A 144,179-nucleotide genomic window follows, 5' to 3' on the forward strand; every position below is an offset into this window, starting at 1 on the left:
AGCGCATATGGGACACCCGCGCGTTAAGCGCGACCAGATGGTCCTTGGGCGTCCATGGCACGGTAAGATCCGCTTGGCCTTTGTCCCTGCGCTGCGCGTCGACCTTCTTGACGGCATACCTCTGCGAGTCCGGAAAGAGGCATGTGCAAAGAAAGAAAAAGCTTAAGGAAAAGAGTCCGGAAGAAAAAGAGACCGGAAGAAAAAGAGACCGGAAGAAAAAGAGACCGGAGAGAAAAGAATCCGGAAGAAGAGAGACCGGACGGAAAGATAGCGGAAACAAAAATGGGGTCGAAGGAAAAAAGGCTCGTATGCAGTAGTCAAAGTGTAAAAGAAAACAACTTACGGAGGGCAAGTGTGTCGGTCTGCAGGATCAGCTGATCGCACTCCTTGTGCCCCTCCTCCAGCCGCGCGGCCTTCTCCTCGGCACCCTTCCGGGCCTTGGCCATCTCCTCCAGCTCTGCCCGCAACACCACAGTGGCATTGCAGGCATTCTCCAGAGCCTCGTCCAACTTGGCCGCTGCGGTCACTTCAGCGGCCTTGAGGGCCTTGGCGTGGTCAAGCCCCACTGAATCAATCGAGACTTGAGCTCCTGGTAGCTGGTCTTGAGGGCGTTTAGCTCCTCCTGGTGCTGCCGGTGAGCTCATCCTTCTCCCACATGCTTAGGAAAAATGAGTGTTAGCAAGGTTACACTAGTAAAACTGAAAAGAAACCAAGTTCAAAGGAGAAAGGAAAAAATAGTACGTTGGGCCGTGGCGAGCTGCTCCTTGAGAGCGTCGATGGAAGCTTCCGGGATCACTGTTGAACAGAAACTGTGAATATCACAAGGAAAAGAGGTTTCCGGTAGCAAAGATGCCGGTGAAACGAAAAACTTACCTTGGCACTTGTCATGTGCCTCAGCGAGCTCCCGGTGCTCCCATAAAAGCTCCTCGAAGAGGGCCTTCCGAGTGTCAGCGGTGACCTGTTCAAGAAAAAGAAGAAATAAGGTAAAATTTTGTGCTAAGAACCAAGTTCTTAACCCGAAACTCGGGGACTGGCAGTGCCGGTTTTGCGTTTCTAAGATAAGTTTTGCGCTAAGAACAAAGTTCTTAACCCGAAACTCGGGATCGGGCAAGTGCCGGTTTTGCGTTTCTAAGTTAAGTTTTGCGCTAAGAACAAAGTTCTTAACCCGAAACTCGGGGATCGGGCAGGCTTGGGTTTTGCGCATTTCTAAGGTAAATTATGTGTTAAGAAGAAGATGTTTAACCCGAAACTCGGGGACTGGCAGTGCCGGTTTTGCGCTAAAAACTTAAGTTAAGTTTTGCGCTAAGAGCTGCGCTCTCACCACAAAACTCGGGGACTGGGAAGATAGACAAGAGAGAAACCGGCATGAAACTAAGGAAAAGATAAAGCAGAACCGGAAACGAAGAAACCGGCAAAGATTGAAAGTTAGTACTACATACCGTCAGATTGTTCGTGGAATCGTACCACGCGCTGTCAAGCTCTTTTACGGCTGCCCGGAGCCGCATGAAGTGCTCCTCAGAACACCGATCCCCGACAGGATCAGGTGCCGGCAGCCGATCCTTGCCCGTGCCGCGGGTCGCCGGAGTGATGTCCGCGGCGTTCCACTTTTGGGCATACGGCAGGAGGTGCCCCAGGTCCCGGCCTTGGCGCTGGAACTCCGTAATACGGCCGAGGAGGCCGGTGGCCTTCATGCTGGCGCTTTTGGCAGCCTTGGAGACGTGCAGCACCAAGGGCTGCTGGCCGCCCGAAGGGGCGCTGGAGGCCGTCGCCTTCCCCTTGATGAGCTTGGAGGGCTTGGGCGGCGGCGCGGTAGAAGAGGCCCCGGAAGTCTTAGCCGGCGGCGCGCCAGGAGCGGCCTTGGAGGGCTGGGCGCGAGGAGCCTCAGGCGGAGGCATGAGGATGGTGCGTGGAGAAGGGGGAGCGCTAGGAGCGTCACCCGTCTTGGAGCCTTCCGGCGCGGAAGATTCCGGCGCGGAAGTTGTCTTTTCGAGGACGGGAGGAGCAAAGGCTCCGCCCGCCCGGCAGCTTCTTCTTCTCCGGCGCCGGTGTTGCCGGCGCCGGTGTCTTGGTGTTCCGGGAGGAAGGAAAGATCCTCCTCCGTGCGGTGATCCGACGGTGAAGGGGCCGCACGCCCGAATTTGTTGTGCCCCCGAAAGGGAGGCAGAGGTGTTCCGGCACCGAGATGGTGCCGGGCTTGAACGAGGAGGAGGGGTTGAGGTCCTTGCGGATCCCTCGAGCCCGATGGCCTTGGGCCAAGCTTGAGAGCGGGGCTGAGAAAAGAAAAAGACAAGTGGTTGAGACGAAGCAACCGGAAAAAGAACGTAGCAAAAAAGGAGGCCAGCCGGAAAATGAAATTACCCGGAAGCGGTTGGCATCGCTTTGCGCCCGTAGCGGCGCACGCCCACTTCTTTCTCCCCCACGGGCTCCGTCCGAAGCGCTTGGAGGGAGGAGCATGGCTGGAGCCGGCGGTAGATGCCGGCTGCTTGTTCTTCTGGCCCTGGGCCATGAGTTTGTCCACAAACTCAGTGCCGACCTCGGCGCGCAGGGCGGCACGCGCTCGTGGATCTGTGAGTTGGATATGGCTAAGAAGCAATTCGCAAGAAAGCGATAATGGCAAAGTATAAGAAGCCGGAAAAGAAAATACCTCGAGCACAACCAGCTCCTCCGGATTTCCGGTGGGCTCCGGCGGAGTCCCGGCCAAGGCGCGCAGCCGGAGTCTTCCCCATCTTCAGATCCTTCCAAAAGATGTAGGGATCCGGGTCGAAGGAGTCAAAGGCACGCTTCCGGAGAGGTCCTCGCGGCTCTGCCTGGATAGAGGGGAAGCGGTCCCCGGCCTGAAACAAGGTAAAAGATGGTTAGCAAAAGCGAGAAACTTACCGGCAAAGACAACCCCAAATTGCGCAATCTCTTACTTCTTGGGTCGGACGGTTAGAGAAACCGAGGGGAAGGAGGCCCCATTCCCACGCAAAAGGCATAGCAGTTTGACAAATCTGCTTGGCCTTGAGAACAACGTCTTTCTTCTTGAGAGCGCGGCTTTGTGATCTTGGTAGGATCGCACAGGCCATACATCTCGCTCATCCTATGTGCGCGGCGCTTCGAGAGGAAGCACCCGGCGCGATATGAAAGTCCGGATGATATCGTCGGAACAGATGTTGGTCTCCTTCTTCGTAGAGGCCAAGAAACGCACTACCCGGTTGGTTTCGGCGTGTTCCGTCCTTGGGTTGTAGCTCCAGTTGGTTCTGCGGGGCCCCGCTTGATATGGAGGAAGATTGATGCGATCAGCGCGGCCGGTGTTCTTCACGTAAAGAAAGTTCCTTGCCGGGTGCGGCAAGACTCGAGGCCGGAAAGCTTAAGAAAAGTGCTCCTTGGCGGGAGCCGGCACGATGCAGGAGCCGCGCTGCACGGGCGGCTTGGGCTTGGGGATCTCCTTGCCCTGGACGGAGTTGATCCGCGAGGTTGAAGAAACGGGCAAACGTCTCACGAGTGGGACGAATGCCGATGTAAGCCTCCATGAAGGTGGCATAACAAGAAAGATAGAAAAGGGCGTTGCCGGGAAGGTGGTGAGGTTGGAGATCGTAGAAATCCAGGAAATCCCGGAAAAAGTAGAGCGGGAAGGCCGAAGCCGCGCTCAAAGTGAGCGAGAAAAACAACATGCTCGTCGTCTTCGGATCCGGTTCGATCTCGTTATCCGGAATCCGGCAGGCAACTCCTTCGGAATCCTCCGAGACCGGTACAGCCAATCGATCTCAAACTCGGTAACGTAGGAGCCCATCCGGGCTCCGCGGGTGGTTGGGGAAGGCTCCTCGCCGGAAGATTGGCTGGAGCTGCTAGAGGCTTGACCGAGCCACGGCCTCTTGGCTACCGGAAGCTTGGCTAAAGCTACCGGATTCTAGGTGGCCGCCGGACTCTTGGGGTCACCGGATTCCTGCTGGTTGCCGGAATCGGTTTCCATTGGATCTGAGGCCGTAGATTCACCGGAGAAGGTCTACGGCGCTTGAGAGAAAGAGAAGAAGAGGATGCGAGAGGAAGATCCCTCGTCGGACATCGCAAGGATGGGCGGAGAAACAGAATCCCAAACTTCAACCCCGTGTGAAGATCTACGAGTAAGAAGAAAACCAAAGAAAAGGAGCAAATAAGAACACCAAAGGCTCAAGATCCGGAAAGCAAGCGAACGGCGAGTAAAGCGAAATTGATACCAACCTTGAGCGGCGCGGACGCCGAGGGGAGTGTTTCTTTGGCGGTGGAGCGGCTCTGCGGTCGCCGGCGAGCTCCGTCGATGGCGAAGCGGAAAAGCTCGCGAAGAAGCACAAATGCGGCGGACGCGAGGAAGGTGCTGCCAAAGAACTCCGCACGGCGAAGTTCGGCGGAGGGCGGCGTAAGTTCGCCGGGCGCGGAGCTTGAACGGGCGACGGCGGACGGAGAGCGGCGGAGGCGCAGAGGCGTGGAGCTCTGTGCGCGAAGGAGGATAATGCGAAGAAGATGAAGGGGAACGGGCAGTTGTGCTTATATAAGAGAGAGAAAGTGGGCAGCGAACCGCTGGGCCGCGGCGGTTCGCCTCGCGGCCCGCGACGGTTCGCACCTTGGGCCGCCACGTGGCGAACGGATACACGCAGCGAAAAACGGAGGCCACACGGAGGCGCACGCGGGATCCCGAAGAGGTAGTGGGATCCGCTGCGGTGCATTAAATGCGTGCGCGGGAGTCGAAACGATGTGACGGCGGACAACGCGCGTCGATTACGGTGCGCATGTCAGCGACAGCGCGGGCCCGATATATTCTCGACTTCGCCGAGGAAGGAGCAAAGACACGTGGTGCCGGAAAAAAGGGATGCCGGAACGAGCCTTGCAAAGAGAAGAAAAGGAACAAGGGTAAAGGTGCCGGAACTAAGCTCAAGAGATGAGTGACTAAACCGGTATCTTAGAAAGATGAAAACCTGGCATGGTCTGTAGGATAGAATCCTCCAGGCTATACCAGCTTCGGGGACTAATGTTGGGGATAACCCCGGTATGCCAAAGGCATGCCAAACCGGATGGTTTGAGCCATCGAGATACCGGTTTAATGTTCTTGCCTAAGCCTAGTAGGAATCCGGGAGAGCAAGGCTAAGCCGGTATCCCCAAAGGGGTATCTTAGGGACCCGGTATAAAAGATACCGGAAAGGAGAGCCTGTCGGCAGACTGGTCAAAGATTCTCTTGAGCAAGAAGACAAGGATGAGCTAAGCCAAGTAACTTTATTCGAGCCACGGCGCCAAAGAGAGAGGTGACGGAGAAAGAAGCCGGGGGACGTCAGCTTCTATGATAAAAGAAGGCCCCGGTGTCATCTATGATTAAAGTAGCTTTGTACAGTAGCCAGTTAAAGTAGCTTTGTACAGTAACTCTGTAAAGTAGTTTGTCCAGTCAAAGATGCCATTAGGGTTTCTTGCGGTGTAAGCCACCCTCTCCCCTATATAAGGAGAGGGGGCAGCCCATCTTCACGAAAAAGTATGTACGCGTGTATGTAGGAAGGCAGAGCCTGTAACTTGTGTGAATCTATGAACATGGTGATCTAGAGGGAGTTCTTCCTTGTGTCTTTCTTCTTCAACCTCTGGCCTTGGCCAAGTTCTTGAGGAAACCATCCGGAATCTCTTCCCACCTGATCGCAAACCCTCCCCCGAATCCTCTTGCGTCCATTCGGCCCCAATCTAAGCCATCCTATGGCATCTGCTCGTTCACCACGACGACAGTCTTCCTTGTTGTTCAAACACTTCACCAGAAAATATCTAGACTTAGAGAGACCAATCATGCAAACCAAATTTCAACAAGCTCTATGTAGTTCTTCATTAATAGGTGCAAAGTACATGATGCAAGAGCTTAAACATGATCTATATGAGCACAACAATTGCCAAGTATCAAATTATTCAAGACATTATACCAATTACCACATGAAGCATTTTCTGTTTCCAACCATATAGCAATTAACGAAGCAGTTTCAACTCCGCCATGAACATTAAAGATAGAACTAAGAACACCAGTGTTCATATGAAAAAGTGGAGCGTGTCTCTCTCTCACACAAGCATGAATTTATTCAAACATAAAAAAAACAGACGCTCCAAGTAAAGTACATAAGATGTGACGGAATAAAAATATAGTATCACTAGAGGTGACCTGATAAGTTGTCGATGAAGAAGGGGATGCCTTGGGCATCCCCAAGCTTAGATGCTTGAGTCTTCTTGAAATATGCAGGGATGAACCACGGGGGCATCCCCAAGCTTAGACTTTTCACTCTTCTTGATCATAGTATATCATCCTCCTCTCTTGACCCTTGAAAACTTCCTCCACACCAAACTTAAAGCAAACTCATTAGAGGGTTAGTGCATAATAAAAAATCACATGTTCAGAGAGGACACAATCATTCTTAGCACTTCTGGACATTACCCAAAGCTACTGAAAGTTAATGGAACAAGGAAATCCATCAAACATAGCAAAATAGGTAATGCGAAATAAAAGGCAGAATCTGTTAAAACAGAACAGTCCGTAAAGACGAATTTTTCTGGGGCACTTAACTTGCTCAGATGAAAAATCTCAAATTGAATGAAAGTTTCGTACATATCTAAGGATCACGCACGTAAATTGGCAGAATTTTCTGAGTTACCTACAGACGGGGCTGCTCAATTTCGTGACAGTAAGAAATCTGTTTCTGCGCAGTAATCCAAATCTAGTATCAACCCTACTATCAAAGACTTTACTTGGCACAACAATGCAATAAAATAAAGATAAGGAGAGGTTGCTACAGTAGTAACAACTTCCAAGACACAACAAAACAGTAGCAAAATAAACACATGGGTTATCTCCCAAGAAGTGCTTTCTTTATAGCCATTAAGATGGGCTCAGTAATTTTAATGATGCTCGCGCAAGAAATAAGAGTTGAAGCAAAAGAGAGCATCAAGAAGCAAATTCAAAACACATTTAAGCCTAACCCACTTCCTATGAAAAGGAATCTTGTAAATAAACAAGTCATGTAAGCATAATGCAACAAGCATAGGAAGGCAACACAAGCGCAACTTCAAAATTCTCAACATAAAGAGGGGAAACTTAATATTATTAAGATGCATATAACCATGTTTCCCTCTCTCATAATAACTTTCAGTAGCATCATTGATGAAATCCACAATATATCCATCACTTAAAACATTCTTATCATGGTTCATGTGCATAGAAGTATCATTATTTTTGGCATAAGAAAAACTCTTCTCATTAATAGTAATTGGAGCAGGATCATTATCAAGAATTTGAACATGGTAAACAAGTTGCATACTAAGGGAATGGTTTTTGGCAATCCCATCATAACTATGACAAGTTTCATAAGGATAATTATAACATGTGTCATATCCATCTCTATAACGATTATCTAAACCAGAATATATAATATCATCATTTTCACTAAAAGTAAAGGTCTCAAATATAGGATCTTCAAGCACAACATCCCCAAGCTTAGAGCTTTCAATATCAACGTTTGAGGGAACATGAATAGTGCTAACATCATTACTTTCATAATCAGTACCAAAGAGATTTCCAATATCAAAGGTAGTGTGCTCTTCCAAATCATGATCACTAATATGGGTAAAGGGCATAGGAAGATCATTGTACTCAGATTCATTATCATAATAATCATTAGGAGCAACATACTTACGGTTACCTATCGTTATCTCATACACGCGGGGATATGCCGTTACCTCTTTCTTTTTATTTCTCCTCATCTTCATCTTCTTCTTCGTTCCCTTCTTCTTCTTCTTCTCCTTCTCCTCGTTCCCTTCTTCAGGAGGGAGAGGCTTGAAGGGAGGCTTCTCCACATAACCTGCTTTATTTCCAGAAACAATAGAAGAAACTTGGGAGGATTCCTCCTTTTCATTAATAAGTTTGAAACACACAGCGTTCCTATCATATTTTGGCAAAGTGTCATCTTCTAAAATATTTTGTATGTAAGTATTTGTGTGGCAATTATCAATGCAATAAGAAAGACACCCATGCAGGACACTATTAATATCAAGAGCACTCATATCCACCAAAGAAGTTTTTCTCAATAACTCTTCACACACCAAAAATAAAGTAAGTTCATCATGTTGATTAGGAGTGATTTCATCATCACAATACAAATTTGCAGCACTCATAAGGTTCGAATTATCATTGGAGGAGCATTGAAATTTAAAATGACCCACTTTATGGCAAAGTTCACAAATAAAAGGATAGAGGGCACAAACTTTTTTACCAAGATCATCTAAAGCCCTAGACCACTTTCTAGTTTTTTCATTCCTGTGATGGATACAATATTCTTCTTCAGTTTTATTCTTTTCACAAGGTCTATGAACTCCACAAAAATTAACATGCTTATAGGAAATAGCATTTTCAGAAGTTTGAACATGTTCATTGCAATCATTAATAACAGTTTCATCCTTCATGCAAGTGTCTTTAAAAGGTTCATGATACTTATCAAAATTCTTCCTAGGCAATTCAAAATGAGAGGCAAAAACTTTATAAAAATTTGCAACAACTTGAGAGTCAAGACCATAAGTAGCACTCATATTTCGAAATTTATCAGTATCCATAAAAGTTTCAATGCATTCATAATCATAATTTATACCTGACTCTCTACCTTTGTCATTCTCCCATCCTTCAGTATTCTCCTGAATCCGATCAAGAAGGTCCCATTTAAACTCTTCTTTGTTATGCGTGAATGATCCAGAACAAGCAGTATCCAGCAAGGTTTTATCTGGAAAAGAAAGTCTTGCATAGAAATTATCAATGATAACATTACCAGGAAGCTCATGAATGGGGCATTTGAGCATTAAAGTATTCAATCTCTCCCATGCTTGGGCAATACTCTCTCCATCATGAGGCCAGAAATTATATATACGGTTTCGGTCTTTGTGAATTTCACTTGGAGGATAGAATTTAGAATAAAATAGAGGCACAATATCCTTCCAATCAAGAGAATGCCCATCCTTCAGCAGTTTATACCAATGCGCCCCTTTACCAGACAACGACATAGAGAATAATTTCTTCCTAACTTCATCCATAGAAATACCTGCACACTTGAATAACCCGCATAATTCATGTAGAAACAGTAAATAATCTCCAGGATGAACAGTGCCATCCCCTTCATAGCGGTTATCCATAACAAGTTCAATAATTTTCATGGGTATCTTGAAAGGAAAACTTTCAGTAGGTGGATTTAAAATATCACAAGCATTATTAGAGCAAATTTTCTCCCCTAAAGATGGGAAGCTAAAAAGATCACAAAAACTAGCTTCCCCAAGCTTAGACTTTTCCATAGAATTAGCAGTAATTGCGTTCATACTAATAACATTGCTACTAGCATGCAAATAAGGTTCCATAGGTTTTTTAATTTTCGCATCAAACAATTCTAACTCAGGAAAAAGATTAAAAAGCTCACCAAAAATTTTGTTGTTTTCCATTATGCCTAACTAGTGAAAATAAAAACAAGAAACAAAAAGATATAATTGCAGAATCTAAAGGAGATATCTTCGAGCACTCACACACCGACAACAGTGCTAGGAAATAGCTTAGTAGTCGGAGGATGTGAATACCTTTTACCTTACCTCCCCGGCAACGGCGCCAGAAAATAGCTTGATGTCTACGCACGCTTCTATTCCTGTAGACAGTGTTGGGCCTCCAAGAGCAGAGGTTTGTAGAACAGCAGCAAGTTTCCCTTAAGTGAATCACCCAAGGTTTATCGAACTCAGGGAGGTAGAGGTCAGAGATATCCCTCTCAAGCAACCCTGCAATTACGATACAAGAAGTCTCTTGTGTCCCCAACACACCTAATACACTTGTCAGATGTATAGGTGCACTAGTTCGGCGAAGAGATAGTAAAACACAGGTGGTATAGATGGTGGTAATATTGCAGGAAGTAAAGATGCAGTAAAACAGTAAACAAGCGATGTTTGCAGTATTTGGAAACAAGGCCTAGGGATCATACTTTCACTAGTGGACACTCTCAACATTGATCACATAACAAATAATAACTTCTCCCCACTTGTGCTACATACACTCTCTTGTTTGATAACAAACACCATTCATTGTGTAGGGCTACAAGAGCTCCCTCAAGCCGGAGTTAACAAGCTCCACAACATTCGGAGTTCATATTTAAGTAACCTCTAGAGCATAATAGACCGTTGCAATTTAGACCGAGTACTAACATAGCATACATACTGTCAACAATAGCTATGAAAGGGGGAATAGATCGCATCAATACTATCATAGTAATAGTTAACTTCATGATCTACAAGAGATTACAATCATAACCTACGCCAAGTACTACATGATGCACACACTGTCCACATTACATCATGAAGGAGGAATAGACTACTTTAATAACATCACTAGAGTAGCACATAGATTAATAGTGATACAAAGCTCATCATATGGATCTCAATCGTGCAAGGCAGTTCATGAGATCATTGTATTGGGGTACATGAGAGAGAGATTAACCACATAGCTACCGCTAGAGCCCTCAGCCTCGGGGGAGAACTACTCCCTCCTCATCATGGGAGACAACAGCGGCGATGAAGATGGCGGTGGTGTTGATGGAGATGGCTTTCGGGGGCAATTCCTCGTCCCGGCGGAGTGCCGGAACAGAGACTTCTGTCCCCCGAAACGGAGTTTCGCGATGGCGGCGGCGTCCCTGGAGTCTTTCTGGAGTTTCGTCAATCCGTATCGAAGTTTTAGGTCATGAGGGGTCTTATAGGCGAAGAGGCGGCGCAAGGAGGTGCCTGGGGGGTCCACACCATAGGGGGGCGCCCCCCCTTTGGCTGCGCCACCTGGTGGTGTGGGGCCCCTGGCCCTTCTCTGTATCTCCTTCGGTGATCTGGGTCCGTCTCGGTGAATTATGATGTTTGGTCTTTGTTTCGTCGAATTCCGAGAATATTGCCCGAACAGCCTTTCTGGAACCAAAAACAACAGAAAACAGGAACTGGCACCGTGGCATCTTGTTAATAGGTTAGTTCCGGAAAACGCATCAAAACGATATAAAGTATGAATAAAACATGTAGGTATTGTCATAAAACTAGCATGGAACATAAGAAATTATAGATACGTTGGAGACGTATCATTCCCCCAAGATTAGTGCATTATCTAGGATTTTGCATATGAATAAAAAATGCACAAAACTAGGATCATCACTCTACGTACAACTATTAAAAATGGTAAGAAAGTTCAAATAGGCAAATTAGATCCATAATATGCAAGGAAGACACATGGGAGTCAAAGCACAACAAATTCATGGAAATAAATAAGGAAATTAAACACAAGAGCCAATGTAAATATGGTCAATAAATATCTACCTCATAATAGATTTCCAGTTGTCCTAGGACAAGAGGTATTAGGAAATATTTCATGGTGGTAGTTCGTAAGTATACGTAAGATCATATTTACAACAAATAAAGCATATGGTAAAAGATAACAGTTAACCATCATGCAAAAAGAGTTTCTTGATAGCTTCAATTAGTCATACCAACATGCAAAGAAATTAATAGCATTCATACCAACATGCAAAGCAATTAATAGCATGACTTGAAGCACATGGTTTCCCAAAAGTGTATTGAGGGACACGTTGTGAAAAACCATGCCAAGAAAAAACTTTAACAAATAAGATCCACAAAGATATTAGCATTGATGCCATTTAAACAAATTGGAACTTGTTTGATAAAACATGCTACATAGGAGAGAGATAATTACAATATCAATTCTATGTGACACAACCTCAAATGTTCACATTTTCTAGGCTTTTAATATGCACAAAGCTTATTACTCCCCCATAATGTGATAAGGAATTTATTTTCACAAGAGCAAATAAGATCCAACTAGATATAATTAATGGAAATTAGAATTTGAATTTCTCATGGGGATGACATACCACATAGAGACTAGATAATCTTGCAATATCAATTCTAAGTGATATTCCTCATGTACACACATTGTTAGGATTGTGAAATTCCCAAAGGCATATCACTCCCCAAAAATGGGATAGTCCATTAATCACTCACCAGAGCCATATAGGATACAACAATATGCAAAGAGGCTCCAACACAAACACAAATACATGGTGTGCAACCCAACATATATAGACTTGATTGCTCAAGAAAAGCAAGTAGGAAGCACAACATATACAAACCCATGCTAGGAACAAAACTAACACATGCAAAGGGGCGAGTAACTTTCAATATAAATGAGTTGAGCACATGTTACCGCAAGGAGGAACATTGGATATATGATAGAAGCAAGATAACCAAAAGACTTGGCTTGAGATAATATAAATGATGAAGATCCCTTAATTATTCATGATGTAGACAAGTCTCCAATGCCCTCCATCAACACCTATTGATCACGTTTTAGTTTGTTGGTTCCCAACCAAGTTGGGTCCTAAGAGGTTAGTCACAATAGGCTTGGCAACCCAAATGGTTCTTTTTCTTGACACCACTTTGAGCACCAACATATTTGGCAAACACATTGCCAACCTCATTCTTGCGAAGAGAAAATATACATCATCAATGATGATAGGGTTGGATGAGGTACCAATAGTGCACAAGGAGGAGATGTGGCCCTTCTCACGGCATATATAGCAAGTTCTTATCTTCTCCTTCTTCTCACTAGAATTCTCCACAATGGGAGCATTAGCTTGGTTCTTCTTGGGAAGTAGCCTTTCTTCAACTTGAGGTTGAATATGAGTTTGAACTTGAGGCCGCTTCCCTTTTTGATTCGTCTTCAAAGAGCAAGATCTAACATGGTGCCCTTCAATCTTGCACTTGAAGCAAACAATCTTGGCTGGGTCTTTGACTTGTAATTGGCCCTTCTTATTCTTGTTATTCATGGACTTGTTATTGTTGTTGGAGTTGAATCCAAGTCCACTCTTGTCATTGGGGGATTGTTGCACACTCAGCATCTTGTCAAGTTTGCATTTCCCTTCATGACTCTTTACCAAGTCTTTCTTCAAAGAAGTTACTTGGGCCTTGAGATCTTTGATTTCCTCTACATGGTTAGTAACAACACAAGTACTAGAGGAAGTAGAACCGTTCATTGTTAGAGCAACAAGGCAAGGAAGATAATCCATCACAAGATTTAGCAATACTATGAGTGGATGAATTACTAGGACTAGCACATGGCAATATAGCATTTTGAGTAGTAGTGCTAGTGTCCACATGAGGCTCACAAGATGTTACCTTTGACATAATAGCCTCGTGATCTAACTTTAGCCTATCATGGGAAGCTAGAAGATCCTCATGGGAGTGAGAAAGCTTTCCATGATTTTCTTCCAATTTCCCATAATTGCTAGTTAGCAATTCAAGTTGAGCCCTTAGCTCAACATTCTCCTTCAATATAGATGCTTCACAAGAGGTAGAGTTAGTAGCACACGAATCATTATTAATAGCAATAGGAGAAGGCAAGTTGGCATGCTCTTTTAAATAAGAAGCTTTAAGTTGCTCATGTGACTCGGTGAGTTTGGTGAGCGCACTCTCAATGACTCTTGAGCCCTTTTTGAGTTGCTCAAAATCCTGAAGGAGTTTAGCATTAACAAACACAATCTTACCATTTTTTAGCTTTAGTTCATTTGCCACCTCAAGAGCTCTATCATGGTTTTCCTTTTCTCTAGACAATTATAGAGCAAAGGTATCCTCAAGAGCTTTCTTGGTGGTTTGTTCTTCTTCAAGTTCATCCTTTAGGGATGCTTGATACGTCTCCGACGTATCGATAATTTCTTATGTTCCATGCCACATTATTGATGATATCTACATGTTTTATACACATTATATGTCGTATTTATGCATTTTCTGACACTAACCTATTAACAAGATGCCGAAGAGCCAGTTGCTGTTTTCTGCTGTTTTTGGTTTCAGAAATCCTAGTAAGGAAATATTCTCGGAATTGGACGAAATCAACGCCCAGAGTCTTATAATTGGACGAAGCTTCCAGAACACCCGAGAGTCGCCAGAGGGGGGCCACTCGGCCCCCAGATGACAGGGCGGCGCGGCCCAGGGGGGGGGGCGCGCCCCCCTAGTGTGTCGTCGCCTCATCGCCCTTCCGACTCCGCCTCTTCGCCTATATAAAGGTCCCTGACCTAAAAACCACGACACGTTCGACGAAACCAGAGAAAACCTTCCAGAGCCGCCGCCATCGCGAAGCCAAGATCTGGGGGACAGGAGTCTCTGTTCCGGCACGCCGCCGGGACGGGGAAGTGCCCCCGGAAGGCTTCTCCATTGACACCACGACCATCTTCATCAACGCTGTTGTCTCCCATGAGGAGGGAGTAGTTCTCCATCGAGGCTCGGGGCTGTACCGGTAGCTATGTGGTTCATCTCTCTCCTATGTACTTCAATACAATAATCTCATGAGCTGCCTTACATGATTGAGATTCATATGATGATGCTTGTAATCTAGATGTCATTATGCTAGTCAAGTGGATTTTACTTATGTGATCTCCGGAGACTCCTTGTCCCACGTGTGTAAAGGTGACAGTGTGTGCACCGTGTGGGTCTCTTAGGCTATATTTCACAGAATACTTATTCACTGAGTTATGATTTGAGTTGGATGTCTCTATGAAATTGTGGTGTGTTAGTACCTCCTGTGAATGCTCAAAGTGACAGCGTGGGGTGTTCATTAGTACTTGGGAATGCATCTTTAAGGTTTGCCTACATGATGAATTAGTGTTCGTTATCTTGCCAGAGAGTAATTCAGAGTAGCATAGTGAAGTGCTTATTTATATCTCTTTATGATTGCAATGTGTTTTGTATCACAATTTATCTGTGTGCTACTCTAGTGATGTTATTAAAGTAGTTTATTCCTCCTGCACGGTGTAATGGTGACAGTGTGTGCATCGTGTAGTACTTGGCGTAGGCTATGATTGTGATCTCTTGTAGATTATGAAGTTAACTATTGCTATGATAGTATTGATGTGATCTATTCCTCCTTTCGTAGTGTGAAGGTGACAGTGTGCATGCTATGTTAGTACTTGGTTTGGTTATGTTGATCTGTTATGCACTCTAAGGTTATTTAAATATGAACATTGAATATTGTGGAGCTTGTTAACTCCGGCATTGAGGGTTCATGTAATCCTACACAGTTAGTGGTGTTCATCATCCAACAAGAGGGTGTAGAGTCTAGCATCTATCTATTTATTCTGTTATGTGATCAATGTTGAGAGTGTCCACTAGTGAAAGTATGATCCCTAGGCCTTGTTCCTAAATATCGCTATCGCTGCTTGTTTACCTTTGTTTCGCATCTTTACTTCCTGCAATATTACTACCATCAACTGCACGCCAGCAAGCACTTTTCTGGTGCCGTACTACTGCTCATATTCATTCATACCACTTGTATTTCACTATCTCTTCACCGAACTAGTGCACCTATTAGGTGTGTTGGGGACACAAGAGACTTCTTGCTTTGTGGTTGCAGGGTTGCATGAGAGGGATAACTTTGACCTCTTCCTCCCTGAGTTCGATAAACCTTGGGTGATCCACTTAAGGGAAACTTGCTGCTGTTCTACAAACCTCTGCTCTTGGAGGCCCAACACTGTCTACAAGAATAGAAGCACCCGTAGACATCAAGCACTTTTACGGCGCCGTTCTTGCAGGGAGGAAAGGTAAACGGCACACACACACCGGATCCCGGCAACGAGGCACTTTTCTGGCGCCGTTGCCGGGGAGGAAAGGTAAAAGGCGCTCATACTCCGGTCCCAGGTAAAGTACTTTTCTGTTGCCGTTGTGTGTGTGCTCGAAGCTATTTCCTTTAGATCCTGCAATTGCATCTTTTTGTTTCTTGTTTTACACTAGTAAGGCTTAATGGAAGACAACAACAAAATGAGAGATCTTTATGAACTTTATCTTGAATTAGGACATGATGTGTTTGAAGAGAAAATTAAAAAACCCATGGAACTTATGCATGCTAATGGGAATGTTATTAGTATGAATGCTTTGAACACCATTGTTGCTAATGCTATGGAAGAATTTAAGCTTGGATAGGTCGGTTTTGATGAAAATGATCTCTTTAGCCCTCCGGGTATTGAGGAGAAAGTTTATGTTGATTATGATATGCCTCCCATATATGATGATTATAATGATAGTGGTCTTTTGGTGCCGCCTACTATGGAGGATAAGTTTTATTATGATGATACTATGCCTCCTACACTTGATGAGAATAATAATGATAGCTACTTTGTTGAATTTGCTCCCACTACAACTAATAAAATTGATTATGCTTATGTGGAGAGTAATGATACTTTTATGCATGTGAATAAGAATGCTTTATGTGATACTTATATTGTTGAGTTTGTTCATGATGCCTCTGAAAATTATTATGAGAGAGGGAAATATGGTTGTAAAAATTTTCATGTTACTAAAACACCTCTCTATATGCTGAAATTTTTGAAGCTACACTGGTTTTATCTTCCTATGCTTGTTACTTTGCTCTTCATGAACTTGTTTATTTACAAGATTCCTATGCATAGGAAGCATGTTAGGCTTAAATTTGTTTTGAATTTGCTTCTTGATGCTCTCTTTCGCTTCAACTCTTATTTCTTGGGAGAGCATCATTAAAATTGCTGAGCCTATCTTAATGACTATAAAGAAAGAACTTCGTGGGAGATAACCCATGTGTTTATTTTGTTACAGTACTTTTATTTTGTATTTGAGTCTTGTAAGTTGTTACTACTGTAGCAACCTCTCCTTATCTTATTTTATTGCATTGTTGTGCCAAGTAAAGTCTTTGATAGTAGGGTTGATACTAGATTTGGATTACTGCACAGAAACAGATTTCTGTCTGTCACGAATCTGGGCCTAATTCTCTGTAGGTAACTCAGAAAATTATGCCAATTTACGTGAGTGATCCTCAGATATGTACGCAACTTTCATTCAATTTGAGCATTTTCATCTGAGAAAGTCTGGTGCCATTTTAAAATTCGTCTTTACGGACTGTTCTGTTTTGACAGATTCTGCCTTTTATTTCGCATTGCCTCTTTTTCTGTGTTGGATGGATTTCTTTGTTCCATTAACTTTCAGAAGCTTTGTGCAATGTCCAGAAGTGTTAAGAATGATTGTGTTATCTCTGAACATGTGAATTTTTGATTATGCACTAACCCTCTAATGAGTTTGTTTTAAGTTTGGTGTGGAGGAAGTTTTCAAGGGTCAAGAGAGGAGGATGATATACTATGATCAAGAAGAGTGAAAAGTCTAAGCTTGGGGATGCCCCCGTGGTTCATCCCTGCATATTTCAAGAAGACCCAAGCGTCTAAGCTTGGGGATGCCCAAGGCATCCCCTTCTTCATCGACAACTTATCAGGTTCCTTCTCTTGAAACTATATTTTTATTCGGTCACATCTTATGTACTTTACTTGGAGCGTCTGTTTGTTTTTGTTTTTGTTTTTGTTTGAATAAATGCTTGTGTGGGAGAGAGACACGCTCCGCTGGTTCGTATGAACACATGTGTTCTTAGCTTTATTCTTAATGTTCATGCCGAAGGTTGAAACTGCTTCGTTAATTGTTATACGGTTGGAAACGGGAAATGCTACATGTAGTAATTGGTATGATGTCTTGAATAACTTGATACTTGGCAATTGTTGTGCTCATATAGATCATGTTTAAGCTCTTGCATCATGTACTTTGTACCCATTAATGAAGAACTACATAGAGCTTGTTAAAATTTGGTTTGCATGATTGTTCTCTAGAGTCTAGATATTTTCTGGTTAAGGTGTTTGAACAACAAGGAAGACGATGTAAAGTATTATAATGTTTACAATATGTTCATATGTGAGTCTTGCTGCACCGTTTTATACTTGAGTTTGCTTCAAACAACCTTGCTAGCCTAGCCTTGCATTGAGAGGAATTCTTCTCGTGCATCCAAATCCTTGAGCCAAAAACTATGCCATTTGTGTCCACCATACCTACCTACTACATGGTATTTTCTGCCATTCCAAGCAAATACTTCATGTGCTACCTTTAAACAATTCAAAAGCTATTATCTCTTATTTGTGTCAATGTTTTATAGCTTATGAGGAAGTATGTGGTGTTTATCTTTCGATCTTGTCATTTACTTCGGACAGACTTTCACCAATGGACTAGTGGCATATCCGCTTATCCAATAATTTTGCAAAAAGAGCTGGCAATGGGGTTCCCAGCCCCAACTAATTAACTTGCATTAATAATTCTCTTCACATGTTTTGCTCTGATTCATCAGTAAGCAACTTAATTTTGCAAATAGACACTCCTCCATGGTATGTGATTGTTGGAAGGCACCCGAGGATTCGGTTAGCCATGGCTTGAGAAAGCAAAGGTTGGGAGGAGTGTCACCCATAAATAAATAAAAAAAACTAAACTAAAGTACATGTGTAAACAAAAGAGAAGAGGGATGATCTACCTTGCTGGTAGAGATAACGTCCTTCATGGGAGCCGCTCTTGAAAGTCTGGTTGATGAGGTAGTTAGAGTACCCGCTACCATTCGTTGACAACAACAAACACCTCTCAAAACTTTACTTTTATGCTCTCTATATGATTTCAAAACTTAAAAAGCTCTAGCACATGATTTAATCCCTGCTTCCCTCTGCGAAGGGCCTTTCTTCTACTTTATTGTTGAGTCAGTTTACCTACTTCTTTCTATCTTAGAAGCAAACACTTGTGTCAACTGTGTGCATTGATTCTTACATGTTTACCTATTGCACTTGTTATATTGCTTTATGTAGACAACTATCCATGAGATATACATGTTACAAGTTGAAAGCAACCGCTGAAACTTATATCTTCCTTTGTGTTGTTTCAAAGCTTTCTACTAAGAATTTATTGCTTTATGAGTTAACTCTTATGCAAGACTTATTGATGCTTGTCTTGAAGTACTATTCATGAAAAGTCTTTGCTTTATGATTCATTTGTTTACTCATATCATTACCATTGTTTTGTTGCTGCATTCATTACATATGCTTACAATAGTATGATCAAGGTTATGATGGCATGTCACTCCAGAAATTATCTTTGTTATCGTTTACCTGCTCGGGACGAGCAGGAACTAAGCTTGGGGATGCTGATACGTCTCCGACGTATCGATAATTTCTTATGTTCCATGCCACATTATTGATGATATCTACATGTTTTATACACATTATATGTCGTATTTATGCATTTTCCGGCACTAACCTATTAACAAGATGCCGAAGAGCCAGTTGCTATTTTCTGCTGTTTTTGGTTTCAGAAATCCTAGTAAGGAAATATTCTCGGAATTGGACGAAATCAACGCCCAGAGTCTTATAATTGGACGAAGCTTCCAGAACACCCGAGAGTCGCCAGAGGGGGGCCACTGGTCCCCTAGATGACAGGGCGGCGCAGCCCAGGGGGGGGCGCCCCCCTAGTGTGTCGCCGCCTCGTCGCCCTTCCGACTCCGCCTCTTCGCCTATATAAAGGTCCCTGACCTAAAAACCATGACACGTTCGACGAAACCAGAGAAAACCTTCCAGAGCCGCCGCCATCGCGAAGCCAAGATCTGGGGGGGCAGGAGTCTCTGTTCCGGCACGCCGCCGCGACGGGGAAGTGCCCCCGGAAGGCTTCTCCATCGACACCACCACCATCTTCATCAACGCTGCTGTCTCCCATGAGGAGGGAGTAGTTCTCCATCGAGGCTCGGGGCTGTACCGGTAGCTATGTGGTTCATCTCTCTCCTATGTACTTCAATACAATAATCTCATGAACTGCCTTACATGATTGAGATTCATATGATGATGCTTGTAATCTAGATGTCATTATGCTAGTCAAGTGGATTTTACTTATGTGATCTCCGGAGACTCCTTGTCCCACGTGTGTAAAGGTGACAGTGTGTGCACCGTGTGGGTCTCTTAGGCTATATTTCACAGAATACTTATTCACTGAGTTATGATTTGAGTTGGATGTCTCTATGAAATTGTGGTGTGTTAGTACCTCCTGTGAATGCTCAAAGTGACAGCGTGGGGTGTTCATTAGTACTTGGGAATGCATCTTTAAGGTTTGCCTACATGATGAATTAGTGTTCGTTATCTTGCCAGAGAGTAATTCAGAGTAGCATAGTGAAGTGCTTATTTATATCTCTTTATGATTGCAATGTGTTTTGTATCACAATTTATCTGTGTGCTACTCTAGTGATGTTATTAAAGTAGTTTATTCCTCCTGCATGGTGTAATGGTGACAGTGTGTGCATCGTGTAGTACTTGGCGTAGGCTATGATTGTGATCTCTTGTAGATTATGAAGTTAACTATTGCTATGATAGTATTGATGTGATCTATTCCTCCTTTCGTAGTGTGAAGGTGATAGTGTGCATGCTATGTTAGTACTTGGTTTGGTTATGTTGATCTGTTATGCACTCTAAGGTTATTTAAATATGAACATTGAATATTGTGGAGCTTGTTAACTCCGGCATTGAGGGTTCGTGTAATCCTACACAGTTAGTGGTGTTCATCATCCAACAAGAGGGTGTAGAGTCTAGCATCTATCTATTTATTCTGTTATGTGATCAATGTTGAGAGTGTCCACTAGTGAAAGTATGATCCCTAGGCCTTGTTCCTAAATACTGCTATCGCTGCTTGTTTCTTGTTTTCGCATCTTTACTTCCTGCAATATTACTACCATCAACCGCACGCCCGACAAGCACTTTTACGAGCGCCGTACTACTGCTCATATTCATTCATACCACTTGTATTTCACTATCTCTTCGCCGAACTAGTGCACCTATTAGGTGTGTTGGGGACACAAGAGACTTCTTGCTTTGTGGTTGCAGGGTTGCATGAGAGGGATATCTTTGACCTCTTCCTCCCTGAGTTCGATAAACCTTGGATGATCCACCTAAGGGAAACTTGATGCTGTTCTACAAACCTCTGCTCTTGGAGGCCCAACACTGTCTACAAGAATAGAAGCACCCGTAGACATCAATGCTACATCATTGGCATACTCACATTCAAAAGGACCCATTTTATCAATGGTTTTCTCACGCATCCAAATAAGTTTTTGGCTCTCAATAGCAATAGTCAAGATTTCAAAGAAGTGAGATCAAGCAATTTTATCTTTGCGAAGAACATTATAGACAAGCTTACCCTTATCCCGTAGAGAGGCAACCCAATCTTCTTCTTCATAATCATCCCCATCCTTATCAACACGAGAGATATTAGGTTCCATGGTAGGAGATACCATGGAACCCTTGGCCATAAGGCATATATGAGAACCGTGAGATAATGATGAAGAGTTGCTTGAGACTCAATTCAAGATCTTATCTTGACCAATAGAATCTATGGTTTCCTCTACATTGTTAGTCAAACAACAACTAGAGGAAATAGAAGTATTTTTATCATAGCAACAAGGTATAGCAAGCATATCGTTATGAGATTTATTCAAGCAATTTACACATGATATGCAAGGACTATCAACACAAGCATGTAAATCATTTCTAGTGCTAGATGTGTTTAAGTCCAAAGATGAACCATTGCAATGAGATATAGATGAAGGATCATCAATAGTAAGCTCAATACCAACATTGCAATTTCCATCACCACTCACCATATCATTACCTTGTGTATTGTCACACATTGGTGAAGTGGATGAAGATGAGAACTCATCACGGCCGGAAGTGGAAGCAATACAATGATCCTCAATACTATTGGACACATCATATTTATCTTGAAACTTTGTCCATAATTCATGAGCGCTGATACGTCTCCAACGTATCTATAATTTCTGATGTTCCATGCTAGTTTTATGACAATACCTACATGTTTTGCTCACACTTTATAATGTTTTTATGCATTTTCTGGGACTAACCTATTAACAAGATGTCGAAGTGCCAGTTCCTGTTTTCTGCTGTTTTTGGTTCCAGAAAAGCTGTTCGGGCAATATTCTCGGAATTGGACGAAACAAAAGCCGAACCTCCTATTTTACCGAGACGGACCCAGAACACCGAACGAGAGACGGAGAGGGGCCAAGGGGGCCCCACACCACCTGGCGGCGCGGCCAAGAGGGGGGCGTGCCCAGCTATGGGGTGGGCCCCTCTGGCACCCCCTCGCGCCGCCTCTTCGCCTATATATTCCCTCGCGACGCGAAAACCCTACATCAACAGATCATATTCCAGAAAGACTCCAGGAGCGCCGCCGCCATCGCGAAACATAGTTTCGGGGGTCAGAAGTTCCTGTTTCGGCACCCTGCCGGGACGGGGATCAACCCCCGGAGCCTTCTCCATCGACGCCACCGCCTCCATCATGCTCCGTGAGTAGTTCCCCCATGGACTACGGGTTCTAGCAGTAGCTAGTTGGTACTCTCTCTCCCATGTACTTCAATACAATGATCTCATGAGCTGCCTTACATGATTGAGATCCATCTGATGTAATCGGTGTTGTGTTTGTTGGGATCCGATGAATTGTTACATTATGATCAGTCTATCTATACAAGTTTGTGAAGTTATTGTTGATGCAATCTTGTTGTGCTTAATGCTTGTCACTAGTGCACGAGTGGCATGATCTTAGATTTGAGCTCTATAAATATTGCTTAGATTGTATCTACAAGTTGTTTGCACATGTCTATGTCCGGAACCCGAGGCCCCAGAGTGACAGCAACTAGGATAACTGGAGGGGAAGGCTTAGCTAAGAGGATCACATGTTTTCACCAAGTGTTAATGCTTTGCTCCGGTGCTCTATTAAAAGGAGTACCTTAATTACCAGTAGATTCCCTTGAGGCCCGGCTGCCACCGGCTGGTAGGACAAAAGATGTTATGCAAGTTTCTCATTGCGAGCACGTATGACTATATATGGAAAACATGCCTACATGATTAATAAACTGGATGTTCTGTCTTAATGCTATTTCAATCCTATCAATTGCCCAACTGTAATTTGTTCACCCAACACTTGTTATTGGAGAGTTACCACTAGTGTAGATAGCTGGGAACCCCGGTCCATCTTTCATCATCAAATACTCACTCGGTCCTATATGCCATTAGAAGTAGTATCAACTATTTTCTGGTGCCATTGTCTACGTATTCTTGCCCTTTCTTTGTTGTGTTATTCTTATTACTATTGCTCTCATATTACTGCTTTGCTTTCACATCACCCCTGTTACTAGTGCTTTTCAGTGCGGCTGAATTGACAACTCGGTTGTTAAGGCTTATAAGTATTCTTTGTCTCCCCTTGTGTCGAATCAATAGATTTTGGTTTTACTTCCCTCGAAGACATTGCGATCCCCTATACTTGTGGGTTATCAAGACTATTTTACGGCGCTTCTTGCAGTGAGCATAGCTCTACTCATAAGTTCTCCTGGGGAGTACACTCTACCTCCCTCTCTGTTTTTATTTTATTTTGTTTTGCTTAGTTTACTTTTGTCTAGTTTATTTGTGCTTAGTTTATTTCTGTCTAGTATTATTTTGCTTAGTTTACTTTTGTCTAGTTTGTTTTTGTCTTGTTTTATTTTTTTCTTATATACCCGAAAATCCATAAAAATTTGAAAAACCGAAAAACTAAAAACTGTTGTTATGGAAGAACCCACAACCTTTATGGAACTTATAGAATTATATATGAATTATAGAGAATCAAGAAAGGGTAAAGTCATGAGTGCCGTTATAGAAAATTGAATACAATTGCTAAAATATTGCTTAAACGCAATGATATAAATTGTTGCTCTAAAAAGGATACTAAACATCTTAAATTCCAATGTGGCTTTAGTGAAGAAGTTTTAATTGTGAACTATCATTGGAATAACTATATTCATCTTGGGTTCGAAGAAGTAGAACAATTTGTTTTATTTATGGGAGCTTCTGAAATAGAATCCTTCATGTCTAAAAATTATGAAACCTGTGTTGCTTGTAAGGACCTTAAAGATTATGTCTCTTCTATCCTTGATTATTGCATAGAACATTACAGCAATAATCCTTATATCATTGATTATAAAGAGAGACTCATTCATGCACAAGAATGCACTCACAATTTGCAGGAACCTATGGAAGAAGAAATTGCTGAACCAGAAAGCTCATTAGATGAAAAAGGGGAGGAGAGTCATGAACAAAAGGAGGAAGAATGGATTAGCTACCCATGCCAACCTTCTAATGAGAGTAACTCTTTATCTCTTACACTATTTGATTGTCCTCCATGCTTACCAAAGGAGGATGAATTTTATGTTCCTGTGGGTTCTCTTGAAATATTCCCTATGAGTAAAACTTGTGAGAATAATTATGCTACTGTTATCTATGATAATCCATGCTATTTCGAAAAATGTTATGATAATGCTTTGTTTGTGCCTGATATTGAAATGCATGGTACTAAAGAGTTTTGCTTAGCAAATGTTTATGATAAAGCTCTAGATGATGGTCCTATGTTACTTGATAATATTAATTGTACCACTAATGAAAATGGGATTAGCAAGGTCTTGACTTTATCTAGTAGTCCCATATCTTTTGAGATTGATCAATCATCTTGTTACATTATTGATAAAAGTGGGTTTGAAAGTTTTAATCCCATTATTTTTCAGCTTGATAAAAATTATGTGTTTGTAGATCATGGAAAGCATGTTGTATGTGATAGTTATATTGTTGAGTTTGTTCATGATGCTACTGGAAATTATTATGAGAGAGTAAAATATGGTTGTAGAAATTTTCATGGTACTAAAACACCTCTCTATATGCTGAAAAATTTGAAGTTACTCGTGTTTTATCTTCCTATGCTTGTCACTTTGTTCTTCATGAATTTATTTGTGTACAAGATTCCTATGCGTAGGAAGTGGGTTAGACTTAAATGTGTTTTGAACTTGCTTTTTGATGCTCTCTTTGCTTCAACTCTCATCCTTATGTGAGCATCATTAAAATTGCTGAGCCCATCTTAATGGCTATAAAGAAAGCACTTCTTGGGAGATAACCCATGTTTCTATTTTGCTACTGTTTTGTTGTGTCTTGGAAGTTGTTACTACTGTAGCAACCTCTCCTTACCTTTATTTTATCGCATTGTTGTGCCAAGTAAAGTCTCTAATAGAAAGTTGATACTCCCTCCGGTTCATATTAATTGACTCTAATATGGATGTATCTAGACACATTTCAGTTCTAGATACATCCATATTGGAGTCAATTAATATGAATCGGAGGGAGTACTAGATTTGGATTTCTGCGCAGAAACAGATTTTTAGCTGTCACGAATTTGAGTAGATCTCTCTGTAGGAGAACCTAAAAATTCTGTAAACATTCATGCGTGTTCCCCAGATATGTACGCAACTTTCATTAGTTTTGAGTTTTCTAATTTGAGCAACGGAAGTACCTCGAAAAAATTCGTGTTTACTGGCTGTTCTGTTTTGACAGATTATGTCTCTGTTTTTTGCATTGTCTCTTGTGGACTTTAAGTAAGGCTTTCTAGACGTTGGAGAGCTGTAGATAATGTTTTATTGAGTTCTTGCAATGTGTCACTACAGGACTAAAGTGGATTAAAGTTTTTTGAGTACTAACCCCTCTAATGAAGTTTATGAGAAGTTTGGTGTGGCAGAAGTTTTCAAGGGTCAAGAGAGAAGGGTGATATAATGTGATCAAGAAGAGTGAAGAGCCTAAGCTTGGGGATGCCCCCGTGGTTCCTCCCAAGCATATTTCAAGAAGACTCAAGCGTCTAAGCTTGGGGATGCCCAAGGCATCCCCTTCTTCATCAACAACTTATCAGGTCACCTCTAGTGAAACTATATTTTTATTCGGTCACATCTTATGTGCTTTTACTTGGAGCGTCTGTGTGTTTTTATTTTTATTTGTGTTTGAATAAATTCGGATCCTAGCAATCCTTGTGTGGGAGAGAGACAAGCTTTGCTTTTCATTTGAACACTTGTGTTCTTCGCTTTACTTTAATATTCATAGCGAAAGCTGAAAGTCGCAGAACTTATTGTTATTTGGGTGGAAACAGAAAATGCTTCATATTGTCTTGAATAATTTGATACTTGGCAATTGTTTTGGGCTCTCAAGTAGATCATGTTTAAGCTCTTGCATCATGTAGTTTAAACCTATTAGTGGAGAACTACCGTAGAGCTTGTTGAAATTTGGTTTGCATGATTGGTCTCTCTAAGGTCTAGATATTTTCTGGTAAAAGTGTTTGAGCAACAAGGAAGACAGTGTAGAGTCTTATAATGCTTGCAATATGTTCTTATGTAAGTTTTGTTGTACCGGTTCATACTTGTGTTTGCTTCAAACAACCTTGCTAGCCAAAGCCTTGTACTGAGAGGGAATGCTTCTCGTGCATCCAAAACCTTGAGCCAAAACCTATGCCATTTGTGTCCACCATAACTACCTACTATGTAGTATTTTTCTGCCATTCCAAGTAAATACTTCATGTGCTACCTTTAAACAATTCAAAAGTTATTATCTCTCATTTGTGTCAATGTTTTATAGCTCATGAGGAAGTATGTGGTTTTTTTATCTTTCAATCTTGTTGGGCAGACTTTCACCAATGGACTAGTGGCTCATCCGCTTATCCAATAATTTTGCAAAAAGAGCTGGCAACGGGGTTCCCAGCCCCAATTAATTAACCTTCACTAATAATTCTCTTCACATGTTTTTCCCTGATTCATCAGTAAGCAACTTAATTTTGCAAATAGACACCCCTCCATGGTATGTGAAATGTTGGAAGGTACCCGAGGATTCGGTTAGCCATGGCTTGTGAAAGAAAAAGGTTGGGAGGAGTGTCATCCATAAATAAAACTAAAGTACATGTGTAAACAAAAGAGAAGAAGGATGATCTACCTTGCTGGTAGAGATAACGTCCTTCATGGGAGCCGCTCTTTGAGGGTCTGTTTGACGAGGTGGTTAGAGTGCCCACTACCATTCGTTGACAACAACAAACACCTCTCAAAACTTTACTTTTATGCTCTCTATATGATTTCAAAACTTGAAAAGCTCTAGCACATGATTTAATCCCTGCTTCCCTCTGCGAAGGGCCTTCCTTTTACTTTATGTTGAGTCAGTTTACCTACTTCTTTCTATCTTAGAAGCAAACACTTGTGTCAACTGTGTGCATTGATTCTTACATACTTGCTTATTTGCATTCATCATATTACTTTGTGTTGACAAATATCCATGAGATATGCATGTTGAAAGTTGAAAGCAATTGCTGAAACTTAAATCTTCCTTTGTGTTGCTTCAAAACCTCTTATTAAGAATTTATTGCTTTATGAGTTAACTCTTATGCAAGACTTTTTTATGCTTGTCTTGAAAGTACTATTCATGAAAAGTTTTTGCTATATGTTATCTATTTGTTAGCAAACTATAGATCATTGCCTTGAGTCACTTCATTCATCTCATATGCTTTACAATAGTATGATCAAGATTATGTTAGTAGCATGTCACTTCAGAAATTATTCTTTTTATCGTTTACCTACTCGAGGGCGAGTAGGAACTAAGCTTGGGGATGCTTGATATGTCTCCAACGTATCTATAATTTCTGATTTTCCATGCTAGTTTTATGACAATACCTACATGTTTTGCTCACACTTTATAATGTTTTTATGCATTTTCTAGGACTAACCTATTAACAAGATGCCGAAGTGCCAGTTCCTGTTTTCTGCTGTTTTTGGTTCCAGAAAAGCTGTTCGGGCAATATTCTCGGAATTGGACGAAACAAAAGCCGAACCTCCTATTTTACCGAGACGGACCCAGAACACCGAAGGAGAGATGGAGAGGGGCCAAGGGGGCCCCACACCACCTGGCGGCGCGGCCAAGAGGGGGGGCGCGCCCAGCTATGGGGCGGGCCCCTCTGGCACCCCCTAGCGCCGCCTCTTCGCCTATATATTCCCTCGCGACGCGAAAACCCTACATCAACAGATCATATTCCAGAAAGACTCCAGGAGCGCCGCTGCCATCGCGAAACATAGTTTCGGGCGTCAGTTCTGTTTCGGCACTACTGCCTGTAGGGACGGGGATCGACCCCCGGAGCCTTCTCCATCGACGCCACCGCCTCCATCATGCTCCGTGAGTAGTTCCCACATGGACTACGGGTTCTAGCAGTAGCTAGTTGGTACTCTCTCTCCCATGTACTTCAATACAATGATCTCATGAGCTACCTTACATGATTGAGATCCATCTGATGTAATCGGTGTTGTGTTTGTTGGGATCCGATGAATTGTTACATTATGATCAGTCTATCTATATAAGTTGTGAAGTTATTGTTGCTGCAATCTTGTTGTGTTTAATGCTTGTCGCTAGTGCACGAGTGGCATGATCTTAGATTTGAGCTCTATAATTATTGCTTAGATTGTATCTACAAGTTGTTTGCACATGTCTATGTCCGGAACCCGAGGCCCCAGAGTGACAAGAATCGGGATAAGCTGGAGGGAAGGCTTAGATATGAGGATCACATGTTTTCACCAAGTGTAAATGTTTTGCTCAGGTGCTCTATTAAAAGGAGTACCTTAATTACCGGTAGATTCCCTTGAGGCCGGCTGCCCACCTGGTAGGACAAAAGATGTTATGCAAGTTTCTCATTGCGAGCACGTATGACTATATATGGAAAACATGCCTACATGATTAATAAACTGGATGTTATGTCTTAATGCTATTTCAATCATATCAATTGCCCAACTGTAATTTGTTCACCCAACACTTGTTATTGGAGAGTTACCACTAGTGTAGATAGCTGGGAACCCCGGTCCATCTTTCATCATCAAATACTCACTCGGTCCTATATGCCATTAGAAGTAGTATCAACTATTTTCTGGTGCCATTGTCTACGTATTCTTGCTCTTTTCTCACGTATTCTTGTTACTATTGGTCTCATATTACTGCTGCTTTCAGATCACCCCTGTTACTAGTGCTTTTCCAGGTGCAGCTGAATTGACAACTCAGTTGTTAAGGCTTATAAGTATTCTTTGTCTCCCCTTGTGTCGAATCAATAAATTTGGGTTTTACTTCCCTCGAAGACTGTTGCGATCCCCTATACTTGTGGGTTATCAAGCGCTCCCAAAAGGCATGATTGATGAAGTAACTACATTGCTCACAACAATGCAAAACACATGAGAAGCAAGAGCATCAAGGCAAGAGTTTTTCTTCTCCTCATAAGATAAATTTTGGGGATCCTTAGGAGAAGAAAAACCCATGTCAAGAATTTGCTCCATATCCGTGGAAATTCCCCGCAAAATATTAAGCACATAAATTTTCCATAGATCATAATTTTTGCCATCAAATATAAACAAGTCATTGTGCGCTAATCCCCTAACCGACATCTTTACTCTCAAGGCGGTGAAGCCTAAGAAAGAGAGACCTTGATCTGATACCAATTGAAAGGACACATATGTCCCCTAGAGGGGGGTGAATATGCGGTTTAAAACTTTTACGAGATGGGCTTAACAAATGCGGAATAAAACTAGTGTTTACTTTGTCAAGCCCAAAGCCTCTATACTATGGTTCACCTATGTGCACCAACAACTTATGCTAAGCAATACAAGCAATTATGTCATAGCAAGATATATTACTTCAAGCACGATTGCTATCACAAAGTAATGTGCATAAGTAAAGATCTCGGGTATAGAGATAACCGAGGCACACGGGAGACGATGATTTATTCCGAAGTTCACACTCTTGCGAGTGCTAATCTCCGTTGGAGAGGTGTGTTGTCTTAGTGCTCCCGAACGCCACAAATGTCCTCACCTTGAGGTGTGGTTACTTGATGCACACCAACGCCACAAAGGCCTCACCCCAAGATGCGGTAGTCACACCACACACCGAGCAACACGAACGCGCCTCACCTTATTCTCCGGTGACCCTTGCCACAAAGGTCTAGGTCATGGTTCCACTAAGGGTTTTCCTTCGAGGCGAAAACCGGGCCTTACACAAAGCTTGGGGCACGCATCCACAACTTAATTGGAGGCTCCAAGAAATCACCACAAATGCCTCAATCCGTCTAGGGTTCCAAGAACCCAAGAGTAACAACTTTCTTGCTTTCACTTCCACGAATCACCGTGGAGAACTCAAACCGATGCACCAAATGCAATGGGAAATCCTTTACTCCCAACTTCCACCAAAGCTACAAAAGCTTCTGGGGAAGAAGAGAGGAAGAACAAAGGAAATTCACAAAGAACTCCAAGATCAAGATCTAGAGGATTCCACTCACAAAGATAGGGATTTGATTGGTAGAAAGTAGATCAAGATCTACTCTCTCTTTTCCCTCAAATGGGGGCAAGAATAATGGAGGGATTGAGAGATAGAGCAAACTTCTCAAGGTCAACAATGGAGGAGAGAGAGTGAGAGAAGCTGCAGCCCAAGGAGGAAGAAGGGAAAGGCTTAAATAGTGGGGGAGAGAATTCTGCCCGTTGGGAGCTGAAATCGCGACTTGGGCGGCAATGCTGCCATTTTTGGGCGGCACTTCCGCCCCTGGCGGCAGTTCCACCCCTGGAAAAACCTAAAATATGTGGTACGGAAACCTTAATAACTTTTGCATCCGAACACCGATTTCGATGATCTTGGGCTCATTGAAATCACAACAACGAGCTATACAACAATATGCATAGAAACATCATAGTCCAGTAAGGGAGTATAGAAACAAATGAGTAAAGGTTTTACCTATCTATAAAAGCCAAATCGGTAAACACTCCAACCTCGAAAATGCAACAGGTTGCCCGTGCAAAAACAATTCTTGATGAACTAGAGCTTGTCATGAGAATAAGCACAAGCTCTAAAACATCACATGGAAAATATCCAAATAACAACTAAGAAAGATGATGCAAGGATGCAAAGGTTTGAGCTCTCCGAAGGATACGATCGAGTTACTCACTCGACAGCCCTCTTGATAGTACGACAACTAAACTATAAACCGGTCTCCAACTACACCATGAGACCGGTGATAAAGAAACCCTATCAAGAGCAAACCTTAATCTTGCGCATTCCACTTGAGCTCGATGATGACGGTCTTGATCGCAACAAGATGGAACACCTTTCTTGATTGTGCTTGCTTGATGAAGACTTGCGAATTGCTCCCCCATACTCCACTATGGGAGAGCTTCCTCTTCGGCACATCTTCACATATCCATGATCACCATATGGATGGCAAACTTCAAGCATATGATTTCTTCGAGTTGGCTCATCTTGAACTTGCACTTCATTTCTTCATTCTTCATCATGTGGTTAAACTTGAGGGCTCACTTCATCTTCATCTCCAAGACAGACTCGACACTTGATCTTCTTCATTTTCTTCTTATTGCAATCTTGAAGCCAACATATGGTTCAAGCATTGCCTATGGATAACTCCTACAAATATAACTCAATGCAAACATTAGTCCATAGGGATTTTCATTAATTACCCAAATCACACATGGGAGCTCCATGTACTTTCAGCTTCCCTTTTTTGCTTCTTCTTCAAAGGGAAATATTTAACATGGTGCCCTTCAATATTGCACTTGAAGCAAACAATCTTGGCCGGGTCTTTGACTTGTACTTGGCCCTTCTTCTTCTTGTTGTTCTTGGACGTGTTCTTCTTGTTGGATTTTAATCCAAGTCCACTCTTGTCATTGCGGGATTTTTGCACACTCAACATCATGTCAATTTTGCATTTCCCTTCATGACTCTTTACCAACTCGTTCATCAAAGAAGTGACTTGGGCCTTGAGCTCTTTGATTTCCTCTGCACGGTTAGTAACAACACAAGTACTAGAGGAATTAGAACCTTCATTGTTATAGCAACAAGGCAAGGAAGATAATTCATCACAAGATTTAGCAATACTATGAGTGGATCAATTACTAGGACTAGAAGATGACAATATAGCATTTTGAGTAGTAGTGCTACTATCCACATGAGGCTCACAAGGTGTTTCCTTTGATATGATAGCCTAGAAGATCCTCATGGGAGCTAGAAAGCTTTCCATGATTTTCTTATAATTTCCCATAATTGCTAGTTAGCAATTCAAGTTGAGCCCTTAGCTCAACATTCTCCTTCAAGAAGATGCTTCACGAGAAGTAGATTTAGTACCAAAAGCATCATCACAAGACATATCAAGAAGAGAGGGTAACATAGAATGCTCTTTTGAATATGAAGCTTGTAGTTGCTCATGTGACTTGGTGAGGATAGAGTGTTCGCTCTCCAAGGCCTTATGGGCCTTGTCTAGATCATCTAGATCCTTAAAAAGTTTATCATGACCAACACCAACTTTGGACTTTTCATTTTTAAGCATTTTTATTGAGCTTTAGCATGGTCTCTTTCTTTAGTCAGTTTAGCAAATATTTCATTTTGAGACACCTCAAGGGTTTCAAGTTGCTCCTCAAGAGAGGCTACGGTCTCTTGTTCTTCTTCAAGATCATTCTTTAGGGATGCTACATCATTGGCATACTCTCATTCAAGAGCACCCATTTTATCAATGGTGTTCTCATGCATCCAAATAAGTTTTTGGCTCTCAATAGCGGTATTCAAGATTTCAAAGAAGTGAGAGCTAGAAATTTTATCTTTGCAAAGAACATTGAATACACTCTTACCATTATCGTGTAGAGAGGAAACCCAATCCTCTTCTTCATACTCATCATCATCCTTATCACCACGAGAAATATTAGGTTCCATGATGGGAGATACCGTGGAACCCTTGGCCATAAGGCATATATGAGAACTGTGAGATAAAGATGAGGAGTTACTTGAGGCTCCTTTCAAGATCTTGTCTTGACCAATAGAATCTTTGGTTTCCTCTACATTGTTAGTCACACAACAACTAGAGGAAATAGAAGCATTTTTATCATGGCCACAAGACAAAGCAAGCATATCTTCATGAGATTTATTCAACCAACTTACACATGATATGCAAGGACTATCAACACAAGCATGATGAAGAATCATCAATAGTAAGCTCAATATCAACATTGCAATTTTCATCACCACTCCCCATATCATTACCTTGTGTCTTGCCACACATTGGTGAAGTGGATGAAGATGAAAACTCATCACGGCCGGAAGTGAAAGCAATGCAATCATCCTTAATAATATTGGACACATCATATTTATCTTGAATCTTTGTCCATAACTCATGAGCGCTCCAAAAAAGGCAAGAAGGGAACAAGACCTACATATCTCAAAGCAGTTATAAGATCATTAGAAGCATGCACATTGAGATATAAATTTTTCCCATCCTCTAAAGATAGATTTTGGGAATCCATAGGAGGAGAAAAATCTATATCTACAATTTTCTCCATATGAGAGTCAATGTCCCAAAATTTACTAAGCATGCGAAACTTCCAAACATCATAATTTGTACCATCGAATATAAAAGTTTCATCAAGCATGAATCCTCTAACAGACATCTTTACTCTCAAGGTGATGAAGCCTAAAATGAGAGACTGGGCTCTGATACCAATTGAAAGGACACGGATGTCGCCTAGAGGGGGTGAACAGGCGGTTTAAAACTTTTAAGAGATGGGCTTAACAAATGCTGAATAAAACTACGTTTAAGCCTATATACTATGGTTCACCTATGTGCACCAACAACTTATGCTGAGAAATACAAGCAATTATGTGATAGCAAGATATATAACTTCAAGCACGATGGCTATCACAAAGTAAAGTGCATAAGTAAAGAGCTCGGGTATAGAGATAACCAAGGCACGCGGGAGACGATGATTTATCCCGAAGTTCACACTCTAGCGAGTGCTAATCTCCGTTGGATAGGTGTGGTGGCTTAGTGCTCCTGAACGCCACAAATGGCCTCACCTTGAGGTGTGGTTGCTCGATGCACACCAACGCCACAAAGGCCTCACCCCAAGATGCGGTAGTCACACCACACACCGAGCGCCACGAAGGCGCCTCACCTTATTCTCCGGTGAACCTTGCCACAAAGGCCTAGGTCACGGTTCCACTAAGGCATTTCCTTCGAGGCAGAAACCGGGCCTTACACAAATCTTGGGGCACGCATCCACAACTTAATTGGAGGCTCCCAAGAAATCACCACAAAGGCCTAAAAGTCGTCTAGGGTTCCAAGAACCCAAGAGAACAAGCTCCTCACTTTCACTTCCACGAATCACCGTGGAAAGCTCACACCGATGCACCAAATGCAATGACAAATTATTCACTCCCAAATTCCACCAAAGCTACAAAATCTTGTGGGGGAGAAGAGAGGAAGATCAAAGGAATTTCACAAAGAACTCCAAGATCAAGATCTAGAGGATTCCACTCACAAAGAGAGGGATTTGATTGGTAGAAATGTTGATCTTAATCTCCTTTTACTTTTCCCTCAAGAAGATTCAAGAAGCATAGGAGGAATGGAGGGAAAGGGGAAGCTCTCAAGGTCAAAAATGGTGGAGAGCACAAAGGGGAAGAAGTAGCTGCTCAAGGAGGAAGATGGGGGTCTTAAATACCCCCTCCTATCGAAATATGACCGTTTGGATCCTCCCGGGCCGGATTATCCGGGGCCGGATTATTGCGAAAATCCGGGCCCCAAAAAATGGCTAAGGACTTGAGGAAACTGCTCGCAGTAAGGGGCCCGGATATTTTGAATCCGGGCCGGATTCCCCCCCCTGAAAACTGGCAGAAACATCAACACGAGAATGAGCATAACTTGAGCATCCGGACTCCGATTTTGATAATCTTGGGCTCGTTTTGAAGCTAGTAACAAGCGCTACAAGATCATGCAGGGAACCATCATGGTCCATCAAGGGAGTATAGAAACAAATGGTAAAAGGTTTGACCTATCTATAAAAGACAAACCGGTAAAACCTCCAACCTCGAAAATGCAACAAGTTTCCCATCCAAAAACCATTCTCGATGAGCTAGAGCTTGTAATGAGAATAAGCACAAGCTCTAATACATCACATAGATAAGATCTAAATAACAACCAAGAAAGATGATGCAAGGATGCAAAGGTTTGAGCTCTCCAAAGGATATGATCGAGTTACTCACTCGAGAGCCCTCTTGATAGTACGATAACTAAACTATAAACCGGTCTCCAACTACACCATGAGACCGGTAAGAAAGAAACTCTATCAAGAGCAAACCTTATCCTTGCGCGTTCCTCTTGAGCTCGATGATGACGATCTTGACCACAACAAGATGGAACACCTTTCTTGATAGTGCTTGCTTGACGAAGTCTTGTGGATTGCTCCCCCATAATCCACCATGGGAGAGCTTCTTCTTCGGTTCATCTTCACATATCCATGATCACCATATGGATGGAAAGCTTCAAGCAAATGATCTCTTCGAGATGGCTCATCTTGAACTTGCACTTCATTTCTTCATTCTTCATCATGTTGATGTCTTGAAGTTAATTTTGAGGGCTCGCGTAATCTTCATCTTCATCTTCAAGACATACTTGACACTTGATATTCTTCATCAATTTCTTCTTATTGCAACCTTGAAGCCAACATATGGTTCAAGCATTGCCTATGGACAAATCCTACAAATATAACTCAATGCAAACATTACTCCACAGGGATTGTAATTAATTACCAAAATCACACATGGGGGCTCCATGCACTTTCACAGACTGCATCCTTTCCACTCTTTTGGCATCCAATGGCTCATCACATGTCGGTACAGTGGATACATTCTTGAGGGTACACCTACCTTCCTAATTTATTTCTCATGGTCAGTAGTATGATGTTATTTGAATGATAAAAAAAAGGACCGTCCACAATTTCCTACATAAGTTTTAGAGAAAAACCCCAATTTGATCTATGAAGTTGCTCCGGATGTGCACTTTGATCATAAACTTGCAAATCGTGAATTCTGGGTCAGGAAGTTGCCTTGCGCAAGTGTTTTGGTCACTCAGCCATGGTGACCGTCTGCTAACGTGACCAACTGAGTTTTTTTTGCAAATTTCCCCCTATTTTTTTGTTTTTTCCAACTTTCTAGTCATCGGCTTGACTTTGTAGGGGGTAATTTGCAAAAAAATAATTGACCACGTCAGCAAACTAACACTAGCTAGCCGTGACAGAATGACGAAAACGCTCGTGGGGGGCAACTTTTTGACCCACAATTCACGATTTGTAAGTTTGTGACCAAAGCGTACATCCGGGCAACTTCATAGACCAAATTGGAGATTTTCTCTAAATTTTATTTGGCATATCATTTATGGTGTCATTATAACTATATACGAACTATTAGAACAATATCATAAGTAAGCACAAAACCGTTAAACATAATTCTAATATACTTTCAACTCACTAAAAGCGAGGGCCACGCTGTTAGTTTCGACCTAAATACAAGTGTAGCACCTTTGACTTGTGCGGGTCGTTTTTAGCATTGACTTTCAGCCTGGTGTGTACATGAACATGTACTGTGCATATGTTGTACGCGTGCATATATACGAGATAAACATTGACTTGGTTTGCTGGTCTAGTTACGTTAGCCCCTCAGGGTCAGGCCGATCACGTTTCCAGCGTAATTACAGGTACGCGGCATTCCATGCACGCTCGCCTTCGCCTGGCTTTTTTCGCTGTCACCGTCGCCCAAATTGACATAGCTTACGTGATGCGACTCGCCGATCCGCCCGTTGATGCTCGATCGGACGCACCGCCTGAAAACTTCACGGGCCAGAGAGTGATCAAGAAAGAAGAAAAGATGGAAGAAGATCACACGAGTGCAGGTAGCGGAGGCGATCGAGAGCCAACCTGTGCGTGCCAGCTGAGCTGCTGGATGCGCACGTACGCTCGCTCGCTCTCCCCATCAATGCCCAAGAAATCAGGAGAGAACACAGACGCAATTACTCCCTTCATGAGCGCCAGCGCCAGAAAAGAAACCCTAGAGAGAGGGGGACAGATCGATCATTGGTCGATCACAAGTCCTCGAGCGATACGTCAACCTTTCATGTGGACAAAGCAAAGCAAAGCAAAGCTCTCTGCGCATGTGATCTCTTTCGCCAAAGAGATCGACCCGAGGAGAGAGAGAAAACTGATGAAAGACAGATCCAGAGAGATGCTGGATGCACCCTGGCTGACTTTTGCAATGGAAAGCACAGCACAGCACAGCAGGAAGGTTACATATGATCATATGACCAACAGCTACCTAGCTTATGAGGTCATGTAGTATATAAGCACTCGCATAGTCACATGCAGCTGGGGAAAGCAGGCAGGGGTCGGTGTCTTAGAATAAAACGAGGCTAGCAGGGGAGAGGAGAAGCTTAGTGCCATGGCCTTGCAGGCATGGTAGGCTAGGCTAAGTACCTAAATAGATATATTTGGCTACCTTAGCTCTCCTCGAGACCAATATGGGGAGGCCACCGTGCTGTGACAATGGTGGCGCCGGCGTCAAGAAGGGGCCATGGACGCCGGAGGAGGACATCGTCCTCGTCTCCTACATCCAGCAACATGGCCCGGGGAACTGGCGCTCCGTGCCTGAGAACACCGGTCAGTTCCGTGCCCGTGCTTTTGATCAATTTCTACAGATCATTCACATGTTCTTGGTTTGTCTTTCATTAATATATGTACTGAGAGTATTGAGAGTCACATACTCTTGCTCGTTTCTTTCCTCCTTGCTTGTAAAACTTTAGGGTTGATGAGGTGCAGCAAGAGCTGCAGGCTGCGGTGGACCAACTACCTCAGGCCCGGAATCAAGCGAGGGAACTTCACCCCTCATGAGGAAGGGATCATCATCCACCTCCAGGCATTGCTTGGCAACAAGTAAGTAACCAACCATATGCACCACATGTCCATATGTCTTATTTAAACCTGGTGTTGCTTATACAGTAGTAAGCAACAAAATAAAATGAAAAGGTTGATTTGATCTTGCATAGATTTTGTATCCATACATCTCATTCGAGTCAAATGCCAATTGGGTTGCAAGGGGGTTTTGTTCAATTTTCTCTATCGATATAGCTATCCCCAAGGATTGATTGAGATCAAGGAGTATCCGAGCAAACCCTTAAAATTTTGGTTTACAGGCAACTTCACTTCATAAACCCGAAAGATTTCTTAGACACATTAATCAATCCTTAACTAGTTGGATTTTTAGTGGTGCCATCTGAACTTGCAACAGTCAAATTTCCGCCAAACTTTTGCAGTTTTGCATGCACATATGTTTAAACTGGTGCCCATCTTTCATGTGCAATTCAGGTGGGCAGCAATAGCCTCCTACCTGCCCCAAAGAACAGACAACGACATCAAGAACTACTGGAACACGCACCTAAAGAAGAAGGTGAAGAGGTTGCAACAACAAACACATCCTGCAGATCACTCCTGGAAGGAGCAGCCGACCACTGCCTCCAATGCAACGGCAGCAACCACCAGCTCAAATTGCTACAACCCTATCAGCAACAACCTCGATGAAGCCACGCAGGCCGCCATGGCCTACCCTGACACCACCTGCAACGCTGTGCCTGCCACCATGGCAGTCTCCAAGCTCTTCCAATCTTGGATGATGAAGGCGCCAGCACCGGCTGTGGGAGACTACAGGGCTATGGTGGCCATGCAGGAGTTCCAGGATGACCGGCAGACTGGTGCTGCAGTTTCTGCGAACAGTGGCGACAGGTCATCGTCCTCAGAGATGATGGCAGGCCATGGCGAGGCTCCCGTGGCCACCACTTTTTCGCTGCTCGAGAACTGGCTGCTTGACGACATGGTACCGGGGCAGGCTGCCATGGACGGGCTCGTGGAGTTCTCTGCTGGTTGCTATGCAGATCCTATAATGTTCTGATAGTGTATGTATTGGTCTATCTAGGTTTATTTGCATTACTACCGGTAAACCCCGATCTTGTGTTTCCGGTTCATAACCGTTGGTTTCATTTGGGGAGAATCCTGCAAATAATTCCCACTTCTATTTGGAGAAACTATTTTATCAGTATAATAAAAGGGGTCAGTATGAAGATATTGTCCTCCCTACAAAATTAAGATATTATAAATTTATGCTAATTGTATGGTTGGGTGGTATATTGCTATGTCCTATCTCTGTCTTGCTATGAAGATTTTCAAGGCTCAATTAAAATTTTGTCCCACTTTTCCTGACAATCAGTTGTCTAGACCATAGGCGTTTTTATTTCGTATAAGCACTGACTAGTTAACAAGCACTTGAAATTCTAAGTACTACATTAAGAGACAACGCAGCACATGAAATTCTAAGTAATACATTAAGAGACAGCGCAGCACTTGAAATTCTAAGTACTACATTAAGAGACAGCGCATCACTTGAAATTCTAAGTACTACATTAAGAGACAGTGCAGCAACTGAAGCACCGGAGAGGGGGCATTCGGCGGTATTAGTTGCATAGCTTTTGTGATGCAGCAATAGGAAAATGTATATTTTGGATTTGAAAAACATAGAAGCGAGTCATTTTGTGTAACTTCCAGTAAGGTAGCCTGAATTGTATATCAATATCAAAGAAAAGATTCATTTTCATGTGAATATCAAGACATGTATATGTAGGTACTCTGTAAGAAGCATAACAGGCAAATGGAGTTTCGCTTCAATAGCAGAAGGGAGAGAATCTCCACTGACAAAGACATCTGATCAAAACTTCCCAGGAAATTCTGACATCGGAATCTGTTTGGAATTTAACCGGAGTACCAGAAAAAACAATGGTTTGTCATAATCCACGGTACGGCGGATAAAACTACAACAGTACTTCCGCCACTAGTAAGGCACAATGCAACAATATACCAAGCTGGCAGAAAGCGCCGAGAAGGCGTCAACAACAATTACCTGCATAACCACTTTCCAGACAAACTAACTCGCCCTGACAAGATTTTCACAGCATATGACATAACCTTTTCGCATACACCCTTCATGAAGATGAAGCTCACACAGTGTTTACAGTATCAGCAAGTGACCTCAGTATGCATCCTAAGCCTGCTTTCTCCGTCAGTTTTTCATGAATTTTGAGGCATTGGTCACAAGTTGGCCTGTCACCCGTGGACAAACCTCTGTACAGGTACCTATATTGCAGCAGTGTTTAGAGACAAAACATTGGATACTAAATAGTTGCTATAAATTGACTTAAAAGTTTGTAGACTAAAGGGTGCCTCAAGCTCCCAAAACACATGCAGTCTAAAGTTATTACAGAGCGGGAGCATAAACAGCACCAACATAATATATGGGCAACAGTTTCAGAGAAGCATAAATAAGTGAAACCCGTGAGGAAAATATTATATTACCAATTAGTTGAACCACAAACTTAAGGAGAATGGTGTTGCAACTTTCTACCAAACATGAGAAAAATGGATATAAGAAGTGGCTACACTGGCATTAAGAACTCTGAGGTGGAAGCACTCAATAGAAAAGAAATGCTTTAGTAAACCTGAGTACCCATAGCCTGCTCATTAAGCTATTCGAGTATTCACGGATTTCACTGAATTTTTATTCTTACTACCATATAGGCAACACTCCATATGTGAAAAGATTGAAATGAAAATTACTTCAGCAGATCAGCTATTAATATAATGCAATGGAGTAATTGAATAACCAATTGCACTGCGGTCTAATAGAACCGTGTTAACATGATCAGGCAGCTTCCAGTTTCCAAAAAAAAAAAAAAATGAGAAAAAATCAACAGCTCTCTGCCTAAATTGCAACAGGCATGGAAGCCGTAAAACTGCAAAATCCTACTCCCTCCAATCCATAATAGGTGTCGGGGATTTAGTTGAAGTTCTTCCAAATTTGAACTAAATCCCCGACACTTACTGTGGATCAGAGGGAGTACGATAGGTGTATAGATACATTGCAAGAGCTATCAACGATCTATGCAGAACAGTTGTAGTGAGATGCTAAGTGAACTAATACTTGCGGCAGTACTCAACAAGAAATTCGATTTTACAAGGACACATTTTGAAATGTAAACCACATAAGTGTTGCTCACAGCAATTTACTCTGATTAAATTAAGATAGTTGGATCTTGGCAGCAAGGAAGGGAATTAGGAAAGCAAAGGGAATGGGTCTCACTTCATGAGGATGTCGTAGTACTCGGGATCCAGCGAGTTGAACATGCCGTCGATGTCCCTGATCGCCATCATGGCGCGGTGCACCACGATCCAGTTCGCCGACTGCGACAAGATCAACAAGACAATATTTCTAAGACAATCCTATGGAAGAAAAATAGACAAGGTAGACCGCCCAAAGGAAACCGAACCTTGCATCGCTCATCGCGGGTCTTGAGGGGCGAGCCCTCGAGCGCCGTCTTCAGGGCCTCCACCGGCTTCGACCTGCCCGCGCAGCGCACTAATTAGGCAGCAGCCGAGGAATCGGGAGGGGAGGGGGGATAGGGGGTGCCTTACTGCTTGAGGAGAGTCTCGATCTTGCGGGACTTCTGCTCGATACGGCTGATGAGGGCCTCCAGATTCTCGTCCGTCTCGTGGTACGCCGCCGACGAGGCCATCTCGCCGGTGACCAGGAAGGCGGGGTGGTGTTGGGTTTCTGGTTTGGTGGCCCCTGTACGAGTCGGCTTCTGTGAGTGTTGTGTTCTTGATGCTGTGTCCACTTACGGCCCAAATCACCTTGTCCAATTGCATCTTCGATTACATGTTTTTTCTACTCCCTCCGTCTATATGAGATTTATCCAATGTTCAAGAAATCGTTAATCTTAATTTATTGGTCGGTCTTAAAATAAATATTAATAGTTTATCAGCCGATTAATCAATTTTATCGGTCAACTATTTATCGGCTTATTTTTTGTAAATCCTAATTTTTGACACTAAATTTTCTATAATATGCTATGCAAAAAATAATATTTAAGCATTACACATAAGTATTACCTTGATTTCTTGCATTTGAATCAATAATAATGAAAATTTTGAGCTAATGTATAATTCCACAAAATCATAGAACGAAATTATCGACCGCCATACCAAATTTTATTGAAATTTCATTGACAATCCGCCGAAATATCGGTCATGAGAGTGAAAATCGGGTGAAATATCGGCTCTCATGCAGAAAATCAGCCGAAATATGGGTGGCGCGATAAACTGGACGATATGCCGAAATGGTTACCACCCGATTCACGATAAATCGGGATATCGGCCGATTTTTTGAACAGTGGATTTATCTAAATCAGAATATATCTAAATATTTAAATATTCCATCTGATTCAAATTAATTGATTTTATTTTATCTAGATACGAATGTATATAGTCAACATATGCATCTAGGTACAACCATATCTAGACAAAATAAAGTTAATTAATTTGAGTCGGAGGGAGTAGCATATTTATACATCCAGATTTAGATAAATGTCATACATCTATTTATAGACATATGTAGTACTCCCTCTGTCACGCCAAACATGTCGGAGTCCACCCTCCCACCAGTCCCCCTAATACAATCTGATTGTTTCAAATCTGGGCTACAAATCAAATTCCAATTTCGATTCTTCTCACCGTCGATGGTCTGCTCCGTCGCCGTCGTGCTTCCCTCGCACGGACGCCCTCCTAATGCGGACGCGCACTGATGGACGGGCAGGAGCTCCCGAACGCCAGCATCACGGACAAGCGGGAGCTCGCCGACGCTGGACGGGGTGGCTCGACCTAGCGGCCGGCCAGCCTGCTAGCCACGCTCCCAAAGGTTTTTTTTTACAAACTGACCCGTCCGACATGTTTGGCATGACGGAGGGAGTAGAATATATTCTCTCAGACTACATTATGACTTAATATTTGGTCATGGTCCATGCAAGTTGCGAAAGAAAGTTTACATATTTTCGCTTATACATGTGTTTACCATCATCTGTTAATTGTTGTGCATTCTTTTTCAAAAAAATGGACGCTCTCAAACGCGTGTGCCTAAACTGGGAAATTTGGGTTTGTACCACCATAATCCAACCGGCCTGGAATGCACACAACCGGCCTTTTAGGTATGGGTCTTCGGATCTTGCTTCGCCAGATCGATTTTGGATCTTTTGTCGTTGTTGCCGCGAGGAGGATTATCCTCGCAGTTTTTGTCCCGGCTGCTACGTCCTCGACAATGGTGATTCGTACTCTCGGCTCTCCATCGACGACGACAAAGCTAGTTGGTTATTATTCCCTGATATACTGGTGTTGGTACTCTTGCCGATGTTGTATGATTGCTTTAATGGTTGCGTGCGTGCACGCAGTCTTGGCATTGCGGCTCAAAAAATTATGGGAGAACTTTCGTCGGTATCTACAGGTCTATGGTTCGTTATGTATCTTTGGCTGCCTTCACAAGAGTACAAGATTGTGTTCTGGAAGAAGAAAGAAATTGAAGACCTCGAAGATTTGTTACTATCTTTTAGACTTTATTTTGTAATCGTTGGAGTCAGTTCATGTATCTCTACCATGTACTATTTGTTACTATGAATATATGTGGTATTGATTGTCAAAAAAAACGCGAAGCTTTGTACATGAGTTCAGTAAAACTATTAAAATGCTGGTTACTTCTATATTTGCAAATATTTATACTGGATATTAGTTAACCATACATGTAGCATTGTCTTGAAAATTACGTTCATAACATACAACGTCAGATTATGTCGAGTGTTACAGAAAAAATATTACGGAATTATAGTTGCCCAGCATCCATCTCGTTCAGAATTCTCACATTGTTAGCTTTATTAAGAAAAAATGGTAAATATTTCATAAAAGTGGTAAATATTTCAAATATATATTTATAAGCCTTATGAATATTTATACGGATTAACTTTTATTATAAACAGATTTTTTGCAGGCTTGTATTAGATTGGGTCAACAATCTAGCAACTAGTTGCTGACTATTGTGATCATCCATTTCATGAGGAGTCAACAATTAAGATACATGAATGTCTTATCTTTTTCACAAGTGTGAATAATACCTCTGGCGAAATAATACCAGAAGGCCCTAAAATGGGAACAAGTGTTGTGGGTCAGTTCTGAACTAATGATGATATGAAGATACCTAGCCTGGGCAATGGTACATCACTGCACAACAAGGCTAGTAAATTCATCTGTCCTATGTCACTTAAATTACAAACATCACTCGCTGGGTTGCTGACTGTTCCAGTCCCTTCATGTGTAGCATCAAAACCCCCCATACCGACACATTCATTTGTTGAGTTACTGCTTATAACTCTTCAACATTTGTGCGAAATATGTAATCCTCACTTTCGAGCTCTTCATGAAGCATGTTAATGCTTGGAGGAGCAAGCAACTTGTCTTGGTGACCACTGGGCTCTAGTGACCTCTTGCCCTAAGAGATTTAAGAATTTAAGAAAAATAAAAATAAGGTTTCTTGCAAGGGAACTCATGGATTAGGTAGAGTTGCAATGCAACTGAGTGATGCAAAAAAACTTGTTCAGTGGCATCTAAAAGAACAAGGAGCACAAGAAAAAATTAAACCTTCTGAAGGGTGTAGAAGAAGTAATGGAAGCCATCACCAAAGGTGCTCCATTCGACAGACCATGTAAACCCAGGTGCCTCAAAAAATCGACGACGAAAATGTGGCTGTCCAATACAAGGTAAAAAAAATCAGAAAGGGGAGTAAAGCTGCAAAACAAATACTATCATAACTTCATAAGTGACAAAAACGATGACAAATGAAGAGCATGAAAGAGGGATTCAGACAACTGGATCTCCCAAACCTGTCCAAAGGTAATGGATACAAATATGCCGTCTGGCTTCAAAACCTTGTGGATACCTTCAAGCATTTTCATTATATTATCCACTGTTGTAGGATTGGGGTTCCACGGATCACCAATATCCACAGACAACGCATCCTGTCAAAAGGATGTTTCTGCATAAGTCTAACAGGCAACATCTAATAGTTTAATCACAACGTTGGATGGTATGGTAGAACAGAGGTGCAAGGATAAGTCGATGAACATGGTGCGTCTTTCTGAATTTTTGTGTAGAGATGCTAAGTTTATATTATCGATTGTAGGATTGAGTCTTTTTCCTCGGTTGTGCAGCAACCCTAACAGTAAAAATGTTAAGTAATTATCGAGATAACATACACATGAAACCACTTCACTGGTCACTAAGTTCTGTTAAAGAACTGATAAAAGAGATTTATCGCATTGGAGAGTCACACAAATGAGTTCTTTTAACTTAGTTACTAAATGTTGGCCTTCTTTTAACCGTGTAATTTATGATGAAACTTCTGCACAATTATGTTATCTTCCGCTGCTTCTTATGTGAATGACTGATTGGTCATTCAGTTAGCAGTAACACGGTACTATAAGAAGCTCCAAGGGTCATCTTGTGAAATGCTGAAATGGATGAAGTTGTGCATTTTCACTAAAAGCTCTAGTTATACTAACACATACTGGTATTATTAATATTATATACCTTGGGGATCCAAATAATATTTTGAATGTATTTTCCAACATGGCAAATCTGGCCAATACACTATTACCTAGGCCAAATAACCTATGCACACTTTAGCTGCGCTTGGCATTGAGGTTGATTAAAATAATCCTGCTGGTCTAGCAAATTTTTTTCTATTTTCTAGTTTGAATAACCAACCCTTTCCTATTTCCGCTGCTATTTTTCCACAACAGATTGTAGAATCAATTCACCACAGCGCAGTTCAGCAACCACAAGGTAAGTTTTCATGCTGAGGCATGCGAAATTGCAGTTGTAACCAGAAAATAACCGATGTTTCAATACATTTTGTTGGTTAATCTTTTATCTCTAAATAGGAGACCCCCACTAGAGGATTTCTCTCAACATGCAAGGTATCCACCTCACCAAGCATATTTGACCAATCCTAGCCTCCCAAATCAGCAGCATGACATGTCATTATTTTGTTTTCATTTTTTTTTTTTTTTTTTTGCAGTTGATGATCACTATGGAACGTCACAGCTGAAAATAGAATAGAAGTGGGGCACGTTTCCTCTCCATTATTGTGTGTTTGTAACCGATGTGTAAATTGGCCATTCCTCTCCTCATAGTCATACCGTCCGTCTTTAATTGCACAGATGTGATCTGCTTCGTCTGCTGAGAGAACTGATCGGTATTTAGCTTGACCTTGGGAGAGCACCTTTGAGGTCCTGTTAATCTTCCCTTCATGATTTCATTTGTGTGCTTCTAATCTCCCCTTCATGGACCAGATCTTCTTCTGTAAATCTCCACGAGTTCTCCGGAGTACTATAGGCCAGGGTGTGATGGATTCATGATTATGGTTGCAACTTTTGAGAAGTAACATGAAACTTAGTTTCATAGACAGGCTCAGGTTGCAGCATTGATCGTTGGTTCTTTTCTACATCATTGCCTCCTTTGATGAAGGATTTTTGCCTCCACATTGTGCTTCTACGGTTCTACTTCTATGAACTACCTGGTTCAAGATTGGGATTCATTTGCAATATGCACGAGCTTGTGGTCACTTCATACATAGTTTGATCACATCCCGTTTAATTTTAGAAGCACTCCAACTTCCAAGGGATATATCTATATTAAGCTCTCTGGATTTATCATGGTAGAGTATCTTTGAGGTATCAATTCTTTTTCCTTTTTTAGCGCGGTGAATTGCTTAACTGCTCCTCCATACGAGTCCTGGCATAATTACATGTTTTCAGTTTTTCCATACTGCTGTGTGAAAACCATTGTTCATATTACATGTACCTATGACTATCTTTGAAATGAAGCTCAAAAATAAAGCCTAAACAAGTTTACATTTTTTCTTGCAGGCAGAAAATGGGGTGACTAAGAAAACAAGTTTAGAAACTTAATGTGCAGTTACTAATAGGATTTTCTAAACAGGTTGAGAATCCGTGCACATGACTTCTCTTTGCGTGCGTGTTACACATTTGGCCAGTCAAAAGGTTTGTTTCATTGCTGAATTTCATCGGTGAAGTTTGATCTTATTGTTGATTTATTTTTATCCATTTATGTATTTTAACTTCATATCTTTAAATTATTTGTTACTGATTTTCGCAGCAACGCGCGGGGTACCCTATAGTTTTTTTAGTGGCAGTTAACAAGCACAACATGCTCTAGAAAAAAATGATTGTGAAAAATATCAAAGTCAGCAGTCGTACCATGGTTCCTTTCTCAATCACAAGGTCGAAGCTCTCACTCTCGAATGGCATGTCGAGCATGTCCGCCACCACCACATCCACACCTTGAAGAAACAGAAGGTGATTTCTTAGTCAACCAGTGGCGCCATCGGTAACGAACGTGCAGAAAGTACCTTCCTTTTGTTCTGGTAAGGAACGGCGAGTCGACCAAGTAGGTGAACTTACCACTGGTGCCCTGCTCCGCCAGCCGGTCGCGCATCCTCTGGACGGCGACCGGCGAGAGATCAATACAGGTGATGCCGCCGGCGACACCCTCCCGCAGGAGGTCCTCTCCAAGCCGCGAGCTGCCACACCCGACGTCGAGAACCTGCGCAGCACAGCACAACACGCAGAAAATCGCAGTACAGTTCGAATTCAGGAACTCGCAAATAAGGAAATCCACAAAGATGATCTGAAGAATCAGGGGAAGAGGTCGGGGGAGCACGAACCGAGATGGAGGGGGAGAGGAGCGGGGAGAGGAGGTGGCGGAAGTGGGAGAAGTCCTTCAACCACTCATAGTGCTCCTCCTTCCCGAACCGCTGGTCCCTGCGAAGCCATGACCGAGCTGCGTGAGATCGCTGCTCCCTGCGCAGTTTGGAGTGGAGGGTAGAAGAGCAAAGGGTAATAAGGACTAGCGAGCTACCAGTAGGAGGGGTCGAGGTAGGCCAAGGCGGTGCACGGCGCGACGTCGTCTGACATCGCCGCCGCGCCGGAGGTGCGTGCGCTCTGCTTGGCGGCCGGTGGGGTTGCTCGGGTTCTTCTGGCAACGACGCTGATGGCTAGCCGCCGGGCCGAACACGCTGGCTGGTTGAACCCTACGAGGCGTCGAGGCAACGCTGGTTTAGGATGGCCGTCTGATGTTAAAATCGACGGCTCAGATGAATGCTGGAATACAAGTTCTTCATCCCGCATCTCCAACGGGGCGACGCCGCGCGGGTGTCTGGTAACCGCTCCAGCAGCGGGGGACGACGCATAGTGATTGAACCGTCCGACGCAAATGCGGTCTAAAAATGCGGTAGATTTGCGTCTCTGCGGACGGTACATTGACGCAGCGGTCGTCCGCCCAGTCCTCGCAAGGGCTCGCCTGGCAGCGGCATAGAAGCTTCGTCTTCCGTGGCATAACTTATGGGTGGTGCACTGCAGCTTTTCAGGATCGCGTTAATGGCATGCCTCGGCTTCCGAGAGCGTGCGCTGGTGGGCGGCGTCGCAGTGGCAGGACATTGAAGGCGAGATGGCGTTCGAGCCTCTTAGTGGTTCGATGTTCCCGACCACATCATTGCCAGAGTCCACCCTATCCACCCGACCGACGCCATGGGGAAGAAATGTTGGCCGTTCCGCAAGATGAAGAACGACCACGAGGCTAGCGACTCGCGGTCCGGTAAGAAACCGCGGGTCGGGCGGTACGCCCGCATCGAGTTCGCGCGCCACCTCTCGGAGGAAAACCGGCCGGTGCCATGGCCGGACGCAAACCTACCTGGAGGAGGCCGGTACCTCAACTCCAGGCGCGTGCCGATCCCCCATGCCACGCGAGGGCCAAGAGCGCCGTGACAAGGTGCGCCGCCGCCGAGCGATCTTCTCGGCCGATCTCCGAGAAGAACCGGCGTACGCGCTGAACTCCTACAACTGGATCTCGTTCGGGACGTGGGAGTTCGACGCGCGCCGCCGAGCTGGATACCTCGGCGACCTCGACTACTTCGACCACGAGATCGCCGCGGAAGAAGAGGAGAACGATGACGAGGACGAGGATGCGGGCAAGGATGAGGACGAGGAGGCGGAGCGCGCAGACAACGACCACGACGACGACGGCCCGGTGTGGGATCCGGAGACCCAACCGCCGAACATTAGCAAGGAGGAGGCCATTGCCATGGCACTGGCCAATAGCGAGCTCGACGAGCTCAACGAGCTCGCTATGTGGGACGGACTCGCCATCCAGCTTCGTGAGTCGGCACTCGCGCAGGGGAGGCCGGCGACTCCTCCGGCCATGCCGACGCGTTCCAACGACCACGCGCCGACTGCTGCTCCTTCAACGGCCTGGGATCCGTGGCCATCTTCACCACAACCTCCTGCGCCGACGACAGCCTGGCCGCAGTTGCCGCAGCCTGCCCTTCCTCCTCCACCGCCGACATACCATCTTCCATGGCCGACGCCGGAGTTCATCGACCTCGTCACCGACGACAAGCCGTAGCCAATAGCTAGGTTTTAGCAGACCTTATGGCCTTTTTCAAGTCTTTTTAAGTTTTTTTATTAATGTAAATTATGGCTTTTATCAAAGGGAAAAAAGTATGCGTCATGCCGCTGGAGCTACCCCGACGCAACAGACGCGCGGTCGATTTCGACCATTTGGACCGACGCAAGTTTTAACGTCCGAAATACGTCGCACCGCTGGAGATGCCCTAAGCAAAATTTCCAGAGCATAAGAACTAGCGAACTGCCAGAAGCAAATTAAATTTCGATCAAAGACTGCACATTTTTCAGTTCACCCAAACATATGAATTTCTTCAACGATTTCAGAAGGATAGGTAGCATTTAAACCTTTGTTGGAACATTTTTACATGTTTATGCACTAAATCTGTGCGAATATATGAACCAACCGATAAGCCTGCTCTCGTGTACTAAAATTCACGTGTTTTAGAAGTTCATCAGCAGCATCAGAAAATGCATACAGAAAAAGATGAATGTCGGAAAAAAATTCATTAGGCCTTATTTGGTGGACCCGGCGAATGGAACCTGGGTGCGCGCGCACCCATTTACGAAAAGTTTAAAAAAATGCTATTTAAAAGTTTCAAAAAATTGTGAAGTAAAATTTTGCATGTACATATTATGTTGATACTTACTCGTGTGAGTTTTTCACGAAAAAATATCATTGTGTGTGGCCTGCATAAAAATGACAAAATGTCCAAATGAGAATAGTGAATAGGAATTTGTACTATTCATAGGAATAGGAATTTGCATTTTGTCATTTTTCTGTAGGTCACACACAATGGTATTTCTCCGTGAAAACACACACAAGTAAGTATCAACATAATATATATACATGCAAAAATTTACTTCACATTTTTTTGAAACTTTTAAATAGCATTTTTTTGAACTTTAAGTAAATGGGTGCGCGTGCACCCAGGTTCCATTCACCATTTCCGTTATTTGGTACTCTATATGAGATATGTTGATCGTGAGGAGAATGTAGCTAGTGACACCTTCTTTCACGACATTGTAGATGTCCAAATAGCAGACGGTCTGAACTAATTTCAGAATTTCGTGGTTACATTCCATGAGGTACGGAACTTGTGAACCCGTGTCCCCCACGTGGTTCTCTGGCACGGGCGGAAACAAATCCTCCGCCATTGTTGCTCTAAGATATTACTGAACAAAGAGAAATTCTCATTTAAAAACTGAGTTTAATTCGGAAGGTTTTTTCGTTATTCTGGACAACGGAGCTAAATTGGTTTAATTTAAAACTTTCCAATATATTTTCATCTTACCTAATTCCATCTAGGTCCAGGGCATAAATGCAAAAAAACACGTCCTTAAGCTGGCTTCTTCTTCTGATCCAACTTCTTTGATTGCTAAAAACTTTGGAGTTATCTTAGGGCATGTATAATGGCAGGAAAGGCATGTCTTCCCTTACCCCGCCACATCAGCTAGAGAAGACATTAGATATAAGTTATATAATGCATTATATCTTACATCCATCTCTAGCAATTAATATTAATAATTAAATTTTAGTAGAAAATTTGTGGCTAAGGGAAGACATATGTGATACAATGGAGAAAATAGTCTTCCCTTATTTTCTAAGAGATGATCCCTTAGCTAAGGGAAGACAATCTTCTCTCTCTTCATTCTCTCTCCTATAACTAAGAAATTTTTTGACGTGGCATCCCTAAGGGAAGGCTGATATCACCCCATTGTACGTATCCTTAGAAGTAAAATCTAGCGTGGCTAACTGAATAAAAAAATTGATTGCCCAATTGATTGTTTACCGTGGTCACTGGAGATTAGAGAGTTGGTTAGGTTGCCCAACTCCCGTCCTCCTCCCCCTCGCTGTTGTTGGCTACAGCTGACGGGCAAGGTAGCTGGCGACGGAGGGTGCTTCTTACGAGCTGATGCAGTGGTGTGCGATAGCTCGACGTGGCGCCGGCTACTGAAGGAGCTCTCCCGAAGTTTCTCGTTGGTGTTGAGGCATGCTACTCGTGGAAGTTGGACGGCAAGGTGTGTTGGCGTCTGCTCAGCCAATGAGTGTGATAGGGGAGGAGCCGATTTGCTATGGAGGCGTTGCATTCTTCCTTGCCTCGGCGAGGTTGATTCTCATGGTCAACTATAGGCCGTTTGTGGGCGCAGGTGGAGGTTTCAGTGCCGCAGCCCTTGGATGAGCTCTGATGGCGATGTGTCTCGGGTCAAATATGGACCGATCTAGCCATTGGAGGGTGGTCGTTCTGATGTACATGTTGCGACTGGAGATAGCGAAAGGAGCCGATGATGGTGACGTCTTGTACGTTCCAGAAGACATCATTGAGGTGAAGCTCCAAGCTCCTTCTGCTACCTCTAGGGAAACCATCGATCTGTGGATTGGATGGTGGGGACACTCATATGTCGTTGCCCCCTTGGGGGCATCATCAATGGAGTCGTGCATCGAACAAAAAGACCAGTGGAGGTGTTTCGCCTAGAGGAGGAGCGGTGTTGCATCTACCGCATCGACATCGGCAAGTCTCGGTTGTTTGGCACGGCGAGGTATCAGTGACGGGCGTGTGATGATTGACGTGCGGTCTGGCATCGTGGTGGTGTCGACGGCAGACCTAACAATGACATTACTTTGATCCATGTCCTAAAGATGGGTTGGCGGTGACTTCTAGAGAGCGTGCAAAGGTGTGCGTTGGGGGTCTGCTAGAGCGTTTTGTGTTCCCGGCTCGCTGTTGGGCGGTTTGGTAAGGCCTTCAATTTTATGATTATGTGCCTACATTAGGATGATAGTCCCGACATGGCCACCCCCTTCATCAAGGTTACAGCCTTGCGGGTGTTGTGACATCTATCGTGAGTGAGGTAGCATGAGGTTGATCTCTGTTTTTTCTTTGTAAGCCTATCTCTACTACTTAAAAAGAACGAACGTGTTTCCCCTTCTCCCCATCCTTTTCGTCGTCCGTCCCACCATCAGCAATTTGGTGGTCCTAACCTTCCCAGAATATAACTCACGCTCCAATCCAGCCCAGGAAATCACGCATTTAACAGCCACGGGCATTTCGTCCTGTTGGTCGTTCAGGCATTTAACAGCCTGGGCCAGTTTAGGAATCTCACAAATTACCTTCCTCAGGCATGTAATATCACCTTCCCAGTATATAACTCACGCTCCAATCCAGCCCAGGAAATCACGCATTTAACAGCCACGGGCATTTGGTCCCGTTGGTCGTTCAGGCATTTAACAACCTGGGCCAGTTTAGGAATCTCACAAATTACCTTCCTCAGGTATGTAATATCACCTTCCCTCAAATTGCAGTGAACAATTAATTTAAATTAACTCGACCCATACATTACGCTAGAGAAGGAAGCAGTCATATAAAGGGTACACTGAACCATGGCTCGGGCTAGAGATCTCGTGTATCTGGAGTTCAACCTGTCCCTCCCGAATTTCATTGAGTCACAAGGCGGATCATCGGAGAAGTTTAGGGAGTTCAGGTATGTAACACCCTCTCCCCCTCTCGAATCAGGCATGCTTTTTTTCTGGATTTAAATAGAACAATATCCTCTGTTCTTTGTCATGTTCTTCAAGGCATCATCCCCAGATCCCGCTCATGCCTTGGCAAAACATAATGCAATCACATAATGCACTCACAGTATTGTAGTAGATCTATCTCTTGTATTATAGGCATGTAATAAGCATGTAAAATTCCAATTATTTAAAACGCAGTGGCAAAATATACTGAATTCAGAGTGACATGTTCAGTCTTCTAGAGGACAACAATGAGTTGGTTGTACAAAAAAATTCAGATGCATATAATGAACAAGTAATAAATCCATCAATCAATGAGATATACCTCGAAGGGTCAAACCAGGGAATCGAGTAACCATGAGGACATTAGTGGGTTTCCAATGATGGTGCTGCCACAGGCTAATCATGTTGCTGCTCCGAATAACCGGCATCAACTGAGGAATGTGATCAAAAATAATTAATGATATATTTATCAAAAATCATTAATCGATGTGGTGAAGGTGAATAATAGTACCCAGGTGCCAAAAAATATATCCAAATAAACTGGTTCCAAGGACCAGTGAAGCATAATACAAATATCAGAGAAGGTACACCAAGACAGAATAAAATTTGCCTTAATAAAAATACTGAATGTTGGGTATTTCACTGCCAAAACCACATCAATAAACTTCTTGTACGCGAAAAGCAAACTCCCCCAGATGGATTGTCCTAGCAATATTGATGTGGGGGCAAGAAAAAGGATATATAATGCCATGAGGTGAGAAGAAATACACTATTTATCCATTCTCATTGTCCTTTTGGTTTGAGGTCGTGTGAAGTGACATAATTTCCGCCTTACCGCTTACATTTTTTCCATTCTTAGGTCTGACTACAGTTTTCTATCAAGTGTATCAACTATTTATCTTGCGTTTCAGATTTCCGCAGACTGAACAATATATAAAAAACTATCATTGTAGCTTCTGATTTCTAGCTAATGTCCAGCAATTCTTGTTAACATCTACTGCCCGTGTATAAAAAATAGTATAATTAAGGATGGAGGGAACAAGAATTACCTGGGGCTAACCAAGAATTACCTGCAGCCCTAAATTTGATGTATTGCACACAGATGCACTGGTGGATCTTAGTAGGGGCTAAACCAGGCCATGCCCCGCCCTGGATTTTTACCAAAAAAAATACTATACCAATCAGTTGGTAGCCTAACAGTTAAAACCCAGTTAATCAGCTGCACACGCCCAGGTCGGTAGTACTGCAGCCACGAGACTAGGACCATCGTCGATTCAGCCATTCTCCATATATCATGGTTGTGTTGCGCTAGCCATTGAGCCAATAGGTTTGGAAATTCAGAGGCCCAAGCAGACAGGGATTCAGGGAAAGGATTCGACCAGCGGCTGCCGGTCGCCGTAATCTCACATCGTATGCCCAACTGTCCAAGGGTTGCGATGCAAGCACTAGCCCAAGGTCTAGGTGCCAGGCAGCGTCAGGTGCAGAATTAATCGAGCAGTTCACTTAAAATTTTCCTTTAATTGCGTCAAGACAAAGAACCAAAACCTGTATTTTATTTCTTTCCCTATTTCTTAGCTACTCATGGATTAATTGAAAAGAAAATCCCTAACTCTGAATTACCCTGCGCACCAGCAACATACTGTCCCGGTTCTGAAATAAGCCTGGCAGATTTGTATAATTCGCTTATATCTACACACTAAAATACATCTAGATACATGCAAATCTATACAATACCGCAACACTTACTTTCAAACGGAGGGTGTTCTAGCTAAGATGTGATTCTTTTTTTCTCTTCTTTAATTTGGCCCGCCCAAATCTATACAGATGCGAGACTCACGAGATTATTTCAAATAGGAACAAGTACCCAGATTGGCTATACCTTGTTACTGTCTATTCATACAAACTATGGCATCAGAGCCCATGAGATAAACAAGATTGGCTATACCTTGTTACAGAACTTGAGTAGCTTTTGTCATTGCTCCAGCCACTGTCATTGGCTTTCAGCTGCCCAGAAAACGATTAAGAACACAATACTATAACTTCATGAAACATCGAAAACACTATACATACTTCTGTAATATGCATTCCATGCAGTGGCAACTGCAGACTGGACTCATCCATGCAATGCCCTTGCCTATCCATAGGCGGTGGCATTATTGGCAGAGGAAGTGGACTGGCTGCTGCAATATTGATACATAAAAATATCCAGTTTTAAAATTTTGAACGAGCTAATTCTCCAGGTTCATGGAAATCAATGCAGGGCTATGATAAATTTGTACCTAAACTTTCGCTAAAGTTTGTCAACTCACCACAGCATCACACACTCATTTCAGTGAATACAAAGTAACACATAGAAAATTGCAGCAGACCAAAAATTCTACCAAGAAACGAACAAGCCTCAGTTATACCTTCCAAGATCGATCATTGGTCCAGGATTCCAGGTAACCTGCTTGGCCTGCAACAATTTCAACTGACCTTGTAAAATCAAGATAGTCTCAAGACTTCAGAGAATCAATAAACCTCAAACATGAAAAAAGTGATAGATGAAAGTTTGTAATGCATGCCTCCGGCGGCCGACGGAGATAGTGGCAGGAAGGTGTGTGGTGCTGATCCTGAGCCATACGCGGCTGACTCACACAGCTACCTGTTGTGGGTATACTTCATGGGTGTACCATCGACAGTGCCTAGATCCGGCAAGCCCGGGTGGCCCACAGACGGTGATGAGGCATGTGGCCCATCGGGCGGCCCAGTTGCTGTTGATCATGAAGGAAGAAGTCCGGCCCAGGATCGATGGCCGGATCCGTACCGACGTAGGAGTAACCCGGATCCATGGAGGCCCATGAGGGACCCGGATCCAGGACGACGTGTATGGAAGGCGGATCCGTGACGTGCACGGCAAGATATTGTACCGTAGCTAGGCTATCTGTAATCCGGCTAGGACTCTCCATGTAAACCCTAGATCCGTGCGCCTTTATAAGCCGGATCCCGGGAGCCCTAGAGGCACAACCACAACTCATTGTAACAACGCGAAAGCACCCAGATAATTCCAGACAAGCAGCAGTAGGCCCTGTCATCGTGCAGGTGTTCCGAAGCTGGGTAACTCGCGTACCACCGTCCCGTGTGCACTCCGCCCTATGGCCCCTACTTCTTCTCCCCCTCGTGAGGATCCCTCCTCCGAGGTACCGTCGATTAGGCAACGACAGTTGGCGCCCACCGTGGGGCTGTGGCGTGCGGAGGCCGGAACCGGGAGGGTTCCGCCATGGGAAGCTACGACGACACCATCGCTGTGGGGCGCGTCCTTTACGCCGGGAATCTGCCGATCGTCCCTCCGGATGAGTGCTGGATTCCGGCTAGGACAAACCCCGTCAAGCTCTCCATCGTCCCAATTGGCGGCATACACATCTTCATCGGGGAAACCGTCGATTCCAACGGAAACCCACTGGTAAGTAACGCAGACGCGACCGCCGCAGAGCTGGACGCTGTCGCGAAGATCCGATACGAGATGCAGGAGCTTCCCAAGGAAGATTCCGCCTCGGATCTGGAAATTTTAAAGCCCACCCAATCCGCCCCTGTGCAGGAAACAATGGTGGAAGACCAATGCAGATCCGCCTGGGTCTCCCAGGTGTTAGAAAAGCAGAGGTGCCACTTCGTACACTTCTTGGCCCATACCGCCGGAACCGCCCCTCAAGAAGCCGGAGCTGGTCCTGAGCAGGTAGAGGCACCGGAAAACGGCGCAGATCCGGATCGGAGCTCAGCTGTCGGAAAAGCGAAGCTCCGGTTGAAGAAGTCGATTTTGGGCAATCGAGCCCAATTTCCGGAGATACCTCCTCCATGGAGTCTCGATGACTTCGTTCGCAAGATAAGGGAATACGGATACAGTGATCAGCCCGAAGTCGACTCCGCCCAGCCCAAGCAGGTTCTCGCAACGGTAGCAACGCTGGGACAAACTGGATCTGGAGACCAAGCCAGCCAATCTGACCCCCAACCATCCCAACAAGGATCTCCAATGTCTCGGGTGCGACCCCAAAGGGATTCTTCCTCGGAGGAAATCCTGTCAGCAGAGGAGGTGGCCGCGCGAGCAGTTCTTAACACACCTATAACCCCGGGCGACGCCGCAGATCTGGAGGCTCTAGAGACCACCAGAAAGGAAATGCTGGCCACAGCCAAGAAGCTCGCCGATACCGAAGCTGCGTTAAAGGTAGGGAGGGTAGATCATGCGGCACTGGGCGGAAAACTTCGACAGACAGGACCGCGAGATTGCTGCCACACTCGAGCAGGTCAAGAGCATGAGGGCTGAGTGGGAGGTAAAGATGATCTATGCGCAGGCGGAGGCCGATCGAATTGTTAGAGAAGCAATTCCGCCTCGCAGGATACCCTTCAACACGCCCGCAGATCACCAGCCGCTGGAAACCCCAAAGGACAACATGCAAAAAGCTGCGGAACTGTTGAAGAAGAAGGACGAAGAAGTTGATATCAACTATCTCCGCACACTTGTCGCTTCAGCAATGCAGCAGCAGAGCAAGGCGGATACTTCGCGCAGGCTGGAATCCAATCCGGATAACTGTGTATCTACCGCGCAGAAGGACGCCCGCACTGATCGGCGACCCGATGACGAATCACACACCGGATCCTCGGAGCGCAGAAGGAAAGCCAGGGAACACCCAAATCCGATCCCCGTACCATCAAAGACGCCACCGTCAGATCCAAGAAAGGGAAAGGATGCAATGTACTCTGGACGAGACAAATACCGCAACCCCTCTCCTCCGCCCAACGGTTACCCGCGACCCCCTCGCCGCCGTAGTCCAGCCGGAAACACCAGGCCTCCAGGGCATGGTGGGATTGTTATCTGCGACAACGTGCTGCCAAGAAACAGAAACAGGGAGCGCTCGCCGGAACCTCGCCGGAACCAGAACAATGTTCATGCGCCCGAGCCCAGGAGGAGTCGGAATGAGGACCGCGGTTCAGAACCTCGCCGGAACCGCGATCCAGAACCTCGTCGGAGCCATGACCCAGAGCCTCGCCGGAGCCGTGACCCGAAACCGCACCGGAACGACCAGGGCAGCCAACGCCAAGGCGAAGGCAGCCACAGGAGCCGGAGCCAGCACCAGGAAGGCCGAGGAGAGTCAGAAGGCGGAAGCAAGAAATCGCACCGCCCACCTCGCAGGTCTCCCTCACCACCACCTAGCGGTGGAGGCGGAGGTGGAGGCGGAGGCAATGGTCGGAGATCTCGCTCTCGCTCAAAGTCTCCTCGCCACGGCTCGCGCGACGCGCGGGATCGCCTTAACGAGTACAGAACCGACTACATTGGTCCGAAGTGCTTTGGCAGGATGATTCGAGAGGAACCAAAGCCAAGGATGAACCTCAAGCTACCCGGAAATCTGAAGCATTATGATGGCACCGAAAGGCCGGATACCTGGATTGATGATTACTATAATGCTGTAACCTTCGCCGGAGGAACCCCTAACATCGCCTGCCGCATGCTTCAGTTGTACCTTGTAGGTCCAGCCCGGATCTGGCTCAGCGACCTCGAGAAGAACTCCATCTTTTGCTGGTTCGACCTGAAGAACGCTTTTGAGAAACACTTCAGGGGCACCTACAAGAGACCTGCCACAACAAGCGACCTGCAGGCTTGCATCCAGAAGAAGGGCGAAACATCGAGGAATTTCCTCACCCGATGGTTGGCATGCAGAAACGAGTGCGAGAACGTCGACAACCGCACAGCAATGCACGCCTTCATTGGGGGCTTGCAGCGAGGAGGATTGCTACGGCACAAGCTAACTTGCATGGTCAATGCAAATCAAGCGACGTTGGACGACATGATCACCATCGCCAGCGATCACACTGCCGCCGATGACGACGCAGGCGGTGATCTCGCAGCCACAGCAATCCCCTTGCATCAGCAAAAGAAGAACCGTGACAACGGTGGCAGCAGCAGTCATAAGCGTAAGAACCCTGATGACCAGAAGAGTGGCGGATCCGAGATGGTCGCCATGGCGTTTCAACGCGGAGGTCCAGGAGGCGGAAGAGGACGCGGACGTGGAGGCGGAGCCGGCCGGGGTCAGCAGCATACCTCCGAGGTCACTGCTGGCGGATCCCGCGCTCCGCAAACCTACGAGGAGTACAGAGACATGCCCTGCCTGGCCCATCTGGATCCGGTTACAGGGAAGTCCACTCACACCAACCGCAACTGCAAATGGGTCAATGATCTAAAGAACGACCCGGAGGCAGGGTACAAGCGCGCCCGGAAGCACCGCCCACGTGGCAAAGGTGGCAAGGGCAAGAACAAGGACAAAGAGGACGATAGTTCCGAGGCGATGGATGAGGATGATAACTCGCCGGATCCCAAGGCAGGAGCCGCAGGTAAATCCAATCCATTCGACAAAAAGAGCGTAGGGGCTTACCACACTTTCCTCGGAACCCCAACAGTACGCGCCTCCAAGTCAGCTACCCGGATCCTGAACGCCATAGTTCCGGCTGTGCCACAGTACGTCAGGTGGTCGGAAATCCCGTGCACATTTGATCGGAAGGATCACCCCGCAATCGTGCCAAAGGAATGCTACGCCTTGGTTGTAAGTCCCCGCATAGACGGGTATGACTTCTCCAAGTGCCTCATGGATGGCGGAGCCAGCTTGAACATCATGTACCTGGAGACTCTAGAGCGGATGAACCTCACCAAGGAACAGCTCAAACACAGCACCACTGAGTTTCATGGTGTGGTTCCGGGTAAGAAGGCGAACTCCCTCGGCAGCATCACACTTCCCGTGGCCTTTGGCGATGTTCATAATTTCCGCGAAGAGAAGATCACGTTTGAAGTTGTGCCCTTCAAGAGCTCCTACCACGTCATCTTCGGCAGGCCCACCTACCACAAGTTCCACGCAAGAGCGTGCTACATCTACAACAAGCTCAAGATTCCGGGTCCTAAAGGTATGATTACCGTATCCGGAGACTACAAAAAGGCTCATGAGTGCGAGTTAGGCGAAGCCGCCTTCGCAGTACGTGATATCCGGAGAAGAGCTGAAAGGCTACGAGCCGCGGTGGATCCGGCTGAGATGCAGACCACCAAGAAGCAGATCTCCGAGCGAGAAAACCTCCTTCAAGCCCGCGATAGAAACCAAGAAGCATGACCTCATCCCAGGTGACTCTTCCAAGCAGGTTTCGATCGGAGCCAACATGGACCCCAAATAGGAAAGCGCGCTCGTCGAGTTCCTCCGCGCTAACATGGATATCTTCGCATGGCAACCTTCGACATGTCCAGGAGTACCTAGGGAATTCGCCGAGCACTACCTCAACATAAATCCGGGGCCAAACCGGTGAAGCAAGCTATGCGACGCTTTGGAGATAAGAAGCGCCGCGCCATAGGAATGGAACTAGCAAAGTTACTAGAAGCAGGTTTTGTAATAGAAGTTATCCACACCGATTGGGTCGCGAATCCCGTCCTTGTACCCAAAAAGAACACTGAAATACTAAGAATGTGCATCGATTACTCGCTTGAACAAACATTGCCCGAAGGATCCGTTCCCCTTGCCGCGCATTGACCAAGTCATTGATTCGACGGCGGGGCGGAACTTGGTGTTTTCTTGATGCGTATTCCGGGTATCATCGGATCCGGATGAAGGAATCCGACCAAAAGGCGACTTCATTCATTACCCCGTTCGGTACTTATCGCTATGTTACTATGCCCTTTGGTTTGAAAAATGCAGGTGCTACTTACCAACGTACGATGCGGCGGTGCTGAAGGACCAAATTGGCCGGAACGTGCACGCTTACGTCGACGACATCGCGGTCATGACCCGGAAAGGATCCGACTTGATCGGTGACCTCACGTAAACCTTCGACAACCTCCGCAGTACAAGATGATGTTGAATCCGCTGAAGTGCGTCTTTGGCGTGCCACCGGAAAACTCCTTGGCTTCATAGTCTCTCACGAGAGGCATTGAAGTTAACCCGGAAAAGATCAAGGCAATCCCGTGCATCAAAAGGCCAACTTGTCTCAAAGATGTGCAACGACTAACTGGTTGTGTTGCAGCAATCGCAGGTTTGTTAGCCGTCTTGGCGAGAAGGCACTACCTCTGAAGCTGCTGAAGAAAACAGACAAATTTGTTCTGGGACGACGCACTGACGCAGCTCTTCGAGGGTTGAAGGAAATACTTACCTCCCCACCTATCTTGGCAGCTCCAGTGAGTCGAGCCAATGCTCCTTTATCCGGCAGCTACCAACAAAGTCATCAGCCTCGTCATCGTGGTGGAGCGAAAGGAAGAAGGTCATGAATATGACGTCCAAAGACCTGTCTACTATATTAGCGAGGTGTCTTGTGAGTCAAAGCAAAGATACCCTCACTTTCGAAGCTAGCCTATGGAGTATTCCTAGGCAGCCGGAAGCTGAGACACTACTTCCAAGAGCATCCGATGTGATCATGAGCAAGGCTCCGCTGTCAACAATTCTCAACAACGCCGACGCAACAGACGTACGGCTAAATGGGGCATTGAACTATCCGCCTTCGACATCGCTTACAAGCCCGGGACTGCGGTTAAATCCCAAGTCTTGGCAGATTTCGTCGCAGATTGGACGAAGCTCCGGATGCAAGTCCTGGAGCCGGAACCGTAAACATGGGTCATGCACTTCGATGGATCCAAGCAGCATCAAGGCTCGGGAGCCGGAGTCACCCTGAAGTCCCCTCTAGGAGAAGAACTGCAGTATGTTCTGCAGATCCACTTCGAAGCTACTAACAACATGGCGGAATATGAGGCTCTACTACACGGTCTGCGCATCGCTAAGGAAATTGGGATCAAGCACATTATATGCTGTGGAGATTCCGACCTGGTGGCACAACAAGTAGTCGGAACCTGGAACGCCAGAAATTCCATCATGGCGGCCTATAGAGACGAAGTTGACGAGATCGCCAAGTGCTTCCTCGGATACGAAGTCAAGTACGTCAGGAGAGACGATAACACGGCGTGCACATGCTATCCAAGCTCGGATCCGGCAGAAACAAATTCCGCCTGGCATTTTCTGGAGCATCTCCGGATACCCTCGCTAAGGGCGCTAACCCGGAAAACCCGAGAGGTGGCGTGTCTCCGGCTAGGGAAGTGATGGCTATCATTCCGGCTTGGACACAGCCTTTCTGGACTACCTCATCGATCGAAGTTGCCAGAGGACGAGGTCCTCGCACGACGAATCGTCGACGAGCAAGAACCTACACAATAGTTGATGGACAGCTCTACAAACGAAGTGCAGCGAGGGTATTTCTCAAATGCGTCTCCAATCAAGATGGCATTGAAATCCTCGAGAGAGATCCATGCGAGGGGATTGCGGGCATCACGCCGCTCCCGGATCACTCGTTGCAAAAAGCTTTTTCGGTTAGGTTTCTATTGGCTTACAGCTAAAGAAGACGCTGATAAAATAGTCAAGACCTGCCGAGGTTGTCAGTATTACGCTACTCAGCCAAACGCTCCAGCCCAAGAGCTGAAGACCATACCTATCACCTGGCCATTTGCGGTCTGGGGGCTCGATATGGTTGGTAAGTTAATGAGATCATCTCCTGGCGGTTTTGAATACCTCTGGTCGCCGTTGACAAGTTCAACAAATGGATCGAGGCTAAGCCGGTGAGAAAAGCCGATGGTGCTACGGCACTAAAATTCGTCTGCAGCCTCGTGATGAGATTCGGCATCCCACACAAAGATAATCACGTATAATGGCACAAACTTCGCTCAAGGAGAGTTAAGGGATTATTGTGACACAATGGGGATCCGATGGACCTTGCATCCGTGGCTCATCCACAATCTAACGGTCAGGTTGAAAGGGCTAACGGTCTAATATTATCGAGAATTAAGCCGCGCCTTGTAGAACCGCTGCGACGAGCAGCCGGAGCTTGGGCTGACGAGTTGGAAGCTGTTCTGTGGAGTTTACGAACTACCCCTACCAGATCAACAGGGTTTACCCCATTTTTCCTGGTATACGGATCCGAAGCCCGTGCTTCCTTCCGACATCATCCACGACTCACCGCGAGTTTCCGCCTACAATGAAGAAACAGCTGACGAGGCCAGACAGCTATCTGTGGACCTGATCGAGGAAGCTCGGAACTTAGCTGACCAGCGCTCCGCCATCTACCAGCAGAAGCTCCGACGCTATCACAGTCGTCGAGTTCGGAAACGATCCTTTATGGCAGGAGATCTGGTCCTCCGCCTTCGACAGGTGAAAGACCATAAGCTGCAATCTCCATGGGAAGGACCCTTCGTCGTTAGCAAAGTGCTTCATAACGGGTCGTACTACCTTGTTGATTTCCGCGAGCTGAGGGATAGACCTGCTAACTGGCACCGGAAACGCAAGCGTGAGGATCCGGATGATATCTACGATGAAACAGATCGCCCTTGGAACATCGCACAGCTACGTCCTTTCTACACTTAGCATATATTTTCCGAGTTATAAACTCTGTAATAGTTATACATGATCAATGAAATAAAGCTTATGGTTCACTCTTTGAGTCTTTTACCTCCTTTACTTGTTCATTTTAGATCGTGTATGTTTTTTCCGACTAAAACCGCAGAGCTGGATATTTCCGCCTAGGCGTGTATGAAAGTTGTGATTTTCCAAAACCGTCCTTTAGGACGTAAGCTTAAGTTTTCTGATAAAGTTGTTATCTGTTGCGAAACCGTGGATTCCTAGTAGCGATTTCCGGCACCTATGCCTGGGAGCTTGTTTCCGCGGTTATGGACGGACTGCCATTGGGCTTCGTCGCCGCTGGCGAGCATTTCCGGCTAAGGTTTTCCGGCTCGTGGAAGGTCAAGCGGGCAAGCCGGAAAATAACGAAGTCAGCACTTGCTTTCCGACATAAACGAAACATGCGCATAATATTAACGGCTAGCAGGATAAGTGTTTCCGCCCCATGCATAATCGTTTCGTTCTTAGCTACTTAAGAATTTAAAGTCTTATTACAAACCCTCGCTGGGGCCAAAATGATGCATTTGTCTTTCCCGCAGGAATAAAAGTTTTCATTCCCCCTTAGCCGGAGAAGTCTTGCCCTCTGGATCCTGTTCCTTGGCGCCTTCGGCCGGAGAAGACACGTCTTCTTCACTTTCTTTTTCTTCAGAAGCTGCAGTGCTGGTCTTGGGTTCTTCTTGGGGAGCGTCCTTGGAGCTGGTCCAGGTATATTGGGTCCCGGATTCCGTGGGTCGCGCCTTCGCCTCGAGCTCCTTTTGAAGTTCCGCTTCCAAGGGCTCGTCGGCGGGCAGAACGACCTTGTCGTAGAATTCCCCATGACGGATCCTGCGCGCAATACGGGTGTCGTAGCCGCTAATCGCATCCAGCGCGCCGACATCCGCATCCGGAGGAACGCCCGTGGTCACTTCATCAAGATCAAGATCCGGAGTATGTGCTAGGCACATGGTCAAGGCCATTGCAGCTGCGCCTCGGGCTGACGATGCTTGTAGATCCGTCACCAGCTCCGGAAGAATGTCCATCTTTCCAACAAGCTTCCGGACGTTGCAAGTGCGGCTCCTCTTGATGGATAAGTTATAACATATCTTGCGGGAGGCGGAGATGAGATCTTTGCAGTCATCGCCTGCAAGTTGAAGAAGGTCATCCCGTGGGAATAAATTCCGGCGCTGCTCCGGATAACCAAGTGGCTCAAGATAATCAGGATATAAGCATGCAACTTGAGCACAAAGTAAAAGTCGGAGCAAACATCTGGACGAGGTTTCTATGTCTTACCCAAAATGTTCTCGTTGAGCAAGTCCCAATGATGCTCCGCCGTCTCCATATATTTCCGGAGTCCATTGAGCTCTCTTTGCTGTCTCTTGATGGTCTCGCTGTCAGCATTCTTTTTCAGTTCCAACTCCCCCTTTTCCCTGATATGCTCGGAGTTTTTCTCCGCCAGCTGCTTTTCGGCCTGCTCTCTCTTAAGTTCCGCCTCCTTTAGTTTCGTTTCCAACTCTTGGTACGAGGAGCGCAGGTTCTCAAGTTCAGACGAAGCTGTTGCAAGGGAGGAGGATGCACCTATAATGACATAAGTTAACAGCAAGTTCAAAGCCGGAATTTGGTTAACGACGAAAAAGGCGGAAACCAACCTTGGGCGTCCGCCAGTTGTTTAGCCAGTTCCGCATTCTCATCCTTCAGAGTCCGGATATTTTCCGCCTGACTCAGAGTAACGCGGCGTTGCAGGGCAATGTTCTTGTGCAGCTCGTAGTGCAGCGCCTGTTGTTCCTGTAAAATTTAAACAGTGCAGGAGTAAAAATTCCGCCTGTAGCAGTGGTTTCTTTCAAAGCATCATTGCCGGAACCTTTCCGCCATAATGCTTGGGGGCTACTGGTCCATTCTAAAAAAAATTCCCGGAAGTAATCTTTCTCTAAGCATCTAAGCGCTAACTATTATTTGAGTTTCCACCTACATGCTTGGGGGCTACTGGGGAATACCTTTTGCTTGCAGATGAGCTGGTCGAAGAACTGGCCGACGTTTTTCTTGAAGTCCTGGATTTCCGATGTCCTGGAATCAGGCTTCCCCCAGGCGTTGTTCAGCATGGCGTTGAGCAGGTCTTCTTCAAGTTCCCACTTCTCCGCCTCGGACAGCTTGTTGAAAAACTTAGTGGCATACGCCTTGGGGGTGGAAGTGGTGTCGGCCGGATCTCCAAAGTTCTTCGGAAAAACGACCATGTCGCCAGCGCCCTCTCCAGCCTTCTCGGAAGAAGTGACTTCAGCCTCTCCTTGGCCTTGTGTTTCCGCGTCCTCTTGGGCAGGGCCCTTGGCCTTAGGATCTTCTCCGCCCGCATGCCCGCTGCTAACCGGAATTATTTCCGGCGGAGTGTTAGCGGCAGGGGGGGGGGGAGATGGATCAACCTGGGGGGGGAGACGGTTGAGGAGTTGGGTGGGAGGCACTTGGTGGAACTGGGGTAGAAGGACCAACAGCCGGAGATTTTTTCATATACTTCGTGATGGGCTCCTGGCTGGTGGTCCGCGTGGCAGCGGTTTTCGGATTCCTGCAAACAAGTGAAAGGATTCAGACAAGAGATAATTTCGCCAAGACAAAGTTGCATCATGTTCGGAAACTTACGGGGCGGCGGGAATGATGGGGCGCGTGCCCTGGCCAGCCGTTGAGAGCATCCTTAGACGCGCACGCTCCGCTTTCCTTGAGTCTAGCGGAGGTGGTTTTGTCGTCTTCGGCTTCTTGGCGGAGGCCTCGCCGCTAGCTCCGGCTTCAGAGCCGGAAGCCTTGGCGCGGGGACGCTTTGTAGGTCGAGGGGCCGCCTTGCGGGGTGCCTGTTCCTCTTCCTCATCGTCGTCTTCCGGAGCCTCCTCCGCCGTGTCGCCGGTGACGGGGACGCGAATAATGGTGCGGAAGTTTTCCTCCGCCAAAGTGTTGAGCTGGAAGGAAAATGAACAAGAGTTAGAGTTTAACATCAAAAAACTTGTGAAGTTTGAAGCAACGGAAAGAACAAAGCTTACCGGAGGACATTGGTCGTTCGTGTAAATGTCCTTGAACAGTTCCGGGACCTGTTGGCCCCTCGGAATCTTTACCAGCGTCTTGAACCTTCTCTTCAGAGAGTCGGCCGGAAGATCGTGGCGGGTAACCCGGAGAAGATCGTCTGCCCCGGTATAAGCGCACATCAGGCGCGCGTTGTAGCGAAGAGGCTGGATTCTCCGGGAGAACCAGCTAAGTGTGAGCTGGGCTCCGGTCAATCCGTCGTGGACTAGCCAGGAGATTCTCCGCGCAGCTTTCTCCAAAATTGGGGTCAGGGCGAGTGAAGGGACAAAACTCCAGCTTGCAAGTTCTTCCGGAGGTTCGTTGACGAATTGGGGCAGGCCTTCGTGGACTTCCGGAACTGAAGCATTCTTCTCATAGAACCATCCGGCATTCCAGTACCGGACGGATTCGTGCGAGTCGTGGGGAGGATACATGCGGTTAGGGCGGAGCATAAACGTCATGCTTCCGCAGTTCACCATTGCTTTGTCCTTGGTTTCTTTCTTCACCCGGAAAAAGAATTGCCACAACTTGACATCTGGCCGGATCCCAAGATGTCCTTCGCAGAGAGTCACGAAGTTGGACAAGAGAAGGTATGAATTTGGGCAGATGTTGTGGGGCTGGAGCCCGTAGGTGTTGAGGATGGAGAGAAAAAATTCCGAACAGGGAAGTGAAAGTCCGCGTTCCACCCAAGCCTTGGTCATAACAATTTCTCCGGCCTCTGGCTTGGGGACGTCGGAATCACGGGTGAAGCTCCAATGTGTGGAGATCATGCCCTCGTTCTGGAGCTCTCTAAGCTCCACGTCGGTAGTTGCGCAAGGCCACCATTGACCCCGTTCTCCTTCGCGGATCCGGGCCTTGGACGCCCTCTTGTTTTCCGCCTCCTGCACCTTTGCTGCCATCCGAGCTTGTCCCTCGAGTTCTTCCTGGAGCTCTTGAAGGGAAGGGATCCGGCCTGGAGCGGTCTTTGGAAGATGCGGAAAAAGGTTGAGCTAGTCTGATGTCGGAAACATATGGTGGCAGGAATGATATGGGATCCGGGCATATGGGTTCTATTTGGTTGGGATCCGGGCTACTCGGAGAGCTACCAGTACAATGCGACGATTCGAGTGGCATGCTTCCGGCTGCACCCATACAAAGTATTTGAGTACCCGGATCACTACGTCTATCTTCTACACTAGGTTGTCTTCTACAAAGCCGGCGTACTTACCGCTAATGGCGCGGTGGCTCGACGGAGCTCCGGCGAAGATGAGGTCGCCGAACTTGAAGGAAATCGTCCCGCGTGACCACGAATCGGCGGCGGAGCGAATTTCTCGTTCAAACGTGGGAATCTTGGCGCGAGGGGAGCCTTGGTTTGGCGGCGCGCGAAGCTCACCGTGGCGAAGCTCGCCGGAATCGAGATCTGGCGGGCGGCGCGGCGCGAGGAGGAAGGCGAGGTGGTGAGAAGGGGTGAAAGAATGGATTTTTACCGGGCCGCGGGGTATTTATAAGCCACACGCGGAGATTCGGGATCCGGATCCGACGGTGGAAACTGAACGGTCACGCCGTTGGATGGATGACACGTGTTTAGGTCAACTGCGGTAAAACGACGTGGAGGTAACTTAACCATGCACTCCCGAAAATTCCGGCTGAAGATTTGCATCTGCGAAAATTTAGCGCGGGAAATGAGGAAGTTGTGCGCGGGAAATGTGGAACTTCCATTGTTAAGTATGATCTGAAGATGAAGGATTTTCGGAACCGTTTGAGTCTTTTAAGATTCCGGGTAATTCCGTAAGGATAAGTTGGCTCTCGTTCGAGCAGGGAGTAACCCGGAAATGTTCTTTGGAACGTCGATGGATGAAGTCCCGCGGGATGGGAGCATTTTCCGGCTATAAGTTGGGAAAAAGAAGAAAATGCAAAGTTGGAGCTCTTCAAGTTTCTCCGCGTTACCAACGTTTGCCGGGGATCATGATGGACCAGCAAGGCGGAAACTGCAGGTGAAACTCGGAGAACTCTGGGGGGCTACTGTTGTGGGTATACTTCATGGGTGTACCATCGACAGTGCCTAGATCCGGCAAGCCCGGGTGGCCCACAGACGGTGATGAGGCATGTGGCCCATCGGGCGGCCCAGTTGCTGTTGATCATGAAGGAAGAAGTCCGGCCCAGGATCAGTAAGCCGGATCCGTACCGACGTAGGAGTAACCCAGATCCATGGAGGCCCATGAGGGACCCGGATCCAGGACGACGTGTATGGAAGGCGGATCCGTGACGTGCACGGCAAGATATTGTACCGTAGCTAGGCTATCTGTAATCCGGCTAGGACTCTCCATGTAAACCCTAGATCCGTGCGCCTTTATAAGCCGGATCCCGGGAGCCCTAGAGGCACAACCACAACTCATTGTAACAACGCGAAAGCACCCAGATAATTCCAGACAAGCAGCAGTAGGCCCTGTCATCGTGCAGGTGTTCCGAAGCTGGGTAACTCGCGTACCACCGTCCCGTGTGCACTCCGCCCTATGACCCCTACTTCTTCTCCCCCTCGTGAGGATCCCTCCTCCGAGGTACCGTCGATTAGGCAACGACACTACCTCAAGTTGCGGGCACCTAGACCGTTTGCCGACCGCTGAGCCGAGCACAAACATCAATCGATGGCTATGTCTGGCTGGGCATCGCTGGGACGAGTACAGTGCGTGAGGACATGGAAACAACCCAGCACGGGAAGCTAGACTTAATTGATTTTATTACCTTGGGGCAAGTACAGTGCATAAGTACTAGAGATATAGATACATTTCTGGTCATACAAGAAGTCAAGAACTCAATTGATTTTATTACCTTGGGTGCTAGACTTAAATCCACAAGTCTTCTAGCAATCTTTGGTCGCTCTTGCCTTGATCTCAGGAGTTGTCCACACGACAGCCAATGCTTATTTAAAATTAACTATAGCAGAAGTAACCTCAGGCTGAAAAAAGGGACGAGAGTACATGGTGAGCAGCAGAAAAGCAAGGTAAGAATTGAAATTGTCTCAAGAATCTGGTATGTACGTGCAAGTACGAACATCTACACAGGTTACTTAACATCCATATTCAGATAAAAAGTTTTAATAAAATGTTCTAACGATTCCATATACAGATAATAGCTTAAACTATGACTGAAACTGTATTCTTGCATCATGCTTTTTCAGAGAAAATGCGCTTATAAGATTACAAGAACTATGCTACTGAACTTTGTTCAGGAATTCATATCAGAGCAACTAACCATAGAATCAGACCAACATTAATTTTGGAGTGGGTATACCCAGAGCTGTAATCCTGGCTGTCGAAGGCCATCCTCTGGAACTTCCTGATGTCCACCGTGTTCGAGACATTGAACATCTGGCTCATCCCAGGTTGCACGTCGTTGGTCAAGTCCAAATTGTTGAAGGTCAGGCTGTCTAGAATCCTAACAACTTGAAAGACAGTCGAAGAAGGTCCATGGTGATATATATATGCATTGATAAGGTAGTTTAATCCGTACCTGCCCCATCTTTGGGCTCCTTGAAGCCGAGTGTGCCGGATGCACGCCCGGCCGCGGCCGCCTTGATAACATGGCACATCTCCACATCGTCAAAGTTTGCGACTAGGGGTAAACTTACGAATTAGAGAAGAAATACAGCAGTATAAATTAAACTATGCACAAACTAATTCATCATGTTCCTAACTATCTTATTATTTTTTAACTCCATGACTACCTTTCACATATGTGTTTAATTGATATTCAGATGGGAGAGATTGTGGAAAATGATAAGAAAGAGAGTGAATCAGGAGACAGCGCTCAGGTAAGGCAATTCATCATCTTGCTTATGCTCTTTTTTTAACTCTATGATACCGTTCAATTTATGATGTTAATGCATGTCAAGGCAATCATCATCTAGATGACTATCTTTACTATTTTTTTAACTCTATGACTACCACATGTTCATAGGTGAGCTCAACGGATGTTCAGGGTAGTGCTGATGCTATTGTAAAGCGTACAATGTTGCCGGGAACATTTATCGGTGGTCCACGTGAAAAGAGGCGTCGCTACATGGGTGCTATGGCCTTGGTGTGGATGTACGGCAAGCAGACATCTTTTTTACCAATTAGTTATAATTAGTTATTCCTATATGAAAATGGGTTTCTATAAAACCCTACGTCTCGGAAGGCAATGAGTACATGAGATGGGTTCCTATTCTCATAAACAACAAAGACTCATATGTGGTCATGGATTATTGTTATAACGAAATACTTTGTAATTCTTGTCAAGTAGGGGATTTGGCTTATAATCTTTTTTATCCCTGCGACACATTATGAAAGGAAAACATGCATCAATAAAACTTAACCTTCTAGGAAACACATGTGAGCAAAACTGGTAGAGCTTCCAAGGCAAAAATAGCCAATACGTGGACTAAGACAAAGAGGCAAAAATAACCTTCAACATTTTATACTAAGCAAAAACCGGCATACAATAGTAGACAAATTTAAATAAAATAAAATATTTGTAATAAAGCATCTCATTTAATAAACCCAAAATTTATGTGGATCAAATCAATGCGTAAGTCAACTCGACCCAAACAGTATCTCCGGATGCTCTCATTTAATAACCCAAATAGTATCTGCGGATGCACTCATTTAATAAACCCAAAAATTACGTGGATCAAATCACTGAATAATTCAACTCGAACCAAATAGTATCTCAAGATGCTCTCATTTAATAAACCCAAAAGTTACGTGGATCAAATCAATGAGTAAGTCACGAGATTGGCTATAGGATCTCCGGATGCTGAAATCAACTCAACCCATAAATCACGCTATGGATTTGGTGATTATGTAATTACTTAATTTACGATAATTGTGCACACATAAAAAATGGTATCCGGAGATACCCAGCATCCTGCTATTGTAATGGTAATTAAAACATCTACCAAAATTGCGATAAGGAAGCAGACATATAAAGGGTACCCTCAAGCACCGCCGGGGAGAGATCTCATCTATCCAGATTTTAACCTGCCCATTCTTCAAACAAGTTTTCAAGGGACATCAAAAGTCGGACCTGCAGAGAAGTTCATCTCGTTCAAGGTATGTAATCAAATCTCTATAATACAAGCTGACGCATCATCACCCTCTCTCCATTCATTTGTGTTGTTATAAACCAAATGTACACCAAGTAAAATTAATCCTAGCCCCATGTAATGGCTTTCATGGTCTAAATATGTTCATTAGCCATCTATTGGCTTTCATGGTCTAAATCTGTTCTTTAATTAGGTGAAATTTAGATGCCTGATTAGCTGTATCATCCCCTGTTTGATTCGAAATTTCAAGAACAAGCATTTATTTGGTTCAAAGACAAACTGGACTATATGTCTGCATCTTGACTACAGTAAACTTAAAAATTAGCAGATCTACTTAGACATCTAAATTTCCATTACTACGTGTCTCAATTTTTAAAAATTCTATAATTGAGATGCAGCAATTATCGTAATTTAATTGTTGAATTAGAGAATAAGAGTCACTATTGTTTGTTGCTGCTCTTGTTTGAGAGAGAGATGAGAGAGCTTGCTACTGCTGCTTTACCATTACTATGAGTAGCATATTAGAAGGCAATGGTAAATACATCAGTAGAACAATATGTCTTTGGCAACAAAATATTATGATATATTAAAATTATGGATACAACTGTAGCTGTTTCTACTCTGATAGTAGGCATAAACCAGTAGGTCGTATGCTGTTTCTACTCTCTTCAATGTTCAGTTTATTGTTATATGCATGTATGGAATCCGACCTACTTTTATGTGAACATTACATCTGCCAGTATATAAAAATAAATTCATCATATTGCTGACTAACTTTTTAATTTTTAACTCTATGACTACTTTGCATAGATGAGCTCAACCAATGTTGAGATGGGAGAGATTCAGCTAACTGATATGAAACAGAGTGAAACGGCATCCATCGCTCAGGTAAGGCAATGAAAAATGATGTTATTGCACATTATCACATCCCATTTAAAAAAAAACAATCCATCATCTTGCTGACTATCTTTTTTTAACTCTATGGCTACTGTTCATAGATGAGCTCACCCGACGGAGAGGTGGGAAAGATAAAAGAAAATGATAATAAACAGATTGACATGGTAGGCAACGCTCAGGTAAGTGAATTGAATAGAAAATGATGGTAATGCACATTACCACATACCATTTAAATAAAGCAATTCAGAATGTTGCTGACTTACTTTTTTTTAACTCTACTATCTTTCATAGATGACCTCAACCGATGTTGAGATGGGAGAGATTCAGGAAAATGATATGAAACAGAGTGAAACAGCATGCAGTGCTCAGGTGATGCAATGAATAGAAAATGATGTTATCAACATTATCACATTACATTTAAAAAAACAATCCATCATCTTGGTGACTACCTTTTTAACTCAATGGCTACTGTTCATAGATGAGCTCAATCGACGGAGAGGTGGAAGAGATTAAAGAAAATGATAATAAACAGATTGACATGGTAGGAAGCTCTCAGGTAAGTGAATTTAATAGAATGCTGCTGACTAAGTTTTTTATTAACTCTACTACCTTTCATAGATGAGCTCAACCGATAGAGAGATGGAAGAGATTACGGAAGATTATAAGAGGCTTGACGATATTAAAAAATACATCATGTCTTTCCCTTCAACAACCAAGTTGGTCCGGATACATGACTCATGCTTAAGGCGCAGTGATTAAGCACCGACAAACTGACCTATAACATCTGCAAAGTAAGACTCCGAGGTTATATCCAATCAGAAAATCAAGGCAGACATGATTATTGCGCTCCAACACGCTACTACATTGGAACAATTATCCAACAAATGTAATATTCATGCAGTAAAGATCATATGTTAAATACAAACATAAGTACTACTAAACCAATAAAAACAAAAATGCAACAAAACTTAACTTACTTTAGGTAATATTGGAAAATATATTGGATAGTGAGTCTGTTCTTAACTTCTTACTTTTCTTTTTCTGATAGTTTTCACATAGATCATAATAATCTTGAAACCAACCGAAGGAATAACCTTTGGGCATAGCACAATGATTCAGTCTGTTCTTAACTTAACTTACTTTAGATAATATTGCAAAATATATTGGATAGTGAGTCTGTTCTTAACTTCTTATTTTTCTTTTTCTGGTAGTTTTCACATATAGCATAATAATCTTGAAACCAGCCAAAGGAATAACCTTTGGGCATAGCACAATGATTCAGACTACAAAATCTATCCATCTAAATCGAAGACATGTATGTGACTAAATTTAGAAATCAGAACCCCCAATATTAGAGTTCGTTTGGCACCTAGGCACCCCACAGGCTCATATGTCCACAATCCCCAGGTGCACAATTAAACCTAAAATTGCACTCCAGTAATACCAAATAAGGATATGCATTCCACATTGTTTTTGTTGATTCCATTGTTCATATCTACCTACTGAGAAAAGACCACATAACATTAGAATAATCTCAGTGAGCCCTTAGCCAATTCAATACCAAGTCGAAACTACATGCCAAGCTAATGCAGCAAGAAGCTTCTAATGGGATAAGAATGAGGTGATCCTAACAATCCGCCTCAAACATACCTCCACGAGGAGGTAGTCCAAGTATGCACCAGAGATCAACACTGAACCCGCCTCGGCGATCCTGGTTGTTGGAGAACCCTTTGGCGGTAGCAAGACAATCCCTCCGCCGCGGTATGAAGGTCGAGGAGGTCCAGTGGCGGCAAAGACCATAATCCCTCCGCCACGGGTATCAAGGTCGAGGAGGCCCAGGGCGGAAGAACCACAGTCCCTCCGTCGTCGTTGTCGAGCTCGAAGCGGTCCAAGGCGGCGCCGGTGCGCTGGGACGGCAGGAATTAGGAGGCAGTCCCGACGACAAACTTCTGGCACGTCTCGACGAAGTATTAACCTGCGCCATGATAAAAGCAATGTTAGTCATGTCCTATACAAAACACCGAGGCTAAGTCTCTTGAGCAACACAGCTGCAGAATACTTGCCAACTTATGGTCAATTTTGACATTTGAAAATAATTCACTTTCATTGAGCAATTGCATCTTTGGTATGAAAAAAAATAATACATGTGAGTTGTGTCATCTTTGGTATGTAAATGAGAACTCCTGGAGCTACAGTTTACTGTCCAGTGATAACAATACTAAATAAAAACTCCTCGAGATACTTTTTCTTGAGATTTCGCAATAATTTGGATACTATGGATCTGCAAAGCGGCCTCCATTCAGGATGTATTAAGGACTCATGACAGCAACGTAGGAAGTAGGTGATGTCTACTTTCAGGTATGTATGCTTTACAAGTTTACATGTCTCAGTAGGTTAGTACAGTAGCTACAGGTTAGTACAGTAGCTACAAATCAATATTAAGTAGGTGATGAGCAATGCTTGAAATTAATTTTGACTTCCCTTTTTTAGAGTGACTACAAATCAGTTTTAAGATGAACTATTAACATCAGGTCGCACCTGTAGCAAGAAGTGGTTGCAAATCAGTTTTAGTTTCATATCTCTACTGCGATATGAATCTCTGCTGAAAATTAAAATTGCATGTATCAGTTTTGACCCACACCTGGCTGTGATTTCATTAATACCTTCATAAAAGCTGGCGGCGATGCTTCCGGTGAACCGGTTTGAGCAGCTTGACGTGGCGCGGAAGATCACCTCCAACGCGCTAGCTTCCCACGTTGCGCATCCCACATCGGGTGGCTGGAGACTGAGGCCACGGGATGCGCTCTCAGCTTGCCTAGCGCGATGACGCCATTGACCGCCTCAGTCGCGCCGACGACCAGAAAGTAGGTTTCCACTGCAATTGTGAAATAATAGCCTAATGATATACATACACCACCGCTTTATTCCTTTCCAAATCTAGATACATGTAGTTGCATACCATCTTAAGCACCATCCATACGTATCTTATGTGCTACTTCAAAAATCCTCAGAAGATAGATAAGGAATGGCGGCACGAAACAACCCTATGAGATATGCTGTCTGTTGGTTTTACAGGGAGCTTTTTACTGTCCTAAATTAAACTCCCACAAGATATCTTTTTGCACTGCATTGTTCATCGTTACAGGATTAAAATCACAGGAAAAAAATTTAATAAAAATGCAGTGGTATTTATTTAATATCAGTAACTCGCACATTAGGGGCATAATTATTGTCCCTACTCCAGAGTTTAACTTAGGGTAATCAACCACGGTACGCAAAGATCAACATAGCAAGAACGGTTTTGAACAAGATGGGTTCTTCGTTTACTTGTTCCTATAATTCCCCACTTCTCTGTGACCCTGTTTGCACTGGTTTGTACACATGCGAGAGTGGCTGCGTTGTTTACCATTGTTTCAAGTACATATCCCATCTTCAAGAACTATAATCTTTCATTTGTTTCAGTGCTTCGAGTGTGTTCTAATTGTTGGACCAATTCATCTTAAACTTGGCATGCGAATTTCCTTATTTCCTTAACAAAAAAGTTCACAATAAAGTCTCAAAATTTCCTAACAAAAAGCATACGTGCAGAAAATATTTGCGATTGCCTACCAAATACCAATCATGTGGCAATATAAACAGGAAATACTTGCGATCGCCTACTAAATACCAATCATGTACCAATATAAATAGGCATTACCTATTATTCTCCACGCTGATCAATCTTCCCGAGCGGCATCAATCCAACATCACCACTATGAATTGAGGCCAAACAACACCACCCGCACCACCCGCGCTCCCTCGAATCCTTTCGGAACCCTGGGATCTTCAACGGCACCGCGCCAGTGGTGAACCCTGGCTCATCCCTGCAGGCGCAGGGGAGGGCCGGTCCGTCGCGAGGGAGCCGGCGGCTGGCGGCCGTGCGACGGAGCCGTGTGGCGGGGATGCGTGAGCGAAGATGGGGCAGGGGCCGCGCGAGGCAGCCGGTGGCAGGGGCGCGCGAGGGAGCGGGGGCGGGGCCAGGCGAGCGAATCTGCGCCGGGCGGCCGCGCGAGGGACCCGGGGCAGGAACGAGCGAAGGAGCCGGGGAGCGGGGCCGCGCGCCCAAAGCTCGGGCCGGCGGCCGCGCGAGGGAGCCGGGGAGCGGGGCCGCGCGCCCAAAGCTCGAGCCGGCGGCCGCGCGAGGGAGCCGGGGGCCAGGGGCGGACGAGCTAAGCGGTGTAAAGCAGCACGAGCCAAGCCGGGGGACGACGGCGGACAGTGGAATTGGGGGGCTGACAGTGGAGTCTCTAGCCAGCAGTGAGAAAAAGGGGAAGTTGAGAGATGGGAGACGACGGGGAAAGGTGCCAGTATTTTTATTCACCAAGAGACAACTTGCCTGCAAGTGGGAGGAGAAAGATCTGCCTAATCGTAACCAGCATGTGAGATGGGGATGTGATTAGATGTGTAGACGTGATTAGGTGGTTTGCAACGTGTTTTCCGACTTTTCTGCGCGCTCAGGCATACAGTAGTACAGGCTTAGAGCATCTCCACTCGTCTCCCCACAGAGCCCCCCACGGCCACTTTTTTTCATCCGGACGGCGAAAAACTACCACCAGCCCCTGCCTCGTTTTGGTCCGGATTTGAGCCTATTTTCGTCCGGACTCCCCATGCCATCCTCGGTTTCCCGGGGGTCTCCCGGGGACTCCGGATGAAGCTAAACCAACCGCCCACGCCCACGTGTCTCCTCTTTCGTCCGGATTCCCCGAGCCATCCTCTTTTTCCCCGAGAAACGCCGCTTGGGCAGCACACGACTGGGAAACTACTCCTCCCCACGCCAAATCTTCCTCCAATCCGGACGAAAATTTCGCCGAATTTGGGCGTGGAGAGCGCCAACGAGTGGGGATGCTCTTAGCACCCGCCGCACGAAGCCACAAATATGAGGCGCCCCTGTGTAGTTTTGTCCAAGAAAGAGATATACTTCAGTTTGTTGTCTCTGTGTTGTACGCTCCTGAGTTGAATCTTGGTATCTCCAGCTCAGTACCACTGCCTAGGTCACTTCTAATTTAATTCGCAAAAAATATCACTTCTAATTTTTGGTGGGTACTTTTGGGCATGTGAGGAGCAAATATACTGCTAGAGATAGTGTGGCCGGACTTTTAAGTGTATTTTAACCGTGGGAGAGAATTGTATTTTTTTCATTCCATATGCATGCTTCTATGACTTTATTTAATTTTTCTATTTCATATATGTTTTTTTTTTAGATAATAGCAGGGATCGACACTGATATTGTTGATGCTCCGAAAGAATTCAACGAGATAGGCTCTGATGCGATATGCACGGTGGGTGGTATACTACGTTGAACTTTTTTATTTTTTCGCATGAACTATATATGTTAATGTGAAGTATTGTTGTGCAGAATGTTTTTGAGCTCAAGAAGAATTTTTTGGTACGCTTGCTCAAGTACAGTAAAAATGAAGCGGAAGAAAATATTCCTAGCATTGTACGGTAGTATTTAAGGAGCATCGAGGTGAAGATTCTTTTAATGTATATAAACAGTTAGTCGAGTGCTTATTTAATTTTTATAAACGATGTCAATTATTATAACGTTCTTCAAAGCAATGTAGTTGTATTATGACAGTGATATCTTGTTATTGTGTTCGGTATTATCATGCTATAGCACATTATAATATCCCTGATTTGATTTGAATTTTTATACTGGGTTTCAAATTATATATGTGCATTGAGAAATAAAATTTGAAGACCCGTGGCAACGCACGGGCATTTGTACTAGTGGTAAATATAATATGTAAAACGGTTCTGCGCATCATCTTAATGCACCGAGGTTTCACCTCTGTTTCGAAAAAGAAAAGAAAAAGGTGTAACTACCGTTCAAAAACAATTTCCATGTGTAGGTACCGTGTGAAAAGTCAGAGCAATAGGTATCTGAATATTTCAGAGGTTGAAAAAAAAGAAATATCATTGAATAAGCCCACAGGAACGTCAACCAAGCTACATTTATGCGCGTCTTTTATTCAAGACAACCCTGATCTGCCTCCTCCTCCTCCCTCCCAACGCCTCAACTCCAAACCAACGTCCCCCATAAATTAATCCAACCAACATACAACCACTCTCTTCGTCTCTCTCTCTATCTGCAGAGCAGCTACGGCCTACATGCGAGCTATGACCATGGCGCCATCACCCCGTAGCCCGTGCACCTCTCTACTGCTGCAATCTCTACTCCTCTTCCTCCTCCTCTCCTTGTCCCACTCAGCGAGAGTGACAGCAGCCGTAAGAAACCTGCCGGCAGAGGTACGTACTCGCGTTATGAGCGTGTGTGTGAAACAATACAGGAGAGATCGGTCGATCGCGGATGCCTGCAGAATTAATTTGGAAGCTACGTGCTCCACAAACGCAGGTGGGCGCCGGCGACGAGGAGGCCGCGAGCTTCTCCACCGCGGCGGCAGAGGATGAGCGCTGCGGCGGGAGCGCCGGAGAGGGAGAAGGAGACGAGGAGTGCTTGATGAGGAGGACGCTGGTGGCGCACACCGACTACATCTACACTCAGGGAGGAAAGCACAACTGACGGCAGCCGGCGATTCCGCGTGTGTGGCCTGTGGGTGATGTGTTCTCATGTTCTTCGCCTAGTAGCTAGTAGTGACTGAAATCAGCTTGTGCGCGTGTCTGATCAATGAAACTTGAGGCTGTTTCAAAGGCATATCTTTCATCAGCAATATATATGACGCCAGTTTTGTGTGAATTGGTGCACGCAGTCAGTTGTATATATGTACTCCGTATAAGCTGGTGAGCAATTTTGTTAAGTTGTTTGTCGTCTATGCTGGTCAAGTGAGTGTGTTGGCTTGAGTAAGAACACAGGAAAGGATCTTGTAGGTAATCCTGAACAATAATATGTTGGTCCCTATGCCTGTATCGGCATGCATTATTTGTTGAACTTTCGAGATCAAACTGACATGTCCCTCTCGCTGACCGATAGAAGCTCATGACCTCATGTAGTCATGTGTACCTAAAACTTGTAAAACCACCCATAACCAAGGATTGCTCCCGTTGGCAGGGCTGATGGTGCTAACAGGGTTAGGCACGGCAGCGTACCGTGTAAGCACAGGGCCAGGCAGCACAACTGAGTTTACACGTTTTCAATCATAGCCTCCAACTCCGAGCATGATTTGCTTTGACACCGTCTTCCTACATTTCTCGCCATGTCCTCGGCGTTGTAAGAATGCAGACGTGGCCACACGGTATTGGCCTGTACACGACGCACAAGTGACCGGTGAGCGTCAACCAGAGAGTCAAAGACGCAATCTTGACCTATCAAGACTTGAGGGTGGCAATAATGGAGGAGGCACTTGGACTGATGTCATGACTCACAAGCTAGCTTTGACACCACGTACGCACCAACCTAATGCTGCCAACAACACAACTCGAAAACAACTAGCCAAGATGGCTTAAAAATGGAGGGAGCTAGGCTGCAGCACGACAAGCATGTGACCAGTTTGTCCTATGTATCATGTTCATGGTACCAGTAGCTGACTTGTTGCCACGTGAATGGCCAGCGGGGTAGAATCCAGCTCAAGCCCGGGGCTCACCTGAATTCTCTTATTTCTTGATTTCATCTTGATCACTGGTTTGGGCGCATCCAGATGGGTACCCTGTGTTAAACTACGGATCAAACCGCGCCGGCCAAAGGTACCAGCCACAGCCAAACAATTCTGTCAGATACAGAACAAGGAAAATATGCTGAATTCTGCAGGACAATATGGTCCATGCTTTGCCAAATTTTTACCAAACTTCATGGTAGTCATGCTTTGACAAACAATTTGTCAGATACAGAACAAGGAAAAGATGATGAATTCTGCAGGACGATATGGCCCATGATTTGCCATAGTTTACCAAACTCCATGTCGTTCTCATATACACCAAATTTTGGGTCCGCAAAGACGTCTGGTAGGGGTTTGAGCCTATACATGTGATATATGTGCAATTGCTTTCCTTTCCAATGAAAAATATAATACAGGTAGAGCCTCATCATCACTGTTGAAGAATACATGATTGAGCATCCATGGATCAGAGAGTTGTTCCAGATCCGAAATGCACAAGTCTCTACACACTGTACAACAGTCACTGGCACCACATGGTAAAGTTGAGACTTGGATTGTGAAAATCGATTTTTGGCATCTACCAGCCAAAGAGACAGCACAAGGGGAGCAATTCTGCCGCAGCAGCAGCAGCTGATGACAGCAGAACCATGAGGCCATACAGTAGACATGGCCCAAGCTCATGTGTATACATGTGGGATTGAACCAGATGCACGAAGCCAAGGTTTACCATTGATGTCATGCCGCATCATCATCTTCCTCCAGATCACTGAAAGATACGTCCTCATCGTCGTCTGCTATTTGAATAGGTGTGCTTCCGGAACCACCAGTGTCCTCCTCCAACCATTCATCCCCATCATCATCGGTGTCATCCTTATCAGCCTTCTGAATGATAACTCTTGATCCCTCCCAGAGGTCACTTACTGGCTGTTTCCGTTGATCTTCTTTAGATGGAAAACTGTCTACTAATGTCACAGTCTCCTCATCTGCTTCAGCATCTTCTGCGGTGAAGTCAGGTGTGCTTTCTTCAATCCTAGATTGTGCGAACTCAGTCGCATCTTCTTCAGATAAAGCATGAATGCTTTCTTCTATCTCGGATTGTGATAACTCAGTGGCATCTCTTAATACGGGCACAAGTTGTACACACACACTGCTGCTGATGTTATCTGAAGAAACAGCCCCAGCATCACCGATTATATCTTTTGATGGTGCATCGTCGAGATGGATTGTTTCAAGAATACCATAATCTACGTTGCCAAAAGATGTGGCCCTCGCAGAGGCATCTTGATCTTTTAATGAGGGGACCACCTCTACAGGCGTAGCAACAGTACCATCTGCATTGCTGATAGTCGGAGCTACTGTGTCTTCATTGCTCTCAAGCTTTGTCTGATATTGGAAATTTTGTGACAACTGCTCTCTAGCTTCTAAAACCTGTGCCAAGTCAAGAAAATGGGATATTAGAAGTTTGGCACCAAACAATGTAGTCATATAAATTCTCTACTGTGCCATCATGAACAAGTTTTTTTTTCTCGAGAAAACGCGAAGAGATTTTCATTTAATTTAAGAGGTAGAGTTTTTGTTACAAACCTCCTAAGAGTAGGAGGTACACAGCATCATGAGCAAGTTAAGCGGTGGCCATCAGTTATGTGCGCTAAAATACCCTAAACTACACTTATGCCTTAGACAGTACTCAGTCTCGTTATGAAAACATAATGTTCTAACACTTATAGAGCTTGTTTAGTTTGCTACCAACTTTATAGCACTGGCAAATTTCAGAGCAAAACCAAGCAATTAGCCAAATTTGGCTTGCCACATTGGCAGAAAACCAAGCAGGCTCCTAGTGACACAATATTAGGCCACTTTGATTCGCAGGATTCTCAAAGCGCAGTAATAGGAAAACACGGGATTGGAGTGGCATGTCCTCTTGAATCCTTCTACGAAACTACATGAATTTGGATCAAAGAATGTTTGAAGCCACATAAAAACATAGGAATTGTGCTAAAAGGTTTGAGTGGCTGGAAATTTTCCTCCAAAATAGAGTGCAAAGGATCCTTAGGGGTTAAAATCCTGCGACTCAAACTACCTACGTAGGAAAAATTCCTAAGGATTGAAATCCTCCAAATAATCCTATGAGATTCCTACGAACCAAAAAGTGGCACTTGATGGCTAGTCGTGCGCCTTCGGTGTCCAACATTTCTCTTGATTCACTTTATAGTTTACTAGCACAAAACCCGTGTGTTGCAACGGTGTCACATGAAATTAAATTATCTCATTTTATAAGTTTTCGTGCGTCGATCAAATCGAAATAGCATGTAGCTTTTGATTGATCTATTTTTTTATATCGTGTATAATAGTGAAAATCACGTAATATCAATTTGAAACATATAATAGTGTGCTCCCTGAGTCGACCAAATCCAAATAGTGGGTACCCCTTAATTTTGTACGTCGTTTTGCAGTTCTATGGCAAACTGACAACACACAAACATTCTGTCATTTTCACTATAATTTTGAAAAGGGGAAGTCCTAGGCTTTGCATCAATCAATACGGGCAACATTTTATTAAAGCATTATTAAAAGCCCTACAAAATAGAAATGAAAGTGCTAAGTCATCAAAACATTACAGTTCATGGATCTGCAATAGCACCATGTTCTGAATCGATCAAGCTTCGTGGCATATGTCCCTCTGAGCAATGATAAAGAAAAAAACCACGCTTGATCAACTTCACTTATTTTTTGCCGTGTTGATCAGCTTTCAGCTGGCGGTCGCGCTCAAGCCCAGTAGGGAACCATCCATCCTGGGTCCTCTTAGTTTTTTCCATGGGCCGCCGCTGCTCTCTCCTCTCTCTTATCTCTTAGTATCTCTTATCGATATCTCTAGGTGGGGGACAGGCAGGAGAGAAGTGCTGCGCTGCCTCTCCTTCCGCCCCAGGAACTCCATCTCTTCCTATCCTCCCCCGCCTCCAGGAAGCAAGATCAGTTCGGCGTCTGGCAACGCAAGGCACCTCCCCACACATGTCGGTTCCGGGGAAATCGAGGCTGGCGGGATCAGCAATTTCGAGGCAGATCTTTCCGCACCTGCTTCCTGGTGCTTTTTTTTCAATCTCTCACCGTCCTCACCCCATGGGGTTAATTTCTTTCTAATCAAATCTGAGGCGGCTTGTTGATTTCTGAGAAGTTGAAGTATATAAACTGGCCGAACTCGTATTAATGAAACGAGGTGGGACTATCAAGTACTCGAAAATATGCAGGCGTGTGTAACTACCTTTGGACGGGACGAGGGGCTTGCAGCTCATTGATACACACCAGGCCCACCAACATAGCTACCTGGCCTAGCGCTAGCGCAACCGGGGACGGACGACAAAGCCCAACGCGAGCGATCGGTTCATTAAGTGCCCATTGTAAAAGCCCAGCGCGTGGCGAGCAGGAAGGGGCGGTCTGGTGGACTGTTCTGACCATCTTCTCTCGCGCGCGTGGCGAGGAGGAACGGGCGGTCGGGTGGACCGGGATAGTAGCAACAGGCGCAAAACTGAACCGGTACCATGGTACAACAGTATTATGTGATTTGGTGGGAGGGCAAAACGGTCCTAAAAAAAGTTGGACGAAAATTTTGGCAGAAACCTTAGCTCCTTTATTATTAGGTATAGATATTAGTCCAATACTGCGAAGCCATTAAAAATATCGCAAAGAAGAAAAATAAAAGGTTGCAATAAAAAGTACCCCGTACCATTTAATGAGCAAAACAAGTAGAGAGCAGATGAATGCATCTTCCCATGTTACATGGAACAGAGAAATGGACCATTGTAAAAATACCTACAATTTATGCTAGGCACTCAATAAACATGTTACAATAAAGTGGCAAATACTATTGCAATTCATCACTCTAGCTAAATTAAGCTTCAAACTACAAGCCTATTTTGAGGGAATGTAGAAGTTCCATGAAAATCGATATCTGGGAATTATAAACTAAGTCTACTGAATATTTGGATAGAGAAATTTTTTTTTTTTTGAAGGAATACGGTAGGGGAAGCCCCTACAGTGATTTTGTTTTTAAATAATAAGAACCCAAATTCGCATCTCTGGGGACTTGAACCTGGGTGGCTGGGTTGTACGTCCACTTCTCACTTCTTAGAGAGAAAATTATTTGATTATTAAAAAAAAATCTAAGGATAAAGACTGAATGGAACATGTAAAGTAAATAAAACTAATATGCGTTATTGATTGTGCCCCAACTCCAAACAGTCTTAAAGAAGATTTGCCCAGTAAATATTCTTGATATCATACTGAAACAAAATCTGAGTGGAGGCATTTGAGTTATGGAGAAAACACTACAATATTATCAAAGAATTTAGTCAGATCAGAGGTACATAATTCATTTTCTATAACATTGCAATAGCAGAAAAATAATGCAATAGTTTTAGTTTTAACAGGATTCAGACGAAGAAGGAATGCAGGAGCCTGCAATTGTTGAAGCATTGACCAGTAAGCTTTGGTACGTTAATAAGTGTAGCTCTAAAAAGAGGAGAAGTTCCATCGCAAACACGTGAGTAGAGTTTGAGCGATTAGACAATCACATTTTACAGTTGCCGAAAGCTGTGTAGTAACAGACTCGACATTTGATATGGGAGCAGTGTGAGAATGACTAACAGTCAACTTCTAAATAGAACATCTAAGGAAATAAAGGGTGCAAATCGCCAACACAAATGCATCTACAATCTAGTGAACATTTTCTTTTGGTTGTTTTTCCTGTGTGACTTGCTCCTTCTAATACAAAATGCTGCGCATTTAGATGCGTGTTCGAGAATAAAAATCATAAGCCCTTGTCACCCCAATTAAAGCATTAGATCAACGGAAATGACCTGTGAAGTAGAAAGAAGCTCGGCCGCCTCCTTTGCGAGCTTAGGATGCAGCAGCACAAAGTATATCTTCCAGAAGCAGCCCTCGCTGATGTGGCCGGGGCAGAGCTCGATTCTCAGATCCGCCAGCTCCGGCGCCACGCTCTCGACGGCCAGCGCGTGGTCTTGCTGCGCATCGGTCATGTCAAAATCTGCAGTCGAACGCCAACACGGGAGAATCAAAAATCAGTTAAGATTCAAGAGGTGTTCACGAAGACGAAGGGAGGCAATTGAACGCACGAACCGTCCGAGTCCGCGTCGTCGGGGAGAAAGGGGAAGTCGAGCCAGAGCTCGGGCCGCATGGCGGCGTCCCGCGCGAAGACGACCACGTCCTCCGTAACCCCGGCGGCCTCCTCCCCACTCCAGTCTTCTTCCGGGGGCAGTAGAGAGGAGGCGATCTTGGCGAGATCCGCGACGGCCTGGCGGCCCGGGAGCCGCGCGAGCCCCGCGCGGAAGCGGCCCGCGATCTCGGCCGGGTTTGGCGCGCGGCGTGAGGCGTCGCTGCCCCCAGGAGTGGGCGCCGCGAGGAAGGAGGCGATTCCCTGGAACCGGTTGGCGAGGGCGTCGGTGAGCTCCGAGGGAGTATGAAGCAGAGGGGCGGGGGTCTTCGCCGTCGGAGAGGAGGGTGTTGGCGATGGAACGCGCGAACCAAGACATTGCCGGCGACGGCGGCAGTCGCTGTGGGAGTGCGGTGACTTAGCGGAGGAGTAGGGGGTGCCGACGTTGCCGTGCGCTGTCTCGTCGCTGTCCGGTGAGCCCTTCTGCTAATGCATCTCGAGTCGCGACCCTAAACGCGCCGGATCCGGCTGTTTTTAAGTGCCGCGTTTAGAGAACGGCGCTGCCCAATCGCGTCCCTTTAAAACCACTTCAAATATAAATTTAAATAGTTCATATTCAAAAAGAGATTGTTCCCTCGGAAGTCTTTGTCATTCCATATAACTTCCCACCCTCGATATGCATGGATCAATTCAACTTTAGATCATCTCTAACAGAGCCCGTAAATCTGCGAACTGTAAAAACCGATTTCAGGCCACTGAACTCGCGTTTATGGGTCGAAAAAGTATCGGTGCAGATCAGAGCCCCTAAAATAAAACTGTAAAAGAGAATATTCCTTAAGATGCTATTTTTTCTTTCCTGGCCAATCTTCCTTCTTCCTCTGTGCACGCTCGCACCGCTTCAAGATCAAGATCATGGCCGCTTCTCCTTGCCTCGTCTCGCCGCCGCTTCTGGCCGCCTGGCCGGCCGCTTCGCTCGCTTCGCTTCGCTTCGTCCCCGCTTCGCTCGGTCCGGCCCCGAGCATCCCCGGCGACGTCCCGCCACGACGCTTCGCACAGACGCCCGCGCCGCCACGAGCAAAGCGTGCCGCTTCGACTCGCTTCGCCTCGGTCTCGCGCGCCGCCGCTGGCCGTCGGCTCGACCTTGCTCGCCCCGCCACGCTGCCCGTCCTGCGCCGCCAGCCTCCGCGCCGGCTCGCCTCGCGCCGCCCAATACTGCCCCGGCGAGCTCGACTCCGCCCCGCCCTTTCACGGACGCCTCCAGGGCCGCCCTGCCCGCACCCGGCGAATTCGTGGCCGGTCGGCTGCCCACTCTCCCTTCCCCGAGCTCGCAACGCATGGCTCCACCGAAATTTGGTTGACATTCGGCCGGATTTTGTCGAATTTGGTCCTATTCCGGTAGTCCTCCGGCGGAAGTGCAATGTTTCGAGCTGAAGTTTCAGACCGCCAAAACACCACTAGGAATACAGTTCAGCGTTCAGTTCGATCTTCCGACCCCTACAAATACGGGCCAGAGTTTGGTTTTCAGTCTCAGACTGTAAAAAAAATTCGGTTTCGTCCCATTTACAGTAACTGATCTACGCCGATTTTCGAACCGAACCCGTAAACTGGCGATTATTTTTCGGTTTTGCCCAGTTTACGGGCTCTGCTAGAGATGCTCTTATATTGCCATTGCTTATACCAGGAAAGAATTTTCATGTATTTATGCAGCCTCTTATTGAGGATATGATGAAGCTTTGGGCAGGTGAGGATGCATATGATGTTCTAGTGGATGATGAATTCAAATTGCATGCTGCTTTCCTATGGTCTATTCATAGCTACCCATGGTATGCCACCATGTTTAGCCGCAGCACAAGAGGATTTTTGCTTGTGTGCACTGCGATGAGAATACTTGCTACAAGTCTCTAAAAACAAAATAGGATATATTGGACACCGTCGGTTTCTTAATACGAATCACCCTCATAGGAGAAGCAAACTGTTCAATGTGAAGTTGAGGAGGGGGGTCCACCAAAGGAGATCATAGCAGAAGAAAAAAAGGAAAAGGTATAATTAGCTAAGGATTTTATACATGGTAAAAATACAACTTGTCAGAAGCGTAAACGTGTCGTTACAGGTGAACCAACCTGGCACCTCATGGCAGCTTACATGATTTACCATATTGGTCCACACTTTTGTTATCACACAACCTTGATGTGATGCACATCGAGAAGAACATATATGACAACATAGTTGGTACATGTTTTGAAATTGATGGGAAAAACAAGGACACTGTCTGTGCTAGAGTTGATTTAAAGAAAATGAAAATTAGGAAGAAATTTTGGATGAAACCTAAAGGGGGTAGTTGTTTCAATCCACATGCCCCCTGGACGCTAGAGAAGGAAAAGAAGATGTGTTTGCGGGTTTTTGGCAAAAACTAGGTTCCCATATGGTTTTTGTTCAAACTGGGAAAGGTATGTGGATATTGAAGCTGGAAAAGTACATGGTATGAAGACGCATGACTGCCACATTCTTCTTCAGTGTATTATTTTGGTAGACAAAGGAAATGTATGAGGCTATTGGTGATTTGGGGAGATTTTTTTAGAGAGATGTGTGCGAGAACTCTTTACGTAAAAGTCCTGGAACGTCTGAAGATAGAGATAGTTTTAATTCTTTGCAGACTTGAGAAGCTCTTCTCCCTGCATTTTGTGATGTGATGGTTGATGACAGCTATTAGCAACGCCAAAAAGTTCTTGATACGTTGAGACTCCAAGTGCAGTGTTGTATCAAGGAAGTATCTTCCACACAAGGGTGACTCGAGGGTTTATATCGAACTCTCGGGGAACTAGCTCAAAGAGTATTATCTTCTCTCTTCTTCAAGCAATCCTGCAAGTAAATAAATGCCTTGTATTCCCAACTCCACCGTGTGATTGTCAAGCACAAGGTTTCACATAAGTAAATAACACAAGTAGTAATAATTAAAGCAAGTAGAAACTAAACTAGATAAAGCAACTAAGTAAAAACTGTAAAGAGATTGATTGTTTTTGGTGTTTTGGATGCAAATAAGAAAGCTAAATATTTTTGTATTTTCGAAATAAAATAGCGCGGCAAATAAAAAACAATGTAAAATCAATATAAAGGTGTTTCTTATGATAAAAATGGACCGGGGTTCATGGGTTTACTTGACTATTCTCTCGTAAAGTTGTGGTGGACAAAAATCAATTCATCCATGAGATATGAAAGTACAAATAATATTATATGTAAGATCAGAATTAATATGGTTATTACGTCCTAACATAAAGATGATGCAACACGCCTCTCTTATGCTCCACAAGAATGAAACTTCATCAATCTTGTATTAAGAATTAACAGAGCATAGCAATAAGTACTTTGACATGAAGTTTGAATATCAAATATGCTACCTTGAACAAACAAGATCATCATTGATGTCACATGATGAACATAGCACATGCATTCACTTTATCCCTAGTGAGGTAGCAAAACAAAGGCAAAGCCATAATAGATCATATACATGTTGTCACTATCCAATCACTAAAACCATGCTACTTCATATAACACACACATCACCCCACACACGCTCTTGCATAGATGTTGGATCAGAACATAAACTTAAGAATTGGGTACATAATATGCATCTATCAATACATCTCACAATATAATAAGATCAGATCTCATAAAATAATATCATAGAACAAGGATCCACCACATAGGTATTACAAATATGACCATAATCATGATAGGCAGCTCATATGGCACTAAGTAATATGAAGAATATGAGAGAAATAGATCAAGCTACTGCCACAAACCCGGATTCCAAGGTGCACTACTCCCTCTTGGTCATGGTGATGATGATGAAGACGTTGGAGAAGGTGGAGATCCCTCTGGCGGTGATCCCGGTGGAGTTTCCACTTCCAATCTTCTCTGCAGCAGCCTCTGTTTCGGTGTTTTTGTCTTTTCTGCGGCCCTCTCCTCCTGAGAACTCTTCTGGGCCATATATATAGTGGTTTTTAGGGCAAAATGCGTCGGTTCGCGAAAGAATTAGGGAAAATGGGTGATCGAGGGATGAACGGAGGTGGGTGGCGCGGCTAGACTTCTGGGCCACGCCACCTATGCTCGGTTGGCCCTCGGGCCTCTCCAGGTGTGCTTCCAGGGTCCATATTGTTCCTCCCGATGAAAAATGATGCTCCAAAAATCTCAGGTCCGTATAGGTCTCTGAAAGTGAAAAATACGCGAAACATGATTTTCCTGTTCTGCGGGGTTACAAACCAAATAAAGAGGATGATTGGTAAATCCCCATAAATCAATGTAAAACATGGTATTATCATCATATATGTTGCAAATATGCGGGAATTCAATATAATAAATGGCAAAGTTCATGTATGCATTTTACATGCATCAATGGTGCACTTAGTTGTGCACCTACCTGAGGAGGCTATTCTAAGGGGGCCTGTCCATTATGGCTGGATGTATCCAGTTGAGAGAAGACTAGGGTATCTTAAGGGTACTGTCCGTAACAATGGAAGGCCTCAAGGTTCAATTGCTCAAGGGTATATCGTCAATGAGTGTGTCACATTTTGCTCTAGATATTTCAGTGATGACATGGAAACAATACTTAACAAAGCTGAAAGGAACCAAGATAACCAAAGGGAAGTTAGTGCTCATGAGTTCAAAGTTTTCTCCGGTGGAGCCAAAGGGTTTGGAAAATCAAGTCTGAAATTTTTTCCGAAGGAATTTGATAATATGGTTTGGTATGTTCTGGACAATTGTGAATAGGCAAATCTTCTATGAAGTAAGGTTTTTTGGACATGATAATGCATAAATAATTACTTTATATTATATACTTAACTAGTAAGGTGCCCGTGCTACGCTACGGAAACACAAGAAATAATAAATGATAAGTATGAAAGGGAAAGAGTGGCAACAACACTTGCCAACATCATAATCAATCATTTATCCCATTTCAGTCGAGAATCAATTGGTGATCACACTATTATTCTTTCCAATTGCATTACGTAGTGGTGGATAAAAATGGTACATTCATAGATCAATGGGTGTAACAACTGACATTCATAACATATACCATATCACAATGAAACACGTGAAATATTAAATTTGAGTGTCTAAAAGTACACTAAAAACCATCCAAGCTCACAACTTTGCAATACCAAATAATTACATCAATGCTCCATCTACTTGACTCAAAAGCCCATGTCACCCTGGAGTCTTTCTTCTTGCATAGGTTATGAGCAGTTTTACACATCAACTATGCCAGCAAAAAATCATCCAAAATACATCAAAGTGCACATCTAACTTCTTAGATGTTTAGACAGAAGCTCCAAATGCAGTCGTAATACCAACCTTCTCCTCCGAACCCATAAGAGGCGTATTTATGTAAGAACCTTGTTGATCCTAAAACATATTTATAATTGATTAATTCATACTGAAAATTAGAAGTGTACCCTACTAAATTAGAAGTACTGATGATTGGTCAATGAATTACCTCTACTTCACTTGACGTGCAGCTGCAATATTGGAAGCAAAGTGCACCCTAGTAAAGGTAGTTGTACGCAGGCTGCCTTCTGATTAAAAAAAGTACAATAATGTATTAGGAAATTCTGTGACTATATAACATTTCAAAGCATATGTAGAATGAAAAAACAGCACCATACTTACCAACATTATCTTCTCTCATCATGGTAACTACAACGATGGTACACTCAAAATGACTTCCCAGCCAACTGGTTTGATTCCTACTTACTAATTTGTCCCTTACAAGTTACAACCACCTTCACAAAATTAAAGCTACACAAAAATATTTTAGCTCAAACACATTGGTGATCGATGTGAAAGTTTATCGATACTTCTTATCTCAAACACATTGGTGACAGATGTGAACCAGCACTGGTAAAGTTTATCGGCAAACATTCGTTGCCGCCTACTTGAGATCAGTTCCACGGACATCCTTGACACATATTATGCTATGCCTTCTTTAAGTAGTGACACATAATATGATATGCCATCTTTTCGCCCTATTAAAGCATGCAAGTACTATAGAGAATGCTCAATCAGTATACAGCCAGACATAAGACAAACTTTATGCATTGGCATCACCTCTGCATCACAAGATAAAATTCAAAGGTTACTATAAACTGACCCTGCATGGAAGCAGATATTGCAGGTCCAGAATATTTCAAACCATAAGCAAACTTACATGGAGGCATAATAGGTTCAAGATTCTGTTTGGCACATATAAAAACTCTCATATGTAGCAAGTGCATAGACCATTTCATAATAGAAACTTTGGCCAATGCAAAAACCTCCACTCGTGAAGCATAGAAAACTCATGTTATCATTCCATAAGTATTCATGTGTCTGTAAAAAATAACATCGGCGGAGGCAATTTGCACATAAAAACAAACAAAGAATGATATCACAAACAGAAAAGCTATCTGTAAAAACTGGTAGACTGTAGTTCATCGTTAATCAAGAACATTACTGACACTTCATAATACTACGTATTCAGCAAACACTTAGTTCATTTAAGCATTTTTCATTGAATGAGAAACAATTACTTTCTCATCAACAAAAAAATAAAACCAGGCAACACCGCATAGATGCCCCTTCATGTTGAGTCCTAACAAGCCTACATGGTGAGGACTTCCTTGTAGACAATATTTCGCGCCTTGGACCCTCGAGTTGTCGTAGACTTTGACTGGCCTCCCTTGTCCTTATCCGTGACAGCAAGGATCTTGATGTTTCCTCTTGCCGTGGCTCTAGACAACGCCACATACAGCTGACCATGAGAGAACACCGGATCAGGTAGGTAGACACCAACGTTAGGAATAGTCTGCCCTTGTGCCTTGTTTATTGTCATGGCGAAGCTAAGCCTCACCGGGAATTGCTTCCTCTTAAAGCGGAACGGGAACATCTCATCGTCGGAGGGGCATAGAGGAATCCGAGGCAAGAACACCCTCTTTCCAGCATGTTGTCCTAGTACGATCTCGGCATCGATTGCGTTTCTTTGGAACCCCCGTACCACCAGCCTCGTACCATTGCATAGACCGTTTGCTGGGTCAATGTTCCGCAGTAGTATAACTGGACAATTCAACTTTAACTTAAGAACATGTGGCGGCAACCCATTGGGAGTAAGCGAGTTCAGGAATTCAGAGGGATAGTAGTTATGCGGATCATCCTCCGCGCGGTCAAAGCTATGGTATATCATCTCTTGACCCGGGAAACGTTCGATCATCCTCATGTTTATACTATCAACATTCTCATTCCTGGTCGTGAGGATCGCCCTTGAGGTAATATAAGTAGGATCGGCGAGATTCTCATCTAGATCATGGAAGACATGTTCAATCAGCATGTCAAGGTCACTGTCCTTCCCTGTATATGGTACACAAATATCCTCGGGGAGTTGTACATTATTGTCAGCATCACTCTCCTCCGTACCATTCCCTATGCGCAACAGGAAATCTGCAAACCACGGATCGCTCTGGGCCCTCATGTTATGGACAAGCCGTAGTTGGTTCATATTTTCCCACAAATATGATTTACGCAAGGTAGCATCAATTATCTGCGGCCTTGTCCCCTTCCGCACAACTGGAAGAACTTGCCTGAAGTCGCCTCCAAACACGACAGTTTTTCCTCCAAACGGCAAGTCTCGTCGACCCATTATATCGCGCATGCTATTATCGAGTGCCTCAACAGCTTGTCTCTTTGTCATGGATGCTTCATCCCATATTATGAGAGATGCCACTTGAAGGAGTTTAGCCGTGCCACTCTGCTTTGTAAAGCTACATACCGCACCTTCTTCAATGCTAAGGGGGATTTTGAACCTTGAATGTGCAGTCCTGCCTCCAGGCATGATGGAAGCGGCGACACCAGATGTCGCGGTTGCCACGGCTATCTTTCCCTCGCTTCGGATTCTCCCGAGCAACGCTCTGTACAAGAAAGTCTTCCCCGTCCCTCCTGGGCCATCAACGAAGAATACACCTCCATTGTCACTATCAATAGCTCCTAGTATCTTGTCAAAGGCGTACTTTTGTTCACTGTTGAGGGATGACGCTAGACAAGCATCTTCACTGCCTGCCTCAATCATGGATTCCTCGATGATTTCTCTAACCTCGCCACCCATGGTATCATACGACTGGTCAATTTGGGGAAGAGGGAATGACTCTATATCTTTCCCCATCGATTGCAGCATGTTCCTAACATCATGTAACACCATTTGCTCGATTGCACGTGGGCACGTCTGAGAACGCCGGTAGTCATCCGACATCGCCTCAAAGTGTCTATCCCATAGCCCACGCACGTCGCTAGGCTCACAAAATACCAAAATTGTTGCGAAAAGCCTTCTGAGTGAGGATGGCATCTGGAATAGCTCAGCCTCTGTAAGACACTCATCAATTGTGTTGTCAGCCTCCACAAGGCCTCTTCTTTCAGCGGCTTCACGAAAGCTTGGGCACACAAATCCATCCACTGTCCTAAGGTCTTCAAAGGAGGTCGCACCTACAACATTGTTTAGGAGCACTCGCAGATAGTACCGCTCTCCCTCAGCTGGATGGGCTGACACAATTCTACCTACCTGGAAACGTTGACTTCTCTTTTTCCATATCTTTTTGCCTGCATGCCATACAAATGTTGTCGGAAAATCCCTATACAACAATCGTCGAGCCTCTGTGTATTTTTTATTTGCCTCAAAATACTCTGTCAACATTGTCCTTGAGGCGCCATGTCGAGCAACAACTTCGTTGAGATCCTCCCTAGCATTAAATGAGACCATGTGCATGTCCGGGAGGTGAAGTTGCAATTGTCTCACAGATGGGAAGATCTCACTAAGGTTGAAGCTATAGATCCTCCAAAGCGCCTCTGGTGGGGTAATCCACCTTGCATCCCTATACTGCTTGATCTCGTCAATGTTGCCATTACTATCAGCCTCATCTAGAGAAACGGATGCCCGATCATGGCCCTTGTAGATATATTTAAATAAGTATTTCACAGCCTTGATACTTGAGCACACCTCAACATTGATGTGACAGCTTGTATCTCCTTAGAAGGTAAGGGTTGTACGGCACTACCCATCTGTTGTCTAGCATCCTTCCTCGAACCTGAGCACGACGACCATCATTGCGTCTCCGGTACACAGGTATGTGTCCCTTCCACAGACGGTTGTCGGGTTAAATGGACGTGGATACCGGTTCTTACAACTTCCATCTTGCATGCACACATTCTTGGGATTTAGAACCCCGCAGGGCCCATGCATCATATGTTTGACAACCATTGTATATAGCTCTGGATACTTTTGCTTGTCTGGGAGCTCAGCCGAGATGAGACGGTCATATGCTCTGGGACTAAGAGCTTGTAACGAGACTCCATGATAAGGAGGAAGTGAGCATGTGGAAGTCCCCTCTTCTCGAATTCAACGACATAAACATAAGCAATCACTTTGCCAAGGATGTGCTTTTTAAATAGTTGCTTCTTTAGGTCCTCGAGCTTGGCTCGAAAGATCCGGACAATGAGATCAGGACGATCTTGGGGGGTCTGTCCAGGTTCAAGTTCACGAGTTATCTCTTCCCAGTTGGGGTTGCAGGTCATAGTTAGGAAGATGTCGGGCTTCCCATACTTCTGAACCAGGGCCATAGCATCCATGAATCTTCGCTTAAAATCTCGCTTGCCTCCAATGAATTGTGCCGGAGTACAGTTATTTTGCCTACCGCATCCGCACGGCTTTCCCCAAAGCATTTATGCTATCAACAACACCTTTGTAAAGATCAGCACGTATCTCCTTTTGGTGACCTCGGATGTAGTCTAGTCTTGCACCCTCTACCTTCATGTACATGTCAACAACATACCGTTGGAAAAGGCGCTTACCGTACAATATGGGATTGAATATCCCACGACGCATCTGGACTTTATAACAGTAATAATCTCTAACAGAGACGCACAACCGAGTATTGACATCTATTGGAAGGTAGGGACAAAACAACATTAAACGATATAGTTCATAGACAAAAGATGAAAAGAGCAACAATGGTCTAGAGTCTAACCTGGGTCCTCATTTTCATTATCATGGGACTGAGCACCTCATCCAAGGACACACCATTCTTTGGAATTTGGGCATGCCAACCGAGCTCTCCCCTTGGAAAAAACAGAGGGTATGACAAGGGGTCGTAGCATCCATAGTATGGCTTTATACCATATTTGTCATTGTTATTCCCATAGAGGACAATACTACGATCAAACTTTTTGATAAGATCATTTCCCTCAACCCACACAGCAGCTACCTCCGAAGACAATGGCACATTATATGTTCGCTGGTCCATCCTTGGGTCTGTGTTTAGAGAGATACGAAACTCCTCGAGGTCTGCAGCTTGGCCAAGACTCCTAAACGATTGAGAGTAGGGGTTGTCCCCGAGGATGTTAACTAACCTTCTAATGACCTCCTGGTCAAGCCTGGGGGAGTGTCGAAACCGATGTTCGAGGCCAGGATCGTCGTCGTAAAAGTATAGTTGTAAATGGCCGTGACATGACTCGTTAGGACGGAATGAATGTATGTTGTGATAAATTTGCCCATGTGCTCGAAATGTGTATACGCCTGACCTCATGTTGGTATATTTGTTATCAAGGCTTACGCCAAGGGTGGTGAATGAAAAATGCCCATTGAAGAACCTAATGTTGTCTTGAAAATGTTTCGCGTCGAGATCTGAGCTCCACCACAGCCTCCGGAGTTCTGGGGGAGGCTCGGTGAGCGTCAACCTAATTTTTCCAACCCTACAACAAAAGTACTTCGGCTCATACTAAAACATTTTTCCACCACAATGGTTGCACTCTGCCACGGGCTTCAACATGTGTGTGCTATCGTGATATTTGAGTAAACATGTTCAAAAGGACCTAGGACATTAGAACCGACAACGGAGGCATCTCGCTAGGTCCGCTGGGTCTAAGACCTCACAGCTTGTCCACACCTGTTTTGTATTGTTGCTTTGAGTACTATTATTTTCATGAGAAATTGTTTGTATTATACTATAACAGAAACGTGCTCGCTATTTTATAATCTTAACATCTCGTAATTTACCTTCCCCGGCAAACAAGTAGTACTCCTCATCCATTTCCTCTTCAGGGATTCTCGTCCTCATGCATGACATCCTTGAGAAAGTTATCTAGATCATCCTGTCATTTTTTGAGCAAGTAAATAACATAACACATCTTTAGACTAAAAAATTCAACACATGTGACTGGAAACTATACCATCGGTTCCAATGGTGAATGGTGGCATGGATGGGTTGGCCACCGATGAAGCACTCGGCTCGGGTATTATGTCCTCATCCATCACATCGTCAAGGAGGGTCCCCAGCGCATCTCGTATGTGGGTGAGTAAGTTAATAGATGAAGAATCTTTAAAGAGAACATGATAAACACAGAAAGGAGTTTAGCTACCATTTTCAACACCGAAGTTGGTATGCTTGATGATGAGATGGCCAACGTTGAAGCACCGGGCTCGACGATGGTGTCCACATCTACAATAGGGAGCATTTCTCGTGCACCTGTATTTGGCTAAGCTAGTAAGTACACTCGGAGCTAATATATTAACGTAGAGGGTTACTCCAGATGTGTACTTACTACCATTTACAACTGATGATGTCGGTATGCTACATAATGGATTGATCAAGGGTGAACCACCTAACTCAGGGCATTGCATTGCGGTGGATTCAGCACATGGAACGGCTCTCCTAGCAGTGTAATTTTCCTTTACACGATTCAGCAATGCTTGCCTCTGCTCTGGTGGTAAACTCTGCCGCCGTGCTCTTCGGCGTGCATTCTTTTCTTGCCTTTCTTCAAGTGTTAAACTTTGCATACGACTCCTTCGGCGAGCATTGATCTCTTCCCTGGCCTCAAAGGCGTTAAACTTTGTCTGCGGATTCTATCACGTTCCGTCCTAGCTTTCCTTTGCTCTGGTGTAAGGCTAGCATAGCGTGCAGAATCATAGGAGCGCTTTCTTCCTAAAAAATTAAAGTATTGAATCGTAAAGATTTTTCTAAATTAATAAAAACCTATTAATATACAGAAATATCCTTCAAATTATGTACAGTTATAGTACAATACCCTTTGAGCTTTCTCCTTGCTCCAACGTGGCAATTGATGTTGCAGCTAATTGGCTTGTTACATGTTCACCTTCTGAGGTCGAATCACTTTGGTTTCTGGTGTTGGATGGCTCATGTATGGACAAGCCTGTTGAAATACAATACAAAGCATACCGCTCAGGCACAAATTGTTTTGCTTTGTCATGTTCATGCAACACTGTTACAAATATTCCAGCGTGGACAATGAAAGCTTAATTTTTCAAGAACTGTAATAATTTATTGTTCTGTATAATTTCAAAGGGTCAAAGTAAGGACCTTGCTTTCCTTCAGCAGAGCAATCTCTTGGAAGCCACGGCATTGTCGAAACGACCTGTACTTAAAAGATAAGTTCGTTACCTACACCTCCGGAGAAAATGAGCTATCATGAGTTTTCATGTTAATTAATCAAGAATTCATATGAAGCTTTCTGCAATATAGCTTGTCTATATTTGGTAATAAGGTCACATGATTTATTAAATCTCCATCACATATATATTAGGAGTCGTTTTTTAGTATAGAGGTAGTAATCAGTATACTAAAATTTCCCATCTGCTACTGAAACACGTTTTTTAGACCTCCTTCATGCCCATAATTGATAGGTTCAGCACTGCAACGAAACCTCAATGTTCTAGAATATTGACCAAACATAATCATATCATCAATCAATGTTGTAGTGGTTGAGCTCCAAAATATTGGCAGCCGCACATTACTTCACTCATGACTACAAGGGCATAGTTCTATCATGATCTGGCCATCCAAGATCATGAGCAATTTTAATTCTCTCATGACTACCTTTTGTAATTTCTTCCCACCCTATCTCCGGAGATGAATCATACATTTAGAACGCATTAATTTAGCCCTCAATCAAGAAGGAAGGGCACGAACTCAGAGGCTGAGAGCCATACCTTGCTGAGATGTACAAGAAACCGTGAAGTATCTGGTGAGGCTGCGAAGAGCTCGACCTTGTCGTGGACGCGATGCAGCCCCAAAGAGAGCACGCAGAGAGCGGGTGCGGCCTCGACGCGGTGCGGCACCAGAGAGCGGACGCGCCGGCAGGATGCAGTCTAGCTGTCCCGATGATGGGGAGCGACGGTGACGGCAGGGGCCAAGCCTCAACGATCTCACACCAATGGCGAGCGAGGGCGGCCTCCGTGGTCCTGCGAGCAATTGCGCCCAGAGGCGCGGCCTCCACACGATTCTGATGGCTTCGAGAGAATACGGCGACGGAGAAGTGCCTGTGCGTGAGGGGAGGAAATAAAATTTGAAGAGAGAGGGGGAGTGAGAGAAACCGGGCCTTGCAGCGCGGGGATAAGATCCAGTTTGAATTTTGAATGGCGGTCGGCAGCCATTGGACCTGTGCCGGCGGGAGGAGGCGGATTGGAGGTGGGAGTCGGAGGCGGCCAGGCAGAGACAGAGGTAGGGGATCGTGACTTTTTTTTTTACTATGGGGGAGGGATTCTGGAGTACTCTGGATCAGCCTCCTGTTTCCTTTTGCTACTTGACGCACGACCACAGTATTTCCTCTAGTTCATGTTTTCTTGGGCTCATTTTCTCAGCCCATATACATCAGATTGAGAAGCAAGGGTGTGAACGGACGACCATGAACTGAGTCTTTTAGAAGTAGGAAAGATATGATATTGTCTCATTTTTTCGTTTATTTCAGAGTTTGCCGGGAAGAATTACGTGTTAGGGGTGTTAATAACATAGATGAGGCACTCAAGGGAGAGTTCCCATCTTGGTTAAAAAAGCATGCGAGTCAACTGGAGAATGCTTCTGAAGATTTGAAGTCACTTGTAGATGGGCCACAAAGCCGTGTAATTGTACACTCTGGTTGCAATGTGAAGGGTGCTAGGTTTCGTACGGTCAATAGGGACAAGAACCTAAGAACTCAGGATTGTGGGGTAATGAATAAGGCATATGTTGATGTTCAACAAGATATTGAGTTCTATGGTGTTCTGCAGGAAGTTCTAGAATTGAAGTATGTGCCTAACAAGCATGGACCTAGATCAGTTCCTATTTCGCTGCGACTAGTTTGATCTAGAGAGCAAGAAGTCCAAGATGAAAGATGATGTACACTATAAAAGTATTAATACTTCTGTTCTTTTGTACAAGAATGCCCCTTTCATATTGGCAGGTCAAGCAGAACCATGCTTTTATTTGGAAGATATTGAGTTTGGTTTGCCTTGGAAAATTGTGCAGACATTTAGCAATAGAAATGTTTATGATGTACCAGAAAATGAGTTTGGTAATGACTCTATGGATGAAGAGGACTTGGCATACTAGGAAGACGTATGTCAAATGGATCATACAATTCTCGATGTTCTTGATGAAGGAGATGAAGAAGATGATGATATCGTAGTTATTGATCGTCCGGACGAAGGGGAACGTGTTGCTGCAAGATATGTCAAAGATATATAAGAGGAAGACAACAGTAACAAGGATATGGACATAAGTGATGATGAACATGTTTAGAACTTGGAAGACCTTGAAACTGATGCTAAAGGCAGGGATTCAGATTATGATACAGATGTTGAGGATTAGATTAGTGAGGATGACTCATGTGTCTTCACACAAATAAAATGCAGGGGACATATTTTTTGTGATGGTGGGGAGAAATGCATATGTAATACCCTACATACATTTGTTTCTTCTTTTTTTTGGAAGATGAACCATAATATATTATGCAAGCAAGCCGCCTCATTAAAAACTTCCAGTCCCCTTAGGTACCCTGGTAAGGAAAAGAGTGCGTAAGAAACTTACTGCTCCAAAGTCACAGAATGGTTACATCAAACGAACAAAAATCCTATGCTCTAGGTGGCATCAACCAAGATGCTTACACTCATCTACAACTAGATCCAATAAGGAAGGAGGAGTAGAGCCACGAACAAGACCACATCCGCCACCTTTGCCAAGTTGCGCCAAGCCATGCGCCACCCCATTCCATCTAAGATCCACTTTTGTCACAGTGATGGACTGGTGTACCTTAATAAGTTCCTGACATTCCATGTAATATAGCCAACTTGCCGATCTATCAGGAACCGTACTATTCAAGATGTCCACCAATCTCAGGCAGTCCGATTCCACAGTCGCGGAAGTACACTGAAGGTCAATAAGGAAGTTCAGACCATCTAAACATGCCCTGGCTTCCGCTTTGTCGAGGGTACTCCTCGGCAATGCCCTCCGATTGGGGCTTAGGGTTGATGGAATCCTGTAGGCTAACACGAGACATCGGTTAACAGACAAGCGGGGAGAGCGATTTACCCAGGTTCGGGGCCCTCGATGAGGTAAAACCCTTACGTCCTGCCTGTCTGATCTTGATTATGAAAATATCGGGTTACAATGGGGTGCCGAAGGTTTCGTCTGTGATCTCGTCGAGAGGCTAAGTGCTACGGCGACCTAGCTCTAGACTTATGGTGGCTAAAATTGCTAAGATTGATTGTGTCCCTCGGCAGCCCCTCTCCTGGCCTTTATATAGGAGGCCAGGTATCAAGAGATCTGTTCGGGTATGACTAGGTTTACAAAAGACCTAGCTCTAAACTTTCCTTGTTCGGCTCCTCTCCGTCTTGTTCTTCAAGGAATCCTCTCCAGCACCGTCCTAGTGGCCCATCTTCCCATCGTGTATCTTCATGGGCATCCAGCTAGGCCGTACAGGATAGGGCAATGTCAGTTACCCTAAGGGTAATGCCCACGTCAGTAGTCCCCGAGTGTCTAGCCGAAGATATTTTGGGTAGAGACTAAAGCATGCCTCCACTGAATGTTCTTCTCCATCTTGTAGTATCATCTTTTTCTATCGGGTGCGCGTCCAGCGCTCCCGATGGGAGTAGCCCCCGAATCTAGGTGCGGATGCTTGCAGTGCGTAGACTCAAGTTGTGCTACTCGAACGTCTTCTTCCGCCGAAGTTTTCTGCAGGTCTTCATAGGTCACCCGATACATTTGTATCGAGGCTTGTACTTTTCAGTAAAGTTTTAACGTGTAAAGGATATTGAGCAACGTGCCCAGCTTTGCTGGTTAACTGCCGATGGCAAAACAACGTTACCCTACACAGAATCAAGTCCCCGGGCATGATCCTGGAGTGCAAAAAAGTTTTATCGGGTGCGCGTCCAGCGCTCCCGATGGGAGTAGCCCCCGATGTTGGAGATATGCCCAAGAGGCAATAATAAAATGGTTATTATAATATATCTTTGTGTTTATGATAATGTTTACATACCATGCTATAATTGTATTAACCGAAACATTGATACATGTGTGTTATGTGAACAACAAAGAAGTCCCTAGTAAGCCTCTTGTATAACTAGCTTGTTGATTAATAGATGATCATGGTTTCGTGATCATGAACATTGGATGTTATTAATAACAAGATTATGTCATTATATGAATGATGTAATGGACACACCCAATTAAGCGTAGCATAAGATCACGTCATTAAGTTATTTGCTATAAGCTTTCGATACATAGTTACCTAGTCCTTTCGACCATGAGATCATGTAAATCACTTATACCGGAAAGGTACTTTGATTACATCAAACGCCACTGCGTAAATGGGTGGTTATAAAGGTGGGATTAAGTATCCGGAAAGTATGAGTTGAGGCATATGGATCAACAGTGGGATTTGTCCATCCCGATGACGGATAGATATACTCTGGGCCCTCTCGGTGGAATGTCGTCTAAATAGCTTGCAAGCATATGAATGGTTCATAAGAGACCACATACCACGGTACGAGTAAAGAGTACTTGTCAAGAGACGAGGTTGAACAAGGTATAGAGATACCGATGATCAAACCTCGGACAAGTAAAATATCGCGTGACAAAGGGAATTGGTATCGTATGTGAATGGTTCATTCGATCACTAAGTCATCGTTGAATATGTGGGAGCCATTATGGATCTCCAGATCCCGCTATTGGTTATTGGTCGGAGAGAAGTCTCAACCATGTCTACATAGTTCACGAACCGTAGGGTGACACACTTAAGGTTTGATGTCGTTTAAGTAGATATGGAAATATGGAATGGAGTTCGAAGTTTTGTTCGAAGTCTCGGATGGGATCCAGGACATCACGAGGAGGTCCGGAATGGTCCGGAGAATAAGATTCATATATAGGAAGTCATTTTCTAGGTTTGAAAATAATCCGGTATTTTCTCTGGAAGGTTCTAGAAGGTTCTAGAAGAGTCCGGAAGAAATCAGCATGGAAGGTGGAGTCCCAGAGGGACTCCACCCACCTTGGCCGGCCAGCCTAAGGGAGGAGGAGTCCCAAGTGGACTCCTCCCCATGGTGGCCGGCCACCCCACCAAGGAAAGGGGGGAGTCCCACTCCCCCTAGGTTTGGTCACATGGAAGGTTTATGTTGGGGTCTTATTCGGAGACTTTGACCTAAACCTTGGGGCTTCCACCTATATATAGAGGAGAGGAGAGGGGCTGGCCGGCCACATCAATACCACCATGGCCGCACCCCCTCAAGGCTGCCCTAGCCGGCGCCCTCTCTCCCAAACCCTAGCGGTTCCCTCCTACCTCTCTCTCCCACATAGCTTAGGCGAAGCTCTGTCGGAGATCTCCACCACCACCGCCACCACGCCGTCGTGCTGCCGGGATTCCAAGGAGGATCTACTACTTCCGCTGCCCGCTGGAACGGGGAGAAGGACGTCTTCTTCATCAACACCGAACGTGTGACCGAGTACGGAGGTGCTGCCCGACTGTGGCACCGTGATCAAGATCTTCTACGCGCTTTTGCAAGCGGCAAGTGATCGTCTACCGCAGCAACAAGAGCCTACTCTTGTAGGCTTTGGAAATCTTCAAGGGTGAGTCTTGATCATCCCCTCGTTGCTCCCGTCTTCTAGATTGCATCTTGGCTTGGATTGCGTTCTCGCGGTAGGATTTTTTTTGTTTTCTATGCAACAAATCCCTACAGTGGTATCAGAGCTGTGTCTATGCATAGATGGTTGCACGAGTAGAACACAATTGTTTTGTGGGCGTTGATGCTTATGTTGTCTTTAGTTCAAGTACTTTGCATCTTTGTGGCATGGTGGGATGAAGCGGCTCGGGCTAACTTTACATGACCGCGTTCATGAGACTTGCTCCACGTTCGACATGCAACTTGTATTGCATAAGTGGCTTTGCGGGTGTCTGTCTCTCCCACCATAGTGAAGATTCAATTTACTCTTTCTATTGACAACACTAGTATCACCGTTGTGGTTCATGTTCGTAGGTATATTAGATCTTACTCGAAAACCCTAAACCACATAAAATATGCAAACCAAATTAGAGACGTCTAACTTGTTTTTGCAGGGTTTGGTGATGTGATATGGCCATGATGTGATGATGAATATGTATGAGATGATCATTATTGTATTGTGGCAACCGGCAGGAGCCTTATGGTTGTCTTTAAATTTCATGTTGAGTAGTATTTCAAAGTAGTTGTAATAGTTGCTACATGAGGTGAACAACCATGAAGACGGCGCCATGGACCTTGACGCTACGCCGACGATGATGGAGATCATGCCCGTTGATGATGGAGATCATGTCCATGCTTTGGAGATGAAGATCGAAGGCGCAAAGACTAAAGGGCCATATCATATCACATATGAATTGCATGTGATGTTAATCCTTTATGCATCTTATTTTGCTTAGAACGCGATGGTAGCATTATAAGATGATCCCTCACATTAATATCAAGATAATAAAGTGTTCTCCCCTCGTATGCACCGTTGCACAGTTCGTCGTTTCGAAGCATCTTGTGATGATCGGATGTGATAGACTCAACGTTCACATACAACGGGTGTAAGCCATGTTGCACACGCGGAATACTTGGGTTTGCTTGACGAGCCTAGCATGTACAGACATGGCCTCGGGACAACGGAAACCGAAAGGTTGAACACGAGTCATATGGATGATATGATCAACATGCACTACAAGAAAAGTTCTGATAGACAACGTCTCAAAATCGTCCGCTAAGGGGTATTTTTCGTCGCCTATGGGCCTAACCCTGTTGTCGAAACTGCGTCAGGCAAAGTCCTACCACGATTTTTTCGGTCCGTCGCGCTTGGGCGCCCTTCCGCCACGGAAAATCGGACCGTTGCCCAAGTGTTTTCGGCAGCCCGTTGACTGCTGACGTCATGCAAACTGACACGTGGCAGACGCCGTTAACTGGCAGTTAACGGCGTTAACTGGCAGTTAACGGCGTTAACCGGCTAAAACCCCGTGGTAGATGGTAGGCCCACACGAGGCCTGACACGTCTTAAGTGGGCCGGCCCATTAAGTTTACGGGCCGGGCCAGCTGACTTAGTTTGACCGGTCAACTATATACCTGGGTTGGTCCATTAGTTACGTGGGCCGGGCCTAACCTCTAAGGTTGACTGGTCAAAACTTTAATGGGCCGGCCCACTAAGCATGTGGGCCGGGACGAATGCACTCGTTTGACCGGTCAACAGGCAAAAGGGCCGGCCCACAAGACATGTGGGACCCACTTTCCTGTTATCGGGCCGGCCCATTTACCTAGTGGGGTCCACCTTAAAACAACTGGGCCGGCCCAAGAAGTTATTGGGCCGGCCCAGTTAGCATGTGGGTCCCACTTTCCTGCTATCGGGCCGGCCCATTTAGTACGTGGGGTCCACAATAGATCAAATGGGCTGGCCCAACAAGAAAGTGGGCCGGGCCAAAAACACAGTGGGTCCCACTTTCTGTTAAAGGGCCGCCCATTTAGTATGTGGGGTCCACCATATAGCAAGTGGGCCGCCCAACAAGATAGTGGGCGGGCCAAAAACACAGTGGGTCCCACTTTCCGGTTAAAGGGCCGGCCCATTTAGTATGTGGGGTCCACCATATAGCAAGTGGGCCGCCCAACAAGATAGTGGGTCGGCCAAAAGCACGGAGTGGGTCCCACTTTCCTGTTAAAGGGCCGCCCCATTTAGTATGTGGGGTCCACCATATAGCAAGTGGGCGGCCCAACAAGATAGTGGCGGGCCAAAAACACAGGCGGGTCCCACTTTCATCTTAAAGGGCCGGCCCATTTAGTATGTGGGGTCCACCATATAGCAAGTGGGCCGGCCCAACAAGATAGTGGGCCGGGCCAAAAGCACAGGTGGGTCCCACTTTCTTGTTAAAGGGCCGGCCCATTTAGTATGTGGGGTCCACCATATAGCAAGTGGGTCGGCCCACCAAAAAAGTGGGCCGGGCCAAAAACACAGGTGGGTCCCACTTTCCACTTAAAGGGCTGGCCCATTTAGTATGTGGGGTCCACCACAAAAGCAATTGGGCTGGCCCAGCTAGTTAGTGGGCCGGCCCAGTAGTGGGTGGGGTCCACCTTAAAGCAAATGGGCCGCCCAATTAGAGTGTGGGGTCCACCGTAAATCAAGTGGGCTGGCCCAACAAGTAAGTGGGCCGGCCGTTTAGTTCTTGTTTATATGCCGCATAATAGGCGCTTTAGGATTTTGCGGGCCGGCACATATGTGATTTCGCTTAATTGGGTCGTTTAAGGGATGGGAATTCGTGATTTAGATACTGAGAATATTTACGCAGCATTGATTTCTGTCGGATAGCCTCACTTACCACAAGCACCAAAGAAAAAATGCGCGAAAGAACTATAAAAACTAACTAAATATTACATCAGCTGCAAGGCTTTGAAAAAATATTTCAGAACCCAGAGAAATTGAATGGTAATTAAACCTAGCAATACAATGAAGCGATCCGGTAATCTTTTAAGTTGTCCATGCAGCACCTATATCTGAAACAAAGACATTACAAGTTAAGACAGCAACAATGGAAAGGCAAAGACACTACAATATTGTTTGCCAAAGAATTTGGAACTCATCATTTCGTCGTTATAAGAAGATCATTGTAATGCGCACAATAAGCAAACAAAGAGTGCATGCCGCATACCAACAGCCAATATAACAGAGCATGTTAGAATGAAACAAATAGACTTACTACTGTCGAGTCCCATGCAAACCAACATGTTCAGGGAGTACAAAATTGGCATGAACAACATAGTAGCATGCTATAAATTTTGTAACAACGACTGAGCAAGATGAAGTTATGATGGCTACATCTACAGAGCAGGGAATGTAAACCAAAAATAGAAGTTACGATGGCAAAAGCTAAAGAGGAGGGAATGTGAACCAACATGTGCCAAGTGCAATTACTTCAAATTGGCCGTGAACTAAATAATACTCCTGAACTTATAGTGAAGGGGATGCAAATCAAGATGTTTCGGGATATAAACTTGTAATGAGCAACACATAGAGGACAGTTAATGATGGAGCTTAGGATGGACCAGATACAGAATATAGTGGGATCACACCGTGAACTTGTATAAGAGGGAATGCAAACCAATATATTCAGCTTTCCATATGTGAGCGTCATGCCAAGTCGTAGAAACAAGTCAATAATGCAGCTTTTGAAGAACAAGATGGCACGCAAAATTATTATCTAGTAGTATGACAAGTTTATTTGTACTACAGGCTAGATAGCAGAGTGATAGCATGCCAAACTAAGTCCTTACTTTGTTAGCTTACAATGAACTAGATACAAAACAATGGCATCACCTATAGTACAGGGAATGCAAGCCAACATGTTCATGGAGTAAAAAATTGGCACAAACAACATAGTAGCAGGCCATAATTTTTGTAACAACGACTGAGAAAGATAAAGTTATGATGGCTAGATATAGAGATCAGGGAATGTAAACCAAATATAGAAGTTACGATGCCAAAAGCTATAGAGCAGGGAATGCGAACCAACATGTGCAATTACTTAAAATTGGCCATGAACTAAATAATAGCAGGATGTTACTATAATACCTATAATTTTTGTAACAACGACTGAGCAAGATAGAAGTTATGATGGCTACATCTACAGAGCTGGGAATGCAAACAAAAATGTTCAATCGCTTAAAGTTAGCAATGAACTAGAAAATAGCAAGGTGTTACGGTCATAGCTAGGAATGAACTAAAAGAGCTTCGCACAAACAACCATCCTGAACCCGAACATGGCGCTAAAACAAGGGACTTACATTAGGAGAAGCACTCTGTGGGAGTCACAACAGATCTTCCTGGGGTTGATAGATCCGGTGATGAAGTACGCTACATGTGCTACTTGGGGTTGGAGAGACGGCCATTACACTTCATGGTTACTCATCTCATCTGCAAAAACGTAACGGCGCGTCGTTAGCACAAATAGGTTCCCCCAAGATTAAACAAGAACTTGCGTGCAAGCAATAGAAAAGCGACAGTAGAAGAGTTTAGATCATGCACGGCGCCGGTGAAGCGGATCCGGTTCATGCACACGGTGTCGGTGAGCAAGATCCGATGCGGTGGAAGACGGATCCGGCGAAGCGGCTCGGTGAAGCGGCTGCGGTAGACTGCTGGATGAGCATATGGTTTCGAGGTACGGCGGGGATGATCCGGTCCGGTTGATGACGGCGTCGATGAAGCGGCTCCGGCAGGCAGCCGGATGACGAGGATCGCGAGGGCTCGGGTAGGCCAGGGAAGTCCGGCGGGGATGTTCCGGTGCGGTGGTCGTGGAGGTGGGAGAGAGGGACTTGGGAAGTTCCGGTGGGTGGTCTGAGGGAAATGAATTTTTTCTGGGAGGGTTTCCGGGCTAGGGAGGTGGTGATCCAAAAAATGACGGGCATACCCCCCCACCAACCGACCTTGCTGTCATCTCCACAGGGGTAGAATGGGAATTTGGAACCATGTGAAATTTTTGTATTTTGTGGGCGGGAAGTTTTGCCGCTATGAGATTTTGAATTTGGCTAAGGTACAACTATAATGATAAAAAAATGTGAGACCGTACTAGTACCTCTGTTCAAGGCCGAGTGCAAAATCAAATCATCATCACATTAAATACCGGTTACTACCATGATCATCATCTATCTCTGAAATTGGCTCATCCGCTAGATCTTGCAAATTATAATGATAAAAAGTTGTGAGACCGTACTAGTATTTCAGTTCAAGGCCGAGTGCAACATCAAAACATCATCACGTTGAAAATTTGTTACCATGATCATGATCTATCTCTGAAATTGGTGCATCCGTTGCAAAGTATAATGCTAAAATTTTGAGTGACCGTACTAGTACTTCTGTTCAAGCCCGAGTGCAACATCAAATCATCATCATGTTGAAAATTTGTTACCATGATCATGATCTATGTCTGAATTTGGCGCATCAGCTAAATGTTGCAAAGTATAATGATTAAAAAAATTGTGAGACCGTACTAGTACTTATGTTCAAGGTCGAGTGCAACATCAAATCATCATCACGTTGACGATTTTTTCTGTTACCATGATCATTATCTATCTATAAGAGCATCTCCACCGGCACAGCATCCTCTATTTGGGGATGCTGCTCCCACACCGGCGGCCCCAAAACGGCAGCCCCGATAGATTTTAAAATTTAAATTGACATCTAAAAACCCAAATTCATACGAAATTTATACCAAAGTAGCTTGAATTTAAACATAACTAAACATAAACTTAATCCTGGTCTACTGGCCGTCGGTAGGGGCGCTCGACGGCCCTGCCTCGTCGTTGTTCTTCGCCATTGCCGCCTGCTTCCGTGCCCGCTTCTCCTCCGTTGCTTCGCGCATCTGGCGGTGGAGCATGGCGGCCGGCGTCGCAGGGGCCTGCCGGCGGCGCTGTCCCCACGCTTCCAGCCTTTCCCGAGAAGCTTCGATCTCTGCGCGCCTCGCCTGCTGGCGAGCAAACGCGTCGTAGTGGCGATGAGCGTTGAGCTCTGCGAGCTTCTGTCGCTCCGCCTCCATGAGGCGGCGTCCCGCCTCCTTCGTGGCTGCTCGCTGGCGCGATATCTCGAGGACGTGCTCGAGGTTCGCGTCGTTGACGAACTCGCGCTCCTCCTCCCTCAACCGCTGGTATCATTGTGCGTTCAGCGACGCGAGGATCGCCGCCTGCTCCGGGTCGGCGGGGGCCTACGGCGGCTCGCCCGACTGCGCTGCCTCCTCCGCCACCTCTGCTTCCGCTTCTGCTACGTAGACATCGTGCCACGCCTCGAACCATGGGCCCTCGTCCTCGTCGGAGCTGTGCTCGTCATCGGCCTGCGGCTCCGGCTGCGGCTGCGGTGGTGCTGGAGGCAGCGCGCGGCCGTTGAGGCCAACCATCGAGTAGGTGGTCTTCAGACGGCGGGCATCTTGATGTGGAGAGTAGAGAATGGAGCGGCGGTGGTGGACGGCGTACGTCCTATCTAGCGGTAGCAACTGCCCACATTTAAGGCGACTGGACGCCGCATGGCCAGTCGCTGCCCTCGTGGCCAGTCGCTGCCTCGGTTTCCGCGCCATTAGGGCATGTACATTGATTTAGACGGATGTTGTCTGTAATACTACTCCATGTCATCTACGGAGTATAGACAATGCTATAGACAGTGTACACAATAGTCTATCTGTAAGTTATCTAGTATTTTTAGTCATAGCTATATATGAGTATAAGTTATAGACACCCTTCATACAACAACAAAAATGGTGTCTGTAAGCTGTCTGTAAGAAGCCTACGTATGCATCTCTGTAACTTTAGACCATGCACTATGTGTATCAAAAGCGAACCAAAACGTCCATTGAATCGGTTCCGCACATAGCAGAGCATCGATGCATAGGTTCTGACAGGAAAAGCGAACCAACAATTTGGTTCGACTCATCTGTGATGGAAATTGATAATTTAATGTGCATGGCTTGGTGAAGTGGGCCACTTGCTTTAGGATGAGTAAAATATGCATGTCATATTTCTTTGAATCGGCACCACATAGTCCTTCTCTCTCCTCATTCTTTTTCCTCCACATCACCAAAATCACATACGAGTACTATAACTACCTCTTACATGACCTTAAACGCCGACGACCAACCTTTCCGCGTCGCGGCCATGCGAACCGTCGCGTCCTATTGCGGACAAGGCGCCCCCACCAGAGAAAACCGTCGTTCCGCAAAGGCAACCGGGGTGCCCGATTCGCGCCCTTGTCAAAGGGGCCGGCATGGGATGCCGGCGATTCTATTGGGCTCGACAAATGGCCGGCGCCGTTTGGAGCGCACCGGTGCGAGCCCTAAATCGACGTAGGCCCCCAAATCGCTATCGGGGCCGCCGGTGGAGATGCACTGAATTTGGGGCATCCGCTAAATCTTGCAAAGTATAATGATAAAAAATTGTGAGACCATACTAGTAGTTCTGTTTAAGGCCGAGTGCAAGATCAAATAATCATTACATTGAAAATTTGTTACAATGATTGCAAACTATAGCAATAACAGGAAAAAAGCTCAAGATCAAATAATCATTACATTGAAAATTTGTTACAATTATTGCAAACTATAGCAATAACAGGAAAAAAGCTCAAGTGTTACAATAACAGGAAAAATTCTCAAATACCACAACAAGTCGAAATAACTCAAATGATACAAGCCATACAAATGGCATCATCGGCAAAACTGCATTTCTTTTAGGTAGAATTCATCGGAGTGCAAGTAACAGCTGGCTTTCCATTAGATCTGCAGAGTAGATTATTAAGGATCTGCTCAATCCAAGCTTGCCTATTTTTCAATTCATGTATCTCATTGACTGTTATGTCGATTTTTGAATCTCTTTCATCTCTTTGCTGCTGCATTATATCAATTGATTCGTGTGCAAAGGCAGCGATTGTTTGCACTGGAATGGCTGGGACAATAGATATCATCTGACTATCAGATGAATTGGCATTGTCATGGCTGTGCTGTGGAAAGACCTGGACACTTGATGTACATGCCCTGCCATCTGCCTTCCTTGCTCTATTCAGGGGCTGAAAACAAGACAGTGCAGGTTACAGAACCATACAATTTGAGAAAACAACCATATTAGTTGTCACAGATTTTTGCAAAGCATCAAAACAGATGGCAGATTTTCAAAAATCATAAGGCATAATATAACAAAGCAAGCTATCAACCCCATTGCAACAGGCAGAGCAACCGGATGGCAAATATGAACAAAATAAATCAAGTAACTAGACAGTCTGTGCCTAATAAAATAAGCCAGGAAACTGCATAACAGAAGTCTGTCAATTAAAATTGACACTTGGAAGGGGTGCTTCAGATCCCTTAAGTTCCACAAAAGTGGTCATGTGGACAAAACTAGCCAGACATTGTGCAGTTGGAGAATCTCCAACCCCCTAAATTTCATTATTTTCATCATCGGCCAGCCATGGGAATGCCTCAGATAAACGAGAAATATATCCATTTGGTGCCAAATATAAACGAGCAGGACCAATTAAGGCAGTTAGACAGCAACCATTAAGGATTCATATAAACTGACATATTATTTCAATGTTTAACCCATGAGCCCAATATAAGGGAAGGAGAAACAAACAAATGAACCATTTTGTGCCTAAAAATAAAAGATGGGTCAGCCAAAAAGAAACAACATATCTTATTTATGATACCCACTGAAGGTGGATTTCCTACTACAGAAGGTGGCATTGGATTAATCAACAGTGAAATCAGAAAAAAATCTTACAAAAAACAAATATGCTCATTATATCCCACAACAAGCATGCCAGAAAGTGCCAAGGTTTATATGTTTTAATCATCAGTCAACTCAATGAATCAAGGACTAATAACCAATTGAATCATCATCTGACTCATATTCACCAAGCAAAACATTCTTGTCATGTATGGATGAAATCCAGAAGACATAACGGTATGAGGAACTGCAAGAGCAATCAAACATTATGTGGCTGGAATAAAATGCCAGATCATTTAAGTTAAGCAGAACAATTAAATTGGTTTAATCATGATCAAACAAAAAAAAGATTAGACAGGCAATAGAACAAGTTTGAGAAGCTAGCAGGAAAATGAACGAAGACGTGCGATCATATAAATAGCATGATTTATTTCAAACCAGTTATCCTATCTATATGGAGAGTAAATGTGTTAAACACAAACTGGTTCCCAGCACGATAAGCATATCAATACAAAAATGAAAGGTACTTACTGGATTATAGGGGTGATTCACTCCACGATTTGCTGTGTTCCATGTGATAGTGCAACATGAAATTACAGCAAAGAGTTAGGGTTGCAGCTCTTGAAGAACAAAAACAATGAAGAATTTAAATGTACCAGAGCAATGAGTTCACACATGTACTACAAGATGGCAAAAGGATAGCAGAAAGGAAATAGTAATTGGCATTTACCGTCATTGTTTACAACAAAACAGATGGAAATTATAATTTAAAACCTTGTGAACACAGAAGAGCACAGAATGGCGGAATATAAAACAACATTTTGCAACGAACAAAACAGACGGCGGCTATGGTCCCAGCACACAACCTGTCACCTGAGAATAAGAAAAGCAAACAAACATGTAGGTTTCCTAACAAAAATAGATGAATTACATAGCATGCAATTACTGTTCTAACATTAGGACGAACTAGATAGATATTATAGGGGTGTTTCTTGAGAGTTTATAAAGCAGGGAACGCTTTGCTAGTCTTAGTATGAACAAGATAAAAATTAATACTATTTTTTGCAACACACAGTACAATCATAGACGCTCACATGTACATGCATACACTCATCACTCACGCACACACACTCTACCCCTTCGAGCACATCCAGGAAAATGCATCCAAGAAACTGATCCGACGGGTATTGAGATTGACGAAGTCACCACTATCACCACAATGTCATCGGGAACGCCGCATCCCACACAAGAATATTCCTCCATTTTTGAGACACCAAAGCGTCAAATCTGGGGGTGCCACTGCCTCCTAACCATCCAACCACAGGTTGGTTCTCAGTGATTTGGTACTTGAAATGCACTACATGATATCTAATATGAAGTCGGTGTGAGGCTAACAAGCAGGGTGCGGCGGCGTTGCTTGACGTGAGTCGGTGTGATGCCATCACAAGATGAAGTGCATGGTCCATGTGATCTGGATTAGGGATACTAGCATAATACCCGTGTGTTGCAACGGGTTAATAACGAAAGATCGCTCTCTCCAAAAATAGAATAAATGGAATATAATCACAATGTCTATGTCCAGGATGTGTGGCCACATGGTCCTCATTTTTCTTTACAATCTGTGGTACGTTAGTCTTATACAATGTGCATTATTCTTTGTCACCACAGAGACAACTCTGATGCTCGATCGACCGATCCGAGTTGATCAATCGACCAATCTAATTGACATGTTTGAACAAACGATCGAATAATTCATAGTATTTATTGAATGATACTCCGTCCGTGCCAAAAATAAGGCGTCTAAGGATTAGTTAAAAGTATGTTTTTAAAATTTGACCAAGTTTATACAAAAAAATATAAATATTTACAATACTAAATCATTATCAATAGATTCACCCTTAAGTATATTTTCTTAATATGTCAATTTGATATTGTAGATGTAAATATTTTTTTAAATATTTGGTCAAAGTTTGTAAGGTTTGACTTTTGACCAATCCTTAGACCCCTTACATTTTGGGACGGAGGGAGTATATCGTAAAAGGTGGCCTTTCACACCATCTTTTTTTACAAAACACGGTACAATATAAATGCTCACTAAGTACATACACTCGCTTCTATGAACGCACAAATGCACATGCTACCTCTATGAACACCTTCGAGATACTTTGTTTGAGAAACTGATTCGTCGAGAACACACGTCGAAACGTGGCCCCAACTGAACAGATATTTCTCTTTACTAATCAGATATTTCTCTTTATTAATGAAACACCCACGTGTGAAACATGGTTTTTTAGCGAGAATGTCACTGCGCTCCTAAACATGTGGTTGATTCTTGTCACTAACCTCTTAAATGCCGCAGGGTCTGAAAGTTTTGTTTTTAAAGGATTTTTAGTTGCATAAGTGTTGAGATTTGTATGTCCTACGAATTTTAAATGGAAAATGCATGCACGTGCAAAAATTAGGAAAAGAAACCTAGAGTCATATAAGTTGTCACTGTATGTTTGCGAATGAAAGAAAAGTTAGAAAATTTAAAGTTGCATGGCAAGAGGAGCCTAATCAATGGGTCTCTTTTGGCTTTTTTCTTTTTTGCCGATCGTGCCGATCTAACCGGGATTGTCGGACACGCGTTGATGAACCACGGCAGAGGAGAAAGGATGGATCACCTGCTGATATAAAGATTGACCGGTACAAAAACCATCTCCATCAATCTACGCTCATCAAGGAGAGGGTTCCTTAGAGAATAAAAAGGGGAGCGAACGAAAAAGATGTGTGGCTGAACCGATCTATGCTTGTTTTAGCGATTAGAATTAGGAAAGGGATGCTGATTTTGCTACCTAGTGCTACGGATTGGATTTTGGTCGTGACCTAACTAATCCTGATAAGAACTCCTCATGGAGCCGGTCACGCTGACCTTACTTTTTATGTTCGGGTGAGTTGTATACACGTTTGACGTACCATCACCAACCACCGCGACCTGTTTTAAATTTAATACGTAGTAAAGATAGTTTATATGACAAGATTATGGGGGAGATTGTTAGTAGTAATCTTATCAATGTGGTTGGCTAGTAAAGGAGCTAGCTTAGTCATGAAGTATCCAAGGTATGTAGAGAGAATTGTAGAATGGGGAATGTTCTAGAGTAAGATATTTACGAGTAGTACGAAATATCTAGAGTTTGTAGAGTATTCTAGAAGTATGGTATAGGGTTTGGATTCTGGCACATGGCAACAATCTAAAGGGTCATGTACAAGCTTCCTAGTATTATAAGCCATGTGTGTGAAGCACATCAAGGTGTGTGAAGCACATCAAGACAGAGAGCTCGAGGAGTGGCATGGGCAAATGCGCAGGTTTCTGCCATCTGCCACGTGCATTGAGAGCAGGGCGGAGCTGGATCTATGGGACTTCTCTGTCGATGCTTTTTTAGACGGACGAATCAGTATTAACTTGCGGGGGGCATAGGTGTAATTTTCGGAAATTTATGGGTAGTTTGAAGTTGGACGAAAATTTTGCCTTAGTTTCTTTATTATTATATATTATTAGGTATAGATATAGATTGACATGGGTTTAACTAGATTGGATTGCATGACAGTAAACCAATTCTAGATACTTACATGCTAATATAAATCTCAGTTATGACTAGATTCAGATGTATATAGACACATTCTAGTTGACCAAGACATGCTTGAACCTTCTATGGTAACAGCCCAAAACGTGTAGGGGGGAGGGGGTCTGGTTACCTCGACGGCGGCTTCGTGTAGTCATACTCGGCATCCTTGCGGGTCACGTCGACGACGGCGGGGGTGCTGCGGTTGCGGTGGGCGTCGGCGTCGAGGAAGCAGATCTGGGGCGGTCGATGATGGTTTCGGGGAAGCAGATCTGAAATGAGGGAGTCGGTGAAGCAGATCCGGTGCAGTGCACGGCGTCGTTGGTGAAGCGGATCAGGTACGGCAGACGAGGGAGTCGGTGAACTCAGATAGTGCAGTGCACGGCGGCGTTGGTGAAGCGGATCTGCATCGCTGCGGACGACGATCGGTGAAGCAGATCCGATGCAGTACACGGCGGCGTTGGTGAAGCGGATCTGGTGCTGCGGACGAGGGAGTCGGTAACCTCAGGTAGGTGAGGTGGTAGGCCGGCTAAGTACGGCCGGGATATTCCGGTGCGGTGGTCCGGCAGGTGAGAGATGATGGGCCTGGAGTATTGCGACAGATTTTTGGCGGAAATGGGGAAGACGAAAGGAAGGCGGTAGACTATATATATCAGAGGGGATGTGTAAATTACGAACGAGACCCCAACCCACGCCGGCTTCACTTGTCTGCCATTGCGTCATTGGTAATAGGGGTCGAATGGGAATTCGAAATATGTGTATGGAGGCGGGAGTTTTGGCGCTCAACTCGTATTTTGAATCTCCCTGGTGTATAAGCAGTACAGTATACTAGATATTGAATCATAGACCAGGGAAGACAAGTACAGTAGTACAAAAATACTGTAATGTCTACATTGCATGATGCTGATCTACCTTGCGTTAGTGTTTGTAGTGGTAGCTAAGTGGTGCAAGGAAGACATATTTGTAATATCTACAACTAAGATATGTCTATATACATCCGTATTAGACAAAACTAAGACACCTCCTTTTAGACGAAGGTAATACTATTACTTTTGAATCTCTTTGTACTAATGCTGATGATTTAGATCCTCAGAGTTTCGTACGGAGTAGTAGAAAAAAAACTAGGCTCCTCTCGAGAAACAAATAAGCATCCAATTAATTAAGTACTTGGGCGGTTATTATTATTTTAACAAGGAAACTGCATTCGTGCCCTATGGCCCGTCATCTTCAAAACCGTCCAAAATGCATGCATCTAGCGGTTTCCAGGCCCTGGCGTGGCGGTTAACATTCGTCTTCCTCATTTCGTCTTCTCCCTGACACTCTCGCATGTGCCCCTCTCGCTACCCTCCATGGAAGAGTTCTACCACGGGCACACTTTTCTCGCTCATGGAACAACCACCATTACGGCCAACTATACCAATATGGCGTCTAAGGTGGAGGAACACATCAACAAAATCGAGTTGATCTTGGAGAAAGAAGACTCGTATAAAATTGTTGGCCTAGACGTAGAGTCACCTATGGGCCTGAACAGAAGGCTGCCCTCATACAGTTGTGCATGGGCACGGACTGCCTCCTGTACCAGATTTCCTCGGCCGACCAGCCATGCCCCAAACTCGCTGACTTTCTTGGCAGGGCTGACGTAACATTTGCAGGTGTTGACATCGGCAACGACATTACCAGGCTTGGGCGTTGCAACCTCTCAGTGGCGAACTTCGTGGACATCCAGAAAAGGTGGAAGCCTGCCGATTCCACTAGTAACAATAAGGATTCGTTGGCTGACTATGCTGCGGCCATTATAGACAGCCAGTACAAATATATCATGAAAAAACTTACGCATGAGGAACACAAGCTGTGGAAGCAGGTGCCCTTGTCCATGAAGCATATCATGTATGCAAGCATCGACGCATACACGACATATGAGGTATACAGGCGAATAATGAACTTTGAGAAGGGTCAACAAAAATTGGCGGAATTCCAGGACAGCGGGAGTAAGAAGAAGAAGAGGAAGAATAAGAGCAGCATGGTACAGGCTGTGGAAGCTGAAGAGGAAGACCACTGAAAAGGATAGCCTAGTGTTAAAAGTAGTACAGTACTAGTATGTATACGATCGTGTGTGCATGCACTAATGCACCCAGTGATAAGTAGTTCTGTACATCCAGCTATATTTTATCTTGCAAGTAGTGTTAAAAGCAGTACAGTACTACTGTAGTATGTACGATTGTGTGTGTGTATGCTCCCAGTGTCGTGAGTACATAACTGATAAGTATAAAATAAGATTCGCAAAAAAGTATATAATAATATGTATGGTAGATCTTTTTTTATCTTGCATACTCCCTACGATCCATAATAAGTGTGCCGTTTCACTCTAACAGTATGCACTGTGTTGTCCACAACAACTATCCTCATCCACAAGCAATAAGTGTAGTCCATGCCCATATATATAGTGGACACGTACAAGCTTTTGGTTGCTCATAAGTAAATAGTAGAGTAATTATTTTACTCTATGCTCTGTCTTGCATGTGTGTACTTCTAACAAATATGTGCGTCCCAGTGTGTGCCAAAGTTAACCTTATACTGAGTATACTGTATTGTATTACTCCCTCCGATCCACATTACTTGATGCTAAAATGGAAGTATCTATAGCTACAATATATCTAGATACATCTACACTAGCGTCAAGTAAAATGTAGTTGCTGTTTCAGTAATCTTTTGGTTCCCATAGGTGGTGCCTTAAATGACAAAAGTCGTGGCCATATCAAAACCATGATTAAGCCGAACCTCTGCCCCAAGACATGACATCTCTTCTAGAATGATCTCCGTCCATAATAAAATAATCAATGGATGGGACTGGATACCTTCGTTGGGAAGGTATCGTCACCTGCCGAGTAGGATGTATGTAGGCATCCTATCACGTCAGGACAGCTATCCAGTAGTAATATCCATCTCCCAGTGATCCAGTCTATCAATGGACATGGCACCTATCGAGGTACTGCTGATGATTTTGTACGTATATTTATATGAGCACGATGCTTTGTACAAAGTTGTCCCTGTCACCTCAAGGTTGCATTAGCAGGACGAAAAACAGTTACGGAGTACTCCCTTTCTTGTTCTTTTTCTTTTGTTGTCACAGATTTGAAACCAATAAGTTCAAGTTATGTTCCTGATGATGTTACCCAACAATAGAAGCGAAACTGAAATAATAGTACAACTCAAACAGTGTTAGTACTAGTACTTTACTAGAGGTTACATCCGCATTAGCACTATACTAGTACGTATCATCATATGGAGTAGGAGTACTTATTTTGAGGATTAATTGTTCTCCTTCTCGATGCGAATGTAGAAACGCAGCAGCTTGGAAGGTCCACCAAGCACCAGGTACAGCGGCGGCACCGAGAGGAACGACGTGAGTTCATCAAACGCGACGTCGCCCGGCAAGGCGCAGCTCGACGCCTCCAAAGACACACTCACGGTGTCCGCCCTGCTCCTCGCGTGCGCCAACGAGCACGACGCCGGCCCATTCGCCCACATCTTTGCCGTGTACAGAGGCCACACACACGCGGCCGCCCTAACGCACACGGTAGACACGATGGTGGTCGAAGTCGAACCGAGCACGCCGATGATCAGGACGAACACGGCGCCGTCCTCCCCTTCGGCGATGATCCGCAGGCACGGCAAACCCGACATCGGCACCGGCACCTGGAACACTTTGGTCGTGTTGTACGGCGGGAGCTTGTGCACTTGGATCGAGTGGGCCGCTGCGAAGTGGGCGACGAGCGCTGTTGGCGGGGCGGCGAAGTCGCAGCCGGACCCCGTGGAAGCGCAAGGGGCGTGCGGGCATGCAATCTTGTGGTCGTGGACCTGGTGGTAGGCCACCAAGCTCCCGCAGCTGCTGTGGGGGCACTCAACCGTCGCCGCTGATACGACGACGTCCATTGCCGGGTCCTGCTCGAATCCGCCGCGGGGTTCCATGCACCTATGGCACCGGTTCCCGGGAAGCTCGCTGAGGCAGCGGCCGTAGGCCAAATGATTACCCTTGCACTGCACAAATCAAAGTTCGTGGATTCCCATTTTTGCAGTAGTGAACCCACAAAAGAAACATCAATGGAGTGTGGGAGGGAAAGGGATCGACCTTGAAGACGGGGGGCTTGAGGGGCTGGGAGCAGAAAATGCAGTGAAGCACGGTGGAGTCCATCTTCAGGGTAACGGTGACAGTTTCCAGCATTGCGAGCGCGCGAGGAGTATGGCCTATCGATGGCCTCTCTTATCTCCTAGCCTCGAGGCTGGAGTACTCTATTTAAGGGGATGGGAAGGGATTTTTCTTAAGACGAGGAAAACCCAATATAGTACCTCCATCTCAAAGCTTAAGGCTTATACTCCGTATTATTTTTAGAAAGTCAAATTATGTCAAAATTGACTAAGCATTTTCCGAAAATCATGGTAGTTAAAAAATGTGTATCTCCGCCATCATACTATTTGAGACTATATTTGTGATGGTAATAGGCACAACTACATACATAAAAATTGACATCATCTGATTATTAGTTATTTGGACTGCGGGATGAACTCTTTGGAACTGTGCATTAAGCATCGGTAACCACTTAGGGCTTCTTTGATTCATCGGATTGACATAGGAATTATGTTGGATTTGATTCCTATGGGAAAATTTCAATCCTACACCTTTCCTATTTCTACACTCTCCACATTCCTTTGATTGAAAGCAGCCCTTATAGTGCTTCTTTGTTTTTTATAGTAAGTGAAAGGACATCTAAAAAACAGGAGAAATGATCTGGAAGTGCAGATAGTTTTATACCCCTCTGTCTCGGTTCACAGGGCCTAATCTAAACAAATATTTGTCCCATATTTCCTCTCATCTAAGGCCTGCATGCATTTAAATTAGAAGTACTAGTAACCTTCTCGAATTAGTCTCCACCTTCCCTTTTCTCCTTTTTCTATTCTCTGGGAACAGCCTTGTGCATGCTGGTGGAGTGTGAAACCAAACAAGTTTGCATGGGGGCATGTGATCGGCTGCATGCACGCTTTGTACACCATTAGTGGAGTATTAGGGCATGTACAATGGTGATATTTTAGCAGTGCCACGTAGGATAAACGCTGATGTGGAAGAAAGAGAAAGATGAAAAAAGACTTTGCCTTCTCTTAGCTAAGAGATCATCTCTTAGCATAAATCTCTCTCACCACAAATTTAGGATGTCTCGTTACCAAAGATAAGACTAAAAAACAACCCATTGTACATCATGTTTTATTGTCATCCGGAGGAGGCAGCGCTCCGGAGAGTTTTCGTCATCCAATGAAACAATGCCTTGGTCCTGCTGCAAAATAAACCAAGCCCTCTAAATCGAGACGGAGGGAGTAAATCAGATGGATGGGTTACAATTACATATAGTAGTTGGAGTATTCACTTCCGATTCACAAAAAAAAGAGTATTCACTTCCACGCTGCATCATTATTAAGTATAAGTTCTACTACAAACAGTTCAGCACAAATATGAAACAAAGACCCCATAAAAAAATAGCAGCCGTACGAACACTCTAGTACTTTACAAATTGACAGTTTTTTCAACTACGCAAAGTAGCAGTAGCTACATCTGCTTGCATAAGAGAATGTAGAAACGCAGCTCCTTGGACGATCCAGCACCAACGAGGAATGGCCCCGGCACAACGAGGAACGACATGAGCTCCTCAAACACGACAGCGCCCGGTGACGCGCTACCATAAGCATCGGCAGACATCTTCACGACATCCCGCCTGCAGTCCAATTTCGAGGACGGCGGCGGGCCGTGCGCCCAGATCTTCACCCTGTAGAGCGGCCACACGGATGTGGCCGACCTGACGCATACCAAAGACAAGACAATGGCCGGGCCGAGCGCGTCGATGTACAGGACGAACACGGAGCCATCATCCCCTTCGACGACGAGCCGCCTGCACGGCGAGCACGGGTGCGTCATGGTCACTGATACGTCTCCGACGTATCGATAATTTCTTATGTTCCATGCCACATTATTGATGTTATCTACATGTTTTATGCACACTTTATGTCATATTTGTGCATTTTCTGGAACTAACCTATTAACAAGATGCCGAAGTGCCAGTTGCTGTTTTCTGCTGTTTTTGGTTTCAGAAATCCTAGTAACGAAATATTCTCGGAATTGGACGAAATCAACGCCAAGGGTCCTATTTTGCCACGAAGCTTCCAGAAGACCGAAGAGGAGACGAAGTGGGGCCACGAGGTGGCGACACCATAGGGCGGCGCGGCCCAAGCCCTGGCCGCGCCGACCTAGGGTGTGGGCCCCTCGTGCCGCCTCTTGACCTACCCTTCCACCTACAAATAGCCTCCGTCGCGAAACCCCCAGTACCGAGAGCCACGATACGGAAAACCTTACTGAGACGCCGCCGCCGCCAATCCCATCTCGGGGGATTCATGAGATCGCCTCCGGCACCCTGCCGGAGAGGGGAATCATCTCCCGGAGGACTCTACGCCGCCATGGTCGCCTCCGGAGTGATGTGTGAGTAGTCTACCCCTGGACTATGGGTCCATAGCTGTAGCTAGATGGTTGTCTTCTCCCCATTGTGCTTCGTTGTCGGGTCTTGTGAGCTGCCTAACATGATCAAGATCATCTATCTGTAATTCTATATGTTGCGTTTGTTGGGATCCAATGAATAGAGAATACTTGTTATGTTGATTATCAAAGTTATGTCTATGTGTTGTTTATGATCTTGCATGCTCTCCGTTACTAGTAGATGCTCTGGCCAAGTAGATGCTTGTAACTCCAAGAGGGAGTATTTATGCTCGATAGTGGGTTCATGTCTCCGTGAATCTGGGGAAGTGACAGAAATCTCTAAGATTATGGATGTGCTGTTGCCACTAGGGATAAAACATTGGTGCTATGTTCGAGGATGTAGTTACTAATTACATTACGCGTAATACTTAATGCAATTGTCTGTTGTTAGCAACTTAATACTGGAGGGGGTTCGGATGATAACCTGAAGGTGGACTTTTTAGGCATAGATGCATGCTGGATAGCGGTCTATGTACTTTGTCGTAATGCCCAATTAAATCTCACAATACTCATCATAATATGTATGTGCATGGTCATGCCCTCTTTATTTGTCAATTGCCCAACTGTAATTTGTTCACCCAACATGATGTTTATCTTATGGGAGAGACACCTCTAGTGAACTGTGGACCCCGGTCCAATTCTCTATACTGAAATACAATCTACTGCAATACTGTTCTACTGTTTTCTGCAAACAATCATCATCCACACTATACATCTAATCCTTTGTTACAGCAAGCCGGTGAGATTGACAACCTCACTGTTTCGTTGGGGCAAAGTACTTTGGTTGTGTTGTGCAGGTTCCACGTTGGCGCCGGAATCTCTGGTGTTGCGCCGCACTACATCCCGCCGCCATCAACCTTCAACGTGCTTCTTGGCTCCTACTGGTTCGATAAACCTTGGTTTCATACTGAGGGAAAACTTGCCGCTGTACGCATCACACCTTCCTCTTGGGGTTCCCAACGGACGCGTGCTGTACGCGTATCAAGCTCTTTTTCTGGCGCCGTTGCCGGGGAGATCAAGACACGCTGCAAGGGGAGTCTCCACTTCCCAATCTCTTTACTTTGTTTTTGTATTGCTTTATTTTATTTACTACTTTGTTTGCTGCACTAAATCAAAATACAAAAAAATTAGTTGCTAGTTAAAACTTTATTTGCTATCTTGTTTGCTATATCGAAAACACAAAAAAATTAGTTACTTGCATTTACTTTATCTAGTTTGCTTTATGTACTGTTGCTAAAATGGCCACTCCTGAAAATACTAAGTTGTGTGACTTCACAACCACAAATAATAATGATTTCTTATGCACACCTATTGCTCCACCTGCTACTACAGCAGAATTCTTTGAAATAAAACCTGCTTTACTAAATCTTGTTATGCGAGAGCAATTTTCTGGTGTTAGTTCTGATGATGCTGCTGCCCATCTTAATAATTTTGTTGAATTATGTGAAATGCAAAAATATAAAGATGTAGATGGTGACATTATAAAATTGAAATTGTTCCCTTTCTCATTAAGAGGAAGAGCTAAAGATTGGTTGCTATCTCTGCCTAAGAATAGTATTGATTCATGGACTAAATGCAAGGATGCTTTTATTGGTAGATATTATCCCCCTGCTAAAATTATATCTTTGAGGAGTAGCATAATGAATTTTAAACAATTAGATACTGAACATGTTGCACAAGCATGGGAAAGAATGAAATCTCTGGTTAAAAATTGCCCAACCCATGGACTGACTACTTGGATGATCATCCAAACCTTCTATGCAGGACTAAATTTTTCTTCGTGGAATTTATTGGACTCAGCTGCTGGAGGTACCTTTATGTCCATCACTCTTGGTGAAGCAACAAAGCTTCTTGATAATATGATGATCAACTACTCTGAATGGCACACGGAAAGAGCTCCACAAGGTAAGAAGGTAAATTCTGTCGAAGAAACCTCTTCCTTGAGTGATAAGATTGATGCTATTATGTCTATGCTTGTGAATGATAGGACTAATGTTGATCCTAATAATGTTCCGTTAGCTTCATTGGTTGCCCAAGAAGAACATGTTGATGTAAACTTCATTAAAAATAATAATTTCAACAACAATGCTTATCGGAACAATTCTAGTAATAACTATAGGCCATATCCTTATAATAATGGTAACGGTTATGCTAATTCTTATGGGAATCCTTACAACAATAATAGGAACACACCCCCTGGACTTGAAGCCATGCTTAAAGAATTTATTAGTACACAAACTGCTTTTAACAAATCTGTTGAAGAAAAGCTTGGGAAAATTGATATACTTGCTTCTAAAGTCGATAGTCTTGCTGCTGATGTTGATCTTTTGAAATCGAAAATTATGCCTAATAGGGATATTGAAAATAAAATTGTTACTACAGCAAATGCCATCCAAGTTAGAATTAATGAGAATATAAGATTAATGGCTGAACTGCGTGCTAGGTGGGTTAGAGAAGAAAATGAAAAACTAGCTAAAGAGAAGAATGTAGCTAGAGTTTGGACTATCACCACGACTAGTAATGCTAATGCTACACATGTTGCTGCACCTCCTACTATTAATAATAAAAGAATTGGTGTTAGCAATGTTTCCACTTCTAATGCAAAGCGAGAAACTCGCACGAAACTGCTAAAACTGCTGAAACTGCCTGTGATAAAGCTGCTGAAATTTTTTCCAACATTGGGGATGATGATCCCATTGCTTTAGATTATAATGGTTTGAATTTTGATGATTGCCACATCTCTAAAGTTATAAAGTTCTTGCAAAAACTTGCTAAAAGTCCTAATGCTAGTGCTATAAATTTGGCTTTCACGCAACATATTACAAATGCTCTCATAAAAGCTAGAGAAGAGAAACTAGAGCGCGAAGCCTCTATTCCTAGAAAGCTAGAGGATGGTTGGGAGCCCATCATTAAGATGAAGGTTAGAGATTTTGATTGTAATGCTTTATGTGATCTTGGTGCAAGTATTTCTGTTATGCCTAAGAAAATCTATAATATGCTTGACTTGCCACCGCTGAAAAATTGTTATTTGGATGTTAATCTTGCTGATCATTCTACAAAGAAACCTTTGGGGAAAGTTGACAATGTTCGCATTACCGTTAACAATAACCTTGTCCCCGTTGATTTTGTGGTCTTGGATATTGAATGCAATGCATCTTGCCCCATTATATTGGGAAGACCTTTTCTTCGAACTGTTGGTGCTACTATTGATATGAAGGAAGGTAATATTAAATATCAATTTCCTCTCAAGAAAGGTATGGAACACTTCCCTAGAAAGAGAATGAAGTTACCTTATGATTCTATTATTAGAACAAATTATGATGTTGACACTTCGTCTCTTGATAATACTTGACATTAGCTCTTTTGTTATGCTTAAGTTCTCAAATGGTGGGGCATATCATTTGCTTCCTATTCTTGTGCGGTGTTATGTAAGCTTTATAAAATAGGGAGAATGATTGCCCGCTTTTCTAAAAATGTTTGAAAATGTATTGTGAATGTTTGTGATGCCAAACTAATGCACTTGTCCTCCTTTTTATGTTATCTACCAGGGGATACTTAGTTTGTGCCATGGTGATAGCTAGAGAGGCAATTGCTAAGTCGTGGCACTCTCATACCTCTACTAGGTAAATAAATGGGGTTTTCTAAATTAAAACTCTTAAAATTGTTTTGTGGTATCTATAAGTATTTTGTAGGTTATCCCTTATTAAGGTGGTTAGCTACTGATTGTTGATTGTTGTATGTTGTTTTGTTGAAGCAATGTGATTGATTGTGTTCCTTTTATATTTTCCGGCGATAGATGCGAACAATTCCGGAGAAGAAGAAGAAGTGGAATCGAACGAGGATTTTATTTATGTTGTTGGGATTCTTATATTGATGGAGTTGAAGAAGTCCAGGGACAAATAAGCCATGGCAAGCCACCTCTTGATGCATCTCTGATCCTATATATCTTACTCTTGCATTATTGCAGGTTTTATAAAGTGCATGTCTTTTTATTTTCATGTCGGTGGTTAGTGCCACCCGGAGTTTTATTAATCCACCCTTAGGGTGCAGCCCTCGTTGGTACCTACTAAACACATCTCTATTAGTGATATGGTGATTATCACCTTGTCATCCTTGTCACCATTTTTCGAAGAAGAATTGGACTATAGGTTGGGAGCCCTGGAAAAATGGTTAGGAAAATGTTTTCCTGAAAAGAAGTTTTTTCGAAAACCTTGGAATGGGGTAGCCCTGCCCAAGTGTGGTTTGAATTAAATGTTTTTAAGCAGAAAAGACTTGCTTGGAGCAAGAGAAGAGAAGAAAAATGGTTTTTCAAAAACCTTTCGTTGACTGAGTACATCACCGGACCTAGCCAGTACAACCACATTACCCTTTAGTGGGACGGGGCGTAGCGTAGTAGTTTGTCTCGCCTTAGTTTGGGTCCTGCAAATGTAAGGGGTAGTCCGAGCATGGACACCTATCGACCGTGGCCTTCCCGACGAACTGGGAACGCCTTTCCATTGCGTACCGATGGCAGGGGTACAACCTATGAGCTCCCATTGAATAATGCCCCGCAGCTGGTCGCGGCATTCCGGAGGATCGAGCTGGTCGGGGAACTTGCTACTCCCAGGTAAACGACCCCTCGGACTCTGGTGTTGGGAGGTACAACTCTGGGCGGCATGTCTTAGGCTAAGGCGAGCAGGCGAAAAACTACGATCGAGTATTTGTCGTGGCATAGTTTTTTTTATGCAGGGATGATGCCCACACGATGAGTATTCGGATCTTGTGGGGAAAGTGTACAACCTCTGCAGAGTGAAAAATCTATTCGAATAGCCGTGTCCGCGGCAATGGACGTGGGAAAGGAAGTGCTGAGTATCAAAAGGAGTTTTGTTTTATAAAAGTGTTTTCTCAAAATGTTGGTTTGGGAAAGTGACGCCAGTGGGACTGGTAGAAAGGTACCTGCGAGGTACGCTGGAAAGTTGGAAAGGGAATGGCCATATGAGATGGCTGAAGTTAAATTGGGTCACCCTTACCTATTAGTCCGCAAACCAAAATGGTTTACAAATAGGTTTTCAACAAAGATATAGAGATGTCATACTCTCGAGAGGAACCACCTCTCGCTCCTTGTCGCCCTAGCTTAGTGCCTGTTCCTTGCTACTGCCAAATTGCATGTCCTTTACTTCTCTCTAAGGTGGTTTGCGAGTACAATTCATAATGTACTCATGGCTTTGTCCCTGGCTATTTACTTGGCCAGACTTGGTGGAATCCGACAGATGAAGAAGGAGTCGACGACATCTATGCGAGCTAGGAACGTCTTCCCAGTCAGTTGCCTGTAGGGTTATGGCATGACTTGGGCCATGCGAACGCTTTCGTCTGAAGTATTTCCGCTGTGTGATTGTTGATCTCCTGCCATTGCGGCTCTTATGTAAATATTGGTCATGTGACCTGCTGTAATATTTTTTTATTCGGTACTGTAATGGATGATGTACTTGATACCAGTTCGGTTATGCTTTCACGACACACTGATCATGGGATCATGAATTTGTATGCATAACGGGTGTTTCGGACAGCTAGTCCGGGGCACCACAGAGCTGGTATCAGAGCCATCCTGACTATAAGAGACCTTAGTTAGCATGGACGTTAGTTAGGGAAAGCACTACTTTGGTAAAAATATTTACGAACCTTATCTTCCTAAGTAACTAGAAGCTTCGTTTCTATTCTTCTTATCCTTTCAAAAATTTCTAATTCTTACCTCACTTTCTGATTTCCAAAGACTTTGAAAGCTTTTGATTTTACTACCTCATCCTCTTCCAAATCAACATATTGGACGATGTCCCAACTCATACCCGGAGACTCGAAGTTGAAGATGGATCAACCCTTCAGGAAGTCTCAAGTATCTCCGACTACAGCTACTGAAGATTGGATGCCGACTTAGCCGTACGCGTATAGGGTTAATAAGAGCATGTCTTTGGTTGTCACCAAAGTCTGTCAAGGAGTTGACCTTGCTCCTCTTTGGACTTGCACTTTTGCAGTCGTCAAGGATCAAGTCCTCAGTTTCTTGACTAGTAATTTTTAGGCCAGCAACGAGTAGATCTTGATTTCGGGAGCACCTCAACAGCTACTCCTTCGAAGACCTCATGTTTCCGAGCTGTCGAGACTAGAAGTTCTACACAGTTTTCTCCTCCGCCTCAACATCAACGACTCAACACCCGGCCCCTTCACCACCAACGATTACAAGGTTCCTTATTGAAGACGATGCCAACAAGATGAAGACGCCAACATATGTGACCAGCCCCAAATCCAATAGGATGGATAGGACAAACTCAATCGCTTCGATTGAGCTACCCCCACGTATTAGGTATCTCTGGATACTTAGAGTGCCTTGTTTGGTTTGATGATTGCTTGTAGTTCCCTAGTGTGCTGCCTTGAGTGTTTGTATCTGTTTGCTGTGTGCATGTATGTCTTGCTATTTAGACGTTCCCGCCCTTTTTAACTGTTTGAAATTTGTGAAACAGAAATTAAAAATGGAAATCTGCCCGTGTACTGTTTTTCTAATAAAAATAGTTCGGTAGCTCCGATTGATGTGATTCCAATTGCACTAGAACCAGTATGAAATTATCTTTCAGACGCCACTGACCTTGTATTTTTAGGATTTTTGTGCGATTTTTAATAAATAAAACTTGATCACTGTTTCTGGTTAGTATTTTGAGTCTCAAAAATTGAAAAATAAATATTTTTGAATGATTCCAATTGTGTTGATCTTGTTTTGTTACTGTGTATCCAGGAAAAATACCAGTAGCCTCTGTTAGTGGTATTCTGTCTCTGGTTATGGTTGTATGGGTGTCACATGTAATGATAGGATAAAAAATTGCCTCGCCGATGTATTGCTAACTGCTAGTTAGTTGGGTAGATTAACGAAATGCTCTAACTCTAAACCGTTAGCAGTTGTTTTTCAACCATCAGGTAAACTAACTCAGACCCCTATCTACGCCGACTACCTTCAAGGTCATCTGAAGCATCTCTACTACGCCAACAAAGCAGAAGCCAATACCTTCACGATCAACTGAAGCATCTCTACTACGCGAAGAAAGCAGAAGCCCCTACCTTTAAGAGTGACTGCACCTCGGCGAGAAGACATACTAATTTGGGCTAACCTTAGAGCATAACCGCACTAACCTCGGGGATATCTTCTTGAAAACCACCCTCTAACACACCATCTAACAAGCTGAGAGAACAATAGCGTCAAAGCCAACGCCTACATCACATGGTTCATCTGGTCCTCATCAAGTGAAGCTCATGAAGATACCTCAAGAACTCAAGACTAGGTGCAACTTACCCGCTCACCAACTGGTATAAGTCAGCACCGACCAGCAAGCTGAAGATTGCCTCCGACGACCTTTGTTGCTGCTTCATGTGGATACCAACCAGGACTGTCATCAACTTACTAACTCACCGCGCATCCCCTATGGCTCAGTTAACACCGCAAGTGCCTCTTGAAGTGGTGGTCTGCACGTCGCCCCCGAAGATTCTTCAACTGAACAAGGAAGATCGACGACTTCTTCAGAAGCCCCAACAGGACCGCAAGGCAGACTCTCTGAGTTTTTCCGAAAGCCCGATGAAAAATCTTAAGGGTGGAAGACTTCGTCTTCCACTAAAAGTTGGAGCTAACCCTAACATTTTAAACCTTTCTAACACACCGTTGGAAACGTGGGATGCACTAACCCCTCTTGAAGCCGTGGACTACACAACACCCTCTGAAGGTGTTGACTCAAGACGAGAGATCAATGACTTCTCCAAAAAGCGCCCGACAAGACCCGTGGCAGAGGCTCTATGATTTCAGGAACCCCGCTGAACAATCTTAAGGGTGGAAGACTTCGTCTTCCACTAAAATCAAGCTAACTCTAAAAAGTTTTCAGCCCTGCTCAAGCACCGTTGGGTGCACTAACCCTCCCACAGCCTTGAACCCCCTCTAGGATCATTAAGAAACTACAGATCCAACACCTGCATGGAGTAGTCAACCTCTTCATGAAGCTCGTCATCGGCAGAAACCCATCATGTCTCCCAGAAGATGAAGCAACGACCTTCTCTACAATGGCACGTCTACAGAAGAATGAAGTCTGACTTTGGTTAAACTTTATAACCCCTCTAGTTCTACACTCAGTAATCTCGGGACGAGATTATTTTAAGGGTGGAAGATCTGTAACACCCCAACTTTTGCAACCTTGATTAGTTGTCCTTATTTCAAAAAATCAGGGGGAACAAAAACTTTTTCTTTAGACTTATTAAGATGAATTGCCTTGATCTGTTTGTTATGATGAATTGCTTTGATCTGTTGGTAGATGTATTGTCTTGTTTTGCTTGTTGAGTTTTGTCTTGAGCTACCTCATAGAACAACACCCCTAGTGGTTAAACAAGCAACTCACCAAATAAAACACATGTGTGGCTTAGGAAGAATTGTTTTCCTTTTTACTACATCAAACCTCTCTCCTGGTGACAACATGAGTGTGCCATCTTGATTTTTCTCTTTGTGGTACAAGATAGCTCAACCATCCTTAATTCAAAACTTGGGATCATCTACCCCTAGCTACATCCCTCTCTTATACCCACTCATCCTTGTTGGTTTTGAGGCCATGTCGACCATCTGTGTTGACAGGCTCAAAATGTCCAGACTTTGGCAATTGATCTCTAAGCACTCACAACTGTTTTAGCTGACCTCAATGCATGGATCTCATCTATGCAACACCCTCTTCAACCTCCACGTCCTGCATGTCTCAGTCCATCCTTGCAACTCTTATATTCAACTTGATCTGGTATCCAATCCCATGTTCCAGCACCAGATCACTTCTTCCTCTTTTACCTCTTGTTTTTATTTACATCCGAGTTTATCTTCACAAAACCAAGAGTGGGAATGATGGATACATTTTGTAGCCATCATCTACCCTTGAGAACACTTCTCCCTAAATTAGTTCTCTTTCTCAAAACCCTACTGTTTTCTTCTCAAGTTTTGATCACAAAACTACTTCTAGTTTTATTAAATCTTTTCAAGATATTTCTTCAAAGAAAACAAGGGACTGAAATGGGTTATGTTTTTCTTCCCATTTCTACCAAGTACTGATTTCTAAAAAACATTACTCTCTATTAGACTTCCTTTTTAACAAAAAGCTTGTTTATGGTACCTACACCATTTCTTGTTTCCTCTTTCTTATTTTACATTTGAGAAAAACTCTACTTTACTGAGAAAGTAAGTAGAATATTTTGAACCCCTATGTTCCAACTAGTTTTATCTCAACACTTTCAAACTCCATTCCACTTGAGTTCATTCCCAATTGTCCCTAGACAATTGAGGTGTTTCAAATACTTTTCAAATAAGTTCTATTTCAAATGAAAACTCTTGCACCTCTTGTGTACACCTCTGATCTACCCCATAATGTTTCTTCATCCGCCAATTCTTGATCAAGTAGATGATCTCTTGATACTTTCTATGGACTCCCTTCTCTTTTCAACTAAACCCTTGACTCAGGGAGTATTTCAACCCACTCCCAATTGACCTCTTATTTGTAGAAGCAACTTATATTTTATTATGCCTATCTCATTCCTCTATTTCTTTCCATCATCACCTTGACCTCATGAATTGGAGATTCATGTCACCATATTCATCCTTGTGAGTATATGGTTAATCCACTCACCATCTCTCTTAGCCTTGCTCTACCATTGACTAAACCACCATCACCATCCCATCTATCTTGACATGCTCATGCATTGTTGCATGTGGTCAATCCCAATCTTTTCAATTTTGAATTCAAATGAAAACTTCTATTCATCAACTCTACCTCGGGAATTATCTTCTTCATAAGTTGGTCTCAACCAAAGTGGTGGAAATTATTCTCCTGGCACATGTCACCTTCATACTCCTTTTTATCTATATGTATCTACTCCTATTTTTATCATCATCAAAGTCACTCATTGACATTAATTTCTCAACATCATGCTTTGATCTATACACATAGATGTTGTGTCTCCTTCTCACTTTTCTCACTTGTACTTGGCAAGAAAGGAGCCGGCCATGCCAAGAAATTCGGCCAGACCTTCCTCTTCTTTTCCTTCCTCCACAAGCCTTGCCTCCCAACTACCCAAATCAATAAATGGGCAGCCACCATCCTTGGCCAATCAAAAAAGGAGGCAGCCACCCCTCTCCCTCTATAAAAACCCCCTAGCCGGCCACCTCCACTCCCCTTTGCTCATTTCTTTCACACTCCACCCCCTCATACCTTCCTCCCCTTCCTCCCCACGAGCTGCTGCTCCACCTAGCTACCATGGCCGGCCATGGCCATGGAAAGAACTCCAAGATGAAGCTCCCTCCTCCCTCAAGCTTCTCCTCATCATGAGAGCCTCCCTCTCCATCTTCTCCTCAACCCTAGATGGATTTCTGTTCTCTTCTTCATCCTCCATTGCTAAGATTGGATCTTGATGCAGGTGCATGTTGGTACAAGCATGGAGAAGGTTGAGCAATCCTCAGATCTGAAGCTCTTGACCAAAGTTCGTCCAAAATCTTGCAGTAATTTCTGCTATCTTGCTGTTTCTGATTCTGGTACGAACTTGTAAAATCCACCAAATCTCGTGTGCAGATCCAAATCGAGTTATTCAAAGTTCCTCAGATAGATATTGAAAAGATCTACAACTTGGAGTTGGTCTCATCGTCAAATTCGTTACGGATTTTCCTTGGTAAATAAAGTTCTGTAAACATGCAGATTCACTGTTTGTTAGATTTGTCCAGTTTTGCGAAACTTTTTTGAGCAAACTCAACTTCGGGTGAAAGCCCTCTTCAATACCTTCTTTTTGGCGGTGGTTTCACTTCGATTGATCTTCTGAAACTGAATTGGTTCACAGATCAAGATCTGGTCAGATCTGACTTTGTCGAATTAAACCAGGAGCTTGGGAACTAATTTTTGAATGAAACAAATTGGGTAAGAACCAGCTTTTCAATACCTTTCAGATTCAACTGACCACATAGTTTTATGATTTATGTACGATTTGTGGTGAATTAAACTTGTTCTGTGTGTTCTGCAGACATGGCTGTTAGCTTTTAAATCACCAAAAATCCATTTTTGAACCTAATTGACTGATTCCAATTCGGTAGGACTACTGGATGTTTTCTAAATCATCTCAAACAAGTTTCAAGCATTTATCTGTTTTGTAAATCCAGAGGTAAAGCAAATAGTACAGACATGCAATAATCTTGTCAATCCATTTTTGAGAGTTTCAGAAATAATTTGAACCCAAATCCAATTGCGTGCGCATCTCTGTTTGAATATCTTTCAAATGCCGGTGGTCTCATATTTTTAGGATTTTTCTACGATTTATGGCTTACAGATCTTTTTTTCTGTACAGTCAGATTCAAAGAAATTCCTAAAACTGTAGGATTAACCTTTTTGGGTGATTCCAAATGGGTTAGTCTTGTATTAGTACTGGCCATCTAGGAAAAATACTGTTAGTCTCTGTTCATGCATATTGGTTACTGTTATTAACATGTGTGTGCTATATGAGTTGTTGGTCCAAAACTTTTTGGTTTATTTAAAACCCTTGACCAACTCTTTTATTAGAACTGTGCAACCTTTGTTTTATGCTTGCAAAACAAAACCTCTGCAATTTAACATTAGCTCTTTTGTTATGCTTAAGTTCTCAAATGGTGGGGCATATCATTTGCTTCCTATTCTTGTGCGGTGTTATGTAAGCTTTATAAAATAGGGAGAATGATTGCCCGCTTTTCTAAAAATGTTTGAAAATGTATTGTGAATGTTTGTGATGCCAAACTAATGCACTTGTCCTCCTTTTTATGTTATCTACCAGGGGATACTTAGTTTGTGCCATGGTGATAGCTAGAGAGGCAATTGCTAAGTCGTGGCACTCTCATACCTCTACTAGGTAAATAAATGGGGTTTTCTAAATTAAAACTCTTAAAATTGTTTTGTGGTATCTATAAGTATTTTGTAGGTTATCCCTTATTAAGGTGGTTAGCTACTGATTGTTGATTGTTGTATGTTGTTTTGTTGAAGCAATGTGATTGATTGTGTTCCTTTTATATTTTCCGGCGATAGATGCGAACAATTCCAGAGAAGAAGAAGAAGTGGAATCGAACGAGGATTTTATTTATGTTGTTGGGATTCTTATATTGATGGAGTTGAAGAAGTCCAGGGACAAATAAGCCATGGCAAGCCACCTCTTGATGCATCTCTGATCCTATATATCTTACTCTTGCATTATTGCAGGTTTTATAAAGTGCATGTCTTTTTATTTTCATGTCGGTGGTTAGTGCCACCCGGAGTTTTATTAATCCACCCTTAGGGTGCAGCCCTCGTTGGTACCTACTGAACACATCTCTATTAGTGACATGGTGATTATCACCTTGTCATCCTTGTCGCCATTTTTCGAATAAGAATTGGACTATAGGTTGGGAGCCTTGGAAAAATGGTTAGGAAAATGTTTTCCTGAAAAGAAGTTTTTTTGAAAACCTTGGAATGGGGTAGCCCTGCCCAAGTGTGGTTTGAATTAAATGTTTTTAAGCAGAAAAGACTTGCTTGGAGCAAGAGAAGAGAAGAAAAATGGTTTTTCGAAAACCTTTCGTTGACTGAGTACATCACCGGACCTAGCCAGTACAACCACATTTCCCTTTAGTGGGACGGGGCGTAGCGTAGTAGTTTGTCTCGCCTTAGTTTGGGTCCTGCAAATGTAAGGGGTAGTCCGAGCATGGACACCTATCGACCGTGGCCTTCCCGACGAACTGGGAACGCCTTTCCATTGCGTACCGATGGCAGGGGTACAACCTATGAGCTCCCATTGAATAATGCCCCGCAGCTGGTCGCGGCATTCCGGAGGATCGAGCTGGTCGGGGAACTTGCTACTCCCAGGTAAACGACCCCTCGGACTCTGGTGTTGGGAGGTACAACTCTGGGCGGCATGTCTTAGGCTAAGGCGAGCAGGCGAAAAACTACGATCGAGTATTTGTCGTGGCATAGTTTTTTTTTATGCAGGGATGATGCCTACACGATGAGTATTCGGATCTTGTGGGTAAAGTGTACAACCTCTGCAGAGTGAAAAATCTATTCGAATAGCCGTGTCCGCGGCAATGGACGTGGGAAAGGAAGTGCTGAGTATCAAAAGGAGTTTTGTTTTATAAAAGTGTTTTCTCAAAATGTTGGTTTGGGAAAGTGACGCCAGTGGGACTGGTAGAAAGGTACCTGCGAGGTACGCTGGAAAGTTGGAAAGGGAATGGCCATATGAGATGGCTGAAGTTAAATTGGGTCACCCTTACCTATTAGTCCGCAAACCAAAATGGTTTACAAATAGGTTTTCAACAAAGATATAGAGATGTCATACTCTCGAGAGGAACCACCTCTCGCTCCTTGTCGCCCTAGCTTAGTGCCTGTTCCTTGCTACTGCCAAATTGCATGTCCTTTACTTCTCTCTAAGGTGGTTTGTGAGTACAATTCATAATGTACTCATGGCTTTGTCCCTGGCTATTTACTTGGCCAGACTAGGTGGAATCCGACAGATGAAGAAGGAGTCGACGACGTCTATGCGAGCTAGGAACGTCTTCCCAGTCAGTTGCCTGTAGGGTTATGGCATGACTTGGGCCATGCGAACGCTTTCGTCTGAAGTATTTCCGCTGTGTGATTGTTGATCTCCTGCCATTGCGGCTCTTATGTAAATATTGGTCATGTGACCTGCTGTAATATTTTTTTATTCGGTACTGTAATGGATGATGTACTTGATACCAGTTCGGTTATGCTTTCACGACACACTGATCATGGGATCGTGAATGTGTATGCATAACGGGTGTTTCGGACAGCTAGTCCGGGGCCCCACATATGTAAACACTAAGCGCTTGATTGTATTCTGTGTTTATGTTCACATACTCTATGGTGTAATAAAATATGGAATTCCATGTCCGATTAAATGCACCTCTGGACCCTGTCAGGCATTTCCCTTGTTATCTTTTCTTTTTACACATACTGTAACCATTGTTCAACGCGCAGTCCATCGGCTTGGGTGCTAGATGCTTCCTCGGGAAGGTACCCTATCTTGCCCATTTGAGAACACACGTCTCTATAATTGCTCAGAAGCCCCGCGAGGGCATGATGGTCTTTTCTGGGTGTATGTAAGATTTAGCCTTGACCAGCCCTCGACCCTTCTTCTCTTTCTGTTGTCCTGGTAGCTAGTAACTAGCCTTCACCAGCCCTCCACCCTAACTAGTAAAGTACCTCGCAAGCCATGGCTCCATTGAGTCGGGCGGCCCGGCGGCAGGATATCCTAGGGAAGACGATGAGGACTAGGACCGCCGAGAAAAACTTGACATCTAGCCAGCTAGCGCGTCGTTGTATGGCCACTTATGATCGCCTGAGCATTCTCGCAGAGCAGTCTATCCTCTATTCGATGGAGAGCGAGCCAGTGGGCGAGGGTTCGTCCGGGTAGGTTTTTAGCGGCGTGTCCTCCAGTTCATTCTTATTTTCTAACTGTTTTTTTCCATTTATTTACATCTCACAGGGCCGGCGGTTCAAACGTCTCCCCGGTAACCACCACGACGGTGGCGCCCCAAGTCCGGTCGTCGGAAGCTGAGTTCGGCCCCGTTTCACGGCCAAGCCAGGTAGGCTGTATACTCCCAGCTTGTTTTTTTTTATACTCCCTCCAATCCATTTTAATAGACTCAGATTTAGTACTCCCTCCGATCCATTTTATTTGACTCAAATTTAGTACTAGTACAACTTTGTACTAAATCCGAGTCAACTAAAAGGGATCAGAGGGAGAATACAACTTTACTAAATCCGTGTTAACTACTACTACGGAGTACTAAAAGGGATCGGATGAAGTAGTTTATGTAATCATGGTTTTCCTTTTAATTATGTGTTGATGAACACTGTGCTATTTGTGGAGTGTCCAAGTGATGTCCATTCCTGTATCAAGATCTGTGCTAGAAATTAGTAGTACTCCTATTTTTTTGCGTGCAATTACTCATATATGAATTGGTTGGCTTCTTTTTTTCCATACAATGATCGTGCCAGCAAATGGAGGTGAACATGGCCCACATAGGCAGCCAACTGGGGAATGAACTCTCCCTCACCCCGGAGTTTGAGCCTGTTCACGTAGATTTGGCGTCCGAGAACAAGATCTGCCTTTATCTTCAGCAAGGCATCAATACCTTTACTGCCGAGCTTGACAGGCTTAATGAGCAGAACCGCGTTTGTGTGGAACTGCATAACCAGAGCGTCACATTGATGAATGATGATGATGCAAACACCACCATCAAGGGCGAGGGTTCGCCCGGGTAAGTTTCTAGCGGGGTGTCCTTCAGTTGATTCTTATTTTCTAACCGTTTTTACATTTATTTACATCTCACAGGGCCAGCGGTTCAAATGTCTCCCCGGTAACCACAACGACGGTGGCGCCCCAAGTCCGGCCGTCCGAAGCTAAGTTCGGCCCCGTTTCCCGGCCAAGCCAGGTAGGCTGTATGCCTCTGTCCACTTGTTTTTTTATAGTTTATGTAATCACTGCTTTCCGATTAATTATGTGTTGATGAACCCTGTGGTATTTTTGGAGCGTCCGAGTGTTGTCCATTCCTTTATCAATATCCATGCTAGAAATTAGTACTCATATTGTTTGCGGGTAATTAATACTCATATATGAATGGGTTGATTTCTTTTTTTTTCATACAATGATTGTTGTAGCAAAAGGAGGAGAACAAGGCCCACATAGGCAGCCAGCTGGAGAATGAACACTCCCTCACCCTGGAGTGTGATCGTCTTCACAGAGTTTTGGCATTGGAGAAGGAGATCTCCTTTTATCTTGCGCGATACGTCGACATGCTTAAGCAGCAGAATGCCTACTGGGTGAAACTGAACAACAAGAGCGTCACATGGATGGATACTGGAAGCAACCTCATCAAGTATCTCATGGAACAGAGGTTGAAATTAAAGCTCAAGAGGCAGATCTCGAGGGTGCTAATGCACGGACAAACCGCCGTCCTTAAGGCGATTATCAAGGAGAAGGAGGATCTCCGTGCACAGCTAGCGACCTATATCTCGCGTCCAGCAAGAGTTCCCCTGAGTAGGAGATCTTGTTCTGCCTCTTCTTTTGATGTTTATATTGCTTCATCACCTTAATATCGCCATGTGCTCATAAAACTATGAGTTAACTTTCTGTTGGTATGTTGCACATTTGATTTGAACTTTGTGTTTTGCAATGCACAATTGATCAACTACTAATAAGTGTATATTAAAATGGCGGGATACTCTTTTTAGCGGCGAAAATTTTCCATTTGTTGCTATTGTAGCGAAGCTAAGCCCTTCAGAATCTTCCCTAACGTCAAGAAAACTTTCCAAAAACATAAGCATTTTGGAGGGCAACCTTGATGATATAGGCTATGAGGATGATCCTGGGTTGTGGTTCTTAGCGTGATCTGTAAATGGAAATGCTTCTTGTTCATACCTGAGGCTTTACTGAGGCTGCAAGATGTTCTCTAAGGACAACATCGATTATGTTCGGATAAGCTAGGGAAGAGATTACTGGTCTTGGAGCATATTGTCTTTTCGTGGGATTGAATTATCCGCTCAACATTGCAAGAATCATGCATATTTCGATTTATATTTTGGTGGAGTTTCATTCGATTTGAATCATAGGTTTGTGAGCAAATATATATTTAGTTTAAACTAGTGCTCGAATATGTAAGAAGCTATTTAATCACAAGCTAGTCGTCCGAATGGGATGAAATATTCATAGATTTTAAAACAAGGCATCTACATATTACTGGATTTTTTTCAAAATTTTCTGAATAGTTTTTTTTTTTAGCTTCGAAATAACAGATAGTTTGGAACGTTGGATCATGAATGGATGGTAGATAGTGGCACCTAGTCACAATGAGACTTGGAAGCATCAAGTCACTGAAGCTCCGTCCGGTTTCCAAACCAAGCTAGGAATGCATTGAAAATGAAGTTCTGCTCTAAAACATCACTCATTTCATTTTGGTGCTCGCGCGGTTGCATGCTGCCCACGTGTTAAGGTACGTGTCTCTGGCATAGAGTACTACGATTATCGGCGAAAAATATATCGTATTGGAAACTGTAAAAAAAAAACCTTTCTGCTCAAGCTGATGTGACGAGACATCACTGCACCAAAAGTCTTCGCAAATTTATAGATGGGTGGCGTGCTAGTCTACCATCTACCAACTGTCAAATCGGCGCCCAGTCGCAGCAGCAGCCTAGAGTACTGCCTAGGTTTTTCCCCTTGCATGTCTATCATCTTTTTCTTCACCCTCCCAGAATCACGCGCACGCGCAGGATCTCGATCCCCACCACGCCGCATCACTAGTACTATACCTTTCTCTCCTCACCCCAGCCGGCCGCGACGCGCATCGTTCCTTCCATAGCACTCGCCCTCTCCTCCGAAAACCCCAAGCGCAGTTGCATCCGCCATCCACCTAAATCCATCTTCACGTGATGGAATATTCAAGGCTTTGCCGGGGCGGCGGGGACGTCCACTTGGAGGCTCTCACCGGCGACAACATCGACCACATCGCTGCGCATCTGGACGTTACCTACACCGTCCGACTTGCCGCATGTTCCAGGGAGCTCTACGACCAGATCAGCAATGATGAAGGTAAGATGCACCATTGGGATGAACCACACTCGCTGATGCCTCCGCCTGCTTATTGGTTCGATGAACACTGGTTCGTGGCAACAGCATCTCGTCTGCATGTTACCGTGTACGACCTGGTGCCCCTCGACCATCCTCGCCGTTCTGTCACCGTGCCGTTCATGCACGACAGAAAATGGCTTGGCGCGAACGGCGACTGGATCGCCGCCGCCAATCATCGTGGGTGCCAGTGGTGCCTTGTGAACGTCTACACCGAGCGACATATCCCCTTCCATCCCCACCTGATCCGAAGATTGGTCATGGTGTTACATATCAACCTGCTACTAAAGATTGGTTATACTATCTTTGCTGGAGTCGAGCAATTAATTTGTTGAAGATTGTAATCTGCCAAGTGCCCACAAAAGGTGGGAGGTACGCAGATTACAAGCTCATCGCCTTGTTCGACAAAAGGATTTTCTACCTTGAAGGGGGTGGCGACTGGAGAATGCTGAAGAACCCTACACCTGAACAAATTGTGCCGGCGTTCTGTGATGCCATTGAACTCGGTGGCCAAGTTTTTGCGGTGGAAGAAATTAGGGGCTGGACGTACTGCTGGGACACCCCAAATGGTATTTTTTCAGTCCTTATGTTGCATTGCATGATACACTGCCTTAATCAATGAAGTTATTCATGAACTAACTTGTTTATATTTTACCTTTCATAAATGACTTAATGATCACACCGCCTTTTGCTGAATATGAATGAACCGTTGCTTGCAATGAATTAGTACTAATTAGTCACCAACAAACATAGTATGCTCAGTATGTGATTGCATTCCTGAATTAGTAATTCTACGCCACTGCAGAATATGGATGTAATTAACCAGTATCTCAAAACATAAGGTAGCACTATGAAGGCACCCTTTTTGCTAACCTTTTACACCCATTGTTTCATATATAACTAATTGATTTTTGCTCCAAAAGGAGGACGAGAGACCCCCGCCATCTGCATCAGAGAGATGCATAAGGATTTTCATAAGTATATGACTTAACGATCACATCCTTTATTTGAATATGAATGAACCGTTGCTTGCAACGAATTAGTACTAATCAGTCATCAGCAAACATAGTATACTCCGTATGTGAATGCAATCCTGAATTAGTAACTCTATCCACTGCAGAATATGGATGTAATTAACAAGTATCTCAAATGTTAACGTAGCACAATGAAGGCACCCTTCTTGATTAACTTTTACACCCATTGTTTCATATAACTAGTTGATTTTTGCTCGAAATAGAGGGCGAGGTACCCCGGCCTCTGCATCGAAGAGATGCATATGGCCGTTATTTAGTACTCCATCTCATGAAACATGTTATAACTTTTTCTTACTTTTGATTTACTCCCTCCGTCCCACCAAAAGTGTTTTGAATATCTGCCTTCTCCTTTTTTCCCTTAGAAAAGTAACTCAATCAAAATCCAATTATTTACTAAACAAGAATGAAATACTTGTTATGCCTAATTTACTTAGTTTAACCTGTACCTTTTATAATTCTGTTCTTTATCCGGCTAGATTTTTCTTTGCCAAATTGCCCGAAGCTTATGCATATTTCAACCCCATCGTGGATGTTATGCCTGTCATACCTCTATTTTTTTTCTATTAGGCTTTGTTTGGCAAGCTGCTTTAAGTTTCCCATGAAATGTTTAGTACTCTATCTACCAAATTGAATGTTGTATTCATTCCAAAAAATCAACAAAATGTGTACAAGGCGAGAACTTTTATATTTTTATATTACTAGTATGTATGCACGTCAAACCATTAAAGATTCTGTTTGATAATCAAAAGAATATTTATAGCATGCCTTTCGCAAGTTTTGAAAGAATATATAAAAAATCTAAAAAAAATAGATGTAGAGAATGTATTATTCTACCAGAGTGTAAAATCTGAAATTGAGATACCCTATATTCGGGCCGCACAAAAATGACAGAATCTGATAGATTTTGAAGTTACAGAATGTTGGAAAATATATGTCAGATTTTTTTGTTGTTGCAAAACCTTAAATATAAGATATTTTGATTTGGACATTTGAATGTTGGTAGAACACAACATTGTTGACACCCGTATTTAATCTCCGTTTTCTTTGGAACTTCAAAATGCAGCTCTCAAAATTTTCAAAAACCATGCTACATGTAGCTCGAGCTATATTCATGGTTTTCGAAAGAAAATATTGCCAACAATGCATATATAAAATACGAAAACAAGAGTGGTCCTACAAAAAATGATGTTTCTTCCCATCAGTCGGCAAACGAAGGGAACAAATAAAAAATTAAAAATATGTGTACATCTAACACTCACTCGTTTCTTATCTACCTTTTCCTTTGATGTTTCCTTGAGAGTTGAGACCGTAAGAACCTTCCATTGATCCATGTAGCAGTGCTGAATAGCGATTTCTTTGAACGGGGTTATTCCTATGATTCGGGGGTTTCAGATATTTGGTCATTTTTTGGGGTAGACCCAAGGCTCACGTGATGGTTCTAAAATATTGTAGAGTTAGCTATGTGCACTCTTCACAGAGAATCCTGCTGTTGTGCACCGTTAGATTTAACACTCCAAGGGTCATGATTGAAGCTCTATACTCAGTTTAAAACTGGACCAACTGGTAGATTGTCTGTACTCCTATATTGTATACAAATATCTAATCATATACACCGTTGGATCACTTAAGACAAAGGGAATTAACTACAACACAGGACTTAAACTTAAGATGATATATTTGTCAAAATTTGAATGTATCTATATGCTTTCACTGTCTAGATACATCTGAATTTGGACAAATCTCAGACACTTTCGGTGGGACAGAGGTAGTATATAACTGTGTATACACTAACTAGTGTCTAGTTTTGGCGAAGTTAAGACTAGTTTCGTGGGATGCATGCAGTATAACTGATATATTGGACACTCGATTTGAACACATGAATGACCAATGTCCTTAGCTTACATAGTCGTATTTATACTGTGAGCATGAACGATGAACAAGTCTTTCTTTGTTTGAATATGGTTGCCGGTAACACCCTATTCGTCTCCATTTCTAATATTGCAGAAAACCCGATGTCCATGTTCGTAATCCCGCCACCGGTGGTGGATGATCAGCGATACGCGTGGTTCCTCGCTCCAAGCTGCGATGGCAAGCGATTGATGATCATCCTTACGGTAAACAACATTGGGATTGCCAATCTTTGAAGTACCTCTGACATTCCCTATGCTGCTAATGGGCTTCGGCTACGGCGATATCCTCCTGTTGCCACCTACGTCTTTGAGCAGATCCCATATCTCTGTTCGTTGCAGCACGTGCAGGGGACTTTCATTGGAGGCAGTTTAACAGCCTCGACGACCACTCTCTGTTCCTCGGACTCAATTACCCGATCATTGCCAACCTGAAGAAGCGTGAATCCAAAGCTCCTGATGGCACATTGGTTCCATTCATGAGGAAAAACTGCATCTACACAGCATACCGGAAGTATCTTCATAATCAATACCCTAAAATTTTGCGCTGCAACCTCCAGCCAGATGAAGGTGAGACTGTGGGAGTTATCAGCCTTCCCAGAGATAGTTGGGGTAGTGTCCGACAAGCGGCTATGTGGTTTAAGCCTGCTTTAAACATTGCCCGTTCGGTGTTACCTTTAAAAAAACACTAACACACTTTTTTATTATGCTTGAAGTGTTGAGAAGTAGTACACTGTTTTTAGTATGTACTAGTTTGAATCAGTTTATTTGAACACTGCCCTACTTTTGTATTTCGTGTTGCCTTCATATTATAACCCATGCATGGCTGTTTTAGGATTGACTTTATTTCAGCACTATAATTACAATGTGTGTACGTCCTTTATAATATAGCCACCTCTTGTTGATCATAGTCATGAGAGGACCATTCCTATTTTTTTCGCCGCTAAAGGGTAAAGTACATCCCTGGGGGCAGCGATTCTTGCTGCAGGCCACTAAACATGCATCAACTATGAGCAAAGAAGTTGATGTGTGACCTAGGTGACTGTGCGGACCCCACATGTTAACCAAAGAAAGAAACATGTCAATACAGAACTAATGTACATACGACAACTCCTATATGATATGTGTACGATTGAGCATCTGGAGGTGTGCTGCCACCTGCTTCCTCACACGTTGGGTTTGTTCTTGTGTTGCGTACACGAATCGGACTGAAATTGTCGTGTGCATAGCAAGGTTCATGTCAATAAGGCTGAGTGCCTGAGTTTGGCATCTAAGTCTAGGCAACAAATACTTTTGGGTTCCAACGGCCATCTACATGGTATTTGCTATAGGCCTACTTGCTCAGGCTGTCGAAGCCCAATAACTAGAAATGGGCTTTTCTGCTCATGCAATTTCGGCCTTTTTCTAATGAACCATAGATCCTATGATGGCAAAAAACAAAAACACGGAGATTCTGCATAAAAGTTGTTTTTATTTATTTAGAATTATCCGGTTGCAATTTTTGAAACTGCTCATGGCCAATATGAAAATCCTTGATCGCTCCATACCCACACAGATCACGGTATTTTTAAAAAATTCATAAAGTGGATTTGAAATTTAAAACATATCCTAATAATTCCATGATTTATTCTATTAACTTGCAAGATCTTGGAGCGAAAGAGCTTGTATTAGTCTGCAAAAATAATACAGAAAAACCTGTCATTAACAAGAAATGAAGGTTTATCGTCCAAAGAGGATGCCATGTGGGACCCATGAGCCAGCAGCGTCCTCAACATTTCAAAGGCAGTAGGAGATCCAAAAAAAGGCAAGTATCTCGAAAATAGGGGTCAAAAATAAATCATAGAAAGGAATCATTTATAGTTCAGAGTGGCTGACATGTGGGACAGATTCTGCCACGAGATCCTCATCATTTCAAAGTCGGCAGAGGATCAAAAGAAAAAAAAGGCAAATAGCCAGAAATTAGGGGTCGAAAGTAAATCCAACAAAGGAAAATTTTATTATTCATAGAAGAAGACATGTGGGACCGACCTGCCTGCATCGTCCTCATCGTTTTAAAGGCCGCAGGGGATCAAAAGAAAAAGGCAAATAGCCAGAAATTAGGGGTAAAAAATAAATCCAACAAAGGAAAGGTTTATTGTTCATAGAGGCTGACCTGTGGGACCCAT

At 44.3% G+C, this 144,179-nt stretch overlaps 6 protein-coding genes, 2 long non-coding RNA genes and 2 pseudogenes across 8 annotated transcripts; 3 read left to right on the forward strand and 7 right to left on the reverse strand.

Moving 5' to 3' along the window:
- The first annotated feature begins 36,983 nt into the window (after positions 1-36,983).
- LOC127295143 (MYB transcription factor 69) lies at positions 36,984-38,743 on the forward strand. The gene is made up of 3 exons (XM_051325033.2): positions 36,984-37,285; positions 37,429-37,558; positions 37,991-38,743. The coding sequence occupies exons 1-3, from the start codon at positions 37,147-37,149 to the stop codon at positions 38,568-38,570; spliced, it is 849 nt and encodes a 282-aa protein (XP_051180993.1). The 5' UTR covers positions 36,984-37,146; the 3' UTR covers positions 38,571-38,743.
- Positions 38,744-39,377: 634 nt separating this feature from the next.
- Positions 39,378-41,330, reverse strand: LOC127295142 (actin-related protein 2/3 complex subunit 5A). Its single transcript, XM_051325032.2, has 4 exons — positions 41,141-41,330; positions 40,996-41,068; positions 40,809-40,909; positions 39,378-39,805 (listed from the first exon to the last, which is right to left on the reverse strand). The coding sequence occupies exons 1-4, from the start codon at positions 41,239-41,241 to the stop codon at positions 39,670-39,672; spliced, it is 411 nt and encodes a 136-aa protein (XP_051180992.1). The 5' UTR covers positions 41,242-41,330; the 3' UTR covers positions 39,378-39,669.
- Positions 41,331-43,571: 2,241 nt separating this feature from the next.
- Positions 43,572-47,901, reverse strand: LOC127295139 (uncharacterized). Its single transcript, XM_051325030.1, has 7 exons — positions 47,486-47,901; positions 47,292-47,388; positions 47,029-47,170; positions 46,825-46,907; positions 44,428-44,562; positions 44,186-44,290; positions 43,572-44,036 (listed from the first exon to the last, which is right to left on the reverse strand). Exons 1-7 carry the CDS (start codon positions 47,884-47,886, stop codon positions 43,911-43,913), a joined length of 1,089 nt encoding a protein of 362 aa, XP_051180990.1. The 5' UTR covers positions 47,887-47,901; the 3' UTR covers positions 43,572-43,910.
- A 4,219-nt stretch (positions 47,902-52,120) lies between these two features.
- LOC127295140 (proline-rich receptor-like protein kinase PERK9) lies at positions 52,121-73,709 on the reverse strand. The gene is made up of 11 exons (XM_071819014.1): positions 73,604-73,709; positions 69,484-69,585; positions 69,226-69,400; positions 68,803-68,929; positions 68,559-68,642; positions 55,108-55,187; positions 54,952-54,998; positions 54,614-54,723; positions 54,489-54,547; positions 52,866-52,974; positions 52,121-52,626 (listed from the first exon to the last, which is right to left on the reverse strand). The coding sequence occupies exons 2-4, from the start codon at positions 69,560-69,562 to the stop codon at positions 68,908-68,910; spliced, it is 276 nt and encodes a 91-aa protein (XP_071675115.1). The 5' UTR covers positions 69,563-69,585; positions 73,604-73,709; the 3' UTR covers positions 52,121-52,626; positions 52,866-52,974; positions 54,489-54,547; positions 54,614-54,723; positions 54,952-54,998; positions 55,108-55,187; positions 68,559-68,642; positions 68,803-68,907.
- A 45-nt stretch (positions 73,710-73,754) lies between these two features.
- LOC127295138 (uncharacterized) lies at positions 73,755-76,287 on the reverse strand. The gene is made up of 3 exons (XR_007847565.2): positions 75,651-76,287; positions 74,617-74,828; positions 73,755-73,928 (listed from the first exon to the last, which is right to left on the reverse strand). It is a non-coding gene; the product is annotated as an uncharacterized lncRNA (long non-coding RNA).
- Positions 76,288-77,978: 1,691 nt separating this feature from the next.
- LOC127295136 (phytosulfokines 4) lies at positions 77,979-78,750 on the forward strand. The gene is made up of 2 exons (XM_051325029.2): positions 77,979-78,241; positions 78,348-78,750. Exons 1-2 carry the CDS (start codon positions 78,104-78,106, stop codon positions 78,513-78,515), a joined length of 306 nt encoding a protein of 101 aa, XP_051180989.1. The 5' UTR covers positions 77,979-78,103; the 3' UTR covers positions 78,516-78,750.
- A 1,072-nt stretch (positions 78,751-79,822) lies between these two features.
- LOC127295135 (uncharacterized) lies at positions 79,823-85,217 on the reverse strand (annotated as a pseudogene).
- A 5,797-nt stretch (positions 85,218-91,014) lies between these two features.
- Positions 91,015-93,692, reverse strand: LOC127347557 (uncharacterized). Its single transcript, XM_071828831.1, has one exon. The coding sequence runs from the start codon at positions 93,495-93,497 to the stop codon at positions 91,350-91,352; it is 2,148 nt and encodes a 715-aa protein (XP_071684932.1). The 5' UTR covers positions 93,498-93,692; the 3' UTR covers positions 91,015-91,349.
- A 278-nt stretch (positions 93,693-93,970) lies between these two features.
- Positions 93,971-96,241, reverse strand: LOC139839254 (uncharacterized; annotated as a pseudogene).
- A 35,400-nt stretch (positions 96,242-131,641) lies between these two features.
- LOC127295134 (uncharacterized) lies at positions 131,642-133,687 on the forward strand. The gene is made up of 5 exons (XR_007847564.2): positions 131,642-131,927; positions 132,017-132,113; positions 132,279-132,355; positions 133,239-133,313; positions 133,487-133,687. It is a non-coding gene; the product is annotated as an uncharacterized lncRNA (long non-coding RNA).
- Positions 133,688-144,179: the final 10,492 nt, after the last annotated feature.

The sequence above is a fragment of the Lolium perenne genome, chromosome 4, assembly GCF_019359855.2.
Source record: "Lolium perenne isolate Kyuss_39 chromosome 4, Kyuss_2.0, whole genome shotgun sequence".
Classification (NCBI taxonomy): Eukaryota; Viridiplantae; Streptophyta; class Magnoliopsida; order Poales; family Poaceae; genus Lolium; species Lolium perenne.

Excerpts from the sequence above, each read along its gene's own strand:
- LOC127295143 (XM_051325033.2), top strand. The coding sequence starts at position 37,147 with ATGGGGAGGCCACCGTGCTGTGACAATGGTGGCGCCGGCGTCAAGAAG. Across the intron at positions 37,286-37,428 it reads CTCCGTGCCTGAGAACACCG|GGTTGATGAGGTGCAGCAAG; the intron begins GTCAGTTCCGTG and ends GTAAAACTTTAG. Across the intron at positions 37,559-37,990 it reads CAGGCATTGCTTGGCAACAA|GTGGGCAGCAATAGCCTCCT; the intron begins GTAAGTAACCAA and ends TGTGCAATTCAG.
- LOC127295142 (XM_051325032.2), bottom strand. The coding sequence starts at position 41,241 with ATGGCCTCGTCGGCGGCGTACCACGAGACGGACGAGAATCTGGAGGCC. Across the intron at positions 41,069-41,140 it reads ATCGAGACTCTCCTCAAGCA|GTCGAAGCCGGTGGAGGCCC; the intron begins GTAAGGCACCCC and ends CTGCGCGGGCAG. Across the intron at positions 40,910-40,995 it reads CCCGCGATGAGCGATGCAAG|TCGGCGAACTGGATCGTGGT; the intron begins GTTCGGTTTCCT and ends ATCTTGTCGCAG.
- LOC127295139 (XM_051325030.1), bottom strand. The coding sequence starts at position 47,886 with ATGTACCGTCCGCAGAGACGCAAATCTACCGCATTTTTAGACCGCATT. Across the intron at positions 47,171-47,291 it reads TCCTCTCCCCCTCCATCTCG|GTTCTCGACGTCGGGTGTGG; the intron begins GTTCGTGCTCCC and ends TGTGCTGCGCAG. Across the intron at positions 44,291-44,427 it reads TATCCATTACCTTTGGACAG|CCACATTTTCGTCGTCGATT; the intron begins GTTTGGGAGATC and ends TGTATTGGACAG.
- LOC127295140 (XM_071819014.1), bottom strand. The coding sequence starts at position 69,562 with ATGTGCCATGTTATCAAGGCGGCCGCGGCCGGGCGTGCATCCGGCACA. Across the intron at positions 69,401-69,483 it reads GGAGCCCAAAGATGGGGCAG|ACAGCCTGACCTTCAACAAT; the intron begins GTACGGATTAAA and ends TTAGGATTCTAG. Across the intron at positions 68,930-69,225 it reads AATGTTGGTCTGATTCTATG|CCTGAGGTTACTTCTGCTAT; the intron begins GTTAGTTGCTCT and ends CCCTTTTTTCAG.
- LOC127295136 (XM_051325029.2), top strand. The coding sequence starts at position 78,104 with ATGCGAGCTATGACCATGGCGCCATCACCCCGTAGCCCGTGCACCTCT. Across the intron at positions 78,242-78,347 it reads TAAGAAACCTGCCGGCAGAG|GTGGGCGCCGGCGACGAGGA; the intron begins GTACGTACTCGC and ends CCACAAACGCAG.
- LOC127347557 (XM_071828831.1), bottom strand. The coding sequence starts at position 93,497 with ATGCACATGGTCTCATTTAATGCTAGGGAGGATCTCAACGAAGTTGTT.